Raw genomic sequence first — 102,489 nt, 5'->3', positions numbered from 1 at the left:
TTCAAATAGCAGAAAGCGTTCCTAAGAGTTAGGAGGAGGAGAAGTTTTCTCTGGTTTGATATCTGAGTCCGGGAGACTCTCTCCGATTAAATCTTCAAAGAAGATCTAAATCCAGAGGAACTCTTTTCCACTACTCCCCCCCCCCCCCCATATAGCAGTGGAATCTGAAAGGGTGCAAACTCCTACATATCATTGGCAGACCTGGTTAAAGCTGCCACTTCCCGGTATCAGTCCCTGTGAAGAACACGGACATCCAGTCTATTCTTCAGCTGCAAACGGATCTCTAGTCCTAGCCTAACTTTTAAGCTTACCAGCGCTTGACTATACCCCTGACTACCACCAGACCTATAATCCTGACTGACCCATGACCTCAGCCTTCCCGATCTCCCTAATTGTGCCATTCGCCCCAGATACATACTGTGGTCAGCAGGGGCAATGGGTAAAGGGGGGAGGTCTCAAGGCTACCTCCCCTCACCCTCAACCTAGCAGAGCTCGGAGCTCAGGACTGGCACCTCCTGGTGGTCGTGGGTCAGGGAGAATCCGGGGAAAGGATGTTGTCTGCCGGAAGGAGATACTTTGTAATCTGTCCTTCTAGCCCCATCCCTTGAGCCTGCAGGGAACTTGGGGCCAGTTATGATTTTTTAAAAAAGGTTTATTTATTATTTATTTATTTTGAGAGAGAGAGAAAATGCATTTGTGGGGGAGGGGCAGAGAGAGAGGGAGAGAGAGAATCCCAAGCAGGCTCCGTGCTTTCTGCATACAGCCCGATGCAGGGCTCAGTCCCTTGAACTATGAGATCATGACCCGAGGAGAACTCAGGAATGGGACGCTCAACTGACTGAGCCACCCACGCACCCTGAGGCCAGTTATGATTTGATTACTTATGCTAATTTTTGCTTAAAATGAGGGGAGTTGGAAGTTAGTGGCTGTATCTCCCGTCACAGTGGAAATGGTAGAGGCTGGGTACGGGAGCCAAGAGAACGATACCCCACTCAGAGCCTGGCAAGCAGCCCACGGCTCTGCAGACCCTTGGAGTTGGTGTTTGCTTTGCAGCTGTGTTTGCTTTTGCTCCTAAGAGATATTCTTTCTTTCTTTCTTTCTTTCTTTTTAATTTTTATTTATTTATTTTTAAATTTTCCTTAGGAGAGGAAATAAGCTGAGAAGCAGGATACCGTACAAAGTTGGAAGACCCACTGGGGTGGAAAACTTTCCGAGTGGGGCAGAGATTAGTTGTGGTAGGTTAAAAGCTGTTATAAACAACCCCCGAGTGTGCGTGGCTTAGTGCAACGAAACTTTAATTCTCGCTACTCAACATCCAGTGTGAATGTACCTGGTCGGCAGCTCTCAGGGACAGATCTCTATGAGGCGACTCAGGAATCCAGGCTCCTTCCAATGCGTGGCTCCACTTTTTCCCAGAGCCTGGAAATTCTCCAGGATCCTGGAGACCTTTTCTAAACTGTCAACAACCAGCTGCCCAAAGAACAGAGGGGACTGCGGCAGATTATGCAGACATTTTAGGAGCCACAAACAACACTTCTGTCCAAGCCCATGCCCCCACTTAGATGCAAGGGGGAAATGTGGTTCAGCCAACTGCCCAGAGAAAAGGGAATGAATTTGATGACCATCCAGTCTGTCTGTGCTGCAGGACAGCAAGAGTCCCAGGAAGAATTGATTTGGGCATTAGTTAGGCAATGCCTCGTGGATGGATTGTGAGAAGAGTAAGTAGATTGGCTTCTCTGAACCCCAGCTAACACTCCATCCAGGCCCAGTGGATGCTTTTCATGTGGCTCTTCCTTTCTGACCAATCCTACCATGCACATGGCCAGCACAGCCTGCTGCAAAAAGGTGAGTTGGGATACCATTTGGGAATGAACTGGCGATGGTGAGAATTCCAACTCACTCAGCTCTGGGAATGCACAAGGGGAATCAAAGTGAGCAGTGGAGACTCAGCTAGCATTGCTTTAACCTTCATGGAGAGTTGGCGATCCCTTTAGAGTAGAATCCACCCGCTGCCAATGGGGAATCACCTTCCTTTATCAGTGCCGAAAAGTCTACCTTATAATTTGGATCTCCTAACTCCAACAACCAGTGTTTCTCACTACATCACATTTTCTTTGTACCTGCTGGTAGAGGTGACATACAAAGTTACTATCTCATCCAGCCCCTGAGATCAGATTACCCATTGTGTGTAATGCCAGGAGAGGAGAAGACGGTCCATAAGAATCTTCTGTGGTAAACGAAAAGAAAGATGAGAAAGTTCCAGGGATAAACTTTGCTAACCTGACCAATTCTCTGACCCTCAAACAGAGCAGCAAATGCTAACGAGGGAGATTTCCTAACACAGAATTGAAATAGGCCGGTCAACTGAGAGGAAGTGGCCTATAATCAACTGGAGAGGCCAGGAAGGGTTGCATGACTCCAATCCCAATTAGGGAGGCTGAGACAGCTCCTGCTGGGATGTCAACCTTCCAGCTCACAAATACGATGGCCCAAAGCCATTTTCCATTTCCTTTCTCCTGGGCCAAGATTTGCGGGAGAAGACAGTGAAAAAAGGAGGATTTCCCTTGATAATGATTCCCTGGAGGATAGAGGGATGGAGGAAGCAAAAAAAATCCCAAGTATCCCAGGAAGAAAATTAGGAAGTGAGACTGGCCTTCCCCACTTGAGTGTTCTTCATGCCTTATCCCTTGGGCTCCTACCAAATTCCCCCTTCTTCTCTCTTCTGTAGGTTAGTCACTGATTCTTTTTTTTTTTTTTAATTTTTAAAAAATGGTTTTATTTATTTTTGAGGCAGAGAGAGACAGAGCATGAGCAGGGGAGGGGCAGAGAGAGAGGGAGACACAGAATCCGAAGCAGGCTCCAGGCTCTGAGCTGTCAGCATAGAGCCTGACGCGGGGCTCGAACTCACAGACTGTGAGATCATGACCTGCTCTGAAGTCGGACGCCCAACCGACTGAGCCACCCAGGTGCCCCCGTCACTGATTCTTTGATCCCCCATTTCCCCCATGAATGTAAAATGGTGATAATAACTGTGCCACGTGGGGATTAAGTATCTGCAAAAATCCCACTCACCTCCTTTGGGTCTCCATTGTCTTTGATTTATTCCTCTCTAGTACTTTGTAATTTCACTGTTTACCTGTGGTATCTGGAGACAGTGGCCTTCTTGGGATTTCCAGTGACTGACATAATTGTCTTTTTGTGCCCAGCAGCTAGTGCAGGCCTGGGCTCTTGAAGTTGCTCAGGGAGTTTGTTCAGTCGGTGGAGGAACATGTGAATCAACAAATGAAGAAACCGGTGAGTGAGTCAAAGCATGAAGGACTGCACACCTCTGAGTGTTGTCGAGGGTTAGAGCATATGTCTCTGTCCCTGATTGCCAGCCTTTTGCAAGAGGTAACTAGGGAGGACTTCCTACATTCCAGGGAGCCTGGTCTGTCTAGGGCAGGAGCGGGCACCTTCGTTCTAGGAGGAGTGCTTCTGGGAGGCACCAGTAGGAGCTGGACTGCAGTGGTACATGTCCCTGCTCCCAAAAGGGAATCAAAAGGGCCCAGGGTTGGAACGCGTCTGACATGTTCCTGTGGTTTTTGGCTTGAGCTGTCGTCTAGGGCCTCAGGCCTTTGAAGGAAGGTGGTCACTGGACCCTGCAGGGCCCAGAGAGTGCTCTGATCTGGGCAGAAGGCTGCTCTGGGTCTGCGCAGACGTAGCAGAGGAACACTGATGACTCATTCAGCTAATATCCATTTGAGATCATCTGGTTCTACCAACTGGCCACCTTGAGAGTGCCAGAGATTATGTGAGTAAAGGTTACGAAGAGATTGTTTTTTGGTCTCCATTCTTCCTTTTGAAAATCAGAAGCTAAATGTTGGTGTTTTAGAAGGGCCTCTCTGAATCCCTCCAGAGACCTATTCTTTGGTGGTTTAGTTAGCTTCAAAACCTTGTGTAGTGGATTGACTGGTGGCTCCCCAAGAGATGTGTCCACCTCCTAATCCCCGGAACCTGTGAATGTTACATTCTTTAGAAAAAGAGTCTGTGCAGATGCAACTCAGTTAAGGATCTTGAGATGAGGAGATCGTCCTAGATTATCCAAGTAGACTCCATACCCAATGATAAGTATCTTGGTACGAGTGAGCCACAGGGAGATGAGACACAGATACACAGAGGAGGAAGCAACGTGAAGACAGAGACAAGAGAACAGAGACCAGGAGCCAAGGGAGGCCAGAGATTGCCAGCTGCCAGCAGAAGCAGGGAGAGGCGAGGAATGGATCCCCCGCAGGAGCCTTTGGTGGGAGTGTGGCCCTGCCACCATCTTGAATTTTGGACTTCCACTGTCAGAACTGTGAGAGAATAAATTCCTGTTGTCTCAAGCCACTGGTTTGTTTCCTTTGTAACAGTAGCCACAGGAAACGAATACACCTTGGTTGAGATTGGCACCTAGCTGCCAAAGCATTTCCTTTCGAGAGTCACAAATGGTGTCCAGGGCTTTTTTGGGTGTATGCATCAAATCTAAAGGAGAAGGTAAAGGCATACCCAGAACAGACCCGACTTGATTATGAGCAGAAAAGTCCTCTGGAACCTGAAGAAAGAGTCCCTCTGGTATACACTTCGTGTCACAATTCTGTTGGCCAAATATATCTTTTTCTATTAAATTGGCAGAGGCCTCACACAGAGCAGGAAGGAAAGTTTTTCAGTCAAGGCCCGAGGGTTATCATTACGGGCTGGAGGACAGGGAAATTCCGTGAGCTATTTGAAATATCTGCCACCTGGGTGGTATGTTTACTCCGAGGAAGAAGTTGAACAAAGAAGGTTTATTGTATAAACCGTAGCACTTATGTCTACCAAGAATTGTTAACGGTGACCATCGCTATGTGCAGTCATTTACATTGGATGTTTATGGATAAGGCAGGATTTTGAGTGTTTTTTTCCTTCTCTGGAGCACCCTCATTGGCCTAAATGGAGGGACTTTTCTTTTGTAAAATGGAATGATCTTTTACCAGTGTGCCTTTTGCTTATAATACCTACACGTATCCTTGTAATATATATATATCCTTGTAATATATATAATATAATACATATATATAATATGTATATATATAAATATATATAATTATATATATATATATATTTTAAAGGAATTGATTGCCTCAGTTGTGCATTAGGAAGACCAAAATCTGTAGTGCCGGCTATAAATTCAGGTGAGAGATGAATGAAATAGCAGTCCTGAGTCTGAAATCTGTAGAGCAAGCCAGTGGGCTGGAGACTCAGGTAGGGTTTTAATTCTTTTTCTTAATGTTTATTTACTCTTGAAGGAGAGAGAGAGAGAGAATCTGAATGGGGGAGGGGCAGAGAGAGAGGGAGACACAGAATCCGAAGCAGGCTCCAGGCTCTGAGCTGTCAGCACAGAGCCCGATGCGGGACTCGATCTCACGATCTGTGAGATCATGACCTGAGTGAAGGTGGTTGCCTAACCGACTGAGCCACCCAGGTGCCCCAGGTAGGGTTTTGATGTTATAGTCTTGAGGCAGAATTTCTTCTTCTGTGGGAAACCTCAGTTTGTGCTCTTAAGGCCTTCAGCTGATTGGATGAAACCCACCCACGTTATTGAGGGTAATCTCCTTTATTTAAAGTCAACTGACTGTAGACGTTTATCACATCTACAAAATACCTTCATGAACATGTTTAGGTTGGTGTTTGAAACACAAACAGCAATGCAAACAACAGGGCACCATAGCCTAGTTTTTCTTCTTTTGCATGATTAGAATTGTGGCCCGACACTTTTTTTTTTTTAATTTTAGAGAGAGAGAGCAAGAGTGCACAAGCAGAGGAGAGGGGCAGAGGGAGAGGGAGAGAGAATTTCAAGCAGACTCCACGCTCAATGTGGAGCCTGATGCGGGGCTCCATCCCACGACCCTGGGATTATGATCTGAGCCAAAAACGAGAGTCAGACGCTCAACTTCCTGAGCCACCCAGGCACCCGGCCCAACAGACTTTTATTAGAGAAGTTTCAGGTGTGGATTTTGGGGGATCTCGCTCTACTTTTTGGGCCTGTTTTTGACCGTGGGGTTTACCGTGGTAAGAGAGATCCCGGTCAGTTTCATTAACTTCTGTCATCCGGGATTCAGCAGTGAGGTTCGGAGCAATGTGTGTGAAATTGATAATAGCTCAGGTAACCCTGGGTCACATTCTTCAATTCCCAGAAGAATTCTGCATTCCTCTATGAATAGTTGCTGGTCTTCTCTGGGTTTAGGGAAATCCTTCGTTGTAGTTATTCATTCAGTTCTGGTCCAAGGTTTAAATTCTACAGTTGTCTGGATACCTGGCCTGTGGTAGGCATGAGCCTTTAGCAGTGACTGGCATTTAAGGATCTTTGGAGTTGTTGGGGAAAGGGTAGGGGGTGGCAGGGAGGAGGAGGGAGGAGTCACTGGCGGTCTGGAGGGGGAGCAGTGGAAGGGTGGGAGGGGCAGAGGCGGGGCTGCATCTAGGGAAGTAACTGGAGGGCAAGGAGGGGGAAGATAAAGGCAGAGGCTTGTTTGCTGTTACTTAAGTTTTCAAATTATTCATTAGCTTTGGCCAAAGAATCTTCCAGTGAAGCAATGTTTAAGTCAGAATTTCCTTTGGGGACCTCTGTACACTGATCGAAATATCCTCTTCCCTTTGTTTTCTAAAGTTCTCTCACATGAACAATTGTGTGCAAGTCACGTGTTCCCCGGCATCCCCCAAATGATCCGTGGTGAAGTCAGGCCATTTAGAAAGACAGGTACGAGAATTTGGATTCTAACATCCAAATTAGAGGCAGGGGTTTTCCTGGAGGAGGAAAGGACTTGGATGACCCCATGAGAGCTGGCAGTGGGTGGTAGAGACGTCATGCTTTGGCCCCTTGTGTCTTAGGACCTCCTGTCCTGACAGTTGACTGTCTCTAAATACAGACCTGACAATTTGTGCTCTTTCGGAAAAACCGGAGAGAAGACCGTCTAGACAAGGTATTGAGATGGAAGAGGAACCTTATGTAGCTTTGTTGGTGACCCACAGCACTTTGAACGGATTCTAGTGCGGTGAGAACCACAAACTCAATGCTCTGTGAGGCTCGCTTGATCTACAGGTCTACAGGGGGCCTCTGCTTGTGTTCTGGCCTGTGATTCTCCTTCCTGTGACCAAGAATTTTAACAGAACAGCATAAAATGGAAGCACAAAAGACAGCCAAAGAGGTGAAGAGGGATGGCCCAATTCTACCAAGAATGCAAACAAAGGAGACACCACCAAAAAACCTGGGCCCTGAGCTGCTAATAAGTAGCTGAGGACTCACTGCAAAGAGAGGGGAGTTCAGACCGAAGTGCTGACTCACCACACTGGTGTGGATTTGAAGTCACGAGTACGTTGTCAGCATATAACGCACCTGGCCAAAGGCTGGGGGCTGCGGTGCCTTGTTGGGACCTCCAGGAAAACTGTGGACAGAAAGGAAGACCACCTAGGTGAGAACAAACAGAAACTGTTTATTCAGAGTCTGTCATAGCAAGGGACCATTATTTGCATTTGTCAGGGACTTCAAGGCAGGCAGGGAGCGGGAAAGTGTTACAGCAAACATAGAAAGGAAGGCTTCAGGCACGCATGCAGTGACTGGAGGTTGTTGGGGACCCTGGAAGGAGCCTGGCTAGAAGAGAGGCATCTTATGTGACTGCTTGGGAAGCATATTTGCCTTTGCCTGGTTGGTCCTGGGTTGGACGTGGGTACATGAAATAAAGAGGCTGGAAGTCACTGAACAATTTCTGACCATTCTAGGCCGGTTGCTGTGGGCATTTGACTTCCTGGGCTGGTTGCTAGAGATTGTGGGGAAGGGGTCTATTGTCCAATATGGTCTGGTCATTGTCCACTTGTATATTCAGTTTCTCAGGAGGCATTGGTGTCTTGCCCCAGAAAGTTCACAGTATGGATAAGGAAATAAGATGTACACTGAAGGGCAAGACTGTGTGTACCTGGAATCAAGGGGTCCATCTGAGGCCAGGCTGAGGGGTCAAGTTGTGGGCAGGGTGAGGGTCAGGTTGTGCACAGAGTGAGGGTTAGGCTGTACTCAGGTGAGGGGTTGGGCTGTGGGCAGGTGGCTGGTCAGAGTAGGCCACCGGGGTTGGCCAATGGCTTCCTTCCGGGGGCAGGTTACTGGTGTAGGGCTGACCCAGGGGTGCTGGCCTTTTCTCTGACCAGCGCTGATTTAAGCTCTTCCTACTTTCTAAACATCTCCTTCGGCATTAAGAGACCTTCCCCGGCTGCACCTGGTACATTTAGGGGAGTACTTTTAGATATACTCTAAGGTTAGGGAGGAATGGTATGGTTTTGATAATAGGGGGCCAGGGCAAAATTACAGCCTGCAGTCTGTCCCTGCTGTGTGGGAAAAGCATCATCACACCTGCACACAAAGATGCTTTGACAGTCACATCCTCTGACAAGCCAGAACTGCCCCTGTGCCATTGTGTTAAGAATCAAGATGCTGTGATGCCACCGATTTCCCAGGTTGGTAGGGGTAAGGAGATGGTGGGAATTACAGGGGCTTTGTTCCTTTCATTGTGCTATTAAATGCATTTAACACCATTCAACCTTCCCCTTGAAAGGTTGGCTCTAGGAGTAACTGTAATTCATCATCTCCCAGTATTGCTAGTCTAGGGTGACTAGATGGGGGCAAGATTCTGCCAACACACCTCACTTATTGTCTTGCCACAGCGCCTGAAAGGCCATGTCCTTGCTCCCCTCTTGGGTTGAGCATTGCCTTCGGTTTCTTTATTCACTCATTTGCAAACACTTCTTACAAGTGTTACACATCGAACACTTTACTGGGCATGGTGGTAAAATGTTGAGTGAGCTACAGCATTGGCTTCCATGGATGCTATAGTCTATCCTGGGAGACAGGTGATAAGACCCAAACGTGCAATGAGTCTAGTGCAATGAGAAACATGCACAGGGCACTGTGACAGGACCACATTGCAGGGCGCCGGGCAATGTAGGTGGAGCGGTGAGGTCAGGCATCTCTGAGGGGATGCCATTTCAACTGAGATGGGATTTTTAGAAATATGAAGTTCGCGAAGAACAGACAAATGCACCTCAGGCAGAAGAAAAGCCTGTAGAAGATTCTCAGGCCAGGGCAATTTGGGCATTTCTGCCACCAAATGTAGGCTGGTGAGCTTAGAGCATAGAGAATGAGGATGGAGTGCGTGAGTTGCATTAGAGAGGAAGCGGGCGCCATAGAGAGGAAGCGGGCGCCATAGAGAGGAAGCGGGCGCCATAGTTAGAGAGGAAGTGCAGAGAGATGCCGAAAGGTGTCTACGTTTGATTCCAGTGGAATATTTGAATCGGAGTATTTTCAAGTAAATTTTTTATGAAAGCATAACGTATGGAGACAGCAATGCACAAATCACAGGTAAATAGCTTGCCGAGTTGTTATAAAGTAAACACACCTGTGTAACCATCACCCAGATGAAGAAACAGTATGTTACCCCACTCCGGTCCCATGGGAGACTGCCAGTGGGCATCTGGACCTTCTCAACTGCCTAGTCCTTGTGTGGCCTCTCGTTCAGGAGCTCCTGCAGTATTGTCACTGTCCCTTAGGGTCCTCCCCTGGGCTGAGGACGTGGCTCATGATTGCCTCTTTTACTAGACTTGAGGCTGAATGAGGGCAGGAGCATATCTGTTCTGTCCACCCTTGGGTCCCCACTCGGCTTGGGTCATTTGTCATGACTGGCCCACTGACCATCCAAGGCAGAAGCCACTCTTTTGACTCTGGGCTCATTAATCCACATGCTTCCTGGTTGCAAGAGTTTTCAAGTGTCCAGTAAATACTGAAAGACTGAGTAAAATGCTGGTTTTTGTTTAAAATTTTTTTTTAACCTTTTATTTATTTTTGAGACAGAGACAGACAGAGCATGAACGGGGTCATGAGAGGGTCATGAGAGGGAGACACAGAATCTGAAACAGGCTCCAGGCTCTGAGCTGTTAGCACAGAGCCCGACGCGGGGCTCGAACTCACGGACCGCGAGATCATGACCCGAGCCGAAGTCGGCCGCTCAACCGACTGAGCCACCCAGGTGCCCCTGGTTTTCGTTTTAATTCCATGCAGCAACTTAAATGAGCTAGCAGGTGATGCCCCCCTCAGTGCACCTGCCGCTAGAGTATTAAGGCTGAGACTGAACGGGAGCAAGGGGTTATTGTGGTCCTTTTCCATTTCTTGAAAAGTGAAGTTGAAGTAGACAGGGGCCTATAATTACAGTTTCAAGAATTTTTTTTCAAGTGTGAAGAAGCTGGGTGAGCAGCATCTGGCCAAGAAACAACTCTCCCTTGTGTGGTCACGTCTTGGGTGCTCTTCTTTGCATAGTTTTATTATTTTCTAAAATTAAAGCCTTATTGATACAGTTCAGGTACCATACAATTTACCCATTTAAAGAATACAATCCAGGGACTCCTGGGTGGCTTAGTGGGTTAAGCGTCTGACTCTTGATTTTAGCTCAAGCCATGATCTCGTGGTTTGTGAGTTCAAGCCCAGTGTCTGTCTGTGTGCTGACAACCCAGAGTCTGCTTGGGATTCTCTCCCTCCCTCTCTCTGCCCCTCTCCTGCTCATTCTCTCTCTCTCTCTCTCAAAATAAATAAACTTAAAGAAAAAAAAAAGGAGGGGATACAGATATTGCTTAGATGTTTGTGAGAAACATGTGAAAATGAGAAGTATATATAAAGATAACTACTTATTGAATGAAAATATGTGTTCTCCAAACAGGTGGGGGTGAAGAACGGAACTAAGAAAGCATGTGTGATCTCGCAGAAGTCAGGGAAGGAGGAAAAAAAAATAAGCAAAGAGGAAGCAGGTAAATAGAAAACACAAAATAAAATGGTAGAAATAAGTCCAGTGTAATGGCAACCATCAGAAAAAATATATAAATGATGGTCACTTAATAGTCATCTAAGCCATACACACAGAGATTTTCAGACTGAAGCAAAAGCAACAATTACATGAATGAAGTCTAGCTCTATGCTGTTTATGAGAAACACACATAAATCAAGGAGCACTAGACGGTGGGAACGAAAGGGTTAAAAGCCGGGCAAAACTTCACAACAACAAAAAAGATGGTGTTTCGGTACTAATAGCAGACAAAACAGGACTTTATGAGGAAAGCAGTAAAAATGACAAGTGGCGGAGGGGTGTGCGCGTCTGGACGGTTCAGTCGGTTAAGCATCTGACTCTTGATCTTAACTCAGGTCTTGGTCTCAGGGTGGTGAGTTCAAGCCCCGTGTTGGGTTCCATGCTGAGTGGGAAGCCTGCTTGGGATTGTCTCTCTCTCTCTCTCTGTCCCTCCCCTGCTCGCACGTGCGCGCTCTGTCTCAAAATAAATAAACATTAAAAAAAATAAAGAATACAATCCAATGGTTTTTACCAGGTTCATAGATGCGTGCACCATCACCAAATTCATTTTTAGAACAATCTCTTTACTCTCTCCACCAGAAAACCCCCTACTCATAGACAGTCACTCCCCATTCCCCCATACCCACCACCCCCTGTCCTAGGCAATCATTCATCTACTTTTTACCTCTATAGACTTTGCCTAGTCTGAGCATTTCGTTAAAACGGAATCATGTGATTGGCTTCTTTCACTTAGCATAGTATTTTACTTAAAAAAAAAATTTTTTTTTAATGTTTATTTATTTTTGAGACAGAGCATGAATGGGGGAGGGTCAGAGAGAGAGGGAGACACAGAATCCGAAGCAGGCTCCAGGCTCCGAGCTGTCAGCACAGAGCCCGACGCGGGGCTCAAACTCACGGACTGTGAGATCATGACCTGAGCCGAAGTCGGACGCTTAAGTCGGACGCTTAACCGACTGAGCCACCCAGGCACCCCTAGCATAGTATTTTAAAGACTCATCTGTATTTCGGTAGGTTTCAGTACTTTATTCCTTTTGTGGCTGAACAATTTCATTCCACTTAAACTCGCTGATTTTGAAGTCTTTTCCGATAAGTTCATCATCTAGGTTTCCTCAGGGGCAGTTGCTACTGATTGCCTTTTTTTCATGTGTGTGGGTCCAACTTTCTTGCTTCTGTGCACCTGTCATAGTTTTTTGTTGTTGTTGAAAGAGCTACATTTAAAATAACACAATGTAGCAGGCCTGGAAATTGATTTCTACCCCCCTCCCCAGTGTTGGTTTTGGTTGCTGTTTGTTGCAGATGTTGTTTGTTTAATAACTTTTCTGAACGAATTCAGTAAAGTCTGTATTCTTTGTCAAGTGTGGCCACTGAAGTCCCTGTGTGGTTAGGTTAGTGGTCGGCTAACGATTGGACAGAGTGTTTTAAATGCCTGGAAACAATGAGTCTTTGCCAAGGGGCTCTGGGTACGTGTTGAACCAGACCACTTACACCCCATCCTTAAGCCTTCACCTGTGTGTGTAGATCTTAGAGTCACTCAGAGATGAGAGCTCAGGGCCTTCTCCGGCCTTTCCTGAGCCTGCGCACAGCCTATACATGCACGTGATGTTCCAGATCCCCAGGAATGTGTATGAGAATTTCAAAGCACCTAAGGATATCTCATTCCCAGCTCTTCCTTTTAAACCTTTTGGTTAGCCTGATGTTTGCTCCACCCTAGGTAGTGTGAAGTTACCATTTGCGTGTAATTTTCAATGTCCCCCCAGGGGAAAAAAGCTTTTTACCCTTTTTCACTGGGAAAGCCGGGGAGTCAGGTCAATTACAGATAACCTTGTAAGTGGGATCTTCCAAGAATTAACCAGACAGGTCAAAAAATGATCCTTCTTTAGGGCTGTGGCTTTGAAAGAGCTTCAACCCTCTTCTGTTCCTTCTGGCGTACTGCCAGGCTGTGACTTTAAACTGCAGGTGGGGGGGGGGGGCGGTAGTGTGTCTCTTATTTTTTAAGACTACTTTGGAGCTGGAGAGTGGGACAAGGGATGAGGGCAAGTTGCAATGCCACAAAGCTCACTGTTGGGTTTTTTTTTTTTAATGTTTATTTTTTTTTGAGAGCGAGAGAAAGGCAAAAACGGGGTGGGGGGGGGCGCGGAGGATCTGAAGCGGCTGGTGCTGATAGCAGGGAGCCGGACGCAGGGCTCCAACTCATGAACCGTGAGATCATAACCTGAGCAAAGTCCGATGCCTAACCGACCGAGCCACCCTGGCACCCCAGCTCACTGTTGTTAATGAGATTCAGCTAGATTTAATAAATGCTCTGTTAGTAATAAACTCAGGTTAATTGGCAGAGTTCTGAGAAAGTTGGTTCTGATGATTTTTTATTTTATAGAGGAGAGAATTTTCCGAGATCCTCACTCTGCCATTTTTGCTGGTGTCACCTCCCTGTGATCTTGTGAATCATGTTCATCTAGGCATTTTTAGATTTTATTCTTCTGTGTTTCTCTAGCAAGTGTACTTTACATATAGATTTCCTCTCACATCACATTAGGGATTCTGTAACATCCAGTTGTCACGTTCTACGAATGTTAAGAATGAACTGTTGGCTCAGGAGCTGTCAGCCTGGTCTCTCTGTTACAAAGTTTCCCCACAAACTTCCCTTCAAGATTTGTGTCCTGGTATGTTTCCTAGATTCGTTATTTCTTCTGGGGATGTGAAACTGTTTTCTAAATCTGTCATTCCTTCTGCATTTATTAGCTGTGATTCCTCTATGAAGAACTTTCATCAATTATTTGGTTATTCTGAAATACAGTTTACAAGAAAACAGTGTTTAAGTATGTTCCTTCTATCTCGACTTTCTCGAGGGTTTTTATGAAAACAGTGTGGAGGTTCCTCAAAAAATTAAAAATAGACCCACCCTATGACCCAGCAATAGCACTGCTAGGAATTTACCCAAGGGATACAGGAGTACTGATGCATAGGGGCACTTGTACCCCAATGTTTATAGCAGCACTCTCAACAATAGCCAAATTATGGAAAGAGCCTAAATGTCCATCAACTGATGAATGGATAAAGAAATTGTGGTTTATATACACAATGGACTACTACATGGCAATGAGAAAGAATGAAATCTGGCCTTTTGTAGCAACGTGGATGGAACTGGAGAGTATTATGCTAAGTGAAATAAGTCATACAGAAAAGGACAGATTCCATATATTTTCACTCCTGTGTCAATCCTGAGAAACTTAACAGAAGACCATGGGGGAGGGGAAGAAAAAAAAATGGTTAGAGAGGGAGGGAGCCAAAACATAAGAGACTCCTAAAAACTGAGAACAAACTGAGGGTTGATGGGGGTGGGAGGGAGGAGAGGGTGGGGGATGGGCATTGAGGAGGGCACCTGTTGGGATGAGCACTGGGTGTTGCATGGAAACCAATTTGACAATAAATTTCATAATAAAAAAAATTAAAAAAATTAAAAAAAAACAATGATAGAAACTTGATTCTCGTGCTTTCATTTCTTTATTGTGATAATATTTATAGATAACGTAAAAAAAAATTTTGAACATAACACAAAACTTACCATGTTAACCATTTTAAGTGTATAGTTCAGGAGTGTTAAGTGTGTTCACGTTGTTGTGAAACAGAGATCCAGAACTTTCTTTTATCTTGCGAATCTGAAATTCTATACCCATTAGGTAATAACTACTCATCCCCCCTTCCTGCCAGGCCCTGGTAAGCACCATTCTACTTTGTTTCTATGAATTGACTAGTTAACACACCTCATATGAGAGGAACCGTCTGTTATTTGTGTTTTTATGACTGTCACATTTCACTTAACACAATGGCCTTGATCATTTCGCTTAATACAATAGCTTCGAGGTTCACCCATGTTACAGCATGTGACAGGATTTCCTTCTTTTTACAAAAAAATTTTTATTAACGTTTATTTATGTTTGAGAGACGAAGACAGAGAGCGAGTAGAGGAGGGGCAGAGAGAGAGGGAGTCACGGAATCCGAAGCAGGCTCCAGGCTCGGAGCTGTCAGCACAGAGCCCGACACAGGGCTCAAACTCACCAACCGTGAGATCATGACCTGAGCCGAAGTCAGATGCTTAACTGCCTGAGCCGCCCACGCTCCCCAGGATTTCCGTTTTTAAGGCTGAAGAATATTCCGCTGTATGTATACAGCACATTTTGTTTATCCACTCATCTGTTGATGGATCATTGGGTTGCTTCTGTCTCTTAGCTATAATGAATAGTTCTGCTATAAACATACGTATTTGGTATTTGCACAAATATCTCTAAGATTCTGCTTTCAGTTCTTTTGGATTTATTCCCAGAAGCAGGATTGCTGGATCATATGGGAGTTCTATTTTTAATTTTTTGAGAGTCCCCCCATACCATTTTCCACAGTGGTCTCACCATCTTGCAATCCAACCAATGGTGTGCAAGGGTTCCAATCTTTCCACATCCTCTCCAACACTTGTTATTTTCTTTCTTTCTTTTAAATAGTAGCCACCTTAATGGGTGTAATGTGATATATCACTGTGGTTTTGATTTATATTTCTCTGATGGTTAGTGATGTTGATCATTTTTTCATATGCTTATTGGCCATACAGGGTTTTAACTTAACTCTGAGTTTATATCTGTATCTCTTTTATCATATGCTAAAAATCAGTTTGATTCCTTATAACTTTACTATAATTACTTATTTGTTTTATCTTAATATGTGTTTGTATGTGTGTGTACATATATATGTGCGTAGCTTTCAAAATAAAAATACTGACTATGGTAGGCAGGATAATACACCCCCCACTCCCCAAACGTGTCTGTGTCTCAATCCCTAGAAACTGAATTTGTTATGTTTCATGGCAAGGGAAAGTTTAGGTTGCAGATAGAATTAAGTGTACTAGGTGCTCCTGGGTGGCTCAGTCGGCTGAGTGTCTGACTTCAGCTCAGGTCATGATTTCATGGTTCATGAGTTTGAGCCCCGCATTGGACTAGCTACTGTTGGTGCCGAGCCTACTTTGTCCCCCTCTCTCTCTGCCCCTCCCCTGGCCACACTTTCTCTCAAAAATGAATAAACATTTATACAAAAAAAAAAAAAAAAAGAATTAAGTTTATTAATCAAGTGATCTTAAAACAAGGAGAGTATCCTGGGTTATCCAGGTGGGCCCAAGGTAATCACAAGAGTCCTTAAATGGTGAGGAGGGAGGCAGAAGTGTCCAACCTAGAGAGAGAGCTCAGGAGAAAGATTAGCCTGGCCATTGTCAGCATTGAAGGTGGAAATGAGCCATGAGTCAAGGAATGTGGGAAGCATCTAGAAGCTGGAAACTGCAAGAGAACAGGTTTCTCCCAGGACCTCCAGAAGGGAATACAGCCCTGCTAACACATTTATTTTAAGCCGGTGAGACCCATTTCAGGCTCCTGACCTCTGGAACTGTAAGATAATTGCATTGTTTTAGGCCATGGTAGTTTATCATAGCAGCAGTAGGAAGTGAACACGGATTTTGGTGCCTGGACACAAGGAACTATTGAAATAAATGCCTACAAGTGTGGAAGTGGCTTTGCAATTGGGCAATGGCTGGAAGCTGGGAGAATTTTTGGAGTGTGATAGGAAAAAAAAAAAAACCTAGATTGCCCCAAATAGATTGTTAATAGACATATGGATGTGAATGGCTGTGTTAGTGCTGACTCAGAAGGGAGTGAGAAGCAGGGTAAACTGTCTCAGAGGGCACCGGGGTCATCAGGAGCAGACCATCGACAGAAACACGGTTATTAAAAGAGCTGTCGGTAAGGCTCGGATGGAAATGAGAAACACGTTCTTGGTAGCTGGTGAAAAGGGAATCGGCTGAAAGTGTACTGAACTGTGTCCCACAGTTCTGTGGAAAGCAAAACTTGCAAATGATGAGTTTGGATATTCAGCTGAGATTTCTCAGCAGGGTGGTCAACATGGGGCTTGGTTTCTTCTTGCTTCTTATCGTGAAATGTAAGAGGAAAGAGATAGGTTAAGCAAAAAGGAACCAGAGCTTGGTAATTTGGGGAAATCTCAGCTTATCCAGAACACCAAAGAAGTTAAAATGAGGAGATTCGCTGTCAGGAAGCACGCTCTGGAAAGAAATGGAAGGGTGTGGATGAACAACCTTCTGTTAGTGCCTTGGAGGGATCAGTGTTCAGAGTATGCAGTCATACGGAGGAGCCTTGAAGGTGTGTGACTCATGGACCCCCTCAGCTGCCTCGGCAGAAGCCGGGAACAGAGATGGGATTCTCCAGGACATTTCTGTAGGGGAAGCCTCTTGTCTAATGGAGCAAATCCCTGAGACAGACATAGCAGATCCACAAAGCTCTTGCAAATTTATGCCAGCAGAAACACCACCGGCTTAGATGGAAAGGTACAGAGAAAGTACAATGTGAAAGAAGACAGCTGGGCCCCCCCAATTCTACAGGCAAGAAACAAGCTGATAAAAGTACTGGGCTGCAAACATGTGCTATTTTTTGTAAAAGAAATAAAAGATGCTTCCTAGGGTGGGGCCATGAGCCAGAAAGGGTTAATCCCAGACCATGGAACAAATTTTCAGGCTGGATTTTGAAATAGCTTGGGACACGTGTCTTCCCTTCCATTTTCTTCTCTTTTGAATCAAATGTCTATCATTGTTATCTTATGCCTGTCCCTCTGTGACACTTTAGGAGCAGATAACTTGTTTCTTGACTTTCATAGGTTCACAGATGGAGAGGAATTGTGTCTCACGATTCTCAGGAATTGTGTCCAGACGTACAGGTACGAAATGAGAAATTTGCATTGGGTTCAACCGCTAAATCTGTGGTCATTTGTCACAGCAGCAATAGGAAACAGATAGTCCAAGTTTATTGCCAACAATGAAACTGCTATGTTCACTTTAAGATTTCTTGCTCATTTTGCTTTTTAGAATATAGCTCCCTATATGGCCTTATAGGGATGCGTGGTCAAAACACTGTGTTTCTGAGTTACTTGAAATATTTATTTCCTGTATGATTATTCTACCAACCTTATATACAGTAAGTTAATTTGCTTAAGCTTCTTTTTTACCTTCAGAGATGCTTTTTTTTTCTTTTTGAATAAACTTATTATGTAAAAATGTTTTAATGTTCATGTATTTTGTTAATTTATTTTTGAGAGAGAGACAGAGAGAGACAGAGTACAAGTGGGGGAAGGGCAGAGAGAGGGAGACACAGAATCTGAAGCAGACTCCAGGCTCCGAGCTGTTAGCACAGAGCCCAATGCGGGGCTTGAACTCACCAACCGTGAGATCATGACCTGAGCCGAAGTCAGATGCTTAACTGACTGAGCCACCCAGGTGCCCCTGAATTAACTTATTATTATTTTTTTTAATGTTTATATTTATTTTTGAGACAGAGAGAGACAGAGCATGAGCAGGGGAAAGGCAGAGAGAGAGACACAGAATCCGAAGCAGGCTCCAGGCTCTGAGCTGTCAGCACAGAGCCTGACACGGGGCTCGAACTCACGAACCGTGAGATCATGACCTGAGCCGAAGTCGGATGCTCAACTGAGTTACCCAGGCGCCCCCTGAATTAACTTATTTTTAAAAATTACATGAAACATTTATATGATTCCAAAATTCCATTCCATCTCCCAAGTTCTCTCTTTCCCCTTATCGTTAACCATTTTAAAAATTAGTTTTTGCTTACCTCCTGTTATGGATGGGATGTTTGATTACTCTAGAATTCATATGTTAACATGAATGTAATGTGATGGTATTTGAAGATGGGCCTTTGGGAGGTAATTAGGTCATGGGGTAGAGCTCTGATGATGAGATTAGTGTCCTTAAAACAAGAGGCGTGAGGGATCTTGCTTCTTCCTTCTCCCTTCCATGTGAGGACATAGCCAGAAGGCAGCTGTTTACAAGCCAGGAAGTGGACTCTTACCAGACGCTGGCTCTGGTGATTTTGGACTTTCCAGCCTCCAGAACTGAGGAATAAATGATTGCTGCTTAAGTCACTCAGTGGATGGTGTTTTTGTTACGAGAGCCTGAACTAAGACACTTTCTTTTTGGATAAACACACAGACACACACACACACACACACACACACACACACGCACACACACACACACCATAGCACTTTCTTTCCTTTCTTTGCACATGTAGCAAACTATGCACATTATCTTGTACCTTGCTTCTTCTTCTTCTTTTTTTTAACATAAAATATTTTGGAGATCACTTTTTAATTGTTTATGCAGATCTTCCCTGTTGCTTTTTACAGTGACATAGTAGCCCATTGTACAGATGAACTGTAATTAGCTTAACCACGTCCCTATCGTTGGAAATTTAGATCGTTTCCAGCCTCTCACGGTTACAAATAATGCTGCTATGACTAACTTTAGTCCTACATCTTGGTATATTTTTGCTGGTGCAGCACTGGGATAGATTCTTAGAAGTGAGCTAGCTGGATCAAAAAGTGAATACATGTGTGCATTTTCCTGGGTATTGTCAGTCAGAGAGCTTTTAAAAAAATAGATAGTTTCTCCTGAAATCATTACTGCACTATACGCTAACTAACTGGGATGTAAATTAAACCGAAATTAAAAACTAGGCAGGTATCAGAGATTATTTGAGTGGTGCCGAAGCCCAGACTGTGACCTTAGAAATGGTTGGGTGAAGAAAGAGTATGGGAAAGGAAGTGTCACCGTTAAGAGGAGGGTTTTGAGTGGGGGTCTACAGGTGGATTGTAAAACCACTGTCGTTCGGTGCCATGATTGTTAGCGAACGAGAGGAGTGACGAGGAGTGTGATGGACGGCAACTGTGAGGAGCAGGGAAGGGGGACAATGCCATAGGACCCGGAGTCTCAAGGGATCTGGAGTTTCAACTAGTTAGTGGGACATCAGGATTCGGAAGCAAGGGGAACTGCCTTCTTGGCTTGGGCTACAGTAACAGATTACCATCCACTGGGTGGCTTAGACAATAAACACTTACCTATCACGGGGCTGGAGGCTGAAATGCCGAAGATCAAGGTGCCAATAGATCTGGTGTCTGCTGAGAGACCCCTTCCTGGTTTGTGGATGTTTCTTGTTGCATCTTCCCTTTAGAGAGCAGAGAGACAGGGGAAGGAAGCTCTCTCTGGTCTGTCCTTAGAAGGGCACTAATCCCACTCATGAAGACTCTCCCCTCGTGACCTAATTACTACCTCCTAATACCTTTCCATTGGGAACTAGGATTCTAACCTGGGAATTTGGGGGGCGGGTCACACGTTCAGTCCAGAGCAATTACCCATGCCTGGGATGCTGGGGATGTGAGAGATGAAGCAGGTAACCGCTAGAGAGGGCCTCAGGAAAAGCGTGTTCTGGGGGCTGCTAGATTTTGTGAAGCAGCAGGGGCGCAGAATGCCCTGAGAGGAGTTTCATAGGGCAGGAGTGTTTCTCGTGGAGTGGGAAGGGCACACTGGATGTGTGTGGGAGGCAGGGGAGGGCGGGTGTTTGCCTCACCGAAAAGAGGTCACTGGAAGGTGTTGAGCTGGAGATTTGGGAGCCGGTGGAAGACTGGTGGTGACCGATGTGAGTAAGAGTGTGTGTTGTAGAGACGTAGTTGGTTGCATACCCAACATCCGTCCCTCACGGAACCTTCCCTCTATCCCTCCTTCCTAACAGAGCTTTGTGGTGGCTGAGCTATCTTCAAGCCTTGTGCTCGTCCCTTCCCTAGTCTTAGGAAGTAGGTCGTAACTGGTTAAATCCTGGAGATCCTGTTTTATTTTATTTTATTTTTTAATTTATTTTTAACTTGTTTTATTTTTTTAAATGTACATCCAAATTAGTTAGCATAGAGTGCCACAATGATTTCAGGAGTAGATTCCTTTGTGCCTCTTACCCATATAGCCTATCCCCCCTCTCACAACCCCTCCTGTAACCCTCTGTTTGTTCTCCAGATTTATGAGTTTCTTCTGTTTTGTCCCCCTCCCTGTTTTTATATTATTTTTGCTTCCCTTCCCTTATGTTCATCTGTTCTGTGCTTTAAAGTCCTCATATGAGTGAAGTCATATGATTTTTGTCTTTCTCTGACTGACTAATTTGCTTAGCATAATACCCTCCAGTTCCATCCATGTCGTTGCAAATGGCAAGATTTCATTCTTTTTGATTGCTGAGTAATACTCCATTGTGTGTGTGTATATATATATATATATATATATATATATATATACCACATCTTCTTTATCCATTCATCCATCGATGGACATTTGGGCTCTTTCCATACTTTGGCTATTGTCGATAGTGCCGCTATAAACATGGGGGTGCATGTGTCCCTTCGAAACAGCACACCTGTATCACTTGCATAAATGCCTAGTAGTGCAATTGCTGGGTTGTAGGGTAGTTCTATTTTTAGTTTTTTTGAAGAACCTCCATACCGTTTTCCAGAGTGGCTGCACCAGCTTGCATTCCCAGATCCTGTTTTACTTTTAAATTACTTTTATTTATTTATTTTATTACTATCTATTTATTTATTTTTTAATTTTTATTTTGAGAGGGAGAGAATGCATGAGCGGGGGAGAGGGGCAGAGGGGGAGAGAGAGAATCTTAAGCAGGCTCCATGCTCAGCACGGAGCCCAATGCGGGGCATGACCCTGGGATCATGACCGGAAGCTAAGTTGAGGGTCGCATTCTCAACCGACTGAGGCACCCAGGTGCCTCCTGGAAATCCTGTTTTTATAAGCAATGTTTGGTTTAGGCATTGGCCGAATGATGACATTCTGTCAGATGGGAGCAAAGAGGATGACTTCTGGAATCTTCTGGGAATTATCTTCTCATTCTTTATAAAAGACACAAGGAAAAATAACCACTCTTCTGCTTCTAGAAATCATTGTTTCTGGTACAATGTTTGGAACTCCTGCAGCCATCTTGGGACCATGAAGACTCAGATTAACACGCTGATATGTGGGAGCCTGGCAGAACAAAAAGATGGAAGGAATCTGGATTCTCGTTGACCAGCCTGGAAGCTGCCATTTTGTCATGGCAAACAAGTAGCTTCCTCATATTGAGTTTGGCGATCCACCTTTTTATCTTCTTTTATTGCACCCATAAATGTCATAACTGACAACGTGAGGCTTGAAGAGGTTGGGACATGTACTTATTTGTCAAGACATACTACCATTCTCAACAGTATAGGGAATTGTCACTAAAAACATATTAAGAGATAGATATGCAGATTGTGTGTGTGTGTGTGTGTGTGTGTGTGTGTGTTTGTATATACTTGTATATAAATTATTCCTAAAAGGATTCTGTGAAACTGGTAACAGTGCTTACCTTTGTGGAGAGAAATGCCTGAGGGGCATGGTTGGAAGGGAGATTTACTTTTTCCCGTTTCCTATTTTGCATCCCAAGCCTGCATTATTTGTTCAAACAAGATGAAAACTCAATAGCATAAAATGTAAATGACATTGCAGAAAATAAAATTAGTGATGGTTCAGGCAAACTTAAGAAAGTCTAGAACGCCATGCAACAGGTCAAGAGATGACATTGATAAGAGAGAAGATGACAACCCTGGAGAGAAAGCATGGAGCCCACCACAAAAATGGAGCAGAAGAATTAAAGGCATGAAAGGATACTTTCCTGAGACCAGAAATGATTGATGAACCTCAAAAGGCCTGAACTGCACAACCCTAAATAATAAGGTACACTTATGCAAGAGAAAACATTTTCCACATGGTGGTAGAAAAAAAAAGTGTGAGAATTTTGCTATCAGAGGTCATCTCTCTCCTCATTTCTTTCACTGTTATTAGGAATTATGATTAGACTGGAGCGCCTGGGTGGCTCAGTCGGTTGAGCATCTGACCTCAGCTCAGGTCATGATCTCACAGTTTGTGGGTTCGAGCCCCACGTCAGGCTCTGTGCTGACACCTCGGAGCCTGGAGCCTGCTTCGGATTCTGTGTCTCCCTCTCTCTCTGCCCCTCCCCCACTCATGCTCTGTCTGTCTCTGTCTCTCAAAAAATAAATAAAAATGTTAAAAAAAAGAATTCTGATTAGACAATATCACCCAGGCCAATAAAATATAACTACACTAAATACAGAATGTATCTTTATTTATCCAACAGAGACACTTTCAAAAGTGTACCTGTAAATATTTTCATGCAAGAAAATCATATGTAGCTTTCTGAGAAGAAAAAAAAAAAAGAAAGGAAAGCTGGAGATTCTTGGGGGAAACGGAGGCTCTGGGATATAAAATCAAATATTCTAATTATTGAATAATTTTCTTATAGATAGGTAGTGTTGGAAAACCATTTCCATAAAAATTTAAATAAAGTGAGAAAATTACAGTAAAAATAAAAGAGCTGAACTGTGTTTCATTAACAGAATAACAAAGAATCTGACATTTCAGTGCATCCTGGTGAAGATTTAATACTTCCGGTATATTGAGAAAAGTAATTCAGTCTGGACTCAGAACTCTCGCTGATAAAGAAAGTGGGGTAAATGCTACAAAATCATATCTTAAGCAGATGTTATGTCCATCATTGTCTTGGGAGACTATGATGGCTGAGCTCTGGAAGACAGATACACGCTTGGGGACTGCGATGGATCAATACTTTTGAAATTTAGAAAGCCCATTAATTTAGTAAAAAAAAAAAAAAAAAAGGTTTCTCCTCGTTTATCCACGTTTCCCGATAACAAATGTTATGCCTCTGTTAATATCCATAGGTAATTGCCACTACAGTACTTTGGGAATTATTTATCAGCAGAGTTCTAGGATTGCTACCCAAGAATTCTTGGCTCCATTAAGGTGTTATTCATAGGTAAAGGTAGCAGGAATATATTATTTATAGCCTAGATATGTAAAGTCTGAGAAAATGTATCATTCTACATACCTCTCTTGTAAGGACACTGTCCACATGAACTCTGGGGTTACATTATTATTTATCATCTAGCTGGCTAGTTAGCTATAGAGTGCGAATGGGGGAAGGGCAGAGGGGGAGGGAGAGAGAGAATCTTAAGCAGACTCCACGCTCAGTGTGGAGCCCAATGTGAGGCTCAATCCCACAACCCTGGGATCACGACCTGAGCTGAAATCAAGAGTCAGATGCTCAACCAACCGAGCCATCCCGGCACCCCATGCAGAGTTTATTTAGAGATGGGAATGACTGGGGCAGTGGGGTGTGATGGAGGGAGTACCAGGGCAGGAGTCAGCATATCAGATATTAAACATAGACCGAGGTGTGTCAGTTACTGATTATGTGATCTTCAGCTGGTTATCTTAATTTTCAGGGTCTCAGTCCATCATGTAAAAAATAATTCCACTTTCTTAGGCTGCTGGAGGATTAAATAGGATAAAAGATACAAAATTAAGCTTGAAAGGGTGATAAAAATACATGTATAATTTCAATTAAGGTTGCCCAAGAAGTAGACTCCGGGATAAGGATTCATGTCCAAATAGTTTATTGGGGAGGTGATCCCAGGAAGCACTTGTTGAGGAGTTGGGGAATGAGGCAGAGGAAGGAAGGCAGCCAGTAAACATGAGTTATCAGGCTAGCTGCCATTGGAGGCAACTGGGGCCTAATCCCTCTGGGGATTAAATCTGGGAGAAATCTGAGGTCTAGGAGACTGTGAAGTTCAAGAACTTCAGAGTTATCCCATCTGTGGGGTGAGGGAGGTGAGGTATCTATACACCCATTCCCATCAGTCATTGGTGTAGCTTCTGGGGGTGGGGCTAATTTGCTGTCAGTTGTGGCTAGCGCCCTACGCATGCTCCAGCAGCCCAAGGGAACCCCCAGGGAGAGAGTTGCCCGTCCTGGTGGGTTATGGGAATAGGTGGTTCCCAGGGGATACAGGTGGAACCCTGACGGCGTCTACTACATTAATCACCTTTCAAGTGCTATTTCAAACATATGCTAATAATGATCAAAATACATATTTGGACAAACAACTTAATGTTGAACAAAGTCTCTTTCCCAAATATTATCTCAAGACCTACTCTGTTGGTGGGGACAGCTCCAGCCTATACACGCCTCTGAACTCCTGCGACCCCATGGTATGGCCCTTCTCATATCCTGTGGGTCTCTTTCTCCCTGACGCCCTTCTCTCATTCCCCTCCCCTGCCCCCACTGGCCTCTAGCCAAGGATTGGGAGTCCTCAGCTGCTTGGGAAAGACTTGTTAACTGATAGAATTAAATCCAGGATGCGACTTGGTTTTTCACTCATATATGTTCCCATTCCATCCAGAGACTTCATTTCAGAGGCAGATGCCTTCGGATGAGAATGGTGTGCTGGAAAGGCCTGCATAAATAAAACTCATGGATGATAGCTCAGCCGCTTCTTAAAAACTGGATTCCATCTTTTCTCCCAGCAAAATGTTTGTGGAACTGCTCACATGGAGAAAAACTAACTGGCTTGAGTTACTTGCCACTCTGAAGCAGCCCTCTAGGGACATTTCTGATTTAAAAGCATCTTTTTATCTCACAATTTTCTCTACCCCCAGATGTCAGCCCCTCCTTCTCTCGGTCTCTATCTCCCGGGTGCCAGCCCCTGTGGTCAGGGCCAGGGCTTTTACAGCCTTTGCTGGTTTGGCTAACCATCCAGGTATCTCCTTCTTTCTCCCTGACCCATGTGGGGACTTACCCAAGTCGCTTCTCAGCTGGAGAAGGGGACTTTTTGCCAACCAAAGATGACCCACTGGCCTAAGACCTGCTGTGAGTGAGGGAGGGGTTCAAGAGTGACAATGGTCCCTCCCCTGCAGGAATTTTTGTCTCCCCCCGCCCCCAACCTCCCCTAAGCCTGGCTCCCCTAAGCCATCCAGCCATCCTCACTCCTGGGAAACAATTGAGGGCCTTGATTTTTTCCATCGTCATTTTCTTTTTGGTTCACAGGAGGTGAAAACCTTAGAAAAACTCAAAACCAGTGCCTAGAACAACCCACTGCACGTTCCCAAAAACACCAGTGATATGCTCGCGGCTTTATTTTCTGATAGCACGCAACAGAGCCGCCTGCATTTTTTCCCACTCAATTGAGTGACTTTTTGATGGACTTGACTGGTTGTTTTGGCATCGCATAGGCACAAACTGGAGCTGGGGCTCCACGGAGGCGGCAAAATCAGACATGAATAATAATCATAATAAACCTCCACAACATTTGAAAGTTTCCAAAGAGCTTTCCCGTGCATTTACCTCGTTCCATCCTGAAGCGCCCTGTGACACAGGCAGGGCTGATGTTATGGCTCCCGTTTTCCTCATGGAGGACATAGAGGCCCAGACGTGGGTGACAGCTTATCCCCTGTCCTGACCAGACCTGGATTCCTGTCCGGGGTTCTTTCTATGTTGGCGGGGATAAGAGATAAGGGAGAGAAGCTGCCTGGCGGGGCTTCTATAGCAAGAGGCTGGGCGAGGGTTGTTCAGAATATTAGCTTGGGTGGTAGGGCCAGTTAGGGTTCAGGGAATCAGGTTCTGCAGAGGAAAACAAACATCGGGGCATTGGACGTCAGGCTGAGGCAGGCCCTGATGAGGTCTGAGCTAGTCCTAGGACCAGTCTGCAGGACACTTTGCCTGATTATCTCCTAGGCCTGGTGCCAGGCATAGCTGTCAGGTGAGCATATGTGGCCTGCAGGGTTCCTGCTGGGCTCCCAGTTCTACCATGCAAACCTTTCTAACAGCTCCCATTGGCCTCTGGCACACTTCTGCTCCCCCTCCCCCCCACTCACTCCTCCTGCCTTCATCTTGCTGGCTTCTCCTTTCCCCTGGTCCGTTGTCTCCATCCTCCTCTACCCCAGCGGAACTCCCTGTCCCACCTCCCCCTTTCCAAGATCCAACTGTCTTTGCTCATGGATGTAACAAAATGCCTACCAGAGAACACCTCTGAGGTCCTCTCTCTTCTCGGGTAAAATGCATTTGTTTTTGTCGGGGCCTTCTTGGGACACTGTTCCTTCTTGCCTTGGCCCACGCTGACAACCTGAGATGTTTGCTTCCTGTTGACGTTCCCTTTGGGGTGCCAGTCCCTTTGCTGAAGGTATCTCCTTCTTTCTCCCTAACCCATGTGGAGACTTCTAGTCGGTTTTCAGCTGGGGAAGGTGACCTTGACAATAGAAGACAACCCACTGGCCTCAGACCTGCTGTGAGTGAGGGGGTCAAGAGTGACCCTGGTCCACCCCGGGAAGGCGTTCTTGACTGCTCAGTTTCACCTTGATCCTGGGCAGCTAAGACCTGGGAAGCTGTGTTGATTGGCTGTGGCCCCAGCCCCTCTTTTCTAATTCTTTGGAACTCTCCTTCCTCCTCCTCGCTTCCTGCCCTCCCTCTCCCCCTCTTCCTGTCCCTGTCATCTCTCTCTCTCTCTCTCACACACACACACACACACACACACACACACACAAACAGTGGACTTCCTGTGTCTTTGTGATCAATCCCTACTCTTCTCAGGGAACTGATATGCCCTTCCCCCAGGTTTTTCAGATCTCAAGGTGGCAAAAATGGAGCTCTAATGGAAGTCCAGACTCTGTTGGGGGCAGGTTTGGGTGAGATGGTGAGTTTATCTGGAAGCTCCTGACACTCACCAGAAGGAGCACTCCGCGAGTTTGTGACTTGTCGTGAGGTGACTGCTTTTTTTGTCTTTTTGACATATCTTGTGTCTAACGCTTGTCTTCCAGTAGACAGGAGCCTCTTCCCTGTCTTGCGGGGACCTCATGAGATTCTCTGAATGGGATGTTGTCGAGTGGACATGGGAGGAGGGAGCAGATGTGGACGGAGGAGAGGTTGCTGTTCCTGTCCCTGCGCTCTGCACAGGCCTTTGGTGCCTCATCTGCCTGGGGGCTGTCACCTCCCTCATGGCCTCTTCTGCTGGAGGGCCACATGCTTCCAGGTTGCAGCCCCCACCCCTCTCACATGCTCAGGGAGCAGGCAGCTGGTGTGAGGTCGGTGCTGGCACCTAGCCGGGAAGTGAGGGAAGACTGTGCCGGCCCCTGTGGCCCGATACAGGACACAGACTCCAGGGTGTCCCTGGGGACAAGTCCTCGCCCCTGGGGATCGTGGGGGGCTCTGGGTCCTCCCCACCCCACCCCGATTTCCTTTTGAAGGGCCTGACAAAGAGGAGGTCCCTCTCTCCCTGTCCCCCCACACCCGTGCCAAATGTGAATCTTATTTCATTTATGGCATTTTCTTTCAGTGAAAAACACATAGTTTGACCAATTAAAGCCTCTTTTGGACTAAGCCCCTGACAGAATTGGGGAGGCAACTGAAAAGGACGTCCTGTTCCTATGGGTTTTCATCTCTCTCTTGTTTTTTTTTTTTTTTTTTTTTTTTTTTTTTTTTTTTTTTTTTTTTTTTTTTTAACTCTTGGTCACGGTTCAGATTTAGAGGGAAGCAGTGATGGGAATAAACTATGTCCGTTCTGGCCTCCTGGCGGCTGTAGAGATCCAGCTCCCAGCTGTGAAGCCAGGGTGGGCAGTGAGGCCAGGTGGGGAAGCAAGCGTGGACTCCGAGAGGCCCCTGGACCCTGGAATCTGGAGAGGACAGAGCGGACCACCCTGCAGGGGAGGGCAAGGGGTGGTAAGGGAGCCAGCCCCGCAGTGGGTGTGAGAGGCAGGAACCTACTCCGGGGAGCAGGAACGTCAGCAGGGAGAGGGCAGGGAGGTCTGAGGACCTCTTACTAGCTGAACCTGGTGGAGTGAGGGGCTGTGAGTATAAACGAAGGAGCGTGGACACAGCACCCTGCACGGGACCAGCAGCACTGTCCTGTGAACCCTGGGGACTGGCTGCGTGGATCCGGGAGGTGGGGCTGGGGCAAAGGAGGACACACACTGCAGGTGTGATGTGGTAAAGGTAGCTGATGGGTAAGTTTCCAAGACCCTTTGGGGTCTTTCAGGATCATGGAACAGGCGGGGTGCCTGGGTGGCTCAGTTGGTGAAGCATCGGACTTTGGCTCAGGTCATGATCTCATGGTTTGTGGGTTCGAGCCCCACAACAGGCTCTGTGCTGACAGCTTGGAGCCTGGAGCCTGCTTCAGATTCTGTGTCTCCCTCTTTCTCTCTGTCCTTCCCCCTCCCTCCCCTCTCAAAAATAAATAAACATTAAAAAAAAAAAAAAAGAATCTTTGGAACAGGCAAGGTGGGAGGTGGGGCCAAGCATGTCCTGCCTGTCAAGGGGACTCCACTGGTACACGTGGGCTGGGAAGACCAGGGAAAATTGAGTGACAGGAGAGTGTAAGGAAGGAATGAAAGTAAATTTTCTGGGCAGCTACGGACGAGGCATGGTATCAGGTAATTTATACATGCCTCATTTTATTCTAGCAAAATCCATTTATTCATTCACTGATTTATTTATTTGATCATTCAACAAACATTTATCGAGCGCTTTCCCTATATTAGACACTTTTTTGGGCACCAAAGGTATGAATCAAATGAGACACGGCCCCTCCCTCAAGAGCTCACAGTCCTGATGGGAGGAACCTTCTGTCAGGCTGGGTAGTCATGGATGGCTTCCTGGAGGAGGTAACCTTTGAGCTGAGTTTGAAAGATTTAAGTAAAAGGAAAATTAAAGAGTGGTGATGGGAAACGGTGGCGGTGTTCCACGTGGAGGAAGGAATATGTGGGCAGGCATGGAGATCTGAAGCACTGCCATTTTTGAAAAAGTGTTAATGGTTCCATGTGATTGAGGCCAAGGCTCCGAGACAGTCTCAAAGGTGTAAGGTAGAGGTGGGCTTTGCGACACTTATTTATTTATTATGATTATTTATCGGTGGGTGACATGACAAGATTGCCATTTTCCATATTCCATTCCGACATTTGTGTCAGAGGGGGCCAAGTAGGGAGTCCTGTGAAGGGGTGTGGGCATCATTTAGAAAAGCGGAAAGTTCCGGATTAGGGCAGTTGCTTCGGGGATGGAGAGAAGCGGACGGTTTTGGGGGCTGGCGGGAAGACGGATGGATGGGACAGGACTGGAAGAGCAGGGTGAGAGGCTGGCCACAGCTTTTAGCTCAGGCGATCGGTGTGCAACCCCTGCTCTCAGAGCCTGCTATCAATACGAGGAATTTAGCGGTGGAAGACACAGAAGTGGTCCCTCTTTTCATGGGAATGCCAGTCCAGGAGGGAAGACAGTGAACAAGAAGTGAAGAGGGTGGGCATGCAAAGAGGGGCAAAGCAGCGGATTGGGGCTTCTGCCTGTACTTTTGGAAGGTTTCGACTAGTGCGGCATCTCTAGGGAGACCAACGGAACCAGATGGGAGAGGAGGGAGGTTCGAGACAGAGGGTGGAAAGCAGGACTTGGAGTGATTCCCTCCTTTCCCAGATGGCAGGGCCACCGAATGGGTATCGTTGGCCACTTTACCGAGAACACAGGTGGAAGACCAGCATTGCAGGTGTGGACCTGCTCCATTTGGGTGTCCACGGGGCCTCCAGGTGGTGATGCCCAAAGGGTGGTCCAGTAAGTAAGTGTGGCATTCATCTGAAGGCTCAGAACTGCATAATTCAGGTTTGGGTCTATTATTATATATGTGGTGGTTGAGGCCATGGGCTGGGGGGTCATTCAATGAAAAGAATGAGTCATGGAAATAATTGGCTTTCCCTCTTACCTCTCTCTGTCCAATAAAGTAATACAATTCTCATGGGCTTTTTGGAGAGATAAAATGTGCACATGGTGAACATTCAAATGGCACAAGAAGGTATACAGTGAACGGCGAGTTCTCTCGCTCCTGATCCCTCACAACCCAGACCCCTTCTCCAGAGATATGTGAGTTTCTCATGTATTCTGGAAATGTTCTAAGCCTATAAAGCAATTTTATATAAATGTTAGTGTATTATATTTACTTTCTTTCTTTTAAAACTTAAAATAAATACATATCTTAACAATTATCCCTTATTAGTAACAATAAAAATTTATCTCATTCTTTTATTTGGCTGCATAATACTCTATATAGCTGCATAATACTCCACCTCGTGCAGGTCCCATAATTTAATTAGCCAGTTCTTTATAAGTGGGAATTCAGTGTGTTTTGAGGCTTTTGCTACATAAACAATACAGCAAAAATATCCTTGTACATACAGACATCACTTAGGGATTAGTTTTGGCTGCATGTAAGAAAAAACTCAACAGAGATTTAAACAAAGTAAGGACGTATTTTTTTCTTATGTCATGAGAAATCTGGGGTAGGCAAATGCTGGCATTAGTTTAGTGGCACAATGATATTACAGCAAAGTCCTCATACTCTTTTCCTGTGGTTACAAGGTGGCTGCTCCAGATCCAGCCATCACATCCTCTTTCCAGGCAGGAGGCAGGAGAAAAGACAACAAAGGGGAGAAGAGTACATTGTCATCAAAGTCTGTTATCCTTTTAAAGGAATTTTCTTTCTTTTTTAATGTTTGTTTTTGAGAGAGAGAGCGTGAGCAAGTGGGGGAGAGGCAGACACACACACACACACACACACACACACACACGCAAAGAATCCGAAGCAGGCTCCAGACTCTGACCTGTCAGCACAGAGCCTGATGTGGGGCTCGCACTCATGAACCATAAGATCATGACCTGAGCTGAAGTCGGATGCTCAACCGACTGAGCCACCCAGGTGCCCCTAAGGGACTTTTCTAGAAGCCTTCCAAACATTTTTCTTTTTTCTTACATCTCATTGGTCAGACCTGTGTCAAGCAACCATCTCTATCTCAAGGGAGGCTGGGACATATCTTTTAGTTTGGCCCATTGCTCTGCCAACAAAATCAGGTTCTGTTGTAAAGAAGGAGAGAATGGGCATTGGGTAGATGTCTGGTAGGTTTTCTCTCTACTACAAATTCTTATAAATGGAATTGCTGGATTAAATCCTCCTATGCATTTAAAATTTTGATGATGCCAAATTGCACTCCAAAGGGGTTTTTACCAATCGCAGTCTACAATGTGCAAGAGTGCCTGTTTCCCTACATCATTGCCCACAAACTGTTGCCAAACTCTTTATGTTTTGCTAATCTGATGGGTGAAAAACGATCTCTTATTGTTTTAATTTGCATTCCTCTTATCGTGAGTGAGGTAGAGCATTATTTTACATGCTTAAAAACATTGGTATTTAAAGCGTGTCAGGAGACGGGTACCTGGGTGGCTCAGCCGGTTGAACGTCCGACCTCAGCTCAGGTCATGATCTCGTGGTCCATGAGTTGGAGCCTGAGTCGGGCACTGTGCTGACAAGCTCCGAGCCTGGAACCTACCTCCGATTCTGTGCCTCCCTCTCTCTCTGCTCCTCCCCCACTCATGCTCTCTCTCTCTCTCTCAAAAATAAAAAAAAAATTTTTTTAAATAATAATAAATGAAGCGTGGCAGGAGAAGAAAATCCCATAAAGGAGAATGAGAAGTGTGGACTGGGGAAAAAGAAAAGCAGGAGAGGTTGGGTTCAAAGAAGGGGAGAGAGGAGCTTCAAGGATGGGAGGAGGATGGAAGGGACACCATCAGGTATTGCAAAAAGGAAAAATAAGGACGAAGGTGTGCCCACTGGGTTTGGAAACATAGGGCCACTTGGGACCCCAGAAGGCACCCAGAAGTTTCAGCTGGAGTAGAAACCAGGTGAGCTTCCTTTCCTGCAAAGTCTTTCTTTCTTTCTTTCTTTCTTTCTTTCTTTCTTTCTTTCTTTCTTTCTTTCTTTCTTTCTTTCTCTCTTTTTTTATTGAGATGAGTAAATGAATTCAGAGGGGTTCAATAACTTGCTTGAGGCTTCCAGAGCTTGTATGGGAGGAGCTAGGATTTGAGTCCCAGTGGGTTGGACTTCCAGGATCTCCCATAGTGAACCCCACAGAGGCTCTGGTGCAGGAAGAGTATTTGTTTAGAACTGCTGCCCTACAGACCTGGAAAGGGCCTTAGAGATGATGGATCCCCTTGACCCATTTAACTAGTGGGGGGACTGAACATGACTAAGGTGAAGAGCCATCTGGCAGAAAACGGGAGAGCCTTGCAGGAACGCAGATCCTGCTAGGATTCAGGGCATTTTGTGGAATTACTCTTTTCTCTGGCAGGGACGCTAGTGATACTTGGGCTAAGTAGAACCCACCTGTCTGTCAGCGCCTTAGACAAAGCAACTTCCCTGAGTCCCGGGGGGAGTCCCCAGTTTCCTGGATGATGAGAGAGTCCAAAACGATCAAGACATGGCTACATTCTGGGTTCCATCAGTGGCCTTTTGGGAGTGGTCTGGGAGCTTAAAGCAGACCCAGTGCCTGTGAGAGAATTACTGTTCCATCTTCTGCCATGGCAGATACTCTAAATTGCCCCCACCTGAAGTCACCAACATATGTGTTACCATCTATCCTTGGCTCTCAATAAAGCCAACCAGATGGCCATATCTCTAGCTTGTTTGATGATTTATTTACCCATTCATTGAAAGCACTTTTATAATTAGAATTAAAATAATTGATTGTTATTATAATAAAATATTATCACCCCGATAATCCCTGTTGAGGAGTTTATGTAGGGTGGTAAGGTGCTCAGCCTCTAAAGACAAATCATGGTCGGCTAAGGCAATCGTGGTAATATGTTCCTTTTTAGCTAGATACTCACTTTCCCAGAAGCTCTTGTAACTGGATGGTGGAGGGGTCTCATGTGACACAGTTCTGGCCAATGAGTGTAAGAGACAGGCAGGAGAGGAGCATTCCCTAGCATTAAATCTTCTACCTTCTTCTGGCCTCAAATGTGGATGGTACCTAGAGCAGAGGCAGCCATCTTGCAAAAGAAAGTGACAATAACCGATCAAATAGGTAGAGAATGGTCGTCCTGCAGAAGGGCTCCGTCAATGCACATGCCCACGAATAGTGCACACACATGCCTGTTTCCCCAAACTCTCACTAAACGGCTGCTGTTACCTGTTTGTAATCCTGACAGTACGATCAGTTTTGAAAAGGTATCTTACAGCTTCAACTTGCATTTACTTATTTATGATTAAGGTGGAGCGTTTTTTTCTTATGTATATTGGACATCTGGATTTCTTCTTTTGTGACTTCCTGTTTTCACCCATTCCTCCATTTTTTTTTTCCCTATGGGATTGTTAGGCCCTTTCTCATTAATACAAAAAAGTTTTTTGTGTGTGTGATTTCAGAAAATTAGCCTTTGACAGATGGGTTGTAAGTTTCACCCTCCACCTGCTGTTTATTGTTTGCCTTTCTGGATGGTATTTTTCATCCCTCAAACAATTTTAACTTTTATGTGGTTGTAGGTAGCAATCATTTCCTTAATGGTTTCTGGGTTTTTATCTTATTTAGAAAGGACTTTGCAGTCCAGGATTATAAGCACATTTACTAATTTCTTGCCTCCGAATACTTTCATGGTTTCTTTTCTACACTGAAATATTCGCTTCGACTGGATTTTATTTTGGTTCAAGGAGTAAGATAAGGATTCGCTTTATGTTTTTCCTGCCCGTTCTGAGGGTCCAGGCTCGCATGTTGGGACCTGGATAAGACATGGTTATCTTCCTGTTCCCTTGAGGTCTAGGTGGTCTTCAGAGTATGTGTTTTTGTAAATAAGTTTTTACTTTAATTCCAGTTAGTTAACATACCGTGTTATATGAGTTTCAAACATACGATATAGAGATTCGACACTTCCACGCGTCACCCAGTGCATCACGATGAGTGCCCTCCTTCATCCCTATCACCTGTTTTACCCACCCCCCCACCCCCCTGCCACCTCTCTTCTGGTAACCAGCAGTTTGTTGTCTCCAGTTAAGAGTCTCTTTCTTGATTTCTCTCTCTCTCTCTTTCCCCTTTGCTCGTTTATTTATTTTTTCTTAAGTTCCACATATGAGCGAAATCATATGGTATTTGTCTTTCTCTGACTGGACAGTCTCGGGAGGTTTGAAGACACCAGGAAAGCAAATGCTGTCATGTAGGGGACTGCTGCTCTGTGGCAGTTTCCAGCACTAGGGCAGGCAAGGTAGGGGAGGGAATCGGCAGGGGGTTGGGGGGAGGTGGGTGGAAGGTCCGTCCTGAATCCAGCACCTTCAGGGTGACCACTGTTTTGAAGGGTGTTCTCAGAGAAGCCTCCTCGTGCGTCCCGGATGTGAGGGATTCTGAGGATTTCCTTTTCACGAAAGGCTGGCTGGAACTGTCAGTGAGGAAACAGATGGTCTTGCAGGGGCTCTTTGAAGCTCTCTCTGCGGTGCAAACACAGCCTTCGTTCCCCAGGTGGCCAGAAACGACTCTTTAAACTGCATTTTGCTCGTTGCTTTTGTCTCCTTCTCCTTCTCCCTCAGTCAGTTACTCACTGGCCTTAGGCTTCCCCCAGATCTTATGCTGTGCCAGTCCCAACTGGGGACACATCCCACTAAAACTCCCAAGGCTCCTGAGCAGGAGTCGGGCGGAGGCAGGAGACCAGAGCTCTAGGCACAAGAGAAATTGGGGTTATCCACACATATGTATGGCAAATGCGCTCCCTGATTCCCAGGAGCATAGATTTTGCAGCTGAACTTGCTTTGAAAGTTGATTTTTAAGATTCTCTGAGAGGCTCAAATAAAAGGGTGTGTTAATACCGGCGTTGGCAAAGGTGTGGAGCTTTTTTTTTTTTTTTTTTTTTCATCTTAAGTTTTATTGAGATGTAGTTCACATGTTATACAACTTAAAGCACAGAAGAGAAGTTTTATTTGGTACATTCACAGAGTTATGCAACTATCACCATCTAATTTTAGGATGTTTTCATCACTCCGAAAAGAAACCCCGCACCTATTATCAGTCACTCTCCAGCCCCTGCCCTCAGCCCTAGGTAAGCTACCACAACCATTAATTTGCTTTGTGTATTTGTCTATTCTGGACATTTCATATACATGAAATCATACAATATGTAGTCTTTTCATTTTATCTATTTATATTTTATTTGTATTCCAATTTTTTTAATGTGTGTTTATTTTTAAGAAAGAGAGAGACAGAGTGTGAGTGGGGGAAGGGTGGAGGGAGAGGGAGACACAGAATCCGAAGCCGGCTCCAGGCTCAGAGCTGTCAGCACAGAGCCTGACGTGGGACTCGAACTCACAAACCGAGGGATCATGACCTGAGCTGAAGTCAGATGCCCGACCAGCTGAGCCACTCAGGCGCCCCTTTATTTCTATTTTTTTAAATTTAAATCAAAATGGGTTAGCATACAGTGCAATAATGATTTCAGGAATAGAATCTAGTGATTCAACACTTAAATATAACACCCAGTCAGTGCTCATCCCAACAAGTGCCCTCCTTAATGCCCGTCACCCGGGTAGCCCATCCCCCCACCCACCCAACACCCCATCTAGCGGCGCTGTTTAGTCTCTGCATTTAAGAGTCTTTTAAGGTTTGCCTCCCTCGCTTTCGTCCTATTTTTGCTTCCTTTCCCCTATGTTCATCTGTTTTGTTTCTTAAATTTGTGAAGCCTTTTATAACCATGCTGGAAAACCGTCTGGCAGTGTCTGCTGAAGCTACTCACACCCATACTTTATGACGCAGCAACTGAACGCCCGGGTACGTATGCACCAGACATGAGTGCCTATGTTCATTAAAAGACATGTACCAGGGATGTCGATGACAGCAGTGTTTGCAATAGTCCCCAGCAGGAACTAATTCCAGTATCTATTGATATAAAAGAATGAATAAATAAGTTGTGGTAGAATCACACAGTGGGATCTAATTCAGCAATAGAAGAAACTCCCCAAACATTCAGTATAATATGTGTTATGGGTTGACCTGTGTTTCCCTCCCCAAATTTGTATGTGAAGTCCTATACCCTGGTATGTCATGTGACTGTCTTTGGAGAGTGGGTCTTTAAAGAGGCAATTAAGGTAAAATGAGTTCATCAGGTTAGCCCCTAAACCTGTATGACTGGTGTCCTTGTAAGAAGAGGAAATTGGGACACAGACATGCACAGAGGGAAGACCACGTGAAGACATAGGGAGAAGACGCGGTCTACAAGCCAAGGAGAGAAGCCTCACCTTGATCTTGGACTTCCAGCCTCCAGAACTGTGAGAAAATACATTTCTGTTGTTTCAGCCCTTGAGTCTGTGGTATTTTGTCACGGCTGCCCTAGCAGACTGATATGATATGTGATTGCATGAATGAATCTCATAGACGTTATGTTGAGTGAATGAAATGACAAGTTAAGCATACATACTGGATGATTCCATTTCCATGGAATTTAAGAATAAGCGAAACTAACTGCTTAGCTTTAGAGTGAGAATGTTGACTGGGAAGTGGCTGGAAGGAGACTTCTGGGGTACTGGAAATGTTTTATAGCTTTCAAAAAAATGTTTATTTATTTATTTTGAGAGCGAGAGAGAGAGAGAGAGAGGCAGAGAGAGAGGGACAGAGAGAACCCCAAGCAGGCTCCAGGCTCAGTGCAGAGCCCAACGCGGGGCTCAATCTCACAGCTATGAGATCGTGATCTGAGCTGAAATCAAGAGTCAGATGCTTAACTCACTGAACCACCCAGGCGCCCCATGAAATGTTTTATATATCTTGATCTGGGCGGTGGTTATATGGTTATACGCCCATGTAAGAATTCATCAAGCTGTAGACGTAAGATTCCTAAGAGTTGCACACTTTGTTATTTGTGGGCTGTATCTAATAAAAGGGCAAAACAAAAAAGATTCTTGAGAAGACACATGAACTTTTGTGGGTCGGCATCACCTCCGTGTGGCTTAGTTTATCTGCCTTTACCAACAAAGCGATGGGAATGCAGGCCAAGTGAGCACTGTCCAAGTCAGTTCCTTCTGAATCTGAGACAAAAATAACCACGTCTCAAGTATGTTCTTTCCTTTTTTTCCAAATGGGAAAGGCACGGGCTTTTTTTCACATTCCCAGCCAGAGGGAATCTTTCTCAAACTTTCCATAGAGATTCTCCTTTGGGCAGACACCAAACATGGACATTTTCCACCAAGGAAAAACATGCTGGGGAGTTACAGGCTTCTGAAAAAAAAAAAAAAAAAAAAAAGGTTTGGGAAGGAAATTATGGCAGAGCCCCCTCCCCAGCCCAGACTGTCCCCAGTCCTCCGGGAGCCACACAGCGGCTGTGCATTGTCACCGTGAGGGCACTGATCAAAGGGTCTGTGACAATGCTTCCGGAGGACAGGGGAGGGAGAACGGACTGGGTCAGATAGCGGCCAGGTTCCAGCTTGCTCTGAGCACTGGGCCTTTCCTGCCTTGTGGGAAGGTTTTCATTCTCCATCCCCCACACAAATGGAAGGAAGTCACAGATATTAAAAAATAGAGTGTAATGCAACATATAAAATGTGGACAGTGGATGCAGTGTTCCAGTTCTGTCTGGCTCTGTCCATCTGTCAGACGTGGAGAAGAAGGCGCCTGGTTTCCAGGCTGCACTGCCTCTTTGTCCTCCCTGGACTCATCACTCCTAGCATCTCCTCCATTGTCCAGCCTATTCATTTCCCTCCTTAGCACCTTAAGGACCGGGGGTGCAGACAACTCTTTAGGAATCACTATGTAAGGCAGGCACTGTGATAGCCTCACGAGGAAGGTTTTCTTTTTCGGGTGAGGATGCCAAGTATAGGGAAGAGAAGTGCCTTGCCTGAGCTCATGCACCTAAGAGATGTCAGAGCCAGGATTTGATCCTGGCCGGTGGAATCCAGTGCTTGGGCTCTGGCCACGGGACTCAGCTGCCACAGGTCTCTTTTTTTTCCTTGAGGAGGACATTGCTGGACGGCTCCATTCGATCCTATCTCTCAAGATAACATTTTCGTGAAACATTAAAAGAACGGAAATACAAAAATCCACGATGAATACAATATTAAAATGTTAAATAAAGGCAGGATCAGCATGGCTGATTTTCCCTTTTGCTTCAGGCTCAAATATGGCCCTGTTAGGCCAACTTATTCCCGGAGTCCTCACCCCATGGCCTGCCCTCAATACGTGATAGTGCGTCCAAAGCCCAGCCTTAGGCTGATTGTTCTTCTTTGCTCTTTACCCTGTCTTGTCCTTGGACCTCTCGGATGGATGATCTTGTACGCCCTTAGTTTTCACCTCAGCGTGGGGGAACTCCAAATTCTCCATGCCCAGCTTCAGGTACACCACTTCCCGTAGGTTTGTGTCCTGTATTTCCATTGATCTTCCAGAATCTCCCGCTAAACACTGCTGACCTCCTATAGACATCTTGTCCTTAACTGAATTCATCCCTCCCTCCCTCCTGTCCTCAGGTCTCTTTTGGACTGTCCTGTCGGTCAGCGGCAACAGCCTCGTTTGAGATCATCTGGCTCCACTCTCATTGCCATTTTCTATGCCTATCAAGTCTTGTTGGTGTTTATTCTCGAATACCACCGATGGCTGCCCTTTCTTCTCCAGTAACTCTTGAACTGGCCACTTGCCGGGGGGGGGGGTGGGAAGACGCAGAAGAGGGGACCTATGAGCACAACGATTCTTCTGAGGCCCGCAGCTGTAGTGGGGGCTGTAGGGAGGAAGGGATGAGTTCACTTAGAGCTGTGTAGACCAGGCAAGTGGAAGTTGGAAGCAGAACTAAGGACCCTATTGTTGAAATGTCCTCTCAATCTTTTATTGTGTATTCTAGGGACTTGCTGGATGTTAGAGAAACAAAGACTGAAAATCAGTTCAGTGTCTGAAAAGCTCACAGGCTGATAGGAGAGACTGACCCACAAGTCGTATTCCACAGGAGTATGCCATCTTGGGGGGGGGGGGGCGGGCGGTCACTGAGGAAGGAACAACCAATTGTGTCTGAAAAGATGGCTGGGAAAGTTGCCCAGGGGAGAGGACACTGAACTGGACTTGGTGTTGATGTTGGTCATTATAAAGGGGAAGAAGATGGTGAAGCTCACCAAGGTGGTGACGATGGACGAGAAGACTCCATCAGGATGGGTGGAGGTGATGGTGCTGAGGAAAATACCCTACGTTGGTGCCTCTGCTGGTAATAGTGTGAGCACTGATATGGGCCATCCCAAACCAGTCTAGGGACTCTCACAGCCATGGCTTGTGGTTCAAGGTACAGTTTATCTGTGCCCTTTGCTTGTTCAGTGAAGAAGCATTCAGAGCTCAGACATTCATGTGCCTTGCAAGCAGAACATTAAAATAATCATTTTTTCTGGCTATTCCTTTAGAGGGAGTTGCTTGCTCTGGGATTATAAAGAGATATTCTTGCATCGGGCCTTGACTTGATTTTAATCTGAATAAAAAGTCACTAAGAACTGAGGAAAGGGAATTTTCACACTAATTACTGGTTGACCAGCTGGCACTGATGTTGGACATCTGGTCCCCATCCCATCTCTCCCTATTGCAGAGCCTTCTAATTCAGCATCTATAACTTGATGTGTCTGGGTGTCCCGGGGGACATTTGTGCTGGGTCCAGAGAGCTTGTGGGAGATTAAAAAGGGAGCTGGGGGCACCTGGGTGGCTCAGTCGGTTAGGCGTCCGACTTCGGCTCAGGTCATGATCTCCGTCAGGCTCTGTGATGACAGCTCACAGCCTGGAGCCTGCTTCAGATTCTGTGTCTCCCTCTCTCTCTGCCCCTCCCCTGCTCATGTTCTGTCTCTCTCTGCCTCAAAAATAAATAAAAACATTAAAAAAAAAAAAGGGAGCTGTACTTCCTACGCTCTTCCAGTCCTAGAACCCCTGGTCCTGGTGACTGATAATTCCAGAGAGGCTTCCTCTCCCCCACTCCCCTTCCCAGATCTCTCCCATTGGCTCATCACATGCTTGAGGTCTTGCCATTACCGCATCATTGCTTTGGCTTTGGTCCTGCAGCTCCAGGAAACTGAAACATCCTAGTAACAGAGTTTACAGGTCACTGTCTCCTGGACCACTATATTTTAATGGTGAGGATGGAAGGAGTGCTTAGAGTCTGGGTCAATTCTTGTTGCTGTTTTTTTTAATGTTTATTTTTGAGAGAGAGAGAGAGAGAGAGAGAGAGAGAGGGAACATGAGTGGGGGAGGGGCGGAGAGAGAGGGAGACACACAACTCTTAATGGGTCAATTCTTAATGAACGGGACTGGGTGAGGATGTGTGGCAACTTCTCTGAGGCCTGATGGGACCTCTGAGGCCTGATGGGAGGTGGGGGAAATGCCCTACATTTGGCCCGGCGTTTCGGGTTGAGCAAGATTTGGAGGTGAATGAAGGGGGTCTCTGTTTGCTCGAAGGCACCAGTAGGGGTGGGGGGGAATCCCTGCAGGAGGAATGATCAGAGACCCTGTGGATGTACCGGGAGTCCCTGCCTTTCACTGGTGTCCTGCTGTCATTCTCCAGAGTGACCTCTCCCCCTCAGCTCTTCTCATCCCAGCATGCTGTTCGTGTGTAGACACTGGGTTGCTTTGCATCCTAGGAGACTGATATTCTGAAAAATCTTAGGGGAAACCCAGACATGTCTTTGCTTAGAATCATTTTTAGAAAAGCTTTAGCAAGGCCCACTTTTCTGTCACCACAAAGGCAGTCTAACCTGGTTTTTCTTCAATAATCAGCCACAACTTCTAGCTGTGTCTCCACACGAGACACCTCATCCTGGTCTCCTTTCCAGTGGCAAGAAGCCAGGCCTTGAGACTTCAGAGAACTGAAAATTCCAGGGCTGGAAGTTCCCGGGTGCATGCCACCTGGCCGAGCTAGCTGTCCTGTGGTGGAGGGTGACATTTGTGTTGGAATCTTATAACCAGGCTTGAAATTCAGGAAATCCTGAGAATTCATTGGCCAGCTTTGAGTTATCTTCTTGAAATCATGAAATAGAAATTGGGAACAACATTTCAAGCATTATGAGTCTCAGACTGAGTCCCCTAGGTCAGCTGGCACGCCTCTCATTGGTTTGCTCACAGACTCATTTCTCTTCCTTCACCCGTCTCTGCTCTAGGTTGTAGAGAACTACATTTCCCAGGCTCCCTCATGCTGGAACCTACCTTGTGACTGCGAGTAAGTTGGAAATTTACACGCCGAGGGCAGCTTTTAACTAATGACTGACCGAGGTATCAATATCCCAGCTCCCCTGTCCCTGATGTGACCTCCTGCAGTACTGATCCAAAGTTACCCCCCTGGCACTTTGGTTGATCTCACACCTTAGCCTGGCCCTCTTCCTATTCCCATTTCCTCACCGCCTGCCAGTATTCACCCCATCCCTGACCATTCACGGGTATTCTCATCACAGGAGAAGACAGAGACATGGCTCTGATTCCTTCTTTTTCTAACTTCCCCCAGTCTGAATCCATTTGGCACCTGGGCCCATACTGTCATTTGGGCCATGTCTAAGAGCTTTAGGGTAAGTTCCTGAAGGAGATCTTACACTCCTTGTCTCCCCTGAGATGCCCAGCAGGCCTAGGACACCCCTAGAAGCACCCCTTGTCAGAAGTGGAAGGCTGTGGGGGTCACTGAGACCAGAGGAGGAAAACAAGCCTCAGAAAAGCTAAGGGGGCATGTTGACTAAATGACACTTTCTCTTTTTCTTTTGACAGAGATGTGTAGGGAGACATTGTATCCTCATGATAGTCACTTCTTTGTTTATTGAGTTGTTGTTTTTGTTGTTATTATTACTCTTGCTTCTTGGTATCCTGAGGGGCCCCAGGCCTTTGGGCACATGTGGTTGGGAAATTTCCTGAAGCCCTTTCAAGCTGGGCAGGGAGGTGAGTGTAGGCAGCAAAGTGGATGGAAAATCACAGCAGGGTTTGTGGCATGCGCATGGAGTCCAGTGGGGGCCTGAGCATTTAGCCCAGCCTTACTGGGGAAGGGGGCAGAGAGCGCTTCCATGATGAAGTGAAACCTGAGCTGAATGTTGAAGTTAAACAGGGGTTTTCAAGGTAAAAAGAGGTAGTTCCCCCCTCCCCCCAATTCAATATACAACCAACACCGGATATAAAGATGATGCTTTTTTATTTGGAAAGAGTTTTGCATAGGGGTATAAGAACAGAGTTTGGGGTCAAATGGGATTTAAATCCTGGCACCATCACTTCCTCTACTGTGACCTTGAGCAAGTTCCTAAAACTCTCTGAACCTCAGTATCTTCATCTGTGAATTGGGATAATAAATCCCACCTCACTGGCTGGTCACCCAGTTCAAAGGAGATGAACTGACTTGTATTAAGCACTTGAAAAGTGATAGCTATGACGTTCCCCTAGTGAGCGTTGAACTTTTATCATCATCAAGTGAATGTTGACAGTTTTCTTACTGTGTTCAAGTGTTGAGTGAACCTATCTTGTCCCAGGCACCCTCATTTGAGAGGACAGAAGATATTATTCCCTGGACTACAGACTCAGAGGGAAGAGGGGACCTGCCCACTCTCACCTTGAGCTGGGTTCCCCAAGAAGCAGGAGCCAGGCAAGCATGTGAGTGCAAACACCTTACTTGGGAGGCGATCCCAGGAAACACTGGCTAGGGAGCAGGAAGTGAGACAGAGAAGGGAAGTCAGCCCACTGCAGGAGGTGTTTTCAGTCTGTTACCATGGAGGGCAGTGGGGCTCAGCTCTACAGGAAGCCCTGGGAGGCAGGGTAGAGTGCATGTCTCAAGGTTACCCCAGCCAGAGGGGATTGCTGCATCGTCAGCCACCAACTCCAGTCGTGGCTGAGAGCCGATCCTGGGGCGTTTGGCGTGTCTAGCCGGTGCTACAGGCAGCACAGCGGACTCCAGTGGCCAGGGAACAGGTGGGTGCTAGCAGCTGGGTGTGGGGTGTGGCAGTGCAAGTGGGAGTTATCAATAGGACACTGTTAGTGTCGCTTTCCCTGGCGTCGTGGTTAGGGAGCTGAGTGACTGCATGAATGGGGATGGGTGCCCGGGAGACAGGATGGGAGTCTGAGGACAGACGGAACCAGGACAGGTGCTGTATCTCTGTGTGGCACTTATGCTCTGCCTCAATGAGCAGGCTGGTTGGGTGCCGTGGACAATTTAAGCGATCTGTTTAAGACGCTCTTCCCTTAACATGGTGGTTTATGAATAACTGTCGAGTTGATTTTACCACCATTGCTTCATCAAAAAGAGAAAAGAAAATATTTGACTTACCCCCCAGAGTTCTCTGCCTTCAGCCCCCCTTCTCCTGTTCTCAAGTTCCCTGCCAGCCCCCTCAGATCCAGAGAAAGATTATTAAACATTTCTACTTGCAATTCTCATATGTAAGTGCCATACACATGTTTTCTCTGTCTCGTGCTATGTATTGTGACCTGACCCTGAGACAACAATTTGGATCCAAGGGGGTTATTTGAGATAGTTGTTTGGAGGTTATCTGGGGGACTCCGGCAGGAGTCACTCTGAGGAGTGGGGCGGTGAGACAGGGAAGGGAGAAAACACCAGTGGAGGGCATTAACGGGTTGGTGGGGGCCCTCAGGAAACCCTGTCCTGCTGGGGGCCTCTGCTCGAATATCCCCCCGAGGGGGGAGGTGGCTGGAGCACTGCTCCCCAATGGCCTCCCTCACTGGGTGAGGGCTGCCGCTGAGGAGCTAACCCCGGGGCACTTCTGGCATGCTCTGTGCCCAGGGGAGCCCCTCCCCCATCAGACAGTGCCCTCAGGTAGACATGCAGAATGGGCTGAAGGGGGTGCTCTCTGGAGGACGGAAGGGGATGCTCTACTAGGAACATAGAGGCCCTGGAAGACACCTGCTTTCCTCCTGGTGAAGGCACAGCCGCAAATGTGAATGACTCTTTCATCAGGCCACTCCCCTGCCCAACCAGCTCCCATGGATCCCTATCACTTATTTCATCCGAGCTAACTTCCTGAATTCTTGCTGTTCTGGCACCGCCTGATGATTCTTTACCCTCTAATCCACAAATAATGATAACCACAGCAGAATGCATAATTAATCAAACCAACATTCCTGCTTTCCACACCACGGGCACAGAAGGAGCTAACGGATACTTGGCTGCTGGACTAAATTGCTTTGGACCTACCTTGCCAGCCCTACGCACAGCTAGCTGTACCCTCGTTCCCAGCCTTGCTCACCCCCTCACCCCTTCTGACCCTGCAGGCCTACTCTCCTCCTTCTGCCAGTGCAGTTCCGTGCATTAGTCAAGGCCAACTTGTAGATGCATCCCTTCTCCTGTTCTTCCTCTTCTTCCTACACTTGTTCTTACGTAGCGCATGTTCATAAAGGTCATATGTCAGGCCAGGGGCTATTGGCCATCTGGTTAGACGTTGGTTCTTGCTGCAGGTGTGAACTTTGTCTGCCCAAGGCTGGGGCCCGAGTTTCTTCTCTGTCCCCATGGCACAGCCATACATAGGGCCAAGTGCTTGATCAGTCCTCTGTGATCACTGGCGTGAGGGATGCTGGCAATATGATTATGAGGACCTTAGCGGATGCTGCTGGTGCCCACAGCCGTGCAGCGTTCACTCTGCACCCTAAAAGCTGCTTATGGTGAACATTGTGACTCTGCCCCAGGACTTCCTTCTCCGGCTGGGGAGCGCATGTGGCCTGTGTACAGGACAATCAAGAAGTGTCCGAGAGCCACAGAGCAGGAAAGACACCTCAACAGTTTCCTCATCCTCAGTTGAGGTAACTCTGAAGGGTGTTCTGCATGATCTCCCATGCTTCCACAATGCTTCCACATGCTTCCTGCTGTCACTTCTTCCCAGATTAAACTTGCACTTGAATCCTTATTTCAGAGAGTGTGTCCAGGGTCACCCAAACTATGTAGATGGCCTCGACATGAGAACCTGTGGGTATAAGGTTTCTGAAACCTTCTGAGATTGTTGGGGTTCACTGTGCTCATGATGAGAGCTGGGAGACAATGAGTGTTGAGGGCCTGAGGGGATGCACTTGGAGGTAAGTCTGAGGTCAAGGGAAGGGTCAGGTGGGCCTGGGAAGCAGGGTTTCTCAGGGCAAGCTCTTTGCTAAAGAGGAAAGAGATTGAAATGAACTTGGGGTGACCCTGAAGCTTGTTAAGTCCTGAGTATTGCCAAAAGACGTGCCTTGACTTGAAAGTTTACTACAAAGTAGTTTGGATATTGGGAGAAAGTACCACTTTTGCCAGCCAAAACCCACATCTTCTTTCTGAGTCAGAGTGGCTGCTTGGGTATCTTTTGCCAGGGCATCTGCATACCTTTGTCTTGACACAGAACTTGATCTGTTCCTCACTGAGGGAAACTTGAGTTGCTGGTTATGACCTACCCCCTGGGGCTATGGATGGACTTCTGACCCATCCCAGACTTACCTCCAGTCCTGGCCTCAGAGAACACCCTATACTGGCCATAGACTGATTTTTCCCACCCCAGCCATTAGACTAACTTGTAAGTCCAATTTCACATATTGTTCCAGAAACATACTATCACCTCAAGGAGACCAGCAAAGACAGAGTGGGTCCCTGAGTGTAGCCCACCCACAGCTGGAGCCCTGAGGGCACATGATCTCAAATTTCCTATGGGGTAGAGGGTCTACTATGACCTGAATTCTAAGGGATTCTATAACCTGACCTTGGCAATGAGGACCAAAGGCTTTCATGACTATGTGAATTTCATTTTTCATGCACCCATCTGTTCATCCTGAATCTGGAACACTTTTACCCATTGAAGGAATTAAACAGGAGTTGGAAAGAGCTCAGCAAGACCAGCCAAAGACTCAAAGAACAATTTGGCTCAAGGAAATTCCAGAAGAGAAAGAGCTGGTGAAAAGGGAGGCTGGAATCCTGGCAGCTACCTCCCACCCAGAGCAGGGAGGGTGGTACAAGCTGCCAAGGGAAAGATCCAGGCCAGGCTGGGAAGCTACCTTCATACATGGGTAAGGATAAGAGAGGCAACGGGACTCCATTCTCCAATAAAGTGAAACAGAGAAGCAACCAGCTTTGTTGGGGACCGGTTAAAGGGGACCCTGAATGTGTGCTGAAGAATTTGTTTGGTAGAAAACCTTCTGATTGGGACAGAAAGGCCCTGGTTTTTTTAATTGCAGTTCTTTAATTAACAAGATGGATAATTTTTTGTCTTTTGTGAAATTAAAGAAAATTGAATTCTATCATACATTCTGAAGAGTGGACAAAAGTGTACTGCTCCTTGATGAATTTTCACAAACTGAACTCACCCGTGTAACCAGCACTGAGAGAAACAGAATATGATTAGCACCTCCAAATCCCCCACCTTGTGCTCTCTTCCCAGTCACTACCTCCTCAAGGGTAACCACTAACCTGACTTTTTTTTTAAGTTTATTTATTTACTTTGAGAGAGAGAAAGAGCATGCATGAGTTGGGGAGGGGCAAAGAGAGAGAGAGACAGAGAGAGAGAGAGAGAGAGAGAGAGGGAGAGAGAGAATACCAAGCAGGCTCCATGTTGTCAGCACAGAGCCAAATGCAAGGCTCGATCCCATGAAGCATGAGATCATGATCTGAGCCAAAATCAAGAATTGGGACACTAAGCCAGCTGAGCCACCTAGGTGCCCCTATCCTAACTTTTAATAATGTAGATTAATTTCGCCTGTTCTTGAAACTCATATGAATGGAATTATTCAGTGCATATTCTTTTACGTCTGTCATTTCCCTCTCAACATTGTGTATGTGAGATTTATCCACATTGTGTGCAACAACAGGCCATTCTTTTTCATTGCTGTACTGTATTTCATTTTATGGTAGACCATGGTTTATTTGTTCATTCTGCCTTTGAAGGATGTGTGATTCATTTCCAGTTTTTAGCTACTATGAATAAAGCTGCTATGGCATTCTTGTGCATGTCTTGATGGATATATGTTTGCATTTCTATTACACATGCTCCAAGAAATGGGATTGCTGGGCCATAGAATAGGCATGCATTTAGCATTTGTAGCTAATACAAAGTAGTTTTCCAAAACGTTTTCAGCAACCTCACTCTTACTAGCATTGTATGAGATTTCCAATTGCTCTGTATTCTTGCTAATACTTGGTACTTTTTGTATTTTTCATCCTTGCCATCATAATGGTTGTGTAATGATATGATATTATGGTTTTAATTTTCATTTCCCTTATGACTGATGGGTTTGGGCACCTCATATGTTTATTGACCATTTGGTTATCCTCTTTATTGAAGGGCTTGTTCAAAACAAGCCTGTTCAAAACTTTGGCCCATTTTTCTATTGGGTGGTCCGTCATTCTCTTATTGATTGCCCATAGTGGCTGTGTGATTTTGAACAAATGTCTACCCCTTTATAGGCCTTTGATTCCTCACATTGTTTATGTTGTTATTGTGGAGTTAAATCGAACCTCTAAGGCTCTTGGGTGGGTCCACAGTCCTGGACTTTCAAACGACCTTATTTCATTCCTATGGCCCCTCTTAGGCATGGGCAAATGACTCAGCCTGGTCCAATGAGATGTTTATTGAAGGCTTTGGGAAAGCAAATCTCTTTCTTCTGGGATTTCTGAATGTGAGGATGACGTCAAATGATGTCAGATTGGAGTTGTTCTTATGGTCTTATTGCCATTGACCCACGAAGACATGAAGAGATGCTCAGAGTGAAGCCAATACCAAAGAAAGCCAGCAACATGGAAACAGGGAGAAAATATGAGAGAGAGAGAGAGAGAGAGAGAGAGAGAATTGATGCAACCATTCTTTTTAGTTTTTCTGTGAGCCAGCATTGTCTTTATCACTTAAAAGAGGAAGAAAATTAGTTTTGCAATTGCTATTGATGCCCTCCCCATGTTATCTCTTTGGCACTCACTATTCTCTTTCCCTCCTAAAGCTTCCTGCTATAAGCACTTGAGACTGTTTGAGGATGTTCCCCAGCTTTTGGAATTGCCTTATATAAGGCAGGCTGGAATGCTGGAGCTTAGGAGTCTTGTGAGTAGCCCTGAACTAATGGCAGATGAGAGTTGGTGGATAAACACTCTAGCTTCCTCTCCCTTATGTGGGACACTCTGATGTGTGCTCTATACAGTCGCCAAGAACTCTCCAGCTGAAATGAGCTCCTAGTTTTTCACTGTGGTGACCTGCTCATGATGTCCCCTGCATGGGCAGCCTTCCCTGCTTTGTCTTACTTTCCCACTCCTTTCTTGGTGCTGTTGGACATCACTTCCCAAATAAACCACTTTCATGGCAATTCTTGTCTCAGGGTCTGCTTTTGGGAGACTCCAAACTAAGATAATGAAGGAACTAGAATTTAAGCCAAAGTTTCCATGAGCATTATAGAATCCAAGTTAATCTAATGCAATCAGGTTCAGTTTGAGGGCTCTGTGTGGAGCTTGAGTAAGTCTCTGAGGGTCTAAATAGTTTAAAGTCATCTCTGTCTTCAAGAGACCCACCAGTTTGGTGAGGAGATAAGCTGCCCGTGTAAAACACTTGAATAAATATATTTTAGAATTCTGATGTTGGCAGGGAAGGGGCCCTGCTATGGGGGTATCTGGGTATAAGTGACTGGAATCGCCAATTTTATGGCTCCTGAGAGTCCAGAGACTTCCTACCAATTTCTTCAAATTCCCAACAACAGACTGGGCACAAAGCCCATAGTCACAGAAATCTTATCACACACAACATTTTGATAGTTTGGCAGTTTTAGGGAAGGTGTGGAAAACTATGGAAGTGACCAGGTCTCTCACCTCACAACCATGTCCCATGCTGCTGAAGCCATACCTTCTTGAGCTCTACCTCCCTCCAGAGGACTCTTCTTATTGGGTGCTACCACCAGGCCGTTGGCCCAAGCTCGGTTCTGATTGTTTCTTTCCTGCTGGAAAGCTTGCCGGGCTGGCCAGCCTTCTCCAGAGCTCTTTGGAAATTGGAGTAAATAAATGTTGGCCATTCTTAAAAACTGAAGTCTAGATTGATCTTAAAGTTATCTTTGATCCCCCTCTTTCTCTAATCCTCCAAGTCCAGCATGGTGGCAAAACTTATTGGCTCAACTTTCATGACATTTCCAACATCTGAGCACCTCTTACTTTCTCCACTGCCACCAGCCTGGCTTGAACTACTGTCTTCTCTGGTCTTGATGAGTGCAATTGCTTTTCCCACAGGTCTCACTATTGCCAACCTCATTTTCCATACTAGAAGCAGATTTATCTTTCTAAAAGTGTAGGTCACATCCATATGTAAATTCTTCTTTGCTCAAAAGCCACTGAAGGCTCCTTATCTCATTCAGAGTAAAATATGGAGCCTTTCCATGACGAACAAGGCAGGCGTTCATCACCACTCTGACCTGAGCTTCTACTGTTCTTCTCTTTGCTCACTCTGATCCAGCCACACTCCCCTCTTGCTGTTTTCTGAACCTGCCAAGAAAGGTCACACCTCAGGGCCTTTGGACTTGTTACTCCCTCTGCCTGGAATGTTTTCCCTCAGATTTCAGCCTGACTCATTCCTCATTTATTTGGGATCCTTACTTGGAGTGACTTTCTTTGACCATTCATATAAAATAGCATCCCTTACTAGCAGTCTCTAGTGCCTTATTCACCCACTTGATATATTAAATATATATACACTGAAAATAATTGGTTTATTGATCGTTTTCCCCTAACAGTATATCAACTTCTTAAGATCGAGGGATTTGTTGTTTTTGTTGGGTACTGTAACCCCGGTGCACATAGGATACACATAGAATATTTGTTGAATAAGTGAATGAATTTCTTTTTTTTTCCAAATAAGAACTTTTTATTTTTTTATTATTTTTTTAATATGAAATTTATTGTCAAATTGGTTTCCATACAACACCCAGTGCTCATCCCAACAGGTGCCCTCCTCAATGCCCATCATCCACCCTCCCCTCCCTCCCACCCCCATCAACCCTCAGATTGTTCTCAGTTTTTAAGAGTCTCTTATGGTTTGTCTCCCTCCCTCTCTAACTTTTTTTTTTTCCCCCTTCCCCTTCCCCATGGTCTTCTGTTAAGTTTCTCAGGATCCACATAAGAGTGAAAACATATGGTATCTGTCTTTCTCTGTATGACTTACTTCACTTAGCATAACACTATCCAGTTCCATCCACGTTGATGAATGAATTTCAAACTTGAGAAAATGTGGGGCTCCCAGGGCTGCTCCTGAGCCTTGATCTACAGAAATAACACAATGGTATAATGAGAATTATGATGGCAAGATTTATTGCCTGGTATGGGAGCACAAGTGAGACCATGCATCGTTAGTATTTAAATTAATCCGTAGTCCTTACCTACTCAGATTAATGGTAATCCAGTATTTTTCTTTGGGCCGAATTATACCTGAGCCACCAGGGATTTTCACAGTCCAGTGGAGCCCATCCTGCTTCCAGAATCCCTACAGGTATAATTGAGGAGTCTGATTAGTCACTGGCAGATTCCCTTTCCCTGATGCCTTCCACAATTCGCTCTTCCTTCAGCAAGACTTTATTAGAAACACGGATTCAGGGTGAAGGCCATGACTCATATCTGTGGAAGACGGTCGTCATGTTTCAGCTTTGCTTTCCTTTCAAGTGTCAGATGTGGGCCTCCAGCACCTTAGTTCCAGGGGAGGACATCAGGCGATGTCTACTTCTGGAATCAGTGCTGCAAGCACACTGGCATGGCTGCAGTGGGGAGGTGGAAATTAGCTGTGACGTGTGGGCTTGGAGAAGCGTAGGCTGGACCTCTTGTTTCCCGCCTTCTTGATCAGGCAGCGGGTTGGTCAAAGCAGTTAAGGCAGATGGCTGTTGAACTTATTTATAAATGTCCGTAGGAGCAGAAGCTTCCTTGCAAGGACACTTTCTTCTCAGCCCGTGGGCTGCTGTCTCAGTTCCAGGACCTCTAGGCTTATCTCCTATGAAGACGTCACACACATGACCGATGTGTCACTTCCCCCTCTTTCCATGACTGTGTTCCCTGTCGCAGTGGGAACGCTTGCTCTGCTGGGCTGCACTGACCTTCGGATCCTCACAACCCCTCCCAGGGTCCAGACGCTCGACGGTCATCGTGAGGTTACAACATGTGCATTTTCATTCCAGCGATCAATTGTACGATCAGCTTTATGTTCCGGAGTTTGACCAGGCTGATTGCCAGGATGGTGGCCTTTGAAGGGATTTTTAAGGTATTTCAAAACACTGGATATGATTTTACCTTACGTTAGAGACCAACCTCCGCAGATGTGACCCCGCTGTGTGTGTGGCAGATTTATAAGACGCTTGCCTGCAACTCACTTTGGGAAAATGTGGGGTGTCTTTAGTTTCTCGGCTGTTTTCTTATCTGAACCCCCACCCACTCAGTATTGGTCAAAGGGAGCTGGTCTCCTCACCCCCGGTTTTGTTTTTAATTAAAAAAATTTTTTAATGTTTATTTATTTTTGAGAGAGAGATAGAGAGACAGAGCATGAGTGGGGAGGCGGCAGAGGAAGAGGGAGGCACAGAATCTGAAGCCCACTCCAGGCTCTGAGCAGTCAGCACAGAGCCTGACGCGGGGCTTGAACCCACAAACCATGAGATCGTGACCTGAGTTGAAGTTGGATGCTCAACCAACTGAGCCACCCAGGCACCCCTACTCTTTTTCTTTTTAAAGGTTTATTTATTTTTGAGAGAGAGAGCGAGCATGAGCAGGGAGGGGCAGAGAGAGAGGGAGACAGAGGATCCCAAGCAGGCTCCATGCTGACAGCAGCAAGCCTGATGCCAGGGCTCGTACTCAGGAACCATGAGATCATGACCTGAGCCGAAGTTGGACGCTTAACTGACTGAGCCACTCAGGTGCCCCTCCCCACCCCCAGTTTTAGAACTTACTATGCTACAATATCTTATCCAGTTCCCTTTAACTAAAGCCTGGGATCTTCGGGATAAAATTGCTTCCACCCTCAGCTACCCTGCCTCTTCTTCCTTACATGGATTGGGGTGTATGGGCAAAGGCTCATGTGCCTTTGTAATACTGGGGAAGACAAGGATTCTGAGGTCTTTCTGAGGCCCTCTGGCTCCTCTGTCCTTGTTCTGGTTGTCACTTACCCTTTAGATCTCTCCAAGTAGCCCCAATGTCTATCACCTTCCAGATTCCTCTATAGGAGGCAGCAAATGCTCCTCTTAATCTATCTGGAGAATACATCTCCCATTTTTCCAACAGCAAGCTTCCTGACACCACCCTCTTCCAGGAGCACCCTCCTTCCCTGCTATTTTGAGTCCCAACCCCGGGTAAGGAGCCAACGGCACACCATCTGAGAGTGGGAGCTCGGGAATCAGGCAGCAGCCCCCAGCGTGAATCCCAGCCCTATCACCTGTGAGCCATGTGGCCTTGGGCAAGTCCCTTTTGCCTCTCTGGGCTTCAGTTTCCTCATCGGTAAAGTGCTGATAATACTCTCTGCCTCTCAGGAGCATGAGGATTTAAATGACACCGAGTGCTCCACACGTTTGCTGAATGAATGAACTAGTGTACAAAATGAATGAACGAACACTTGTGGGTGTTATGATGTTAAAGTAAACACTCTGGCCAGACTACCTGGCCTCTCCTCTCTTACTACTTTTGAGTAAAAACTCCTCTTTGTCTAATTGCTTTTCTCTTTGCTGTAAGTTGGTTTATCTTCATAGCAGATGGTGAGCTCTCCAAGGGTAAGGACTAGATCTCCTCCTATCTGTCCCTCAGCTTGGCAGGTGCTCAGTAAATGGTCACTAGCCCTTGTGTCCTATTTGGCCAAAATGACTTCTGAATGCTGGCATGGAGAGGCCAGGCCTGAGATGAGCCCTTGGAAGTATCAGCTTCTGCCCTCCCCAGCCACCTGGAAAGCTCGCTCTTGCATCCTTGATATGGAAGCAGCTCAGAGTAGTTGAGACATTAACCTACATGTGGGGTGAAGATAGGAGAGCCCAGGTACTGGGCTTAAGAACCAAACACACCGGGCCAGGAGAGAAACACCAGGGCAAAAGAAGTAGATGAAAACTCAATATCTGGTTTGTTTTAGTGGTCAAATGATGAGCAAGTTGTGGGCAAGACCGTGATCTTGATTTACGGGCAACCGATGGTTACCAGAGGGGAAGGGGGGGGGGTGAGGCAAAGTGGATGAAGAACAATGGGAGATAGGGGCTTCCAGTTATGGAATGAATAAGTTATGGGAATAAAAGACACAGCACAAGGAATATAGTCAACGATATCGTAATAGCAATGTATTGGGATAGACGGTAGGTACGTTTGTGGTGAACATGGCACAGTGTATAAACTTGTTGAATCACTATGTTGTACACCTGTACGTTAGTTAATGTAACATTGTGTGTCAACTATACTCAAATACAAAAATAAATATGGGTGGGATAGCAACTCCTGGCTTTAGGGACAGTTAAGTCTCTACCCAATCACACACGAAGCGCCTTGGGGAGAAGTTACGAATGTTTTAACACATTCCGTTCATCTTCAGGCACAGAGCTCAGATCTCAGACTGTGATGGACCACGGTGCTTCCTTCTTTAAAGTGTAAGAAAAGCATGTGTGACAATATTGGGCATTCCACACCCATGGGCCCTTCTAAGGGAAATCGTATCACCCTTGGTGATAAGGAAGGGGCCCCAGGGTAGATAATACCCAGGCTGGCCATGAGAGAGCCTGGCATGAACGTTCTGCTTCCTGGAGTAAAGCCAATCATTAGGCAATCAGACAATCCCTTTATGGAATTTTATCTGGAAGTTATAGAAAGAACCAGCCAATATGTATCTGGGGGGAAAGTAAGAAGATAGGCCAGTGGCTGAGTCACATTCATGGTAAAGAACAGGAGTGATGACCAGGGAACTCTTCAGGTTGAGGGAAGAACCACACAACTCAGCCCGTGGAGCTGCCTTGATGCTTCTTGGTGCCCTTGAATGGAGTTACCTGGGTGGGTCTCTGTTCGTTTGCTGTGATTAAAAGACCATGCTTTGCAGATAGAATTTATCAAAATGAAAGCCCTAGCCAAATCAAGCAGTAATTCAGCACATGCTGAAGCCTGTGCTTCTCAGACTTTAACCTGCTCACGGGTCACCTGGGGATCTTGTTAAAATGCACATCCCCAGGCCAGGGCACCTGGCTGGCTCAGTTGGTTGAGTGTCTGACTTCAGCTCAGGTCATGATCTCATGGTTCATGAGTTCAAGCCCTGTGTTGGGCTCTGTGCTGGCAGCTCAGAGCCTGGAGCCTGCTTCGGGTTCTGTATCTCCTTCTCGGTCTCTGCCCCTTCCCCGCTCACACTCCGTCTCTGTCTCGCTCTCAAAAATAAATAATAAACATTAAAAAAAATTTTTTTAAAATGCACATCCCCATTCAGTAAGTTGGGGCAGGGCCTGAGATCCTGACTTGCTAAAAGCTGTCAGTTGAGGTTGATGCTGCTGGTTGGGGAAATCAAAGTTTGGGGAGCAAGGGCTTAAACAAACACTATATACACACGCACACACAGACACACACACACGTGCGTACACACACCAAGTGTGTGTACCAAGTACAAATTTTTTCCGCCTATCCATCTCCAAGTACAAAATTTTACGTAGAAGTTTTTTGAGACCCCACAGGTAACCACTAGGTGGTTGGGTAAACCTGTCAGTTTTCACTTTAACTCCACTATAGAGCCGAAGACAAAACTAATGACTTAAAACAACAACTACTTTTAATTTATTTTTGGTTTGGGAATCCAAGATATGTTAACAATTAATCATAAAAGGTTTTAAACTTAGCATAGATTTCTTTTGTGTTTCCGAGCAAGAAAATTCAGGTTTTTAAAAAAACTGTAAGAGTTTATTTAGCCTCCTCAAATTGTGCCTTTAAATGACTCCCTGGGGAAGACTCATAGAACAGTAGGGAAGAAATGGATTATTCAATAAATGGTACTGGGACAATAGCTTTACAACTTCGGGGAAAAAATCAATTTAGAGTCTCATCTTACTGTACAGCAAAATAAATTTCAATGGATTAAAGAACCAACTATAATATAAAAAAGACTATAAAAGCATGAGGAAATCTCTAGATGGGGAATACTTAATAAAGTTTAAAAAGTTGGAAGAAATCATAAAAGTTACAAATTTTATTAGATAACATTAAAAATTTCTGTCGGTAGTCCATCCTGCTCCCACCCCATCATAATTAAACAGAAATCAAAATAGTAACAGAAAAGTATACATATTACCAATATCAAGAGAGGGCAGTTCAATTAACTCTGTGCGTTTGTTGAAACTCATAGAACTATACCACCCCACCCCGAGAAAACTTTCCTCTCTGTAAATCAAACATAAATTGCAAAAGAGATATAAAAGAAAAAAATAGTTGCTGAAAACATACAAACATTAAAGTACTGGCAATACACACACCAAACCAAAGGTTGATGTTCTTTTTTAAAAAAAAAAATTAATGTTTTTATCTATTTTTGAAGGAGAGAGAGAGAGACAGAGCATGAGCGGGGGAGGAGCAGAGAGACAGGGAGACACAGAATCAGAAGCAGGCTCCAGGCTCTAAGCTGTCAGCACAGAGCCTGATGCGAGGCTCGAACCCACAAACTGTGAGATCATGACCTGAGCCAAAGCCGGACGCTCAACCGACTGAGCCACCCAGGCGCCCTTCTTTTTTTTAATTAAGAAGCTTTTTTAAACATATTATTTATTTTTGAGAGACAGAGCATGAGCGAGAGAAGGGCAGAGAGAGAGAGAGACAGACAGAATCTGAAGCAGGTTCTGGGCTCTGAGCTGTCAGCACAGAGCCCGATGTGGGGCTCGAACCCACAAACCGCGAGATCATGACCTGAGCCAAAGTCGGATGCTTAACTGACTGAGCCACCCAGGTGCCCCCAAAGGTTGATGTTCTTAATATGTAAAAATAATTTTGAATTTGGTAAGCATAGTTTTAATATCTCAACAGATACATGAAGAAGCAGACAAGTCGTAAGAGAGGAAATTTAAATTACTAAAATAATAAAAGGTAAATTCACTCATCATTGATATTTTAATGTCCCACACATCAAATTAGTCCAAAGTAAAGGAAAAACAGGAATACCTGATGTGGGCAAGAGTGTACTGTGTAGGCTGAGGAGTGACCTCCAAAGATGTCCATGCCCGAATCTCTGGAAGCCTTGAATGTTATTTTACAGAGCAAAAGGGATGTTGCAAATGTCATTAAACTAAGGAGTTTGAAATTATCTTGGATTATCTAGGTGGGAATTGAGGGTAATCACAAGTATCTTTTATAAGATGGGAGCAGAAAGAGTTGTCTGTGGAAGAGAAGTGGGAGATGTGATAAAGGGGCAAGGGACTGTAATTCAAGGAAGGGGTCACAAGCCATGGACTGTAAGTGGCCTCATAAAGCTGGAAAAGGCAATGAAGCGAGTTTTTCCTTAGAGCTTCCAGCCCCGCTGACACCTCGACTTGATTCCATTGAAACTGATTCTGGACTTCTGGCCTCCAGAACCAAAAGGGAACACGTTTGTGTTTCTCTCAGCCCCTGAGTGTGTGGTAATTTGTTACAGCAGCAACGGGAAGCTACTGGAAGCTAATGCCTGCAGTAAAACAGCTTTTCGCATACATCGTAAACAGGAATGTCAACAGTGTGACCTCTTTGGCGACATTTTCCCAACACGTGGGGAAAGCTGTAAAAATTTTATATCTAATGATGTAGTCATTCCATGTCTGGGAATCGATGTCAAGGAGACCATTTGGTAAAAGGCTCTTGCTTGAAATGATCGTAATCTTTATAGTAGCAGCAAACTGGAAACAAAGTAAATGCTCAAGGGAAAGGGAGACTGAATGAACTACAGGCTGTCTGAGGACAGATTATCATTAAACTCCAAGAGCTTTATAAAGATTTTGTAAATATGGGGCATGTTATACTGCATAAATGTTGCATAAGAGCAAAAGACAAAACATAAAGTTATAGATTCACCATGATCTCAACTGCGTAAAAATACATAAAAGTAAGACTGAAAGGAGAGAGACCAAAATATTTTCTGGGTGTGGATGATTATTTTTATTCATCTGACTATTCTATGTATTTTTTTAAAAGTTTATTTACTTATAATGAGGGAGAGAGAGGGAGCCTGTGTGCACACATGCAGGTGAGCTGGGGAGGGGCAGAGAGAGAGGGGGAGAGCACCCCGAGCAGGCTCCACACTGTCAGCGTGAACCCCAATGTAGGACTTGGTCCCACAAACCAGGAGATCATGACCTGAGCCAAAATCAAGAGTCGGACGCTTAACCAACAGAGCGACCCGTGGGCCCAGAATGTTCTATCTTTTCCTATTTTCTATAATGAGTGGGCATTAGTTCCACAATGAAACAATTAGGATCACTAAGTGATCCCTTTGGAAATGAGGGCAAGAGCCCTGGATCTTGAGGTTGGTGTCATGGCCAAACCTTGAAGGAATTGGGAGATCTGAAGAGATTGTTTAGGGACAAGGCAGAAAGGGAGAGAGGAGGGGTGATGGGGCCGGGGGTAGGGGGAGTTTGACTTTGATCTGAGAGAGATGGGGGGGAGAGCTATGGCAACTGGTTAACAAATTTGGGGATTTGGAATCATTAAATATAAACTCCCTTAGATATAAAATTTTTATAGCTTTTCCTACATACTGTGAAAATATTGCAAAAGAGTTTGTACTATTGACATTTCTGTTTGCAATTTATGCAGAAGCCTGTTTTACTGCAAAATTAGGTCTTAATGTGCTTCACAAGCTAAATCTTTTCAGAAAAAGGACTAGAGCAGTCATAGTTGGTTGTCTACCCAATATCCACTCCCTCTTCCATTCTCTGGCAGAACCCCAACATTGTGCCGGGAGCCTGCCCCCCTACTCCCACTCCCCCAATCCGTGCAGGTAAAGAAAGCACGTCTCGGGGCGCCTGGGTGGCGCAGTCGGTTAAGCGTCCGACTTCAGCCAGGTCACGATCTCGCGGTCCGTGAGTTCGAGCCCCGCGTCAGGCTCTGGGCTGATGGCTCGGAGCCTGGAGCCTGTTTCCGATTCTGTGTCTCCCTCTCTCTCTGCCCCTCCCCCGTTCATGCTCTGTCTCTCTCTGTCCCAAAAATAAATAAAAAAACGTTGAAAAAAAAAAAAAAAAAAAAAAAAAAAAAAAAAAAGAAAGCACGTCTCAGCCCAGCCGAGGACGGAAGGAGGTGGGACAGTTCTGACTAGTCGAAGCCACTTATGGAAAGCCCATCCCACCTCTCTTAATATATATTTCCAGAGGCCATATTTAAGCTCCTGTCATCACAGAACTTAGAATAATGCCCCGAACTCAACAAATGCTCAATAAACGTTGATGAATGAAACCATCAGCACTTGGCATTCCCCTCACCATTGTTATTGGTCCAGGAACGGATACATGACCTAGCTGGGTCAAATGAGGCTGAAGAGAAGGACTTTTAAGGTTAAATGAAAGGTTCATTGTGTTCTCCACTATTTTGAACAAAGCAACGCACTGCCCCTGTTTCTGCTGGGCACCATTTTGCCACCTTGAGAAGGGAGCCCGAGAACAAGCTCCCCTCAGAGGAGGGCAGAGCTGAGAGAATCTCTAAGAAACGGAACCAGAGCTTACCCTACCTCTGCACTTCCAGTTCTGTGAGTTAATGCTTTTGTTTAGGATCTTTTGTGTTGGCATTTATAATGTGGAGTCCAAGAGTCCAAGGAGTTTTGATGCAAAACTTCAAAATATTTAGAATCTCTAGAATTCCAGTTCCTGAGGGCTTACCCAGGGTCAGACGCCCTGGAAAAGTTATGCAAGTGGTTCATAACCAGGTACAGATTTTCATCCAGTGAAGGAGCTAGCTGTTCATGAGATTGACAGGATGGGAGAGACAGTTATCGTTTTGGGCTTAGAAAGGGTAAATGAGTGGCAGTGTTACAGGGGTAAACATATGCCTCGTAGAAAGCTATTGTCTTGGGTTAGGGTGTGCCTCAATCAGGATGGGATACCTATGTTGCAATAGCAAACAACTCCACAAAAAGCCTTATTTATTGCTATGCCACCTGTCCATTATGGGTTGTGGGGGAGGAGCTCTGCTCCTGGTAGCTGTCAGGGACCCAGGTTGATGGAGCAGCCACAATCTCAAATGTTGCTGGTCTTCTGGAGGAAAAGAAAGACCTCTGGAGTGTTTCATGTAGGTAATTAAATGCTCCAATTTGCAAGTGGCAAGGTAAAGCCAGTTTCATGGGCATGTAAGCTGTGTACAGGGTCCCCCAGGCTCAGAAGGGCTCCGTGCTTGGTTTAATGCTCTGCTGTCGCCATCTTGAAAATCTTAAGAATTTAAAAACCAGGGCCCCACATTTTTATTTTGCACTGGGCCCTATAAATTATGTAGCCAGCCCTGGTGATATGTGTCACTTGTATTTATACCTTATTGGCCAGAACTGATCACATGTCCCACCTGGACCACAAGAGGGCAGAGAAGTGCAATTCTATTTTGAGCCAGAAGGAGGGAAGAACCAGAACATTGAATGAATAACATACAAGAGGACTCCAGAGTACCTGTCCTAAGTCTTTTGTTTTGTGGAGCTGAGGGAAACTTTCTCTCATTATGCAAAGCTCTAGGTTACTAGAAGAACTTATTTGCATAAGGGTCTCAGGATCTTTCATGAGAAAAAGGACAAAGATTTCAATGTCTGTTCCTGGAGATACCAAGTTATGGAAACCTGTTGGGGTGGACCAAGCCCAGGGGCTGGAGGAGCCATGAGGTTCTAGAAGTGGAGTTCACTAAGTTGAGGATGGGGCTTGGTATGAAGACCAAGGGGTTGGTGAGGGAGAACCTGCTCTGTCCAACGTGTGTGGAGGTGGGAGTCTTCTATCCTAGCCATCATCTCTGGGATCTGGTGAGTGAGCATGGGCTGCAAACTAATATGGTTGCAGCCTTGGATCCCAAACATGAGGCCTTCCGTGCATCTGGGCCAGGGAAGTCCATCAGCCATGGAGAAGGATGCAAAGGACCTGTCTTGGACACTGACAAAAAATAAGAAGTTAGAGCCCCAGAAGTTGGCGAGACTCCAGTTCTCTCTCCTGTTGGCATTTGGAAGCAAGAATGAACCCTCTTCAAACTGATTCAGGCTCCAAGTTCCTTAGAAAATTTGCAAGGAGGAGCCTGCTTGACACAGAGATGTTGGACTTCTACTAATAGGTCTTGAATGATTAATTAAGACAATATTAAAGAAGGTGTTCTATATCATGTCCTGAATTGGAGAAGCAGCTCATGTAGTTACTTTGCAGCTTAGCCAGAACTATGCTCATGTAAAGCTATCTGAGAGAGCTCTCTCAACTTGGAAGGAACATCTCTCCCAGTGCTTAGGGGCAGCCAAGCTGAATACCTGTGGGACCACAGAACAAGTTTAGTGAACTCTTCTGTGGACCAGTTATTGTGGGGGGTACAGGGTCCTGAGACCTGGGCTGAGCCAGAGAGTGGAAGGTGGGAGAAGTTGTGTTCCAGAAGACTTGCTTGGATTCATGGCGTACCCATAGCCATGTGAAAGAGACCCGTGGGGCCACTTGTACTCTTCACTTGTTCTCCTCAAGGTCAGGGCTCTTTTGACTTTTTACAGGAAGTCTCCTAGAAGACAGGCATGGTGAGGAGAAAAGGATCCAGTGCAGTGAGCTTGACAAAATGAGCATTTCACCTGCACTGGATGCTGTTGGTGCCCTGTCCAGATTCCCTTTGCCAGGAAGGGGTATGGTTTCTCCATTGCTGTGGAGTGGTTGTGTTGGCTGCTAAAGGCTCACAAGGGGCTCTTTCTCCCTAGAATTTCCCTCAGCTGAGTGGGAACTATCTCCTCTTGGAGGTTACATGTCCCCTGCTGGGGAAGGGCAGCTTTTAGCCAACAATTGACATGATACAAAAGACTGGCCCTCTTACCTCAAAGTATGTCTACTCTGTGGTGCCATTCATGCCCAGAGCTCTATGCTAGACTCCAGCTGAGAGCACATCCTTGCTCAGCTCTGTCCTCTGCCCCATTTGCTTTTCTCATTCCCATTCTCCTGAGGTCCCTCCTCCACTAGATTATGTGCACCCAATCTCCATCTCAGATGCTGCTCCCAGGGGAGCACATTTGTTCTCCTCGTGAACTTGGAGAAGTGTTTGGTGAAGAAAGGACAAAGGTTCCTGGACAATGGATGGGGGAGGTGGCGGAGGGAGGCACAGTTCTCTTTCTTCACGGATGGAAATAAGCTTCCCAAAGACTGGGGGTGAAAGTCACTGAGAAAGGTCTTTGTGCAAGTCCCAGGGGATTGCAGAGAACCACTCAGGATTTGAGGGGCCAAGTTCAGCTCTCAAAGAAGGCACGTGGGCTAGGCTGTGATCTGGGACTACATCCTCGTACTAGTCAGCATGGTTTGGGAATACACCTAGTCACAGACTTTTGTTTTTCTTCCCTTCTCTTTGTCTCCCCTCACTCATTCTCTCTCTTCCCCAATTCACTCCTCACCTCTAGAACTTTCCATCCATTTTGGGTAAGGCAGGGTTTCCATGAAGGGACAAGTCACTGAGAATATTCTTCCTTAGTGAAACTGCATTGGTCACTGACCTGTGGCCTCTCACCCTGACGCAGCTACATGAAGCACTAAGCACAGCTGTGCCTGCAGAAGCTCACTTTGGACCAGAAGTCAGTTCCTTGTGATTTTTCCCACTCCGCATTCCTGTCCCTCTATTCTTAGTCTGTCTTTCCCTGCATCTCCTGGTCCAGTCTTTTGGATTTCTAGAATTCCGGGTTCTCTTTACAGGGATCCAGATTACCAGACTGGTTGTACCCATACTTCTTTTCTGCTTAAAATCTTTCACTGGTGTCCCACGCCCTCGAAGGTCTTCTGCATGGCTTGCAACCCTTGCTTGGTCCACCTTTCCTCACCTGTGGGGCCAGTCCCCCTACCCTGTGCACCTCCTGCCTTGGCCCTGCATCTCACACAGCTGTTTCTCAAACGACTACTTGTCCATCTGTGCCCGTGCGTCCGCTGCTCCTTCCCCTTAGATTGCCTCTCTCCCTAATTGACCTTCCAGGAGTCACGTTTTTTCCTCTCTGCACTTTTTCTTGTCATCCTGGAAGCAACTGTCTACCCCCTTGCCTCGAGTCCTTTCCTGCCTCTCTTCCCCCACATCTTTTGGTACTGACTTTTAACTGGTAACAGCACCATTGTATTGCACTTTTAGGCTACACAGTTGGACTATAAGCTTTTTGGGGACAGGGCTATGTCCAACACCTCTTTGAAGCTCAGGTGTGCCGCACAGCTGTGCGGGCCCAGAGCACCTGGGGGGGATAGAGTGCCTCGGGCTCACCATCCATGTCAACTTCCTTCTAGTGCCCTTTTTATATGGAGGGGCTGGAAAATCAAAACCCACATTTGCCAGACTCCCCGGAAGCTAGGGTTCTGAACGAGATTGAAACAGAGGCCAACTTTCTGCCGCTTCCATTGGTTCTTCTGGCTAGCAGGCTTTGGCCACTGAGATGCTGGGGTTTTCTGCAGTGCGTTCCAGTGTCTAGTCGCTAACTTCATGGGTGTTGAGGGGCAGGGATCAGGGCATCCATGTGTTTTTTCTTGTGGAGGTCTGCAGAGTATGCCCTTACTCTAGACCTGTGATGCCCGGTGCCAGTGAGGTGTTGTGTTCCTATGTGTGTGGCATCAGAAACAGCTCCTCTGCTGAGCTAGTTCAGCTGTGTGGTTTCAGCCTCCCGAAAGCTTTCTAAATCCCTAGTGTCTTGCATTAAATCTACTTTTGCTTAGTACAGTTCAAGTAGTTTTCAGTTTCTGCAACTGCCTCCTGGCTAATATAGTATGTTTGCAGAATATTGAAAGACCAAGTGGTTCTCATCTAATTTATTTCACCTATGAGGGCACTGAGGTCCAGAAAGAATATCAAACAAGCCAATGGTAGAGCCAGGACTGGAACCAGGACCCTTGTCTCCTAGTCTAGTGATCTTTCCCCTGCATCGAAGTGGCATTTCTGCCTTCACTGCCTCCCCCTCCCCTGCCTTGTGCTCTAGAATAATCTCTATCTTCAACAGGTGGGATAGAGAGGGATTGGACCATTGCTTTTAATATTTGTGTAGTATATAGATATATTTGTGTTCATATTCAATATACATAATAATAAACGATGTTGACTGCTTTCTCTTCCCTTCCCCACGTCATTTCCCCACCCTGTCCCCCAAACACTATTTTCCAGAATAATTTTCCTTGCCTTGGGGTTTGCATCTAGGGAGATCCAAGTAAGAGAGGAATTCTTCCCTGTCAGTAAGATGGCAAGTCTCAGGAAAGGCTATGGGCCCTGGAGAAGGTCGTTTGGGGAGCAGGTTGGCAAGAGATTTAGAGTTGGAAGGCCCCTGTCAGAGCCCACGACACTTGTTCCTGGACGTGGGCCACATGTGGATCCCAGGTGCCTTGCAGGTGGCATCCTTCCATGCTGCTGCCAATCGAGATCCTTGCTTTTGACCCCAAGGTAGTCTCCAAAGAGTAGATTAGTTTCGGTAAGGTCTCTAATGTCAAGTAAGAGGCTCTCAGTCACATGAAAGAAAAGAAATGTCTGGTCCTTTGGTCAAGCTGCAAATCGTTCAGAAAATGGAATAATTACCTTGAGTCTATTGTTCAAGTCTACCAACTTGTCAGATATAAGGTTTGCTTCAAAGAGTCTTGCCTGCATTTGGCCAGTCCTAAAAACCTCCTGAAAACTAGCATAGTGCATATGGTCTCTCTGTCTTCACAGAACAATAGTGTGTGGGGTGGGGGCCCCAGGGGACACAGAAGGATGATAGGGGCACACAGCCTGGACCTCCTTCAGCACGCAGCCCGAGGCAGTAAAAAAAAAAAAATCTCCAGAGAAATGATAAGGAGTTTTAAAAATAAAAGCCAATAGGGCAGCCTGCAGCGTCCCACTTGCTGGCACCTCTTCTTCCCCAACTCTGGCTCTCAGCGCATGACTGGACCCAAGGCTCAGTCCCCAGGGCTCTGCCTCCTCGGCCACCTTGGGCCCAAGGGCTCTGCCCCAAGGTCCAGCCTGGCCAAGAGTGGTCAGCAGAGCAGAGAGAATCATAATGACCCACATGCTCAGAGATAAGGCCACAGCTTGTTGATTTAGGGGCTTGGTTATTCTCTAAATAAACTTTCCTTCTTCAAAAATTTGTCTTTCAACTGGAGCTGAGTGTTTCCTTCTTACTTTCCCAGGGGAGAAGCTTGTGTTTTGCTTTTCATAAATTTTTCTAGAAACTGTTCCCACACTCGCACCCACCAGATACCAAGCCCCTCTGACCCTTCTCAGATTGACCACGAAGGGTGGATGCTGGGGCTGTGGTGGAAGTCACACATTCTCTTGGAGTCCCCTGGGATTCAGTGGGGGTGAGGGAGGGAGGGATTTCTGCTCTGAGTGCAGGAAACCTGGAAGACTGAGGATGAGCGATGCTCTGGGGCTGCGTAAGAAGAAGCAATACAACCCCAAGAGGGACAGTTACCCTGTCTCCATTTCAAAGATGAGGAAACTGAGTCTCAGTGTGTGTGTGTGTGTGTGTGTGTGTGTGTCTGACGACTCAACCAAGACTGTGGTACAACAAAGAGAGAAATGTAAAGTCCAGTCCAAGGACTCGGTCCCATGCTTCTCTGCCTCTCTGACCATGCAAGTTTGTTATTGTATCAGTTAGCTATTGGCACATAACAAGCCACCCCCAAACGTAGTGTGTTAAAATAACACCATGTACTTAGTTCATGATCTCTGTGAGTCAGTAATTTTGGCTGGCCAGTTCTGTTGATCTTGCTTAACTTACTTGTGAGTCTGCAGTCAGCTGAGGTTTGGTGGCCTCCCTCACATGACTGGTGATTGGCTGGCTGTTGGCTGGCATGATGGGGTAACTGAACTACGTGGTTTTTCTTCCTCTAGAAGGCTAGCCCAGGCTTGCCCGTAGGATGGTGGCTGTAGGTTTCCTGAGAGCAGCAAGAGAAGCAATCCCCCCCCCCCCCCCCAACAGCTCTCTTCAAGTCACTGCTGGCATCACCTTTGTCTTATTATTTAGAGGAAATCACCTGGCCAAGCTCAGGTACAAGGAGTGGAGGAAGACTTCGCCTCTTGAGGGAAGGAGCAGCAAAGTCACTTTGTAAGGGTGGAGGCACAGGGAGGGGAAAAACTTCTGTTCAAAAAAACTTCTGCTACGGACCGTGGTTACAAATAGCACAGGGGAGGGAATAGAGTCCGAGTGTAACCCCCAGTTCGGTGCCCAGGGTCCCGTTACTGCCCTCTGCTGCTGATCATGTCATGTCTTGGGTTAACCAATCTGCTCATTCACCTTCAGTCGTTGGCAGAGAGCAAAGAAGCTTGTGTGGTTGGGAGATGGGACATGGGAGAGATAAGTTTTGGTGTGTGGAAAAGATGGGAAGGAAAGAAGAAGAGGCCAGGACTGCCTGGGGGTCCAGCAGAGCAGGACTGCTATGGGGAGGGTGTAAGTGGTGGGAATAGAGCTGAGAATGCTCCACGATTCGTATTCTGCCACAGACACTTGTCCTGGACACCACTGTCAACAGAACTTCCACCCTCTTTGATTCCCTCTCAACTAGTTCTCAGGACCCTCCAGTTGTGGAGGAGCCCATTGATTGCAGCTTTCAGCTTATTTTTTAAATCATTGAGCCATCACATACTAAATATACTACCCCTCTCAAGGGCATTGGAAATATAAGTAAACGTGAAGGGGTCAGGCCTTACAAAAAGAGTGAAACCCTTTGGAATGATGGAAAATTAGACAACATGGGTGGCCAGCGAGGACGTAGGGAATTTGGGGCAAGTAGGTTGGGGTGGGTGCCATTCTGTGAAACCTCCTGTATTACCAGAAGTTTTTCACTGTATTTCTTGGTATACTAAATCTGGGAGATTAAGAGGATCTAAAACAGGGTCTTTAATCCAGAAGTGCATAGAACCTGGAATTCTGAACTTGAGAGTTGGAAGGAACCTTAGAGAACAACCGGGAGACTCCCTCCCCTTGATAGGGTGCTTTAGGCTAAGAGGAATGGGGTGGTAAAAGGACTTGGCAAAGGTACCATGAGAGTGTGTTTGCCAATATTGGCAATATTGAACATTAGCAATATTGCACAGCCAATATTAGAATTGTGATCTTGTGACGCAATGTAATTGGCATTATTGAGTGTCGTGTGTGTGTGGACACGGCTGTACTCATGTCAACGATCTCACTAATTCCAACAACAACTCTGTAGTAGATATTATTGGTGCCCAGGACACAGGACCCTCCCCCAGTAGCTACATGCATTGGCTACTGAGGGCTTACCTCTGGAATCTTCTCTGGGAGAATGATGGGAGCCAATCTTCTCTTGGCTGATGGGAGCTGCCTTGTGGAAGAAGCCTGGGAGAGTATAACCACACCTGGTTATACTTACTGATATGGGGTGTAATGACTTTGGTCAATGACTTACTGATTTGGGGGTATAACCGCTCAGCCTCCTTGTTTCTGGGAGGGACAACTCTGTGGTACATCTGTACTCCAGAGCTCCACGTGGGGTCAGGCTTCTGAAGCTAGATTCCAGCTGAGACCACAGCCCAATTAAGCTCCGTCCCCTGCTCTACCCTGTGTCCCTTACTTTCTTTTACCTGAGAACCCCTCTCTCCACCCAATAACCTTTGCACACCCGTATCCCTGTTTCAGGCTCTGCTTCTGGGAAACCTGACCCAAGATGAATCCTCCATAGTATTAGCTAGAAGTCACACAGCTTGTGAATGATGTCATCAGAACTGGACCCCAGATCTTCTGACCTCCAAGTTTACACTCTCACCAGTTCAGCCCTGCCCCTTCTCGCCATCTCTGGGTACGGGGCCTTGTGGGGGCTGAGTAATAGGTCTAGTATTTGTTGCTTCTGAGCTCACCATATGGGAACCATTAAGTGTCTGTATTCCTACCGGGATCCTAGGTTCCTGCTAACCCTCATCCCTCTCTGGGGGCCCACAGGAGCAATGACTCAGGCCTCACTGGGTGGGAGTATTCCCTGCAGAGTTGGAGGAGGCCCTGTGACTGCAGGGGTCCAGGAAGCTCGTGGCAGTGAGGGCCACCAGAGATCAAGTTCCTAGGTAGAGGGCATATGGATCCAGGTCTGGCCTATTGATGTCTACTCCCCCACCCAGGGTCTCTCCTGCCATCCTGGGTGTGAGCACAGCAGGAAAAGCTGGTTCTGAGTTCACAGCCTCCTAACACCTCATATGCTGAGTGGGTTGAGGGTTTCAGATGCTTTATCCTGTTTTAATACTCATACCATTTTGCAGATGAGGAAACAGGCTCAGAGAGGGAAGGTGCCTTGGGTCAGGATTGCCTGGCAAATGGCTCAGCAGAGACTCAAGTATTGGGACTCCTGTGTGTAGCACAGATGTCATCTGCAGGAATTTTTCCAATCCCCACCGTGAGAGCCTTTATTCACGGTGGTCTTTTCCGGAGGGCCCTGCTGCCTTCACTCTGAAGGACTGGCTGATTGGGGCCAGCTTCCACATATCCCGCAGAGAGACTGGGCTGCCTATTCCCCAGACATAACTTCCAGGAAGTGTGACCCTTAGACCTGGGCACTCGGGGTCTCTGACCTTGTTCGGTGCTGCAGAGCAGAGCTTTTCAGACTGTGCTGAAGGACCAGATTTTAAATCTCCCAATCTGCTGTGGACCAATGCTTTTGTAAAATACAGTAATTCTCTAGTAATGAATTACTAGAGAAGCGAAACGTTAAAGAAAAACACACAAAACAAAGCCCCAGTTTTTGTTTAATTAGATTCAAAAGGCAAAATTAGGTGGTCAAATTGCTACAAGCTTCCTAAATGCTTCTTCGATTTCTATGCTAACCTAGTCAGGGTGCAGAGTGCAGCTCTAGGGCTGGGTCTGCTTTGCGGACCATGCTTTGGGCAGTCCTGCTTTAGAGAACCCCTGCTCACTAGGGGTTCCTGACACCCTGTCACCTCCCTTACTTCCAGACCACACTCAGGGTAAGCAGGACTTTGGAATCTTCTATTGAAATGTCCACATCCGTAAAGGGTTAGTATCCAAAATCTATAAAGAACTTACCAAACTCAATATCTGAAATGCAAATAATCCAGTGAAGAAATGGGCAGAAGACATGAATAGACACTTCTCCAAAGAAGACATCCAGATGGCCGACAGACACATGAAAAGATGCCCAATAGTGTTTATTATCAGGGAAATACAAATCAAAACCACAATGAGAGACCACCTCGCACTGGTTCGAGTGGCTAAAATCGACAACTTGGGTAACAGATGTTGGCGAGGATGTGGAGAAATGGGAACCCTCTTTCACTGTTGGTGGGAATTCAAACTGGTGCAGCTGCTCTGGAAAACAGTATGGAGGTGCCTCAAAAAATTAAAAATAGAACTACCCTGCGACCCAGCAATTACACTACTAGCAATTTATCCAAAGGCTACAAAAATACTGATTCGAAGGGGCACATGCACCCCCATGTTTATAGCAGCACTATCAACAACAGCCAAAGTATGGAAAGAGCCCAAATGTCCATCAACGGATGAATGGATAAAGAAGACGTGGTGTGTATATATATATACAATGGAATATTACTTGGTGATGAAAAAGAATGAAATCTTGCCATTTGCAACAACATGGATGAAATCAGAGGGTATTATGCTGAGCTAAATATCATAGAAAGATATCATATGATTTAACTCATATGTGAAATTTGAGAAACTTAGCAGATGAACATAAGGTAAGGGAAGGAAAAATAAAATAAAATAAAAACAGAGAGGGAGGCAAACCATAAGAGACTCTTAAATACAGAGAACAAACTGAAAGTTGATGGGGGCGGTGGGTTAAATGGGTGACAGGCATTAAGGAGGGCATTTGTTGGCATGAGCACTGGGTGTCATATGTACGAGGTGAATCACTGGGTTCTCCTCCTGAAGCCAAGACTACACTGTATATTAACTAACTTGAGAATACAAAAAGAAAGAAAAAAAAAATGGCCTCATCCTGCCACTGTGCCCCGTGTGGCCATCTTCTCTGGGTCTGTTGTGCCAAGGTTAGCCCGTGCCATTGACAAGCATGACCAGGGAGGCGGGGTTATGGACAGAGGTTGGACTGGAAGGCTTAGTTGTCCACACATGTGCAGGCAAGGCCCTGTGTGGTACAGGGCTGCCGTGAGAGGGGTGTCGGCTGCGTGTTAGGGGCCTCCCTTTGTCGTCTCTTCTCACCTCTTCACAAATGTTAAGGGCAGACCCGCCTCTGGGCTTATGATGTTTCCTGCCAGGTTGGGACTGATGAGAAGCAGAGAGGTGGGGGCCAAGTACCTGGGCTTCTGACAGTCACCGCTGCTCACTAAGAGTGGCTCTCCATGCCCTGACCACCTACCCCTTGTGGCACTGAGCCCATGGACGATGCTGGCCAGCCCTTCTGGCCAGCCGTGTCCCTGCTTCTCCAGACCTCACACAGCTTGTTCCCTCTCTCATGTAGCACCTGGTTGGGGCCCTTTGGTGCTGCTGATCGCTGGTCTGTTTGCTGTCTTGGGGGCTGCCCCGGCAGTAGTCTGAGGTCCCTGGAGGGCAGAAGAGCCTCCCCCACGTCCATCCAGCTCTGGGGCCACATGCACGGTCTTGCGTGGGGAAGTTCTCTCATTGCCTTGGCTCTGGTTCTGAACTAAAACAGTCCCCACAGCGTCCTAGGATCTGAGTATTTGCTGTGTGTCTATTTCCTCCACAGACATATTCTCCAAGGGCAGGGACCACAGGCTTCCCTGTGAACTATGGGTCTTGCTGAGGGCTTGGCTCTCTACTTTCTTTTTTATTATTATTATTATTTTTTTTTAATCTTTATTTTTGAGAGAGAGAGACAGAGTGCAAGCAGGGGAAGGGCAGATAGAGAGGGAGACACAGAATCCAAAGCAGGCTCCAGGCTCTGAGCTGTCAGCGCAGAGCCTGAGGTGGGGCTCCAGCTCTCGAGCCACGAGATCATGACCTGGGCTGAAGTCAGACGCTTAACCGACTGAGCCACCCAGGCGTTCCGGCCCTCTCCTTTCTTTATCAGTAACTCCTGCTGGGTTTTCAACTCAAATGTGCTTGAAGTTGGCCTCGTGGCCCCCCTTTCCCCACACCTGGTACCTACTTATCCACACACATACTTATCCACATGCGCACGCTTATTCACAAACACTCACAAATATATACGTCTGTGCACAGCTGCACACACACTGACACACACACACAGGCACACACAACCACAGCTGTGTCTGTGCTACCCTGTCCACTGGGCTTGGATGGGGCTCAGCAGACAGAGAACCCGGGGCTTCCAGACGCTGTCTTGCCAGATGAGAGGCTGAAGGGCTTTTATAACTTCCCGGGGCCGTTTGCCGGCTTTCTTGATAACACGAGCTGAGTCCATTTTTCAAGGCTGTAAGCCAGACCAGACATCCTGGCCTTTTGGGGACTCAGTGGCTGATGGAGTGCCAGGGCATGGCTTGCTTCTCTGTCTTCAGGACTGGGCTGGCAGCCTGACGTATCTTTGAGGCTGAGGGACTCGGAGCTGGAGGGGTTCTTGAAGCCTGCCATCTCTGAGCCTCCCCCGGATCGCCCACATGTCTGTGCCAGCGTGAGCAAGTGGGACATGTTAGGGCAGCCCCTGGGTCAGCCGGCGGAGGAAATCTGGAAAGCTCCATCTTTGACTGCCTCAGGCAGCAGCAGAGGCCAGAATCAAGACTTTTCTCACATGCTTTGGGAAGGCTCAAATTGATAGTGGATGTGAAAATGCTTTGCAAACTATAAAGTCTTGTGCATCATGAGAGGGGATGTTCGTTTTTAAGACCACAGTTGAGGGGCGCCTGGGTGGCTCAGTCGGTTAAGCCTCCAACTTCAGCTCAGGTCATGATCTCATGGTTCATGAGTTCAAGCCCCGCATCAGGCTCTGTGCTGACCACTCAGAGCCTGGAGCCTGCTTTGGATCCTGTGTCTCCTTCTCTCTCTGCCTCTTCCCTGCTCACTCTCTTTCACTCTCTCTCAAATAAATAGACATTAAGTTTGAGAAAAAAAAAAAAAAGACCACATTTGAGCAATTTTTGTCTTCTCCGTGAGTAGCGGACCTTCTTCCTGGGCCTTCCAAGGACCAGGTCAGCCACGGGGTGACTCTTGAGCAGTCAGCACGATGCTGGGTGCCCATCCCCAAGCTTGGCTGTTGTGTGGTCTGCGAGGAAAACAAGAGCCAAGGAAAGAGTAGGGGAAAGTCTCTCTGCATAGTTGCAGACAGGGCTGTATAGATGCCAGTGGTCAGGTGGGGGAAAAAATGGTCCCCTCTTGGGCCAATGTGCCTTTCACAGACCCTTGGAGCAGAATGACACTTAGAGAACTAGCAGGGATTGCACTTAGACAGTAGTTGTGGGTTACGATTATGGTCATAATAGAAGCTTCGAGATGCAATCAATCGCCTTATGTTTACTATGGTTACTTAGTATGATGGTCAGTTTTTTGTGTCAACTTGGCTGTGCCACGTGCTTCGATATTTGGCCAAACATTCTGAATGCTTTTGGGAAGGTGTTTTTTCCATGAGATCAACATTTAAATCAGTGGAATCGGAGTAAAGCACATTGCCCTCCATGTGGGTGGGCCTCATCCAATCACTTGAAGGCCTTAATAGGACAAAGACTGACCTCCACTGAGCAAGAAGGAATTCTGCCAGCAGACTGCCTTTGGAGTCGAACCGTAACTCTTCCTTGAGTCTCCAGCCTGTCAGCCTCCCCCATCGGATTTTGGACTCATCATTCCTCCACAATCACATGAGCCACTTCCTTAAAATAAATCTCTCTCTATTATGTATACACACATCCTGTGCGTTCTGTTTCTCTGGAGAACCCTGACCAATAGGCTTATCTTCATAGAAGGATAAAGGAATGGAGACAAAGGATACCCAACATCTCCATATCAGGAGGGCCAGCAGCCCCCCAAGCTCCCAGCTTCTCTGGCCTCCTTGACCACATGGGGTGTGTATAGCTGCCACAGTGGGAGCCAAGGTGCTTGCGGGTCACCTTGACACAGAAACCATAGCTTTTGCTCTCCATCGGCTTTTCACCCTGTGTGAGTCAAGGAGGCCCAAAGCCTGCAAACCCGTGTACAATGTTTCATGTTTACTATGTGGTTCCAGGAAACCAGGCGGTGGGAAGCGGGAGGTCAAGGTCACTTCCGAGCAGATCCAGATCTGATGTTAACCCTCGACACTCAAGGATGCACTCCTTGTTGCTGACAGTTCTTGTCATTCCCAGGGCCTCAACTTGTTATGATTCATGGATGAAACAGGACCCAGAGGGAGACAAAGGAGTTAGCGTTCAGTGGTTGATGCTCAGGAAGCAGGAAGAGCTCTCAAGGAAGCCCCCTTCAGAACGAGAATGGCAGAAGGCAAGGATTTGTGCTTGCCAGAGCTGGGCTTTGTGGATATGTGAAAGGGCCTTCTAAGCTCCACTAAGTTTCTCTTAAAGTATTGGGGGGGCGCCTGGGTGGCGCAGTCGGTTAAGCGTCCGACTTCAGCCAGGTCACGATCTCGCGGTCCGTGAGTTCGAGCCCCGCGTCAGGCTCTGGGCTGATGGCTCGGAGCCTGGAGCCTGTTTCCGATTCTGTGTCTCCCTCTCTCTCTGCCCCTCCCCCGTTCATGCTCTGTCTCTCTCTGTCCCAAAAAAAAAAAAAAAAAAAAAAAAAAAAAAAAAAAAAAAAGTATTGGGAAAACTCAGTGGTGTCCCACTCGAAGTCATGGTGTGGGGACATGCACTTTATGTCACACGGTGGCGAAGGCAGGGGCAGGACCCTTTCTGGGCTCCAGAAAAGGAGCTATGGGTGGGGGGATGAGAACTGAAGAGTCCAGACTTGCTCCCTTGTCTCCCTCTTGGTCAAAATACTGGGGATGGGGGATGTGTGTACCGGATAAGACAGGTTTGGAAACTCCAGAGCGGTTGGGAACACCTTGCCGTGCACTGGGGAGGAGGCCAAGCCCTCCTCGGAGAGTGGCCTGCACCTCCAGGGAGAGGTCATGACAAAGTAAAAATGATGGCGAGGCTTGGTTGTGTTGAAAGGCCCTGAGATTTCCCTGCCCAGCCCTGCTCCAGCCTCCCATGGGCCCTGTAGGGCTTGGAGGAGATCCAGGAACATGCCTGTGGCCCCTAGAGAGTGGCAGGGAGGGGGCTGAGAGGAGCATGCCAGCTAGGGGATCACTGTGAGGTCAGGCAAGGGGACTCCCTGACATCATCCCTGACAGGAGCTGAGAAGTGGGCAGTGAAGTGTCAGGGGCCAGGTTGAGAGAACGGCTGAACCTCTTTTAAGGGCCTGTAGCCCCGTGACCGTTCAGACTGTAGCCCCAGTCGCCGGGCCTGGCTCAGCCTGGGAGGGACTGAGATTGGGCTTGGCAACAGCATCTCACTCATTGGTCTGGCATCTCCTGTTTGCATCCAGATGACCTCTCCTCACCGCACTAATTTCCAGCAAGCTACTGGGGTCAGTACCAGTTCCCGGTAATGACTGATGTGGACGACAGCCTGAGACCCCGTCGGCTCTTTCTTCAGCACCAAGGCAAGTCAATGGGCAAACCCTGGCCATTTTTTGCCAGAAGGCCAGCTGGAGAGTGGGCAGCCTCAGTGCTATCGTGGGCGGTCCCAATATCACTTTCCTTTTCCTTTCTGATCATACTAACAAATCCTTTTCCTCTGCCTTAGAGTTAGGCGTGGAGAGCACGGCTGAGGTGGCGGACAGATGACCCACAAAGTCCCCAAGACTCCAGTCTGATGAAGAGAAACAAAGCAGTCTCAGCGTCTGACAGGTTAGCAAGAGAACCCCACCTGCTGCCCCCAATGGGGTCCCCTCGATGTCCATAACCATACTGTCTTCCTTCCAACGTGGTGAAGGGGGCTCCAGGCCCCCAGGGCCCTTTCCCAGACCTGAGTTTGTCCATGGCCTTGGTGGTAGAGGTGGTGCACGTGCCCAGGTGCCCTGCCTCTGTGGAGCCCCCTGTGTCTGTTTCCTCCCCTGGCTGGGTTAACTAGACCCAGAAGACCACAGCGAAGGGCTGGCTGCAGGGGAGAGGGGACCCCCGGGCTCAGTGTTGCACACCTTCAGTGGATATCTAGGGGTTCTGGTTACACACTAAGGGGGAGGCTTCCCTTGGGTTGGGCCCCCCTGGAAAGAGGCCAGAGACCAGGATTAGGGTGTGAATGATTTATTTGGGAGGTGAGGGAAACTTCGATACACAGCAAAAGGAAGACAACCAATGAAGGATGTGCCACCGAGCCCATTCCCAAGTGGGCGACGGAGGCTCAGTCCCGTCGGAGAACTCAGAGACGGCGCACCTCAGAGTATTCCCACCTGAGGGGTGAGGGAGCTGGGGTATTTGTCCACCACTCCTGTCCATACGGATAGGAGGCTGCCCCTGGGTAACTAACTTTCGAGGACTTCCGACTGCTCCTATGTGTGGGCTGAGTGGGCTCTCACAGTCAGAAAAGCCCACCGTCCGTGGGTGGCAGGTGTTCCTGAGGTGCACCTTTCAGTGTGGAGATGTCACCGTGGAAGAGAGATGGGCGAGGGCTGGCAAATATCTGCTCCATTGCTTGGGCTACTTCTTCAGCATGCGGTTCCTTTCTGTGACTGGCTCCTCCATTCCTGCAGTCTCTGTATGTCTGGAGCTCCCCTTCGAGACCTTTCTCCTCCCCGACTCCCAGTCACCAACCACCTTCTCTGGGTTGGTCCTTCCTGGGTTTTGCCCACCAACTCCCTGGGTCCCTCTTCTCCTGCTCTAATGGCAGAACCTGGACCCAGCAGGCCTGCAACTCAAACCACAGCGTGTCTTCTTTGGGGACAAGCTCTCCCTTACCCAGACTGATTTAGACTCCTCCTCTACCTTCCGTGGCTTCCTATTTTTTTCAGGATAAAACTTACTTCTCTGGCACTTTCATGTTAATGCTGATTTCCCTCTTCAGATTTATGTTGCAGAGATCTTTTACGCCCTGTTTTAATCAGTGTGTCCTGAGCAGTAAGTCTGGAGTTAGCTGTCTCTGTGTTCTGCCACATCCCACCACGGATACCTTGCTTTCCTTCTCTACTTAAGCAAAACTACATCCTTCAGAGACTTATCAAGATGGAATCAGAAATCACATGAGCCCACACTGAGTCTTCACTTATTATGATTCACAGGTGAAGGCAGGACCCAAAAGAAGGGGGGGCATGGAGAGAGGGAAAGGGAGAGGGAAAGAGAGGAAAAGAGGGAGAGAGAGAGAGAGAGAGAGAGAGAGAGAGAACACACCAAAGACAAATGAGCACTTCACTGAGATGCACAGATTTCCCGGGGGCTTGCTTTGTATGGCTGGACACACCAACACGACAGCAGGGAGCCTAAGCCAGATTAGAAGACAAACTTTTCATTAGAGAGAGCCATTCTGGTCATTGTCCTATAAGCAAAAACAAGGTTGGAAATCAGAGGGATGCAACAAAGCAGGCAGTTCTTGGAAGACGGCCAACAATCCCAGTTTGAGTCCACATCGAAATGGAATATTAGTGCCACTGAACTGCACGCTTGAAAATGGTAAATTTTATGTTAGGTATGCTTTTGCCACAATTAAGAAACACGGCGGGGGGGGGGGGAAGAAAGAGAAAAGAAACATGAAAAAAAGAAAGAAAATATCTATGTATTGAAATCCCCATCCCTAACAATTTAGAATGATGTACTTGTTGGGGGTGGGGTTGAAGAATGGGATGGCTGAAGGAGAAAACTTCTGGGTGATGTTGATAAATATTCTTTACAGTTTTTCAAGACCCAGTGTTCTGGCACAAATCGGTAAACTGGATCAGACAGAAGGCAATTTCTGGAAGAGAGAAATAAGCATCTGGACAATTTTTATAAACACCCCCTTGGCACCAGGATGGCGTGCTTGCTGCTGACGTGTTTTGGCCAGCACATGAGCAGTCTGAAGAGAAGCACGCTGGGTATGAGGGCCAGGCTTGTCCTGAGTCCCACTGAGTAGGGGAGGAAGGGAAACACTTTCTTGCCGCTACCAAATCCTGCAGCAAGAGAATGCTCGGTTTGGTTGAGTGAGAAAGCTTGGAGGAGGCACAGTGTTGCAGAGATGGCCCAACTTTCTCCCTGTGAGAGGAAACAGTCTCAGGTCCTCCCAGCTGGAGGAAGGAAAGCCATTCTCTCCAGCACAGCATCTGGAGGCTCTGGACCCAACTTAGCGAAGGCTTGAAGGCTTTAAGAGTTTAAGAGCAAATGTGGCACCTGCTTTTTGGAAGCCTGGAGTCAGATAGGGAAGAGCTCTCACTGTCCTCAGGGACCTCTGGGAAATGTGGTTGGAAATACCATTCAGGGACAGGAGCTTCTGGGGAAGCCAGGAATTTCTTGCTTTTCCCAAACAAGCCTAAGTCAAACCTACAGTTTCCAGGCAGCCTCGGTCAGTGGGGGGACCTATCCTGTCTCCAGCAATCCAGGGGGGGAAGCAAGACACTGAACCCACTCCTCAACTAAGGCCTTCCCACTCCTATATATCAAAATAAACTGGACTCAACACCCTAGTGTCACAGCCTCTAATGGCCCAAAGCATTCCCTGGGTGATTTCTGTGGACCTTAGAAGGCTACCTTCCTCATGGTCCTTTTGGTCGTAGCTTCTGTATCCAAACATCAAATCTCTACTCTGTTCCTATGTCATAACCTGGGTGCACTAAGACTTTTCACTGTTTTCCCCCAAATTGTTGCCATACCCAGGGGTTCATTACCCTTATGGAGAGTTTGAGGGGTCGTGTACCCATCTTCCACTGATCTTGAAAGTTCTTTTCTCTGCCTGTGTCTCCCTCTCCCCCTTCTCTCTTTCTCTCTCTCCTCTCCCTCTCAGGAGCCAACTCTGTCCTTGTTTTAGCAGAGTGCTTTTCTTCCTCCACTCAGATTTTGGCACATGCCGATGATCCTGCCCACGGCTGCTCTGTTCTCCCCCACCAGGCTTCTCCAGGCAAACCTTCCAAAGAAACATGATGCTCTCCTCAAGAGGGACTTCTGATCAGTTCAACTTTCTCCACATCTTTAATTAGAAACAATTTAGTCAAACTGGGAAAGAGGCATTTTATCATCAACTAGCCAAATCACTATCTCCTATAAGATAGGGTAAATCAAAAAGAGAATAGAAATGATTAACCTTGCAAATATTTGTGATGCAGAATCCTCAAGTCTTCAAAGATTTTTTTACAAAGAAGGGTGAAAATGCAAACCACATCAAAGTGTGTTTTAAATCAATGCTTCTCAAATTTCAGTATGTACACAGATCCCCTGAGAATCTTGCCAAATGCATATGAGAATTCAACAAGACTGAAGTGGGGCCTAAGGTTCTGCTTTTTTTTTTTTTTTAAGTTTATTTATTTATTTTTGAGACAGAAAGTGGGAGAGAGAGAGCACAAGCAGGGGAGGGGCAGAGAGAGAGAGAGGGAGACGGAGAATCCCAAGCAGGCTCTGCACATATAGGGCTCGAACTCACACACCTGTGGAGATCAAGACCAGGGCTGAAACAAAGAGTTGGACTCTTAACCAACTGAGTGACTCAGGCGCCCCGGGTTCTGCATCTTTCATAAGCTCCCAGGTGATGCTGTTGCTGTGGGTCCACGGACCACACTTTGAAGAGCAGTCACAGACCAGTGGTTTTCAAAGTTACCGCCATCGGAATTACCTGGGGGAGCTTAAGAAATATTAATGCCTGGACTCCACGCCAATATTCTCATGTGATCGAGAATGGCTGAACATTGGTATTAAAAAGAAAAATTCACCTTCAACAAATGATGTTGGGAAAACTGGAGAGCTACGCGCAAAAGAATGAAACTAGACCACTTTCTTACACCACATACAAAAATAAACTCAAAATGGGTTAAAGATCTAAATGTGAGACCTGAAACCATAATAATCCTAGAAGAGAGCACAGGCAGTAATTTCTCTGATGTTGGCTGTGACAACTTTTTTCTAGATAGGTCCCCTGAGGCAAGGGGAACAAAAGCAAAAATAAACTATTGAGACCACATCAAAATAAAAAGCGTCTGCACAGCTAAGGAAACGATCAACAAAAGTCAAAGGCAACCTACTGAATGGGAGAAGATATTTGCAAGTGATATATCTGATAAAGGGTTAGTATCCAAAAATACATAAAGAATGTATACAACTCGACACCTAACAAACAATCTAATTAAAAAAGAGGCAGGAGACATGAACAGACATTTCTCCAAAGAAGACATCCAGACGGCCAACAGACCCGTGAAAAGATGCTCAACAACACCCATCGTCAGGGAAACACAAATCAAAACCACAATGAGATAGCACCTCACACCTGTCAGAACGGCTGGGATCAAAAATACAAGAAATGAATGTTGGCGAGGATGTGGAGAAAAAGGAACCCTCATGCACCGTTGGTGGGAATGCAAACTGATGTAGCCGCTCTGAAAAACAGTACAGAGTTTCCTCAAAAAATTAAAAAGAGAATTACCATATGATGCAGTAGTTGCACTACTGGGTATTTACCCGAAGAACACAAAAACACTAACTCAAAGGCTTACAGGCACCCCTATGTCTATGTAGCATTATTTACAATAGCCAAATCACGGAAGCCCAAGTGTCCACTGATAGATGAAAGGATAAAGACGATGTGGTGTATGTACAATGAATATTAGTCAGCCATAAAGAACAGAATGAAATCTTGCTATTTGCAACAACACGGATGGATCTAGAAAGCATGATGTTAAGTGAAATAAGTCAGAGAAAGACAAATACCATATAATTTCACTCATGTGTGGAATTTAAGAAACCAAACAAATGAACAAAGGGGAAAAAAGAAACAAATCAAGACATAGACTCTTTTTTTTTTTTTTTTTAAATTTTTTTTCAACGCTTTTTATTTATTTTTTGGGACAGAGAGAGACAGAGCATGAACGGGGGAGGGGCAGAGAGAGAGGGAGACACAGAATCGGAAACAGGCTCCAGGCTCCGAGCCATCAGCCCAGGGCCTGACGCGGGGCTCGAACTCACAGGCCGTGAGATCGTGACCTGGCTGAAGTCGGACGCTTAACCGACTGCGCCACCCAGGCGCCCCAAGACATAGACTCTTAACCATAGAGAACAAATTGATGGTTACCAGAGCGGAGGTGGCTTGGGGGGATGGGCGAAATAGGTAAAGCGGATCACGGTACACTTACCTTGATGAGCACTAAGTAATATATGGAATTGTTGAATCATTATATTGTACACCTGAAAAGTATAACCCACTGTATGTCAATAGCACTGGAATTTTAAAAAATTCAGGGGGCTCTGATGTAGGGCTAGGGTTGAGAACCAGTGCCCTAAAGTAAGCACCAAGCACATGGATTAATATTTTATCTTTTCTTTCTTTTTTTAAAAGCTTATTTAGTTTTGAGAGAGAGAGAGAGAGAGCATGTGAGTGTGCATGAGGGAGAGGGGGAGGGGCAGAGAGAGAGGGGGACAGGATCCAAAGCAGGCTCTGTGCTGACAGCACAGATGTGGGGCTCAAACTCACAAGCTGCGAGATCACGACCTGAGCTGAAGTTGGACGTTTAACCGACTGGGCCACCCAGGTGCCCCTTATTTTTTCTTATTTGTGGTACTTGGCATGGGTAGATAGGAGGAAGACAGTCTTCTCCTAAAGGAGAGACCAATTGTGACATTCCCAGTAGTCCTCAAGGGCTGTAAGGAGAATCTCGTAAGAACTCAGCTCTTTGACTGTGGTGGTGACGGAAGATGGCTTTGTTAATCTGAAGCCAATTTAAAAGGACATGCTAATGAACAAAATGACAAATCAAGCTAAAATAAAAAGAATGAAAGAACAAAGTGGTAAGATGTAAAAAAAGGTATAAATTAATATACAAAAAAGCAAGTTTTAGGACAAATTAGATACAATAAGAATAAATGTTTATAATAAAAAATTAAGCTGGATAACACTCAGGTCGAGTATATGAAATACCCAATATTTGATCCTGTGAAACTTACAGCAATATAACAAATTCATATGGCTCAAAAATAATGTGGTTAAAAACCAGAAGATACAATGATAAAGCAAAACAAGATTAAAGGTTAAGCATCAGCCTCAGAGAGAAGTCCCTCTGTGAAGGACAAGAGCAGTGCTTTGGGCTGGGTGCCCACTTGTCTATTATAAGCTGGTCTCACTGAGGCCTGGGACCTGGGATGACAGGGACCCCAGGGAAGTAGGCTCTTGGCACTGGCCTTCTGGTGTTTGGCTGTATGGCCTGAGACACCTGCCAGGACCCTTAACTGCTCTCAGAGAGCACCTCTAGATGGCTAAGTAGCAAGCTGTTTATTTTGACCCACTGGCAAATAGCTTATAGACTGCCAAGATTCTTACTAGAGAAGACTTAGAGGAGGGTACTTCTGGCAGGCTGGTCAAATTTGCAGATTAAATTCAATTTATTAAACATTTATTAAATTCCTCCTCTGTGCCAAGCCTTGTAGAGGGTACTGGGGATATGGCAATAAACAGGACATCTGAGTGGTATATTTAAGGTCTGGTGGGGTTAGGGCCCTGGAATGGGGTGAGGGAGTGCTGCGGGTTGGGTCCCCCAGAAGTGGACTCTGAGATAGGTTTTAGCATGTGGAGCTGTTGGAGCTCTGGGGATCAAACTCTGTGAATGGGAAGGAAGCAGGATCAGGTACTGGGAGAAGCTGGGCTGCAGTGCAGTCTCAACAAAGGCCTCAGCTGACCTACGCAGTGCTCTGAGGCTGAAATGGCTCTTCACAGTTCTCTAATGTCACAAAGAGAGTTCTGAACCTCTATATCCCCCAATGACCAGTCATTGGATGTGACTATCCTGTTGGGTGAGGTAGCTATCTCCAGCCAAGGGTAGTTTCCAGGAAGAGATAACAGCTCAGGGAAATCAGCCAGAAGCACTCTCAGCAGATGGGACAATGAGTTCTGATGGGGAATCTGGTGTTACATCATAATGTCCATTACAGGTGGTATCTTAGTTTTTTCAGACTTCTCTAACAAAATACCACAGCCTGGGAAGCTTATAAACAACAGAAATTTGCTTCTCATAGTTCTGGAGGCTGGAAGTCCAAGATTGGGGTGCTAACACGGTAGGGCTCTGGTGAAGGCCCTCTTATGGGTTGTGACTGCTGACATCCCATCATGTCCTCACATGGTGGAAGGGAGTGAGGGATCTTTCTTGGGTCTCTTATTATTATTATTAAAAAAATTTTTTTAAACATTTATTCACATTTGAGAGACAGAGAGAGACAGAATGCAAGTGGGGGAGGGGCAGAGAGAAGGAGACATAGAATCTGAAGCAGGATCCAGGCTCTGAGCTATCAGTACAGAGCCTGACACAGGGCTCGAATCTGGGGCCTCTCATAAGGGCACTAATCTATTCATTTGGACTCCACTTTTAGAACCTAATCACCTCCCAAGGGCCGCATCTCTAATATCATTATCTTGGGGTTAAGATTTTAACATATGAAATTTGGGGAGGAGGATACATAAACATTCAGTCCATAGCAGGATATATATATATATATATATATATATATATATATATATATATAATATTATATATTATATATATATTTTATATATATATATATATATGGCTTGATAGGGTCATTCTGTACAAGATCTTGAATGTGAAGTGAATCAATAAATGGTTGGTTGACTGGATCATCCCTACTGGTCATCTACAAAGCATCAATAAAACAAACTCATCTTTGATCGCCCAGACAGACATGATGTATCCACAGTGAAATGAGCAAAGTCTTGAGTTGGGTGGCACGTGGAAGATGTGTAATGCATCACTCTCCCATCTGGGCTCCATACATCGACAGTGGCATGCAGAGGGGACAAGGGTGAGGCGAGGTCTGGAGATCAAGCAGGCCTTTGCCATATTTGAAGAGTCAGTGGCTGCTTGGTACAAAAGAGAAAAGACTCTGTGGAGAGGGTATGAAGCTGTCTCAAAGTGGATCTGGGGAAGAAGGCAGAACCATCCTTAATGGAGAGAAGACTTCGTGTCAGTATCAGGCGATAGTTCCTTAGGTAAGAACTGGCAGACAAGGGAGTGGGGTGAACTTCCCTTCCCTGGTGACAGCTCAAGAGATGTAACACGATCAGGAGGAAATTTTTAACATTAAATATGGAGATATTGCTAAGTTAAACCCATCTTGACCATTCCTTGTAGTTGGAGACTAAGATATGATAAAAGAATGATAAAAAAAAAGAGATTTTTACAGATTTTCTAGAAACCATAAGAAGAAACTGGAGTGGGGTTGGGATAGTTTCTGCAGAGGACAGTCACAGCAATGAAAAGGGAAAGGGTTTGAAATATGGATAAAAGGGAATGAACTGAAACCATATGTCCAAGGTATTTTGGGGCACAGCACCTGCTGTTGCATACAAGCACATGGTGAACCCACAATGCATCTCCTGAGGGTCTAGCGACCTCACCTGTGGGAGAAATTCTTAATCTTACTTGTTCAATGGCAGACTGGTGAAGCCAATGGACTTATTTCAGCACAATGTCTTTACATTCATGACACAAAATACTTAGATTACAAATACAGTTCTCAAAGTATTAGCAAAACATGTTTCTAATGTAGTAGAACACATTACAGAACCATATCTAGCAATGGATTTAATAATTATTGCATTTTTTTTTCTTTTTAATTTATTTTTTAATATATGAAATTTACTGTCAAATTGGTTTCCATACAACACCCAGTGCTCATCCCAAAAGGTGCCCTCCTCAATACCCATCACCCACCCTGCCCTCCCTCCCACCCCCCATCAACCCTCAGTTTGTTCTCAGTTTTTAACAGTCTCTTATGCTTTGGCTCTCTCCCACTCTAACCTCTTTTTTTTTTTTTTTCCCTTCCCCTCCCCCATGGGTTTCTGTTACGTTTCTCAGGATCCACATAAGAGTGAAACCATATGGTATCTGTCTTTCTCTGTATGGCTTATTTCACTTAGCATCACACTCTCCAGTTCCATCCACGTTGCTACAAAAGGCCATATTTCATTTTTTCTCATTGCCACGTAGTATTCCATTGTGTATATAAACCACAATTTCTTTATCCATTCATCAGTTGATGGACATTTAGGCTCTTTCCATAATTTGGCTATTGTTGAGAGTGCTGCTATAAACATTGGGGTACAAGTGCCCCTATGCATCAGTACTCCTGTATCCCTTGGATAAATTCCTAGCAGTGCTATTGCTGGGTCATAGGGTAGGTCTATTTTTAATTTTCTGAGGAACCTCCACACTGCTTTCCAGAGCGGCTGCACCAATTTGCATTCCCACCAACAGTGCAAGAGGGTTCCCGTCTCTCCACATCCTCTCCAGCATCTATAGTCTCCTGATTTCTTCATTTTGGCCACTCTGACTGGCGTGAGGTGGTATCTGAGTGTGGTTTTGATTTGTATTTCCCTGATGAGGAGCGACGTTGAACATCTTTTCATGTGCCTGTTGGCCATCCGGATGTCTTCTTTAGAGAAGTGTCTATTCATGTTTTCTGCCCATTTCTTCACTGGGTTATTTGTTTTTCGGGTGTGGAGTTTGATGAGCTCTTTATAGATTTTGGATACTAGCCCTTTGTCCGATGTGTCATTTGCAAATATCTTTTCCCATTCCGTTGGTTGCCTTTTAGTTTTGTTGGTTGTTTCCTTTGCTGTGCAGAAGCTTTTTATCTTCATAAGGTCCCAGTAATTCACTTTTGCTTTTAATTCCCTTGCCTTTGGGGATGTGCCGAGTAAGAGATTGCTACGGCTGAGGTCAGAGAGGTCTTTTCCTGCTTTCTCCTCTAAGGTTTTGATGGTTTCCTGTCTCACATTCAGGTCCTTTATCCATTTTGAGTTTATTTTTGTGAATGGTGTGAGAAAGTGGTCTAGTTTCAACCTTCTGCATGTTGCTGTCCAGTTCTCCCAGCACCATTTGTTAAAGAGACTGTCTTTTTTCCATTGGATGTTCTTTCCTGCTTTGTCAAAAATGAGTTGGCCATACGTTTGTGGGTCTAGTTCTGGGGTTTCTATTCGATTCCATTGGTCTATGTGTCTGTTTTTATGCCAATACCATGCTGTCTTGATGATGACAGCTTTGTAGTAGAGGCTAAAGTCTGGGATTGTGATGCCTCCTGCTTTGGTCTTCTTCTTCAAAATTACTTTGGCTATTCGGGGCCTTTTGTGGTTCCATATGAATTTTAGGATTGCTTGTTCTAGTTTCAAGAAGAATGCTGGTGCAATTTTGATTGGGATTGCATTGAATGTGTAGATAGCTTTGGGTAGTATTGACATTTTGACAATATTTATTCTTCCAATCCATGAGCAGGGAATGTCTTTCCATTTCTTTATATCTTCTTCAATTACCTGCATAAGCTTTCTATAGTTTTCAGCATACAGATCTTTTACATCTTTGGTTAGATTTATTCCTAGGTATTTTATGCTTCTTGGTGCAATTGTGAATGGGATCAGTTTCTTTATTTGTCTTTCTGTTGCTTCATTGTTCGTGTATAAGAATGCAACTGATTTCTGTACATTGATTTTGTATCCGGCAACTTTGCTGAATTCATGTATCAGTTCTAGCAGACTTTTGGTGGAGTCTATCGGATTTTCCATGTATAATATCATGTCATCTGCAAAAAGCGAAAGCTTGACTTCATCTTTGCCAATTTGGATGCCTTTGATTTCCTTTTGTTGTCTGATTGCTGATGCTAGAACTTCCAGCACTATATTAAACAGCAGCGGTGAGAGTGGGCATCCCTGTCGTGTTCCTGATCTCAGGGAAAAAGCTCTCAGTTTTTCCCCATTGAGGATGATGTTAGCTGTGGGCTTTTCATAAATGGCTTTTATGATCTTTAAGTATGTTCCTTCTATCCCGACTTTCTCAAGGGTTTTTATTAAGAAAGGGTGCTGGATTTTGTCAAAGGCCTTTTCTGCATCGATTGACAGGATCATATGGTTCTTCTCTTTTTTTTTGTTAATGTGATGTATCACGTTGATCGATTTGCGAATGTTGAACCAGCCCTGCATCCCAGGAATGAATCCCACTTGATCATGGTGAATAATTCCTTTTATATGCTGTTGAATTCGATTTGCTAGTATCTTATTGAGAATTTTTGCATCCATATTCATCAGGGATATTGGCCTGTAGTTCTCTTTTTTTACTGGGTCTCTGTCTGGTTTAGGAATCAAAGTAATACTGGCTTCATAGAATGAGTCTGGAAGTTTTCCTTCCCTTTCTATTTCTTGGAATAGCTTGAGAAGGATAGGTATTATCTCTGCTTTAAACGTCTGGTAGAACTCCCCTGGGAAGCCATCTGGTCCTGGACTCTTATTTGTTGGGAGATTTTTGATAACCGATTCAATTTCTTCGCTGGTTATGGGTCTGTTCAAGCTTTCTATTTCCTCCTGATTGAGTTTTGGAAGAGTGTGGGTGTTTAGGAATTTGTCCATTTCTTCAAGGTTGTCCAATTTGTTGGCATATAATTTTTTCATAGTATTCCCTGATAATTGTTTGTATCTCTGAGGGATTGGTTGTAATCATTCCATTTTCATTCATGATTTTATCTATTTGGGTCATCTCCCTTTTCTTTTTGAGAAGCCTGGCTAGAGGTTTGTCAATTTTGTTTATTTTTTCAAAAAACCAACTCTTGGTTTCGTTGATCTGCTCTACAGTTTTTTTAGATTCTATATTGTTTATTTCTGCTCTGATCTTTATGATTTCTCTTCTTCTGCTGGGTTTAGGCTGCCTTTGCTGTTTTGCTTCTGTTTCCTTTAGGTGTGCTGTTAGATTTTGTATTTGGGATTTTTCTTGTTTCTTGAGATAGGCCTGGATTGCAATGTATTTTCCTCTCAGGACTGCCTTCGCTGCGTCCCAAAGCATTTGGATTGTTGTATTTTCATTTTCGTTTGTTTCCATATATTTTTTAATTTCTTCTCTAATTGCCTGGTTGACCCACTCATTCGTTAGTAGGGTGTTCTTTAACCTCCACGCTTTTGGAGGTTTTCCAGACTTTTTCCTGTGGTTGATTTCAAGCTTCATAGCATTGTGGTCTGAAAGTATGCATGGTATAATTTCAATTCCTGTAAACTTATGAAGGGCTGTTTTGTGACCCAGTATATGATCTATCTTGGAGAATGTTCCATGTGCACTCGAGAAGAAAGTATATTCTGTTGCTTTGGGATGCAGAGTTCTAAATATATCTGTCAAGTCCATCTGATCCAATGTATCATTCAGGGCCCTTGTTTCTTTATTGACTGTGTGTCTAGATGATCTATCCATTTCTGTAAGTGGTGTGTTAAAGTCCCCTGCAATGACCACATTCTTATCAATAAGGTTGCTTATGTTTATAAGTAACTGTTTTATATATCTGGGGGCTCCAGTATTTGGCGCATAGACATTTATAATTGTTACCTCTTCCTGATGGATAGACCCTGTAATTATTATATAATGCCCTTCTTCATCTCTTGTTACAGCCTTTAATTTAAAGTCTAGTTTGTCTGATATAAGTATGGCTACTCCAGCTTTCTTTTGGCTTCCAGTAGCATGATAAATAGTTCTCCATCCCCTCACTCTCAATCTAAAGGTGTCCTCAGATCTCAAATGAGTCTCTTGTAGACAGCAAATAGATGGGTCTTGTTTTTTTATCCATTCTGATACCCTATGTCTTTTGGTTGGCGCATTTAATCCATTTACATTCAGTGTTATTATAGAAAGATACGGGTTTAGAGTCATTGTGATGTCTGTATGTTTTATGCTTGTAGTGATGTCTCTGGTACTTTGTCTCACAGGATCCCCCTTAGGATCTCTTGTAGGGCTGGTTTCGTGGTGACAAATTCCTTCAGTTTTTGTTTGTTTGGGAAGACCTTTATCTCTCCTTCTATTCTAAATGACAGACTTGCTGGATAAAGGATTCTCGGCTGCATATTTTTTCTGTTTAGCACACTGAAGATATCGTGCCAAGCCTTTCTGGCCTGCCAAGTTTCAAAGGAGAGATCAGTCACGAGTCTTATAGGTCTCCCTTTATATGTGAGGGCACGTTTATCCCTTGCTGCTTTCAGAATTTTCTCTTTATCCTTGCATTTTGCCAGTTTCACTATGATATGTCGTGCAGAAGATCGATTCAAGTTACGTCTGAAGGGAGTTCTCTGTGCCTCTTGGATTTCAATGCCTTTTTCCTTCCCCAGTTCAGGGAAGTTCTCAGCTATAATTTCTTCAAGTACCCCTTCAGCACCTTTCCCTCTCTCTTCCTCCTCTGGGATACCAATTATGCGTATATTATTTCTTTTTAGTGTATCACTTAGTTCTCTAATTTTCCCCTCATACTCCTGGATTTTTTTATCTCTCTTTCTTTCAGCTTCCTCCTTCTCCATAACTTTATCTTCTAGTTCACCTATTCTCTCCTCTGCCTCTTCAATCCGAGCCGTCGTGGTTTCCATTTTGTTTTGCATTTCGTTTAAAGCGTTTTTCAGCTCCTCGTGACTGTTCCTTAGTCCCTTGATCTCTGTCGCAAGAGATTCTCTGCTGTCCTGTATACTGTTTTCAAGCCCAGCGATTAATTTTATGACTATTATTCTAAATTCACTTTCTGTTATATTATTTAAATCCTTTTTGATCAGTTCATTAGCTGTTGTTATTTCCTGGAGATTCTTCTGAGGGGAATTCTTCCGTTTGGTCATTTTGGATAGTCCCTGGAGCGGTGAGGACCTGCAGGGCACTTCCCCCGTGCTGTGGTGTATAACTGGAGTTGGTGGGTGGGGCCGCAGTCCGACCTGATGTCTGCCCCCAGCCCACCGCTGGGGCCACAGTCAGACTGGTGTGTGCCTTCTCTTCCCCTCTTCTAGGGGCGGGATTCACTGTGGGGTGGTGTGGCCCGTCTGGTCTACTTGCACACTGCCAGGCTTGTGGTGCTGGGGAGCTGGCGTATTAGCTGGGGTGGGTAGGCAAGGTGCATGGGGGCGGGAGGGGCAGGCTTAGCTCGCTTCTCCTTAGGTGATCCACTTCAGGAGGGGCCCTGTGGCAGCGGGAGGGAGTCAGATCCGCTGCCGGAGGTTTGGCTCCGCAGAAGCACAGAGTTGGGTGTTTGCGCGGAGCGAGCAAGTTCCCTGGCAGGAACTGGTTCTCTTTGGGATTTTGGCTGGGGGATGGGCGGGGGAGATGGCGCTGGCGAGCGCCTTTGTTCCCCGCCAAGCTGAGCTCTGCCGTCCGGGGGCTCAGCAGCTCTCCCTCCCTTTGTCCTCCAGCCTTCCTGCTTTCTGAGCAGAGCTGTTAACTTATGACCTCCCAGACTCTAAGTCACGCTTGCTGTCGGAACACAGTCCGTCCGGCCCCTCCGCTTTTGCCAGCCCGACTGGGGGGCTCTGCTTGGCCGGTGAGCCGCCCCTCCGCCCCGGCTCCCTCCCGCCAGTCCGTGGAGCGCGCACCGCCTCGCCGCCCTTCCTACCCTCTTCCGTGGGCCTCTCGTCTGCGCTTGGCTCCGGAGACTCCGTTCTGCTAATCCTCTGGCAGTTTTCTGGGTTCTTTAGGCAGGTGTAGGTGGAATCTAAGTGATCAGCAGGACGCGCGGTGAGCCCAGCGTCCTCCTACGCCACCATCTTCCGGAACTCCCCCAATTATTGCATTTTTAAGTCGTGCTAAACACACACATCTCTAAAGATATCTACAAAAGATATGTACAAGCATCATGTGATAAGAAAACAATGTGTGATTTGGTGATAAAGGCACAGGCATTGCTGATACTATTATGGGTTGTTACCTATATTCACAATTGAGGGAAGTGCTAAATGCTATTACACTAATTAAACATTAGTTTAGCTACACATTAGTTAACTTTTTTTCCACCCCAGTTCAGGAGTCCCCCAAATTCTGTCCAGTCTGAGGACCCCGGGTCAAGGGTCCCTAGAGTGACCACAGTAGGGAGGCAACAGTCAACAAGGCTGGGAAGCCATTGATGTGTCAGATGTCAAAGGACCCATACTGTTGATGGGAATCTGGTCGGTCTCTGATATTGCCTACCCTCCATTAACTCTGCAATCCTCTCTAGCATTCAAGGTACTTTCTTTTTAATCAGATAAGGAACCATCATCCCAATGAGGTTAAAGGTAGTAAATAAAATTTCTTGATTTCACTTCTCCAGCGAGGGTTTCCCCCGGGGAAGAGTCAAAAGCTTTAGACAAGGATGGAACACGATAAGCTCGGGAGAAGGTGTGAATCCAGAATACACCTTCACCACCTTTCCCCAGCATGTGTGGTTCGTTCAGAAACAGAAGAATGTTGGGGCACCTGCGTGGCTCAGTTGGTTAAGCATCTGACTTAGATTCAGGTCATGATCTCCCCATTCCTTGGATTCAAGCCCCAGGTCGGGCTCTGTGCGGACAGCTCAGAGCCTGGAGCCTGCTTCAGATTCTGCACCTCCCTTTCTCTCCCTGCTCCCCCCACTCCCCACGCATCGTGCTCTCTCTCTCAAAAACAAACAAACATTAAAGAAATAAGGAAAGAAAGAAAGAAAGAAAGAAAGAAAGAAAGAAAGAAAGAAGGAAGGAAAGAAAGAAAGAAAGAAAGAAAGAAAGAAAGAAAGAAAGAAGGGAGGGAGGAAGGAAGGAAGGAAGGAAAGAAAGAGAAAGAAAGAAAGAAAGAAAGAAAGAAAGAAAGAAAGAAAGAAGAAAGAAAGAAAGAAAGAAAGAAACAGAAGACTGTTTTCCAGAATTAGGGACCCCGGGGATTTCATTCTCCACTTTCCTTTCTTGTGTCAGTTCGCAGTGTTTAATAGAGATGCATTTCTATCAGAAAATAGCCCGATTTCACGTTGGAGATTTTTCAAACCTGGTGTGACAGAGTGAATCACTGATCTCAATTCTCCACTTTCTGTATGCCTTCATACCTTTGCTAGAGCTTCACAGTGGTCAGAGTTACTCCCTGACCCCTTGACGCTGAGTATGATCATGTGACTTGTTTGGGCCAATGGGATGTTAGCAGATAGGTCACAAGCAGAGTGCCTGCGCAGTTGGAGTTACCTTTTGTGCTCAGTGCCTTTTGTCGTGGGAAGAGCATTCCCTGGGTAACCTCCTCGCGTGGAAAATATGGAGACACGTAGGGCTTATCTGGACCTGGCCTGGAACTTGGAACCAAGCCCGGCTGAGCCAGCCTTAAATTAGCCACCTTGCAGCCGTGGGAGCATGAGAATTCAGTGTTTTTTGCTGTATGCCACTGAATTTGGAAGATGGTTTTTATCACAGCACGATTCTAGGTAGAACTCGTACACCCAGAAATGTATTCTCAACGCAGTATGGCTTACAATAAACTCACGCTTTAATTTATCCGTTGCTTAAAATTCTGTTATACAAGTTTATGCTAAAAAAAGATGCCTATTCGTGTATTTAAGTTCGATATTTATATATTTTTAGACTCTGGCCGTTGGTCACTCAGGATATTTCTGTGCATTGAATACACATAAGCTGATATAACGCAGAAGGAAATAGTGGAGTGGTAGTGAGGGAAGCAGAGAAGACTGTTCGATGTTAAATTCAGCGAGTATTTATAGAATTCCTATTATATGCAAGGTACTTTTCAAGGCACTAGAGACACACGGATAAAAATCCCTGCCTCGGTGGAGCTTTCCTTCTAGTGACACTTATCGGGTATGGGAATTATTCTGTTCCATAGCAGAACAGGGCTCTCGGTAGCAAACCATAAATTATGGGAGTGAAATGGACAGGAAGAATAAGGAAAGTTCACACCCACTGAGACTTCAGGATGTGGAAGGGACCATATCATGAAGGGAAAAAATAAGAAATGGGCGAACGCTCAGCAAATAAGTAGCAATGAGTTTTACTCAGAATGGGGAGAGAAATCTCAAGTGGGAAACCTAAAAATAAAAAAAAAAGAAAGTCAAGTCAGAGACAGGAAGTGACTTTTCTCTTGCCAAGAGTTTACCTCAGAGTCAAGAAAAAGAAAAGAAATGGACTCTTAAGTTGTTATGAACAGTTATGGCCTCTACCTCCTAGGTAAGGTAATATTACTAACTGTACCTATGTCGTCACATGTCCTCTACTTTTTCCAGGATCTTTTTTTCTTGAAGAGTTGTAAAGCTGTCCTAGGTAACCTGAGTGATCTAAAATATCCACTCTACTGGGCAGCCCTAGTGCTGATTCTTGCCTTCTCTTCTTTTTTTTTTAATTTTTAAACAAATTTTTTTTTAATGTTTATTTATTTTTAAGAGAGACAGAGACAGAATGCGAGTGGGTTAGGGGCAGAGAGAGAAGGAGACACTGAATCCGATGTAGGCTCCAGGCTCCGAGCTGTCGGCACAGAGCCCGACGCGGGGCTGGAACTCACGAGCTGTGAGATCATGACCTGAGCCGAAGTCGGACGCTCAACCGACTGAGCCACCCAGGCACCCCTCTGGCCTTCTCTTCTGGCCACTTATTTCCACGACATCTGTAGAAGAAGTGAGAAAGACAGATAATTTGGTGACATAGCCAAACATCTAAATATATGGAAGATTCTGGAAACAACAATGGCATGAAGAAAGTATAAATTTATTTCTCATTCACATAAAAATATGGCGAAGCTGTCTGCAATCGGTGTGGTGCTCCATGCTCTCGGGGACTCTGGCTTCTTCTACTGTTGTTGCGCCTCTTGTGGCCTTGACCTCTTGTCCAAGATGGCAGCATTTACACTCCGGGCAGCACGATAAAGAGTAGGCCAAAGAAGAAGAGAAAAAGGGATATTATTGCTGCTTCTTAAGGAAGAGACCATACTGCCATTTACGTTCCATTGGCTGGATTTTAAACGTCTTGCTTCTCTCAGCCACTTAGGGACGTTGAAAAATATAGTCTTCATTTTGGGTAGCCACGTGTCCAGCCAGAAATTAGGGGATGCAGCACGATAACAGAAAGGATGGCTGCTGGGGATGGGCTAGTCAGAATAGGCGAGGCTGTGCTGTGGTACAAAGAAACCCTAATATCTCAGTGGCTTGACATAACTAAACCTTATTTCTTGCTCAGGAATCCAGGTTGACAGACACTCTACCATCACTGAGCTGACTCACCGGGAACCCAGGACCTCCAGGACCCCTGTAACAAGAGAAGAGAAGGCATGGAGGGAGGACACGGGCTCCTGAATGCTTCAGCTCACTAGTGATATCACCTCATTTCTGCTCTCAGCGCCTTTGCCAGAACCAGTCACCTGGCCTCCATCTAACCAACAGGGAGGCTGGGAAATGAGGAAGAACCATTTGATTATTATCAGTGAACAATAAATATCTAAATGTCTCTGCCGTGGGTTAAAACTGTTGGATTCGGTTTAAAAAATGCGTACGTATCGCTTCTTGGCCTTTTGGCTAAGAATCAAGTTCAAAAAGATGTATATGTGTATATGCATATACAATGATTAATTGCTAGAGCACATTAAAGTTTTGATCGACCGTGTCCGTATTTAACATTCCTTTCTTCCTCTCAGCTGGCTTACATGTGGCTCGGAGCCTCAGTTTCCTTCTAGCCCTGTCAATTTGCACTTTTCTTGTATCCGCAGTCTCGAAGAAAAGCCGCGAGAGTTGATGCTAGGTTTCCCATCTGACACAGAGGAGGGCTCCTTTTAAACAATAATAAAAATAGCCTCCATTGATGTTGCTGTTTCTTTCCCCCTTTGTCTCGTCTGTTGAAAGAGCCAATTAAACAAAGTGTGTGCTTTCGGCGCCTGTTCTGTGCTCATTTTAAGATTTAATCAACCCTCTGAACCTGCAGCGTAACCGCCTCATAATGTCAAGTTAATATATTGAGATCAGCTCAAACCCACCATTCCCAAGGGTGGTTTTGTTTAAAGGCGAGTGGTAATTGAATTTCTAAACAACTGCCAAGCTTTCAAGGTACCAAAATAAACATTATCCAAACAGAAACTTACCCTGGAGTCTTTGGTTAACTTATGCATACTTTAGGAAAATAGAGGTTGTAACAATTTTTTTTTTTTTTTTTTAAAGAAGGGAGCTATACTCTTTGCTGTCCCTTTAAAAATTAATCACCATCTGCCCCCATTTTGCAAGGGGCATTTTTCAAATCTGAACAGCCAGATTTACAAATCAGGTAAATCAGCAGCTGATTATTCATGGAGACACAGTTTGCTTTATAGGAAGGCGTTTCGGTCTCCTTTAACCCCTGAGCTCTATCATTGCTCAACTGAATATCTTTAGGGCTGCTCACTGCCTGCGGAATAATGTCCAAATTCGGTAGCCTGGAGTCCTACACTCTCTGTGATCTGTCTCCAACACAATTTTCAAGGCTCGTCTCCGGCTACAGAACCCTTTCCCCTTCCAACTGAGCATACACCCTACTCATCAGTCGTATCCCACAGTTCACCTCTTGCAAATGTGTTTGACACTTTTCTACTTGGGTACGTGTTGATTCTATTCCCTTAATCTGCAATGCTCTTCATCCTAAATCCATCCCTTAGAATCCCGCCCCAGTCAGTAGCCCCTTCTTGTTCCTCTCAGTTGTGTTAAATGTCACCTTTGTGCTCGATAACACTGAGGGACACATTTATCGTATACTTTCCTCCTCCTGTCTTGTGTCAACATAATTTATGTTTGGCTTCCACATGAGAGTGTAAGTTCTGTAAAGCCAGGAAGTATTTCTGTTTTTTTCTCTCTGCTTTGTGTTCATGAATGGTTACTGAGTACCTACTAAGTGCCTGACCCTGTGCTGGAAGCTCCGAGCACAAATTAGGCCCTGAAGAATCCCATGCAAAGACTGGTTGTAATATTGAAGGAAAAGAAGAGATGGATGAATGAGCTTAGAAATAGCAGTACAAGATGGGATGCACCTAGAGGGTTACAATATCTGATGAACGGTTGTCTGCAGCATGACTGGTACATGATAGAATGTGAGGACCGTTTACAAGAAGGAGGTGCTGTCACCAGCTTGGGAAGAGCTTCTTGGAGGAGCCTCACCAGGCATCTGGACGTTCGTGGACAAGGAGATGGGATATGTAACAGCATGGCAAAGGCAAAGGAGAGGTTTAGTGATGCTCAAAGGGGATGGCAGATGGCTTTTGATATAAAGTATTTGTGAAGGGAATCGTCAGGGACAGATGAAAATAGGGGGAAAAGGCACCTAGAAAGTCATGAATTTCCAGAAGAAGGAATTTGGACTTTATTCAATAAGCACAGGAAGCCACTGAGAGCCACTGAGGTTTGGTGTGATGTGGCTGTGTTCTTCCTGGGGGTGTTAGCCTGGCATTGATTGGTGCGGGATGGTGGGAGAAGTGACAGATCATCCCTGATGCAGGAGCAAAACTAAGGGACTGAACTACGGCAGCAGCCGCCAGCATGGAGGGGAGGTAGCGAGTGGGTGACCTTGGGCAGAAGTGAAATCACCTGAACTTATGAACGAGGGAGATGTAGGAGTCAAAAGTGGGTACTGAGCTTTTCAGTCTAGAAGCCTGCAGAAATGGCAATGCTATATCAGTGAGGGGCCCCTAAGAGGAGGACCGAATCTGAGCATGAGGGGCCAACAGGAAATCCAGGCGGGGGACTACAGGCCGTAGGAAACATGGGCTGGAATTCAGGTAAGGGGCAGGGCTGGATATAATTAATATTTGAAGAAATATTTTCAAATTTCAAGCATCACTATATGTTAGCACTTTATGTGATTATTTTATGTTTTTAAGTTTATTTATTTTTGAGAGAGAGAAAGCATGCGTGGGGGAGGGGCAGAGAGAGAGGGAAAGAGAGAGAATCCCAAGCAGGCTCCACACTGTCAGTGAAGAGCCCGACGTGGGCTCGAACCCATGAACCGTGAGATCGTGACCTGAGCCCAAGTCAGATGCTTAACTGACTGAACCACCCAGGTGCCCCTGTTAGCATTTTACTATTGCAATGTCAATGCATTTAATTATTGGAACATCTTTGTATGGATATTTAAAGGCATCTTTAATGGGATATAATACATGTACTACTATAGATATCATCCATTTAAAATATATAATTCAGTGAATTTTAATACATTCACAGGGTTGTGCAACCATCAACACAATGTAAGTTTATTTAAAAAAAATTTTAATGTTTATTTATTTTTGAGAGAAAGAAAGACAGAGTGCAAACGGGGCAGGGGCAGAGAGAGAGGGAGACACAGAATCTGAAGCAGGCTCCAGGCTCTGAGCTGTCAGCACCAAGCCCGACGTGGGGCTCGAACCCATGAACCATGAGATCATGACCTGAGCCAAAGTCGGATGCTTAACTGACTAAACCAGCCAGGTGCCCTAAGTGTGAATAGTATTGATCACTTCTCAAAGAAAGTCCATGCCTGTTAGCAGTCACTGTCCATTCCCCCACACCCTCCTCTCAGCCCAAGGCAACTGCTAATTTACTTTCTGGCTCAATAGATTTTCCTATTCTGGACATTTTAAATAAATACAATCATACAATACGTGGTATTTTGTGACTGGCTTCTTTCACTTAGCATGTTTTCAAAGTTCATCCATTTTGTAGTGTATATCGTATACCTCATTCTTTTTTATTGCTGAATAACATTCCATTGTTTGGATATGCCTTATTTTGTCTGTCTATTCATTAGTCATTGGATTGTTTCCACTTTTTGACTATTATGAATAAAGCTGCTGTGAACATTCACGTACAAGTTTTTGTGTAGATCATTTCTCCTGATTTTATGCCTGGAGTGGGATTGTTGGGGGATATGGTAACACTGTATTTACTACTGTGAGGGACAAACTGGTTCCAAAGTGACCGAACCATTTAAAATTCCCACCATGGCGCTTGGGTGGCTCAGTCGGTTAAGTGTCCAACTTCAGCTCAGGTCACGATCTCGCGGTCCGTGAGTTCGAGCCCCGAGTCGGGCTCTGGGCTGATGGCTCGGAGCCTGGAGCCTGCTTCCGATTCTGTGTCTCCCTCTCTCTCTGCCCCTCCCCCATTCATGCTCTGTCTCTCTCTGTCTCAAAAATGAATAAACGTTAAAAAAAAAAAAATTCCCACCAATGACACACAAGGGTTCCAAATTCTCCACATATTTGCCAACACTTGTTTTTGCCCATCTTTTTGATTGTAACCGTCCTAGTGGGTATGAAGTGCTCTCTCGTTGTGGTTTTGATTTGCATTTCCCTAACAACGAATGATGTTGAAGATCTTTCCTTTTCTTTTTAAAAAATATTTATTTTTGAGAGAGAGAGAGTGCATGTGCGCTAGTGGAGGAGGGGCAGAGAGAGAGGGACATTGAGGATCCAAGGCAGGATTTGTGCTAACAGCAGAGAGCCTGACGTGGGGCTCCAACTCATGGACCGTGAGATCGTGACCTGAGCTGAAGTCAGACACTTAACTGACTGAGCCAGTCACCCAGGTGCCCCACCCATTTTTAAATTGGGTTGTCTGTTTGGTATTGAGCTGTTCTTTATATATTCTTGGTATGTTTCTTTTTAGATATATGATTTGCTAATATTGTTTCCCATTCCATGGATTATCTTTTCATCTAGGGCATGTGTGTGTGTGTGTGTGTGTGTGTGTGTGTGTGTGAAACATTTATTTGCAGCATGAAAATTTTATTGTGATGTCCAATTTATGTATTTTTTTTCTGTCATTGCTTCTGCTTTTGGTGTCATACCTAAGAAATCATCACCAACCCAAGGTCATGAAGTTTGCAACTATGATTTCTTCTCAGATTTTTACAATTTCTGCTCTTACATTTAGGTCAAGTTAATTTTTACGTAATACGTTCTTTTGCGCGTGGAATCCAATGATCTCAATACTATTTGTTAAAAGGACTATTCTTTCCCCGTGGTGACAAAGAAAGATAAATACCGTATAATCTTACTTATATGTGAAATCTCAAACAACAACAAAAAGATTGAACTCAGAAACAGAAAGTAGAACAGTGGCTACGAGGGGGTAGGAGGTGGAGGAGATAGGAAGATGCTGGTCAAAAGGAACAATCCTTCAGTTCTAAGATGAATAAGCTCTGGGGATCTAATGCACAGCATGACGACTATGGTTAATAATATTGTGTCGTGTACTTGAAATTTGCTAGGAGAGAAGATCTTAAGGATTCTCACCTATATATATACAAAACAAAAACAAAGCATAACTATGTTTTAGTTGGTGATGGATGTGTTAATGAACCTGATTATGGTAATAATTTCATAGAGTACACGTAATTCAGATGGTCATGTTGTACCCCTTAAATATATACAATTTTATTTGTCCATTATACCTTAGTAAAGTGTAATCAATAAGTAAATAGCTAATACCACCCTCGCTAAAGGAACGGAATATTATTTAGCTGTAAAATGGAATGCGATTCTGATATCTGTCGCAACATGGATGAACCTTGAAAATACTATGCTTGGTGAAATAAGCCAGACCAAAGGACAAATACTGTTATGATTCCACCTTACCTAGAGTAACCAATCCATAGAGCCAGAAAGTAGAATGGTGTTTGCCAGGGGCTGGGGAGAGGGAGGAATGGAGAGTTATTATTTAGTAGGTTTAGAGTTTATGTCTGAAATGATGTAAATGTTTTAGAGATGGACGGTTGCCCAATAATCTACATGTACTTAATGCCACTGAATTGTACACTTAAAAACCATTAACATGATAACATTTTGTTATGTGTATAAAATGTTAACAAAGACAATTAAGAAAATAAAATGGAGCCAGTACACCGTCGGATCTTGCTCTTTTCCACAATCTCTTCCTTTTGTTTGGATAATTTAATTCCCTTATACTTGGTGTTTTTATTGACATGGCTGTATTTACACCTACAACTTAGCTTTTTTGTTTTCTACGCCTCATTCTCTTTCGTCCCCCTCTGCTCCTCCTTCACTGTCTTCTGTATTAAGTGAATATTTTCTAGAATAGCATTTTAATTACTTTAATGACTGTTCCACTATATTTTTAAAGTTATTATCACAGCGGTTGCTGTAGGGCTTACAATATACAGCTTCCTTATCAAATTTTCTTCAGATTTTACTAGCATAATTCCAATGAATTCCAAAACTTTTCTGCTGTATAACTCCATGCCCTTCCCCTTTCATTTTGTTATTGTCCCCAATATCACCTCTATCTATGTTACAAACCCAGAAACACATTGCTATAATTATTAATTTACATAACTGAATGTCTTTGATAGAAGCTAAGAGAGGAAAACTAATATATACGTACAGTTTGGTAACTTAATCTTATTTTCCATTTCAAGTCTTCTTCATTCATTCCTATGGATGCCAGTTACCATGTGGTTGGATTAATTTCTTTACTTCAGTATGTCTTTGTTCCCAATACTGTCAAATACATTGCATTTCTATACTTCGTGGAGCCAGTAATACAATTATATACATATTGTTTTACGCAACCACTCTTTGTATCAATTAAAGACAGGAGAAGAAATATGCCATTATGCCATCGTTTATTGCTTGGCTCCACGATTACCTTTACTGGCGCTCTTTATTTTTCAGTGTGGATTTAAATTACTGGTTAGTGTCACTTAGCCTCAGGGTATCTCGGTAATATATTATAGTAACTCTGGCTACTGATTCCCCTCCGCCTCTGGAGTTATTGTTGTTGTTGTTTGCTTGATGTTTGTTTATTTGTTTAGTGACTTGGCTCCACTAATTTGGTCAAGTCTATTTCCCTTGCAGTGTGCAGCCTCTGACGTTCCTGCTCAGATTTGTTTTTCTGGGTACCTAGGGGGTCATCCTTGACTCCACAGAAGCTACTTACTGGTCAAAGTTTGTGCTTAGGCTTCTTTAGCCAGCGAGACTGTGTGTGTGTGTGTGTGTGTGTGTGTGTGTGTGTAGCTTCAAGGTTACTACCACAGTCCAGGGAATTTATGGTTTGGGTCCACTTTCAGCCAGGGGCTAGCTGGAAGTTCTTCCTGCATCACTCCTGAAAGGGTAGAGCCTTGGCTTGCACGCATTTGTCAAGACTTCTAGGGATGTGTGTGGTTCTCTTTTGACTCCTGGCTTCCAGGGAGCCCCCTGGAAGCCAGTGTTTAGCCAGTGTTTTGTCACGGGCTGTGCTTAAACTCCTGCCCTGGGAGGCACAGGATTGTTCTGTGTGTGGCCTGGGGAATGCTTACAGGTCTGACCCACGTCCCGCTTTGATTGTTCCCACACACAGACCACCACATGTGCACAGCCTGCCTGACCCCCAGGGTCAACTGGGACCCCAGGAGCGTTCTTCTTAGCTGTTTTTTACCCTGTTTCTTTTTGTTAAACTTTTGGTCACTCACCGTTTCACGGGCTGTTACCAGCATTACGAGCTACCAGCACGCCCTCCATTTCCCTTCACCAAGATCTCCTGGTTTTCAACAACACCCTTAAACAGGGAATGCTCCCCATTCTCTTCCAAATAAAGTCAATCCCCTCAGGCAGGACTGTGGAGCTCTTCCTCCTCTGGCCTGTCTCTTCCCCTGGGAAGAATCTGCACTGAACCTGGAGTGGGGACAATGGCCCTTTTCTCCTGGACGTTGAGTGACACTCTTGCTCTGCGAGACCTCAGGAGGGATGGTAGCTTCTTGTCTTCTTGCCTTTTCCCTATCAGCATGGAACCTCCACCTGGTGAATGAGCTGGGGCAGGGTCGGCTGGAGTAGAGCTTCCACCATACAAATAGGGACTGGGTGCGGGTTCCCTCATCCACACCCACACAGAATAGTGGTTCTGCAACACAGGGTTGGAGAAACACTGGAGCCTTGCCCTTCTCAGAGCGAAATTGTAGCCCCGGCCTGGGAACTGAGGGAAAAGGGAGTCCTTGTCTTCTTGGCCACACTGAACAGAGTAGAGTTTCCATAACACAGAGTGGGAGGAGGAGGAGGGAGCAGGTCATGGCTCAGATACCACGCACTCTGCTGTCCTTAATGAGATTTCATAGATTTTCTTCAGTGAGTGTTTCTCTACTTGCTGTATGCCCTTAAGATGATTCTAGAGCCTGTAAATATTTTTTAAAAATATTTTTTGCCACTTAAATAATTGTTTTTGTGTGGGCCACACTCCTCACTTTGCCATTCCTGGTGTCCCCAACATCACGTATCTTAATATTTTCATTTAATCTCAGTGCAAGGATGACCATGGAGTCCTTGACTCTCCTTTCACACACCCAGCCTGCCAAGAAATCCTACTGGTTTTACCTTGAAAATTTACCCAGGATTCAACCTCTTCTCTTCTCCTCGACTGCTAATCATCTCGGTCCAAGCTATCATCTTCGCTCACCTGCAAGCGCCTCCTCTTTGGGGTCATTTCTACCCCTTCGGATGTGACCCTGCATTATCTCTCTGATTTCCCCTTTCTTCTGGTCACTCCACTCCAGAGAATCTGCTCCTCGCTGAACAGGTCTAACCTACTTATACCGCAGGGCCTTTGCAACGACTGTCTGATGTACAGGATGCATTTTTCTAATTATCTGCATTGTTAACTCCTCACTTCAAGTGCTTGCTCGATGTAATCTTCCTGAAGGAAGAGACCTAGCAGCCTGACTACCTTTTAAAATATATTTTATTTTATTTCAATTCCAGTATACACCCTGACTATCTTTTATACTGCAACACTCCCCTACCTCACCGCATTCCTGATCCCACGTCCCTGCTCTATTTTTTCTTTTTCCTATGATGCTTTCCCCTGTCAAACGTGTGATATAATTGATGATTGTTTCTTGTCCATTCCCCTTGCTGGAATACGACTGCATTAGAGCAGGCTGTTCATCTTTGTTCACGGTTGCGTCTTTAGCACTTAGAACACAGCCTGGAACAAAACAGGTGCTCACTACATTATTTGTCAAATGAATGAATCCATGAACTCTGATTAGTGGTGTGGACAACATGCCTGGATACAATTTGGGCCATAAATTAGAACAGAGGATGAATTTGGGGCCCTGGGTCCAGAATAACCTTGGAGTTTAATTCATGTACTCTTCTGACACATTTCAGACCGCCATGGGGGAAAATAGAAATTCTGCACCAGGGTTCCCAGGAAAATCCCATGGCAAAGAAGTAGTTGTCATAGTCCCAAGAGAAAAGTGGTTGTTACAGTCTCGTGAAGGTGGATGTGGGGCTTCCCTATTAGACTACACACCTGCTCCTGACTGAAGGTTTAGTGGTTAAGCCCAGTGTCTTTTTAATTTTTTTTTTTATTTTAATTTATTTTTATTTTTTTATTAAAAAATTTTTTTAATGTTTATTTTTGAGACAGAGAGAGACAGAGCATGAACAGGGGAGGGTCAGAGAGAGAGAGAGGGAGACACAGAATCCGAAACAGGCTCCAGGTGGTTAGCACAGAGCCCGACGCGGGGCTCGAACTCACGGACCGCGAGATGGTGACCTGAGCCGAAGTCGGACGCTCAACCGACTGAGCCACCCAGGCACCCCATGCCCAGTGTCTTAACAGAACAAAAAGGTGGCGGCCGCTGGAGAGGGAGTGATATGCTTGCCTCACTTGAAATGGTTCCATCCCTTGGGACACATTTCCAGCTTCCTGCTGCCCTTTATTTACCCTATCCCAGGGGAGGTGGAATGTGTTGCTAAATTTGGGAAGAGTGAACCCCAGTTTTCCTCTAGGGAGGGAGCCTGTCGGCAGGTACCAGTTCACTGCTGCTCCTCTGGGCTGTAAGTCTTACCCCCCATCTCTCCACCCAGATAGGGTCTGTCCCATCCACGTGGGACCCGTCAGTCCGCCTCTTTCCGCAATTCAGTTGACAGGCCCATTTCGCAATAAACCGCGCTTTCCACAGTAACAGCCTTTATAAGTAATAAGGGCGATAATTCAAGCCTTCCAATGCCACTCCATTGTCTTAATTCTCACATTGTTGAGAACTCGGGGCGGGGAGAAGGGGGCAACTCATGGACTCTTGAAAGACCTCCAGCATTTTGCTTTCATCGTGTTGGCCACAACTGGCCCATATGGACACCCTGGCTGCAAGGGAAGGATGAGAAAGTTGCTTATGTGGCTTTTCCAGCCTCTCTCTTGGAAGGCAGCAAGGGAGAAGGGGCTTGGAGGGGCACTTGAGCAGGCTCTACCTGTCACACAAGCCATCTAGAGCCTGGCTCCCGAGACCGGCTT

The 102,489-nt window shown here is 45.7% G+C and overlaps 1 long non-coding RNA gene across 3 annotated transcripts; it reads left to right on the top strand.

Annotated features, from left to right (window-relative positions):
- Nucleotides 1–6,926: 6,926 nt before the first annotated feature.
- On the top strand, nucleotides 6,927–92,716 carry LOC131485471 (uncharacterized). Of its 3 annotated transcripts, XR_009248863.1 has the most exons (6): nucleotides 6,927–7,463; nucleotides 10,746–10,833; nucleotides 17,589–17,648; nucleotides 35,466–35,539; nucleotides 36,176–36,264; nucleotides 73,875–73,987. It is a non-coding gene; the product is annotated as an uncharacterized LOC131485471 (long non-coding RNA). The 3 variants fall into 3 exon arrangements; XR_009248861.1 differs by lacking the exon at nucleotides 10,746–10,833 and having other exon boundaries at nucleotides 6,929–7,463; XR_009248862.1 differs by lacking the exons at nucleotides 10,746–10,833; nucleotides 73,875–73,987 and adding an exon at nucleotides 92,450–92,716 and having other exon boundaries at nucleotides 6,930–7,463.
- Nucleotides 92,717–102,489: the final 9,773 nt, after the last annotated feature.

Source organism: Neofelis nebulosa, chromosome 9, assembly GCF_028018385.1.
Source record: "Neofelis nebulosa isolate mNeoNeb1 chromosome 9, mNeoNeb1.pri, whole genome shotgun sequence".
Taxonomy (NCBI): domain Eukaryota; kingdom Metazoa; phylum Chordata; class Mammalia; order Carnivora; family Felidae; genus Neofelis; species Neofelis nebulosa.
This window is presented reverse-complemented; position numbering and strand designations above follow the sequence as displayed.